This window comes from Pinus tabuliformis, chromosome 3_2 (assembly GCF_031772625.1).
Source record: "Pinus tabuliformis cultivar Carrire ecotype Pingquan chromosome 3_2, CPIR1, whole genome shotgun sequence".
In the NCBI taxonomy this organism is placed as follows: Eukaryota; Viridiplantae; Streptophyta; class Pinopsida; order Pinales; family Pinaceae; genus Pinus; species Pinus tabuliformis.
Window position 1 is genome coordinate 437,303,641 of NC_142302.1, and position 144,179 is coordinate 437,447,819.

The window sequence follows — 144,179 nt, forward strand, 5'->3', positions numbered from 1 at the left end:
CAGTTCGCTCTCCACGGACTGTTGCTGAAAGGGCGGTAGTTTCGGGATTTGTTTTTCTAAACATTTCTGAACCTGGGTTAGGCCCCAATAAGCCAACAGGGGGTAGTGGCCCCCCCTGTACGTTGTCACGGGGTATGTAGGGGAGTGATAGCCTCTCTGCGCAAGGTCTAGGGTAGCGGCCCAAGAATTTTTTTTTGGACCTTATATTAGGTGGGTGAACCTACCAATGGACTTTGTGCATAGATTTTGTGCATTGTTTTAGGCATGATGGTTTTCAGTCCATGGTATTTTGTAGATCCAGTCAAGGGAACTACGGTTATGTTCTAATCCAGGGTTAATGGATTGGGGATTATGGATGCTTCGACATGTATATATATGTATTGTAACATTGAAAGGAATATAATGAAAAATCAATCTGGTAGTCCCAGTTTTGGGATCTAGGGGAAATTCTTTGTGTATATCTATTTTATGTTTTATGCTCTCGCCATTATTTATTTTCTATTTTTAGAATTTGTATGCAGGTAATTTATGTGTGGGGTTAAAACCTACATTTGGTATCGGAGTTGTTTTAGCTTTAAGGGGACACCTTTACTGTTGAGGGGTTTTTGTTCGGGCCTATGGTTGCCCTGTTCAGTGGGAGATCTGCAGGATCTATTCTTGTAGTGAAAGAAGATGGAGAGTAGTGGAAAGATAGAGATCGAGAAATTTAATGGTCATAGTTTTGAGTTGTGGAAACTCAGGATGGAGGATCTGTTGGTGGATAAAGATCAGTGGATCATGGTAGATCCAGGTACTACAACAACATCAAGGTCAGCTGAACACTGGGTAAAGTTGGATCGGAAGGAAAAGAGCACAATACGATTGTGTGTATCAGATTCAGTATTGTTAAATTTATCAGGGGAAGCTTCAATGAAGGCTTTGTGGGACAAGTTAGGGACTTTGTACCAATCTAAGTCTCTGGTTAATCATTTTTTCATACGGAAAAGTTGTATAACTTGAGGATTAAAGATGGAGACTCAATGAGAGAGCATCTAAATGCATTTAATATTGTGGTAAGTGAGTTATTATCTGTTGATATTACAATTTCAGATGAAGATAAGTGCATCAGTTTTAAGTGTTCTCTACCAGATTCGTGGGATAGTCTAGTTGTTGCAATAGGTAGCAATGCAATTGCCTTGCAGTTTGATGAAATAGTCTCATCCTTTTTGTCAGGGGAGATGAGACGGAAAAATATGGAGGGCCAGAATGGTGATGCCTTGTCTATACGAGGATGGTCCTAGAACAAAAACAAAAATAAGTCCTTGAGTGGGAGATATAAATCTAGAGGAGATATAATCCCCAAGAAACCCTGTAAAGGTGTGTTGGAAATGAAAAAAGGAAGGGCACTACAAAAGGGACTATAAATCTAAATATCCTGAGAAAGGAAAGGGATATGATGATGCTCCTTATGCAGAGGCAAAAACCACCTTAGATAAAGGTGGGGATGTGTACTTGGCTTCTTCTTCAAGTACACATGTAGATCATGAGGCATGGTTGATTGACTTAGGTGCATCCTTTCACTTCACTCCCCATAGAGAGTGGTTTTGCAAGTATTTGAAATATCATGGTGGTGATGTCTTCTTAGGGGATGATAGGAAGGTTATAATCGTTGGTCGCAGAAAATTCAAGTTGAAATTTCAAGGTGGAAGGATTAGAACACTTCAGGGTGTTCTGCATATTCCTGCATTGACCAAAAATCTGATTTCTGTTAGCAAACCGGATGATGCAGGTGTAAAAATAGTGTTCGAGAAAGATACTTGCAAGATGGTTCATGGAGCACTGGTATTGATGCGGCGATTTCAGACTGGAAATCTGTACAAGCTTCAAGGTAGCACTATTATTGATGGGTGCAACAGTTTTGTGGTTCCTGAAAGTTGAGCAGAAAATCTAGCGGTCTTTGGAGAAAAGGCCATGCTATGGCATCAAAGGCTTGGACATATTAGAGAGAAGGGCCTTCAAATAATTCATCGTAATGGTATGGTAGAAGATATGTCTAATAGCTCTCTGGATTTTGATTTTTATGAAAATTGTGCATATGGGAAGCAAAATTGGGTGAGTTTCCCCTCTGGTGGTAAGAGGGCAAAACAAATGTTAGAAATTGTGCATAGTGATGTCTTTGGACTTGTATTGGTTCCATCACTAGTAAAGTTTGTGTCCTATGTATCATATATAGATGACTTGTCAAGGAATACATGGATATATTTTCTCTTGAAGAAATATGATGTCTTTGATAGGTTTAAAGAATTTAAGGCTCTGGTGGAAAACTAGATGAGAAGAAGATAAAGGTGCTGAGGATAGATAACAGTGGAGAATTTTGCAAGAAGGAATATGAAGAGTTCTGTAAGAAGTGTGGTATAGCACGGCATAAGACTACTCCATACACACTTGAACAAAATGGAGTTGCAGACAGAATGAACAAGATGTTGATGGAAAGGGAAAGAAGCATGCCCAGTGGTGTTGGGTTAGGACAAGAATTCTAGGTAGAGGCGATGGAGACTACATGTTACCTGGTCAACAGATGACCTTCATCAGTGTTGCAGGATAAGACTCCACAAGAGATATGGACTGGTAAGAAACCTTCTCTTTCACATCTAATGGTATTTGGATGTGATGCATATGTACATGTTCTAAAGGAGAAAAGAACAAAGTTGGATAGTAAATTTGAAAAGTTCATCTTTATTGGGTATAAGGATGGTTTAAAAGGTTATAAGCTTTGGAAACTAGAAATAAGGAAGGCTTTGTACAACCAAGATGTGGTGTTTAGAGAGGTTAAAGATGTCATTAAACATAAAGTCCTACCAAAGGAACCTGAGAAGATAGAGTTTTAGCTAAAGGAGGAAGAATCAAACTCTACAGCAGAAGAGGAATTAGAAGATGAAGAGCCACAAACTCCAGTTGTGAGAAGATCAGTTTGAGAAAGAAGGCAGCTAGAAAGGTATAGTTCACCTTCTTTCTGCTCAAACTTTTCTTTATCTATTACTAATGATGATCCCAGAAATTTGACGGAAGCAGTAGATTCAGAGGATGACAAATTCTGGAAAGATGTCATGGTTGATGAAATGACAAATTTGCACAAAAATGAGGCTTGGGATATAGTGGAGTTGTTGGCTAGAAGGAAACCCATTGAAAACAAATGGGTGTTCAAGAAGAAGATGAATGCAAAAGGAAAGGTGGAGAAATACAAAGCTTGGTTGGTAGAAAAATGTTATTCCCAGGTGTCGGGAATTGATTTTGGTGATATTTTTTCTCCTCTTGCCCAGGTAGCTTCTATTAGATTACTTTTATCTGTTGCTACTACTTTTGATTTTGAGGTAGAGCATATGGATGTGAAGACAACATTTCTTCATGAGGATCTGGAAGAAGAGATCTACATGAAGCAATGTAAAGGATTTGTGGTGAAGGGTAAGAAAGAATTGGCATGCAAGTTGAAAAAGTCTCTGTATGGGTTAAAACAGTCACCAAGGATGTGGTATCAGAAATTTGATAAATTTATACAGGGGTTTGGCTTCACTAGAAGAAAATAAAATCACTATGTATATTTTAAATTAATTGGTGACCATGTTATTTATCTAGTCTTGTATGTGGATGATATGTTGTTGGTTGGAAATGACAAGGAAATTATCCAGGATTTGAAGACCCAATTGTCCTCCAAATTCGACATGAAATATCTTGGTGCTGAAAACTATATTTTGGGCATGGAAATTAAACAAGATCAGGCAAAGAGCAAGCTCTGGTTAAACCAGAGGGTATGTCAAGACAATACTGCAAAGGTTTAATATGCAAGATAGTAAACCGGTGAAGGTTCCTATTCCTATAGGTGTAAAGTTATCTGCTGAATAGTGTCCTAAGACATAAGAAGAGGAAGAGGACACGTCCTGTGTTCCATATGCAAGTGTAGTCAATAGTTTGATGTATGAAATTGTCTATACTAGACTAGACATTTCACATGCAGTGGGAGTATTGAGTAGGTTTATGTCAAAACTAGGGAAGGATCATTGGACAACAGTGAAGCAGGTTTCAGGTATTTGTGTGGCACTAGTGATTATGGTTTGTGCTACAAGGGAAGACCAAGATTGGATAGATTTTTGGAGATATGTGGCTTTGTTGATGCAAACTGGGTTAGAGACATGGATCAGAGAAGACCTATAAGTGGGTATGTGTTTAACCTATTTGGAGGTGCAATCAGTTGGATGAGCAAGAGACAGTTTGTAGTGGCACTTTCAACTACAGAGGTAGAATACATGGCAACCACTCATGCAAGAAAAGAAGCAGTTTGGTTGCAGAGATTGTGTTGAAGTATGGGGTTAGTACAACAAGCTATAAGGATAAAATGTGACAACCAAAGTGCAATTTTCTTGGCAAATAACCCCACTTATCATTCAAAGACAAAGCACATTGATGTTCAATATCACTTTGTGTTAGGTCCCTATAATACTAATGATGCCCCCATTACTATTGTAGTTGTATCCTTTATTAATATTGTTGTGCCCCTATTGTCCCTATATTGTTATTACTGTGCCCCATAGAATCCCTCTATTGTTATTTTTGTGCCTTTATATTATTATTGTTAGGTCGGCTTGGTTATATTGTGACTTCTTAGTCTCCTATATATAGAAAGGAGGTTTTGTCATTTGAATCATCCAAGAATTGTTCATTTATGTAATGTAGAGGGGGTTGCCCCCTCGAAGAGGCTGAATTCTAAGGCGTTGATCTATCTTTTCTATCTTTTTGTGAGCTAGCTTCATAACATTTGGTATCAGAGGTTTGGATTCTAGGGTTTCGCTGCTCCAAATAGGTCGTCGTGGAATTTTTTCTATAACCCTTTTTTCTGCGATGTTTCAGATGTGAACAAAAAACCCCATTTGAGATGAAATTGCGTTTAACCTCGAGTCCGAATTTCAAATCTTTTTGCGCTATATTTGCAGAGATATGATCTGAGGAAGTTGGTCTTTTTACAGACTCCTGAATTACATTCCAAATAGGTGACCTTGGAAAAATCGTCGTAACTTTTGTTTTGAGCATCAGATTGCAATTTCGTAAGAAGTTATAGAAAGAGGACGGACTGTAGTTTCCTGTGTATAGTTTTTAGACTCGAAGGTCAAAATAGTGATACATGGCACCTCATGCAAGTTCACTCTTCTAAAAAGGTATATAATCAGGTCATCTTGGGAGATTGTGCATTACTCTTTCTTGGAGAATCTAAATTCGATCAGTCTAGTGGCATTGGAAAGAGGACATAGAGGGCTACTGTAGGTCGCAATTTCAAAACTAAAAGATCTGAAATTACAGAGATACATCATATTCAATATCGAGTGCCTACAAAGTGAAAAAATGTGTGTATTTTTTTAATATTTGCATAAGCTTGGTTTGAAAAACTAGTTTGAAGGAATTAAAAGGGAATAGTGAAGAATTATTATCGGTAATTGATGCCCCGAAGAAAGAAAATGGAAACACCTAGTAAACGACCTGAAATATCTAGCATGACTCATGAAGAAGAGGAAGAAATGCTACATGATATATCAAAATTACAAGACCAAGTGCAACAAATGTCACTCTCACAAAAGCTAATAGAAGCTAAGATAAATGGCGTGGAATCTAAGATAAAGGGCATGGAAGCTAAGATGAATGGCATGGAAGCTAAGATGAATGGTGTGGAAACTAAGATCAATGGCATGGAAGCTAAGATGAATGGCATGGACGTTAAGATGGATGGCATGGATGATAAGATGGAAGAATTGAAGATAAATTTGAATAAGTTGCTACAAGAAATGGTCACTAATGGTGAAAGGGTAGTAAAGGAAACTCATGATGAGAACAAAATAAATGTTAATAATGATTTCACAGACTCTAATGTTGGATCGAAGACCCACCATATTCCAAAAATCGATATGAGGAAGTTTGATGGCAAGGATCCCGCAACATGGATACTACAAATGGAGCAATTTTTCTATCTCAATAATGGGAAAAACAAACAAAAGGTACATATTGAAACTTTATATTTGGAACCAAATCAATTTGTATGGTATCAATGGCTTTGCTCTTGTAAACAAATTATCACTTGGGCAATTTTTACGGAAGAAATGACAGCACATTATGAGGATACAAAAAGCAACACCTTTTTTAGCCAATTGATAAGTCTCAAACAAAAGGGTTCAATGATGGAGCACATTGAGGAGTTCCAAAAATTGAACATAAGCGTAAAAATCATTTCAGAGGAGAACATGATTGATGTGTTCATAGGAACTTTAAAGGAGAATATCCAACATGATGTTCGCCTTTGGGAACCTAATTCATTGGAGAAGGCATTCAGGTTAGCAAGAAAAATGGAAATAAAAATTATGGCAACCAGGAAGCCTACCACTCACAACTATAAAGATGGAAGTGTTGTTGCCCCTAGCCTTCCATAACCTATAAGGTTGACTCCACAACAATTGGAAGAAAAAAGAGCAAAAGGGCTTTGTTACAGTTGTGAAAGCAAATACACTAAAGGTCATAAGTTTGCTGAGAATAAATTATTCTACATAGATTGTGAAGAGGAAGAAGAAAAGGAACAAGAAAGGTCAAAAGAAGAGGATATACTCCAAGAACAAAGCCTAGATAAAGAAGAAATGAATCCGACCATATCTTGTAATGCATTGGCTGGAATTACCACTCCTCAAACCATTAAGATAGAAGGACATAGCAAGAAGAAAAAGGTAATAGTGTTGATTGATTCAGGAAGTACCCACAATTTTATTCATTGTAAGATAACAAAAGAATTGAATTGATTCCTATATCTAGCACCAGAGTGTCAAGTGATGGTTTCACGTGAAGGAATGATAAATTTCTCTGGAAAGTGCCATAATATCAAGCTATCCATGGGAGAATATGTATTGAATAGCCCAATGCTTTCCATTCCAATGGGAGGTGCTGATGTTGTACTAGGAGTTCAATGGCTACAATCCTTGGGTACAATAGCTTTTAACTTTCAAGAACTTTTCATGAAATTTTATGTGGAAGGAAAGGAAATTAAATTAAAGGGCATTGCAGGGAAACCGGGAAAGATAATTAGCTCTAACGGTATGACAAAGCTTCTAAAAAAGGAACAATGAGGTGTAATTGCACAATTATGTTTGCTAGATGTTTCCACATCGAAATCATCTATTTCTCTAGATCTCCAAAAAGTCTTGGACAATCATTCCAAGGTATTTGAGACTCCCAAAGGTGTCCCTCCTATTCGTGATCACGATCATGCTATTCATTTGATTCCAGGAAGTGTTCCTCCAAACATCATGCCGTACAGATATCCCTATTCCCAAAAGAGTGAAATTGAACGTATGGTTGCAGAAATGCTAGAGGCTGGTATAATTCAACCTAGCCAAAGTTCTTTCTCTCCTCCAGTAGTATTGGTGCACAAGAAGGATGGATCATAGCGCATGTGTCTAGGATATAGGGACCTCAACAAAATCACTATTAAAGATAAGTTTCCCATTCCTGTCATTGATGAATTATTTGATGAATTGCATGGATCAATTTACTTCACCAAGTTGGATCTTCATTTAGGATATAATCAAATCAGAATGAATACTGAAGACATTCCAAAAACAACATTTAGAACTCATGAGGGTCACTATGAATTTTTGGTCATGCCTTTTGGCCTTACCAATGCACCTTCTACATTTCAAGGTTTGATGAATTCCATTTTCAAACCCTTCCTTAGAAAATTTGTGTTAGTATTTTTTGATGATATACTAATCTACAAGAAGTCTTGGAAGGATCATGCTGAACATGTGGACATGGTGCTACAACTATTGGAGGAGAAACAATTATATGAAAAATGATCCAAATGTTTCTTTGGAGTACAAGAGGTGGAATATCTGGGTCATATTGTATCTCATGAAGGAGTTAAGGTAGACCCTAGCAAAATTAAAGCCATTAAGGAGTGGAAAATCCCCACATCCATAAAGCATTTGCGAGGGTTTCTCGGGTTGACAAGGTATTATCGCAAGTTCATTAAGAATTATGGGAAAATAGCAGCACCTCTAACAACATTATTGAAGAAAGATGCATTTTCATGGACTCCAGAAGCAACAAAGGCCTTCGAACATCTTAAAGAGGCAATGTGACAAGCACCGGTCTTAGCTACACCAGACTTCACAAAAACATTTATTGTGGAATGTGATGCTTCAGGAAATGGAATTGGTCTTGTTTTAATGCAAGATGAAAGACCCATTGCTTTCGAAAGTCATCCAATCAAGGGAAAGTATTTACACAATGCTATTTATGAGAAGTAAATGTTGGCAATACTACATGCACCTAAGAAATGGTGACCCTACCTAATGGGAAGACACTTCAAGGTAAAAACGGATCATGATAGCCTTAAATACTTTTTGGAACAAAGATTATCCTCTGAAGAAAAACAAAATTGGGTCACAAAGATGTTGGGTTATGACTTTGAAATCATCTACAAAAAAGGGAAGAAAAATGTTGTGGTAGATGCACTCTCAAGAAAGGATGAGGATGTGGAAGCATTGTTGTGTTCCATTTCTATTATCCAACTAGATTGGGTAAACTAAGCAAGTGGGGAATGGAAGAATGATGAAGAAGTGTGGGCACTTATTCGAAAGTTACAACAAGATTCTAGTACATATGGTTCATTTAGCTAGAAAAATGATTCGTTATGGTACAAAGATCGCTTATACCTCTGTAAGAATTCCCAACTCAAACAAAAGATTCTTCTGGAATTGCATGCTTCTCCCTTAGGAGGGCACTCAGGATTTTTAAAAACTTACCACAGGGTTAAGAAGGGATTTTTTTGGGATGGCCTTAAATCAGATATTCAAAAGTTTGTGACGGAATGTTTGGTTCGCCAACAAAATAAAGATGAAACAATTAAGACACCATGTCTATTACAACTTTTATCCATTCCAAGCCAACGTTGGGAGGAGGTTTCAATGGATTTTATCACAGGTTTACCCAAGTTTGAGGGAAAGAGTGTCATCATGGTGGTATTTGACAGACTTACCAAGTATGCACACTTTTGTGCATTATCACATCCATTTAAAGCTAGTACAGTTTCTACTGCATTTATGGAAACAATTCAAAAGCTACATGGAAACCCAAATATTATTGTAAGTGACAGAGATCCCATTTTTACTGGAAATTTTTGGACAAAATTATTTTCTTGTCTTGATAATCAGCTAGCTCATAGCTCATCTTATCATCCTCAATTTGACAGGAAAACTAAGATAGTAAACAAATGTTTGGAAGGATATCTTCGTTGCTTCGTATCTGATAAACAGACACAATGGGTCAAATGGTTGCCTCTGGCTGAATGGTGGTATAACACTTCCTTCCATACTGCAACAAAAATGATCCCATTTATGGCACTTTATGGATATCGGCCACCATCCATCACATCATATTTAAGAGAAAATTCTAAGGTTCAAGCAGTGGAACATCACATCAAGCATCAACAACAAGTTCTCCAACTCTTAAAGGATAACCTTGTGTTGGCATAGAATAGAATGAAATAACAAGCAGATCAACATCGTAGCGAAAGAAGTTTTGTTGTAGGTGACTGGGTATTCCTACGGCTACAACCATATAAACAAATGTCCCTCAAGAAAGCTAAGAAGGATAATAAATTATCACCAAAGTATTATGGTCCGTACAAGGTGTTGCAAAATATTGGTACTATGGCATACAAATTGGAGCTTCCTACAGCTTCTCGAGTGCACCCAATTTTCCATGTTTCATGTTTAAACAAGGTTATAGGCGACAAACTCCCAGTTTAAACAATATTGCCAGAACTTGACGAGGAAGGAAAAATCATATTGGAACCGGAAGCAATCATAGAAACAAGATTCACTCGACAGCTACGAAATCAATCCATTTCGGAGTATCTCATCAAGTGGAAGATCTTATCCACTGAAGATTCCACATGGGAGGATGAGAATTTTAAACAAAAGCATCTAGAACTACTCAAGCGTTGAGGACAACACTTTTTTGAAGGACAGGGGCATGTTAGGTCCCTATAATAGTAATGATGCCCCCATTACTAGTGTAGTTGTATCCCTTATTAATACTGTTGTGCCTGTATTATCCCCATATTGTTATTACTGTGCCCCATAGAATCCCTCTATTGTTATTTTTGTGCCTTTATATTATTATTGTTAGGTCAGCTTGGTTATATTGTGACTCCTTAGACTCCTATATATAGAAAGGAGGTTTTGTCATTTGAATCATCGAAGAATTGTTCATTTATTTAATGTAAAGGAGGTTGCCCCCTCAAAGAGGCTGAATTCTAAGGCGTTAATCTATCTTTTCTATCTTTTTGTGAGATGGTTTCATAACACTTTATGAGGGATATGGTTGAGGAAAAAAAGGTGTTGCTAGTAAAGGTGGACACTTTGAAGAATAATGCAAATAACAATGTAAACTTTGAAACAGGAACTATAAACTCAAAACGGGAACTCTGGCCAAAAATCCCTGAAAAAACATGAAAAACAATGCTAAAAACGAAAAGTGCGTATATTGGAACGATGATTTTATTTTTTAGGGGTCAATTTTGAACATGTTTTAAAAATGACAGTGACTACGAAATTTGCTACGAAATTTTCGTGCAAAATATAGCTTCAAAACAAAAAAGTGATGACACTGGAATGATGATTTTTTTTTTAGGGTCAATTTTCAAACTTTTAAAAAAAATGCTAGTAAAACCAAATTTTTATGTGCCAAACAAAGTTGTTTATGAGGAAAAAAACACATTAATGTTTTTGGTAGAATATCATTTTTGTTTCCTAAGTATAAATTCAACATATTTTCAACCATAACATGCTAGATACAAAAGAAATTGAAAATTTTTCAACTATAAAATTAAAAAACCATGACATTATAAACAAATTACATCACTAAATGAATTCAAAAGTCATTATTTGTATATTGAATAAAACATACATTATATCTCTAATTTAATATTTCATTGTAGATATTTTAAACAATAAAAATTATCATAATTAAGACATATAATCCAACAACATAAGAATGCCTCATAACTTCTCATTTAACACCATATGGAAATCATTAATTTTATTTCAAGATACGATGCATACATCAGTGATATAAACTTTCTTAAACAATTATTCAAAATCACTCATATTTTCTTGCGCACCATCAGAATTCACATCTTCAGATGAGTGACTAGATGCTAACGAAGATGTTCCATATTCTTCTCTTTCATCAACTAGTGCCCCATCTGAGTCCACATGCATGTCCAACATTTCAGGTTTCAAAATTCTTCTAGATCTATGACTGGTTTCAGCAGACTCCCATCTCAACATTGTTCCTTCTAGTAACAACCTTTTCAGAATCTCTATCATCTTGAAGCGAAGAGTTCCTCTCTTCAACATCCTCCAATTTTAATATGTCTGTGTGGCAGCGATTTATATTTGTACCCTTTCTTTTTCTCTTCCCGCCATTTTTTTTGTCAACTACCATCTTTGGCTTATACACACCATTGAATGGGTGTGTATTTGTGGCATACCAATGTACTTCAACACTTGTAACTTCCTCATTTTCTGTAAAGTCCTTTATAACTTTAGCAACCCAGAATGGATAGCCATTGGGATCTCCATCTGCTAGCACTGCAATCATGCAACCCTCCTTAATATCCTATACTGAACCCCTGTAAAGGTCTTCCATGGCTTCACGTTGTGCACAAGATCTTCTGGAACCAATATACATCTCTCTTTCCTCTGCCTCTGAAGAATTAATAATACCTTGAGATTGTCGCTATTCAACAATGTTTATTTCCTCATGTTCATTTGACACATTTTGTGGCCAAATAAATGGATTTTTTAAAGGTATATCTTCATTTGTTGTTGTTGAAATGCTATCACTTTGATTATTGAAAAATGACTCCCACCAAACTGAATCAGCAATGTCAAAGTACTCATATGTATATCTAATACATTTTTAAATTTCTTCCAGGCAATCAAAATAATTTATATCTCTATTTTGTTTGTGTGCATTTTGAAATTCACCAACTGATTGTAATAACAATATTTTTGATGCAAATATTGGATGATCTGGAATGAACTTCAAAAAGTGCAAACCTGATGATAGTGCCCATGCTGAATACTTCTTGCCCCATATTAGTGTTTTCCCATCAATTTTTTTGATACGAAATTGATGTTGGAAGCTAATGTCATTAAGTTTTTCAATGTATTTCCCCTCACCATATGATCCCAGAATAAACCTTCACATGTCAACAGTTTCTTCCAACACATCAAAAGTAGGCTCTGGCATGTATGATTTCTTAATACATTCAATGAGTGATGGCAAGCTCCCAACTTCCTTCATCCTCAATGTGATTGAAAAAAGATTGAACATCTGATCAATATGGTCATGAGTGAGCCCAACAAGAAGGAAACCAACCTTTACCTTTTGAATAATTATCAATTCAACAAGCATGTTTAGATATCCAAAAACAACCTAATTTTTGTTTTCATGGCAAGTGTTGTCCAATTGTAGATACAAAACTTCAAGAAGATTACCAGAACAATGAGAAATAACATCATGAATTATGGTTATGGTCAAATTTTCATCATTATGAATATTTGAAGCTGTGAAGTACACCCTTGGCAACATTTTCCCATTGAAGACCATACAACTGACCAAGTGAAACTGAATAAAATTTTCCTCCTATAAATTTTTGGGTGTGCAAACAAAATGTGGTAAAAGTGTTTTCCTCTGGTCGATAACATCAATTATCAAACCCAAATATTTATTCAGATTATCATAACACTTCCTTCGATGCTTGTACAACTTCTTCCTTTCATTTGTTTGTTGTTCGCAATGCTCCTAAAGTTCTTTGACAATTAAATCTACACAACATAAAAGAAATTCATTAAGAAATATGTTTTCATAGTTGATGACTATACAATTTTAAAAGTTAAAGTTGTGAATGCTTACCTCTTTCTAACCCTTCACATTTGTCCATTTTTTATTTAAGAGAAGCACATGTACTGCAAATCCCCATCCTTGTCTTCTTAGGAATACAGACATTGTTGAATTCTTTATTCCATACCTTCAAAAAATATTGATATGTAATAAACAGCCATGTCCCTCAGCACCTTTTGCATATTCTTTGTATAAGTTGTAGATTTCTCATCTTGAAAAATTATCTGGAATATGTATTGTCTCTCTATTTGGCATACACTCTCCATGCTTTGAAAAGAAATCTTTCATCCATGATATTGCAGTATTTGATAACGGCCCAAACTGTCTTTTATGACGTACTTCTGAATAAAATGTGGGATCCTTTTCAAAATTTTCTTGAATTCTCGAGAGACGAAAACTCCCAATCGAATGAAACATTTTGAAAGCTTTTCTACAGATAAATAAAGTCCTAATATGATAGTCATAACCTGACAATGTAGATTGCATGCACCCAACTAAATAGAATTTTGCATCCTTTTATTCATTGACAAATATCTCTTCCTGCTTTCTAATGAAAATTTGAAATCCATATGTTTCAAGCAATCTTTTTGGCAACATTCACTTGAAATGAGAGCACTGATAGAACTTCTTCTCGTCAGGTATTCTACTCTACCCCTTGTATAACTAGAACAACTTGCATTGATATGAAAAGGTCTGCTCCTACTCCTCGATACAATATTTCTTGGCAACATCTCCATCATTGGATCATCATTTGTATAAGTATTTACATCATCATTAAGAGGAATGTTATCCACACTATGATCAGCTTTGCTTTTCAAATATTCACTTGGAGGATATTCTTCATCCTCCCCTTCTTCAGTGCTACTATCATAGTCCTTAGAGTTCAGACTTAATGGAAAATTTGACTTGATGTTTAAGGGATATTCTTCCTCATGTGCATTGTCAGTGCTACTCTCATAGTCCATAGAATTACGACTACGTTGAAAATGTGACCGTTTACTTATTGAAGATGCTACATCCTGTCCTTTGTCACTACTACCTTTATACTCATTAGAAGTAGGACTAAGTGCATTATCCTATCCTTCATCACTGCTGCTCTCATAGTCCTTAGAATTAGGACTAAGAGGACACTATGACACTCCATTCTTTTGACATTCATCATCACGCTCTTCATGACTGTTGCTCTAATAGTCCTTAGAATTAGGACTAAGTGGACACCGTGACACTCCAATCTTTTGAAATTCATCATCCCGCTTTTCATCACTGCTACTCTCATAGTCCTTAGAATTAGGACTAACTGGACACTGTGACGCTCCATACTTTTGAAATTCATCATCATGCTCTTCATCACTACTGCTTCCACAGTCCTTAGAATTAGGACTAAGTGGACACTTTGACACTCCATTCTTTTGAAATTCGTTATCATGCTCCTCATCGCTGCTGCTTTCATAGTCCTTAGAATTAGGACTAAGTGGACACCGTGACACTCCACTCTTTTGAAATTTGCCATCATGATCTTCAAAACTGCTGCTCTCATAGTCCTCAGAATTAGGACTAAGTGGACACCGTGACACTCCATTCTTTTGAACTTCACCATCATGCTCTTCATCATTGTTTCTCTCATAGTCCTTAGAATTAGGACTAAGTGGACACCGTGACAATCCATTATTTTGAAATTTGTCATCACGCTCATCATCACTGCTGCTTTCATAGTCCTTAGAATTAGGACTAAGTGGAATCTGTGACTCTTTATTTATTTGAAATTATCCATCCCCTCTTTCATCAGTGCTGCTCTCATAGTCCTTAGAATCAGGACTAAGTGGAAGAATTGACTTTCTATTCATAATGGAATAATTCTCGCTATATTCATCAATATGAATAGAGTTGTTACGCGATGAAGATGTTGATGGTGTATAAATCGAAACTTCACTATCAGAACAATTCATCCATTTCAAATAGAAAACGTTGAATGATACAAATGGAGAGTCTCCTAAAGATATTATATAGCTTAGAGAATGAAATTTTCCCTCCAAAAATTTTCCCTCCAAAAAGTTTGTTTGATTTATTTATGATCTGGATTTAAACAAGAACGCAACAAATTACAGAGATAACCATATACACAAAGATGCAGCGGAAATAATACTTCATTTCATTAATGGAAAATACTGAAATATGCTTACAAACAGAAATGGCAATAAACTAGCTAGGGCGATGGTAGCTTATCTCTGAGAAGAGATGTGATGGCTACATGCCTCTGAACTGTGTTACAATGAGGCTCGAAGGCCTATTTATTGTTGACAAACAATGGAAAAACCCTTAACATTCCAAAACCTAACCCTAGGAGATGAAACGCCAAACTGTGGGCCTCGTTTGGGGGTAAGTTGGTACATCAACTTCCCGGGGTCGTAACTTTGGCATATGATCTCCGTTTGACGCGTACAATAGCTGATTAGAAAGATCTATCCGAGCACTATCATTGTTGGAACGGGCAACACCAATCCATTCAATGGACTCGTGTTGCCCCCGGATTCCCCAAAAAACATCGTTTAGGGCCTCAAAACGGCTCCGGAAGTTCAGGACCCGAAAAACTGCTAAAAATAGTAAGTTGTGCTACAATTAAGGAAACTGAAAATGCTGAGAAAGACAATGGTGGGGGTCCAGGTGGACTTGGCAGGTGGCCACCAATATCCACCTGGATCATTCCTCCCCCCTTAGGAAGCAATGGTCCCCATTGCGTTGAGCTCCTCCATGAGATGAGGAAACTTCTGCTGAACTTGTTCCCTGGTGAGCCACTTGCCCTGCTAAAGGAGTTGGCCCGCTTTGACAACTCGATACAGTTGGATATTCTGTTGGCGAGTGTTCTTGATCTGTGTGTCCATGATCCGATCAGTTGCAGCTTGTTCCATGCAATCTGGATTTAATTCTGTGGGTTTGAGCTGTTCTGCAATGTCGGATGTGTCTAGCAATGGTGGAAAGTATGGCCGAAGGCGGTCCACATTAAATACTGGGTGCAGGCCAAGGAATGGGGGAATGCTGAGCTCAAATGCATTGTCTCCCATAGCCTTAGTAATGGTGTAAGGACCATATCGGAGTGGTCTCAATTTCCGATAGGCTCCAGTAAGGCGTTCCTTTTGCAAATGCAACCAGACTTTGTCGCCCACCTGAAACTTGTGTGGCACCCGATGTTGATCATGTCGCTGCTTGTACTTGGCATTTGATTTCTCAAGAATGTCATGGACCTGCTGGCAAATATGTTGGATGCGCTCAATGAAGCTGGTGGCCTTATCTGTTTCGGACTGGACATGAGCTGAATTCATGTGAGTAGCTGCAAGTGGCATGGCCACATCAATGGGGCATAGTGGCTGGAATCCCAAACCCACCTGAAAAGGGCTATGGCCAGTGGAGCTGTGAAGAGCTCGGTTGTAGCTGTGCTGAACGTAGGGGAGGCTCTCGTCCCATGTGCGTGGATGCTTTGAGTTATACATGCGCAGAATGTGCACAATCATCCTATTGACAACCTCTGTCTGGCCATCAGTTTGAGGATGGAAGGCTGTGGACTTCGTGAGTTTGGTGTCCAGCATTGACCAGAGACTGGACCAAAAGGTGCTGAGAAACCGACTGTCCCGATCTGAGATGATAGACTGTGGGATCCCAAAGTGCACCCACACTCGTTCAAAGAAGAGTTTAGCAGTGGCTTCTGCTGTGATATTCTTCTTGCAGGCCATCATAATGGCCATCTTTGAGAACCTGTCGACGACCACAAAAACACAGTCATTTCCATGCTTAGTGGAAGGAAGGCCTGACATGTAATCCATGGAGATGGATTCCCAAGGTCGACTAGGGGTAGGCAACGGGGTATAGAGGCCTTGCTTCTTAATGGTCGGTTTGGCAATGGCACAGGCAGTACATGATCGGATGTACTTCCCAACATCCTGTCGAAGATTCGGCCAATAGAAATAGTTTTGCAGTACTGCCACTGTTTTCTCGACCCCGAAATGCCCAGCAGCCCGACTGTAGTGTGCTTCCCAAATCATCTTGGCACGCTCGCTTGAAGGAACACAAAGGTGACCGAGGTGGCATAATAGGGCATCCTGGAGGTGAAAATCTGCAACCTGCCGACCCTCCAAGAGTGTCTGGTATGTGTGGCCGAATTCTGGGTCGCTTTTGTAGAGAAGTGGCCAATCAGAAGTCTCGTGCCCGCAAGAGTTGAGCACGGTGGTTAGCGCCATGATCGGTGGTCGACTGAGGCAATCTGCAACATTATTGGTGCTGCCCTTTTTATACTTGATATTCAAGTGAAACTGTTGCAGGTATGTAGACCACTTCTGATGGCGATCATTCTGCAATTTCCCTTGGGTCTGTATGAACTGCAGAGGTCGGTGGTCTGTGTGGATGACCGTTTCCTTCCCCAAAATGTAATGCTTCCATTGTCGGCAGGCCTGTACAATGGAATACATCTCTTTATCATAAGTGGGGTACTTTCGGACTGTGTCTGAAAGTGTTTCACTGTGATATGCCACTGGATGTCCATGTTGAGTAAGGACTGCCCCAATAGCATAGTCAGAGGCATCTGTCTCGACCTCAAATGGTTGTTGTAAATCTGGTAACGCGAGCACTGGTGCCGTGCAGAGGCGATCCTTCAACTCCCTGAATGCCTTCTGTTGAGATTCAGACCAAAAGAATTTTGCTTTCGCCCCGCCCTTGGTGACTTGACTCAAGGGCCAAGAAATATGAGAAAATCCCAACACAAACCTGCGGTAGAAGTTGGCAAGACCTAGAAAGCTGCGGAGCTCTGTTAGAGTGGTTGGAGAGGGCCAATCCCGAATGACTTGGACCTTGGCTGGATCGACATGCACCCCCTGTTCATCAATGATGTATCCCAGATACTGAACCTCGGTCATGCCAAAAGTGCATTTCTCCAAATTGGCACATAGCTTGTGTTGCCGCAGTGTTTGGAGAACCTGTCGGATGTGGTGGAGGTGCTCTTCCCAACTCTGGCTGAAGATCAGAATGTCATCCAAGTATACTACTACAAAGGAGTTGGTGAATGGCCGCAAGATGTCATCCATTAGCCTCATAAAGGTTGCAGGAGCATTCGTCAATCCGAAAGGCATGACCAACCATTCGAAGAGGCCCTCCTTGGATTTGAAGGCAGTCTTCCACACATCTGAGGGTTCAATTGGTACCTGGTGATATCCTGACTTCAGATCGATCTTGCTGAAATATTTCGCCCCCTTTAGTTGGTCTAGGAGGTCATCAATCCGCGGGATCGGGTACCTATTACGGACAGTGATCTTGTTCAGCGCCCGATAGTCAATACAGAGTCTCCACGTCCCATCCTTCTTCTGTACCAACACTATCGGGCTCCCACAGGGCGAAGAACTCGGACGGATGTGACCTTTCTGCAGGAGCTCCTGAATCTGCCTCTTGATTTCATTGTTCTCCAGAACGGAGCGCCGATAAATTGGTCCATTGGGTAGCGGCGCACCTGGGGTCAGATCGATGGAGTGCTTGACTTGACAGTGCAGAGGAACCCCTGCCGGGGAGGTGAAGATGTCTTCGTACTCCTCCACAATCTTGTCCATCTGTAGCTGCCGTGCAGAGGGACCCCGTTTGGAGGCCGCGGCCACTGTCTTCTTCTTCCCTTGAGGGCGTATCATCAGGAAAACAAATTTCCTGGTTTTGGAAATGATCTTACTGCATTGTTTTGCAGTAATCAAAGAGATGGCGGCAGGTGGTGCTACCTCTGGTATCCTGAACAACTTATTTCCCAATGTAATAATAACAGCACGGGGCCTTGATTCATACACAGCATGTCGCTTCCACAAGTATGGTTGTCCTAGTAATACATCACAAACTTCAAGGGGAGCAATGTCACACAATACCTCATCCGTGAAGGGCTTGATGTTGTATGGAAGGCGACACTGCTGGCTCACGCGAAGATCTCGCCCTTGGTGAAGCCACCCAATGGTGTATGGTTGTGGATGTGCTGTGGTCGGTAAGCCCAACCGCTTCACGACCTCTGCCGAAATGAGGTTCTTTTGACTCCCGCTATCAACAATGAACTGTATCGGGGAGCCCTTTACCCACATCTGGGAGTGGAAGAGACGCTCCTCCTCCTCTGGATCTTCGGGTTCATTTTTCTGGATCTTTGCGGTAGCAACAGTGGCGCTGGGATCCGCATCAATGATCTGCTTCCCTTTTTCATACCCCTTATCGGGTTTTGACTCAGAGTCGGAACATGCATCTGATTCTGAAACCTTTAGCTCAGCCACCAGTGACTGCTTGGCCCGACACTCACTTGTGTTGTGAGTGGAGCTCTTATGGAACTCGCACCATTTTGCAGTGTCCTTTCTCGGCTTCGCGGCGTTGCTCTTTGCTTGCAGCTTCGGCTGGTTGTCTTGGGCTGTCCCGCCTTGGCTTTGTCCTTTGTTCTGTGGTTTAGGGGCACCTTTCCCCTGCTTTGGATTCGCAGATCCAAAGTCTCGCTTCTTTTGTTTAAACTTCTGCTCGACCTTGACGGCATACCGGTATGCTGCGCCGAGCGAGGGGATGTTTAGGAACTGTATTTCTTCCTGGATGTACTTGTGCAGGCAGCCACGGTATTTGAGTATCAAATGTTGCTCCAAATCCTTGATACCCAACTTTGTGCGAAGGGTATGGAAAAGATTGGTGAACTCCAGCACGTCTTGGTCCCTTCCCTGCCGCAGCGTGGTCCACTTTATGTATTCATCCTCATAGCTTCCGACAGGGTAGTACTGCTCCTTGATGGCATCCCGGAACGAATCCCAGGTGGGTGCGGCTGAAAATAGTGAGCCAGTACTTTCATCCTTCTGCTCGCAGTAGGTTTCCCACCAGTCCTTGACGTGGGGGGCTGCTTTGAGAAGAGCAAAAACAATCTTTTCCCGACTCGAAAATTCATGAACAGAAAAATAACCCTCTAGCAGATTTAACCATTTATCTACGGCATCGGCGTCTATTTGACCCTCGAATATGGGGATTTCAAAATTAACTTGTACCTTAAAGGGTGTGGCGTTTCCAGAGGAGCTGCTGGAAGCCGATGCACCGCTTCTGGGTAGCCGCTGAAGGATCTGCGCAAAGCTGTCCATCATCGCGTTCCGTTGTCGCTCGAGCGCTTCTTCGAGCAAGATTTTGATGGGATCTCCTGCCCCCTCGTCTTTCTTCTCGTCCGCCATGGGAGGTCGTCGGGATTTGCGAGGCTGGTCTTGCAAAGGTTCAACCAGTTCAAGCCATAACTCCTTATATCCCGACCTTGTTGGGGACATGCAAAGAAAAACAGAGAAAAAGCAGACCGCTCTGATACCACTGATCTGGATTTAAACAGGAACGCAACAAATTACAGAGATAACCATATACACAAAGATGCAGCGGAAATAATACTTCATTTCATTAATGGAAAATACTGAAATATGCTTACAAACAGAAATGGCAATAAACTAGCTAGGGCGATGGTAGCTTATCTCTGAGAAGAGATGTGATGGCTACATGCCTCTGAACTGTGTTACAATGAGGCTCGAAGGCCTATTTATTGTTGACAAACAATGGAAAAACCCTTAACATTCCAAAACCTAACCCTAGGAGATGAAATGCCAAACTGTGGGCCCCGTTTGGGGGTAAGTTGGTACATCAACTTCCCGGGGTCGTAACTTTGGCATATGATCTCCGTTTGACGCGTACAATAGCTCATTAGAAAGATCTATCCGAGCACTATCATTGTTGGAATGGACTCGTGTTGCCCCCGGATTCCCCAAAAAACATCGTTTAGGGCCTCAAAACGGCTCCGGAAGTTCAGGACCCGAAAAACTGCTAAAAATAGTAAGTTGTGCTACAATTAAGGAAACTGAAAATGCTGAGAAAGACAATGGTGGGGGTCCAGGTGGACTTGGCAGGTGGCCACCAATATCCACCTGGATCAATTTACCTTCATTATTTTATTCTACAATTTATTGAAAAACGTAAACTAAATTTTTTTATGAAATAAATCCTTAAAATTAAAATTGTAAGCTACAACTTCTACATTAATTATTTTAACACTTAAAGTATATAATATTTACTAAACAATTGAATATTTTTTTTAATTTTTATAATATATTCTAAAACAAATTAATCTCACATTCACCCCATTGTAAAACAATTCTACAATATTCGCTTTATAATATTTTAAAACAAATTATCCCACATTAACCGTATGGTAAAATATCTCTGTAATTTCACTTATATACTAAATTCCATTATCACTATTACTCACATCACATCGAGGTTTTCTAAAGTTCGTTGAAAGACTTGTGAATTTGTGGAGAAGCTACATTGCTATCAACAACATATTCAACGAAGAATTCTCGCAATTGAAAGGTAAGTTAAATTTTTTTCCTTGAAAATTTTCATATTAAATTAGTTTAATGAAGAAGATTTTTTTTTTTTTAAATTAATAATTTTTCTAAGCGAAAATAACAATTACGTCTGTTGTGAGCATGGTGGGCTCGAGCAAACTCAAACGCCCAACAGCCGTGGGCGGGCCGCCATGGTGTCGTGGGGTAGGTGGGGAGGGCGAGCGGGCGGGCGAAGTGTGAGGGTGCGGGTGGGGCGGTAGGGGGTGTGGGGGCGGGTGGGGCAACGACACCCACCCCGATGGCCTGCCCGCCTGCCGTAGGGGTTAGGAATCGCCTAATCCCCGTGACGAGTGGGCGGGCCACCGGGGTGGGCGTCGTAGCCCCACCCGCCCCCACACCCTCTAACCCCCCCCCCCCCCCCCCCCCCCCCCCCCCCCCCCCCCCCCACCCCACCCCTCCACCCACACCCCACCACGCTACCCCATCCCACCCCCTAAATGCCACCATCACCCCCTACCACCACCCCCCCACAACCCCTCACCCCCACATCCCCACACAACCCCACAACCCCCCCATCCCCACACGAACCCACCCCCTTTCCACCCCCACGCACCCACGCCACCCCTCCCCCCTCACACCCACCCCCCCCTCCCACCCTCACACCCACCTGATCCCCCCGCCTCCCTCACCCGTCCTGCCCCTTCACACACACCCACCTCTCCGGCCCCCTCACACATGCCCTCACATTGTCGCCCACACCCAGCCACCCTACCCCCCGCCCTCCCCCACCCTATCCCCGCCCACCCTTCCAACCGCCCTCCACACTCCCCCCGCCTATGTCCCCCCCCCCACTTGCCCTCCCCACCCATGCCCTCCACCTCCCTGCCCACCCTTCCACCCGCCCTCTCCTGCCCACGCCCCAGCCCATGCCCGCACCCTCACTCGCCCACGCCCGCCCCCTCACCCGCCCTCCCCCTCCCTCCCCGCCCACGCCTGGCCTCCCCTACCCTCCCTGCCCATGCCCGCCCCCTCACCTACATGCCCTCTCCAGCCCCTCCCCACCCCCTCACCCACCCTCCCCCCCCATGCCTGCCCCCTCACCAGCACGCCCTCCCCACCCCCTCACCTGCCCTCTCCACCCACGCCTGCCCCCTCACCCACCCTCCCCACCCACACCCGCCTCCTCACCCGCCCACCCTCATACCCGGCACACCCCACCCGCCCTCAACCACCCCACCCCATGCCTCGCACGCCCCGCCCTCCCCACCCGCCCTCGCCCATGACCACCCCACCCCCTCACCCACACTCCTTGCCCTCCCTGTCCATGCCCACGCTTGGGCCGCGCCACCCTGGCAGCCCACCCGCTCACCCATGCGGTGGCTGGACGATTCCCGGAATTGCCCAGCCACTGCGCATGTTGGCGCAAGCCTGGGCTACGCCACCTCGGTAGCCCGCCCGCCCGCCTACACGGTGGCTAAGTGATTCTCGAAATCGCCCAAACCTTGTGGGTGGGCGGGTGGCTGTCGGGTGGGCGCCGACCTGGGCCACGCCACCCTAGCGGCCTACCCGCCCGCCCGTGGGGGTTGGGCGATTCCCACTCTCCTGCCCGGCCCCCCCTCCCCACATGCCCACCCACCCAACCCCCCCCTGACCTCCCCAACCTCGCCCTGCCTCCCCCTCCCCGCCTGCCCACCCACCCACTCTGCCCTCCCCACCCGCCCAGCCTCCCCCACTGTGCCCACCAACCCCGCCATCCCTGCCTCGCCTCCCCCTCCCCGCCATCCCTGCTCGCTGACCCACCTCACCCGCCTGTCCATCCCCAGCCCCCCTACCTAGGCCCGCCTGCCCTCGCTCGTCCTCACCTGCCCGCCCACGCGCACTTTCCCGCCCACGCGCACTTGCCCGCCCGCCCGCGCCCGCCTACCCACCTGCCCTCCCTCGCCCGCCTGCCCACCCACCCTCGCCTGCCTGACCCACCATGCACCCGCCCGCCCACCCACCCTCGCCTGCCTGACCCACAATGCACCCGCCCGCCCACCCACCCTCGCCTGCCTGACCCACCCTGCACCCGCCCGCCCTCACCCAGCACACCCCGCCCACCCACCCACCCTAGCTTGCCTGACCCACCCTAGCCTTCCTGACCCACCCCACCCTTTCCCACCCACCGACACCCGGTCACCTGGCCCGCCCATCCTCACCCTGCCTGCCCCGCCCACACCCGCTCTTGCCTACCCACCCACGCCCGCCTGCCCACACCCGCCCCCCGAGCCCACGCGGCCCGCTTCACCCATCCACCCACCCAACCGCCCTATCCTGCCCACTCACCCGCCTGCCCTCACCCTCGCTCGCTCGCCCACTCGCCCACCTACCCTCGCCCGCCCGCCCCGCCCTGCCCTCGCCCACCTGCCCACGCCCGCTCGCCCTCACCCACCCCCCCCCCCACCCACCCGCCCTCGCCCACCCGCTCATGGCCGCCCGCTCGCCCTCGCCTGTCCGACCCGCCCTACCCTTGGCCACCCGCCCATGCCCGCCCCACTCTGCTCGCCCACCCACCCGCACCCACCCGACCCACCCCGCCCGCCTATCCTCACCCGACTCGCCCTCGCCCGCCCCATCGACCCCACCCTTGCCTGTCCCACCCACCCTGCCCTCGCCCACCCTCACCTAGTCTGCCCCGCCCGCCACCCTCGCCTATCCCACCCGCCCCGCCCTTGCCCACCCTCACCTGGTCTGCCCCACCCACCACCCTCGCCTGGCTCGCCACACCTGCCCTCACTTGGCCCGCCCCACCTGCCCTCACTCGTCCACCCCGCCCGTACCCGCTTGCCCACCCGCGCCCTCGCCTGCCCTTTGACGCCCGCCCTCGCCCGCCCATGCCTGCCCTTGCCTGCCCGCTAGCCCACCCTCGCCCGCCCTCGCCCGCCTGCCCAACCACCTGCCTGAGCCGCCCTGCCCTCGCCCACTCGCCCACCCTCACTCAGCCCACCCGCCCACCCACCCACCCTTGCCCGCCTAACCTGCCACACCCTCTCCCACCCGCCCACGCCTGCCCTCCCACCCGCACCTGCCTTGCCCGCCCATCCTCACCCGACCTGCCCTCGCCCTCGGCCCCACTCACCCAGCCTGCCCTACCCGCCGTCACCCGGCCACCCCGCCCACCCACCTGCACCACCACAACCCCCTCGGATGCTTGCTCCCACCTGCCCCCACCCACCGCTCGCCCACACCCGCGCACCCCGACTGCCCACACCCTCCCTCTCGCCCTCACCCACCCTCACCCACCTAGCCCGCCCACCCACGCCCGCCAACCCCACCTGCCCTCACCCGCCCGACTGCCCACCCTGCCCCGCCGTTCCTCACCCGACCTCTCGCCCGCCCAACCACCTGCTCGTCATGGGTGGCTGGGCGATTCTGATTATACAAATAAAAAATTTATGATATATTTTCGTTGTTAATTTATGTTAATATGTTTTTGTTATTTACTGATTTATATGTTTCTATTTTTCAGGAAAATGGCATCAAAGAAGCTTTCTGTGAATCTTTCTGGACCAAAGACTCTTAAATGTGCATCTTCAAAAACCTTGGTGAACGAACCGCACCTGAGCTCATGGCTACAAATCTTTCAAGTGCCTCAAGTGATAAGAAGATGATTTCAGACTGGAAGAATTCAAAAGAGGTGAAATTTCCATCAAGAATCTGGTATGTGAAAGAAAGAGAAAGCAAAAATGTGAATATATATCTATATATTGATATACCGAATGATAATGGAATTTTTGAGGTGATGGGAAGAGTCATAGATATGTGTTCGGTACCAGACACTGAAGTTGTTTACATACTTACAAAAGCTCCCAAGTCACATGAAAGGATTAAATACCGACTATCATATTCATTGTATGACACGAGAGAGGTATCTACAAAGTTGTGTAAACAAATCGTAAATGAGATGACACAAAACATCGTAAGTATTGTTATTTACATTTGTGTTTTGCATTCTTGAAAGTGTCTTGCTATATTTTTTTAACTTTGTTTTTATTGACATATGTTATTTTGTTTGGTAGAATTTTGTTGAAAGTTGTTTAATTAGGTTGGGAGGCATTCATTTCATAGAGCATGATATCATGAAAGTTGTCAGTAGTTTTTACTCAGTGTCAGAAGAAGATATGGAAAACAAGCAAAATGTAGTAATTGATGATGCTACAAAACTACATACAAAGAATCAGAAAAAAGGCCTCTGGTGGATAAATCTAGCAAGGGTAAACAAGTTACTTTTGAGGACGATGAAGTTGAAACTGACAGTGAAGAATATGTTGCCATTACTAAAGATGACATTGGAACTAAGAAGAGTCGCAAAAGACCAAAAGTAAAAATGCCCAAGAATAAATCTGTTGAGAATGTTATGACGAAGAAAAGTAAAGTTGAAGATTTTGTAGTCATTACCAGCAGTCAAGAACCTAGTGAAACTTCAAAAGAAACCAGAGAAATCATTACACCAGGAGCTGATTTAGAGGATGGAATTATCAAAACAAAACAAAATACCATTCGACAGAATTTGACAAAGAGAAACTTAATTGATGGTGATCGTACATTTCAGCTTAATGTCAGACAAACCTATAAGGCAAGTGAAGGACAATGTCAATATCAAGTCAGAAAGCCACATCATCTGCATGTTCACAACTTGAAGACATTGATGAGGTACAATCCATATTCTCATGTGGTTAGTTATGTGCTTCTTGTTGATCCACTTCAAGTTCCCAACAAAGAAGCATTTGATAAGTCAAAATGTTTTGAATACAATTATTATGTGCTTGGGGGAAACCATTTTATAGAAGCTCAAAGACAATTGATGGAGGAATATCCTAATAACCTACATTTTGAAACAATGAAATGTATCATTTATGTTGGTTTATCAGATACAAAAGCAAAGTTAGTGGCATGGGATCATAATTTAGATAATGAATATAAGATGTCTATGACTTTCATCCAAAGGGTTAGATTTATTCATAGTGAATTTCAAGAAAAATGTGGTGGGGATAGGATAAATGTTACTATAGATTTCTGAAAGGAATGTTGTATGGAAATAGGCTATCAAATTGAATAGAAAACCAATTCAAAAGGTGGAAAAGGCAACAAAAATAGTGATTTATTCAGAGGTGTTGATAACATTTTCCAATTGGAATTTAGAATTGGAGATGTTTGGAAGTTGATTGATAAGATTTTTAGCATGTGGGAAGACATTGGCATTAAAAACCAGAGGGTCAAAAAGTCTAAGCCATTAATATGTAGCAACAGTAAATCAGCACCTGAAATGAAGCATCTTCTAGACGATATTACTATCACACCTTAGAGGGTGATGCAAGGAGTGAAAGATGAAAAAATTGTCAAAACAATATTATCTCGTGTGAGGTCAAGGGAATTATCATTGGAGGAAATGTCTGAAGAATTTCAAAAGTAAGTTTGTTGAATTATTTTATTTATTTCTAGATTATAATTATCTTTTAAATAAAACATGTTGTTCTTGGTAGTATTTGTTATACATATCATTATATTAACTTTTTGTTACTTTATCTATGCAGTGACAAAGTTTACATGAAAATTCAAGAACAAATGGTTAGATTGTTGAATGAAGATAGTTGGGTTTATGTTGTACACAACTATCCAAATTCAAGTTCTACATCGACATTAAAAGCTTTTTATCTTGCATTTAAAAAGGTATCTTGATTTATACATTCATTTTTATTCATATGTGTACTATTTTTAATTTATTACTTACACATATATTTGTTTATTTTATAAAAGATGAGGAAGGATCATAATGGAGCACCAGATAGTTTTAAAACCTTTATTGAAAAAATAAAGATCGAAAGACTGAGGAAGCAATGTATTAAGAATGTTGAACTTGATTCAACTCTTAATCATTTCATTTAGAATGGGCTAGACACTATTCAATATCAAGTAATACAAGGCAACTATGAAGACATTGCTAAACTCATACCTAAAAGGGATTATGCCCTAGTTATTGCAGATATTCCCCATGGTTTCAATATTCCAAACATTGACTATGATAGTGACCCTTAAACTTATCAAGCTCTTACTAAAGTGGTTGCGGGATTTGTAGAAGTCACGTCATCACCATTATGGAGATTTGTGACATTTCATTCAGACACACAATTGGATATGATATTGTCAAGCTTCAAGGGGAAAATAAATTTAAGGGTGCAGATTACATGGTAAGACGTTTAAAATTTATATTTGATTAATGCTGAAAAATTAATTTATGTATAAGTTAATTGAACTTTTACTATTTCATGTTACAGGAAAAAGTCAAATCTTCTTAATCATGAAGATCAACAATTTATAAATGATTGTGAGTTCATTCATATTGATAGTTGGGCAAAAGATGATAGCCATATGTCTATGATTTTTAATTGGGTAGACAGAAAGATTCATAGCCAAATACTGACTTATGATGCTATTGTGAGAAAACTAACATATGAAGACAAAGAATCAAAAGGAGAGATAGTTAACATTTATCAAAAACCACACTTATTGATTAACTATCTTATATACATATGCTCAAATGAAGGAGATTGGGTTCTGGATTTATTTTCTAGCTCAGGTAAGTTTTATTTATGGAATTGAATTTCAATATGTTATTTTTTAATTAATATGTCATTGTACTAATTTAGTTCATTATTTCTTTTGTGCTTGATAATTAGGTACAACACTAGCATGTTGCTTTCAAAAAGGAAGAAATTTCACTTCAATTGAAAAAGATCCAATACAGTGCAATTTCATTCAGCAAAGAATTAATGCTCTTCAATTTCTTCCAGATGCAATGCAAGAAATTGGGTTGAAGAAAGGGGACTTTAGTGAATCACGTGTGGCAAAAAAGGCAAAGGAACCCCAACCACCATTACATGGAATGTTTGGAAAGACATACATTGGGAGATTCGCAGACATCAAAGATCTATTAGAAGAGGAAAATGAGCAAAAGGAAGCAGAAAATATTGTGGAAAAAGACAATGATGAAACTCTAGAGGACGAAGAGTTTGGATTATGCGACATTGTTGATTAAATTTAAGTTATGCTTGGAAATCAAGCTTTGCAATGTTTTGACTTTGAAATTTTATGAGAAGAATAAACACTCAATTAAGGTTGTTATGCGTTCAATATTTGTAATATGTGATTTTTGCATTAATTTTTAAGTTAATCATTATTTTTTGAAAAAAGAAAAAAGTGATTATTATTATTTTTTTGACATGAAATTCATAAAAAAACTATTATTTAACCATTTTTAGTTAGAATTTTCGTATAAAAATTGTGATTTTGACATGTCAATTCTAGCAAAAAAATTATTAAAACGTGTAGTTTTCTAGTTATATTTATGTTAAAAATGGTTATTTTTATGTCCATTGATAAAAAATATTGTTTTTTAGAAACGATTATTTCATGTGGATTGGAAAATTAATTAAGGATGTATAAGTATGTAGAATATCGAAAATTCAAAATATCAACCTTCTAATTTAAAAATGCAAAAAAATAAAAACCTCACTGCAAAAAAATTAAAAATTAAAATAAAAAACAAGAAAATATGAAGAAAATGACCACTTCAAAATTATCAAATTTACAAAATAATTATTTACATTTCATACATTAGAAAATTTAAAGTCAAAAAATAGGTCTTTTAAAAAAAGGGTCTAATGCAGAATACCCACTTTTTTAAATCAACGTGAAAATCACTACCATTCTAAAACGTAATGTACATAAAAAAATTAAAGTGCCAAAAACTATGCTCTAAAAAAAACATGTGTGTTCTACATCACCCCTTTTCAAAATCAGGTCACTTTTTTGCTATCTCTACGAAACGGATAACAATATCAATTCCCATTTCAAAGTTTACATTGTTAAATGCATTGAGAAATTCTGTGAGCACTGAGAAGATCTCTTGGTGTAGAGAAACAATGGGAATTGGATCAATGGCTAAGCTCTCCTGTGGAAAGAAAACAACAAGTGGGAGAATGTTGGGTTGTTTTATATTCTTTCCAAGACTACCCCAAATGCCAGGTGTTGCCCAGTAATTTTTTTGGACCCTATATTAGGTGAGAAGACCTACCTATGGTTTTGTGCATGGATTTCACACATGGTTTTGGGAATGATGGTTTTCAGTCCATGGTATTTTGTAGATCTGGTCAAGGGAAATACGATTATGTTCTAGTCCAAGGTTAATGGATTGGGGATTATGGATTCTTCGGCATGTATATATATGTATTGTAACATTGAAAGGAACATCATGAAAAATCAATCTGGTAGTCCTGGTTTTGGGATCTAGGGGAAATCTCTGTGTATATTTGTTTTATGTTTTATGCTCTCGTCATTATTTATTTTTTGTTTTTATAATTTGTATGCAGTTAATTTCTGTATGAGATTAAAACCTACACATTTGAGGTGTAGGTATGCTAATGTAGTTGTATTCTTTCAATATGATAGCATGTCGATATGGAAATATCCTTCAATATGTTGATATGAAATACCATGCTATCGATGTATTTCTTATAACTAAGAACCTTTACAAATTCCTGATAGGTCGATAAGTTGGTGGCCAGCTCAACATGCCACCTCATATCTCCGATTCCCAATCATCATCCAACACGTGGCATATGTTGATGTATCCCATGCCACGTGGCACTACTAAATTGTTTTTCATGTCGCTCATTTTCCTAGTTGGCAAGCCAAAGATGACAAATATGGGTGACATGTGTCCTCTACCTCACTCTATGACATCAAAATTTTTTATATCATCACAATGTCTTTCTTAAGAAGTCTTCATGAATTAATACTTAAATGCCATCTATGTAAATAAATATTTTTTCATCAAGTTGAGGTTGTTGACTAGAACAGAAAGTGTCTAAAAGGCATCTCCTTTGATTTCTCCTATGGTTCTAGTATTTTTGTAATCCCCCTTTTGACTAGCTCTAGATCATGGACCTTATGTTATCCATGTGACAAAGGCTAAGGTTGAGACATAAAAACACTAAATTCGCATAGAAATCCATTGAGGGACTCCATCCCCATAATTTTTTTCACCCAAAATAAAGGTGAAACCCCAAATTCCATCCTATGAAATGCTTGACCACATAGAGAATCCTTACCTTTTCCCGAAAGTTGAGGAAATATTCTCAATAGGACCTTGATTTATGAAGAAGAAACTTGATGGCACAAAGGTCTCCATCGAGATATGATGTCAACAAAATTCCTCCATTTTAATGCCAATTACTAGGTCTTCCTTCCAATAAGTCAAAGAGGCCTTTGTGCCCAGTTTGCTCCATTTGAAGTCTACAAGCCTCTCATTCCCTCTAAGGAAAACCTTCCCATTATTAAATGGTTTACCAGTATGAATGAAAATATTTAAAAATTCCCTCATAAACCATCTATTACATTTTTACAAGTCTTCAATTTTCTTATTTTGATCACACATGCATTTTTTGTTTTTATCGATTTTTTCTGAGAAATATTTCTAATCCTTTAAGTCTACATACTAATTTTACAAGTCTTCAATGATCATGTGCAAAGTGCAAAGAATATCTATATTCCTTTAAGTCTACATATTACTTTTACAAGTCTTCAATAATCACGTTCAAGGAATATCTATATACCTTTCATGAGTGTTTAGTTTACTTTATTTTACTCAATGAGTGTAATGAACATCTATACCACTTTGAAAAGTTTATATAGGGACACTCAAATTATTTACTAAACATAGAGTCTCCATCCCACTCTTGCAAGATTTCAATTTATTTATCATATGCATATAATTTCCACTTTGTGTGGGGATACTATGTGAGAAGTTAAATAAAAAACTTCAATAATAAATTAATTAAAACTAACCAAAAAAATATATAACTAATTATTAAATCACAAGTTCAATTTCTTAGTATAATTATGCAAAAAAACTCTTCCAATAGTCTTTTTAATAATCAAATGTGGTGCATTTTAATGGCCCTTCATTGAGCATTGGTGGGGATTACCTTGTAACACTTATTCAAATTGGATCTTTATGTTATATTTCATCCATCTTGATTATTTCAGAGTGGAAAAATGGGAGAAATAAGCTAATAGGACCATTTTTACTGATGGGTCCCAATTTGGCAAAATTTGGTTTTAAACCTTCTAAATGCAGTTTGAGGTATTTCTTAAAGTTTTTTGGGGTCTGGAAACTCTGAATTGTTCTAGTTCCATAGGGTTATTCTACACTTAGATACCTTTTCAATGACACAATAAACACCTCAAATGGAGTCCACATGTAAAATTTATTCCACTAAAATGTTGACCTTCATGTTTTTCCCACATGATTTGTGAGGATTCCATTTCACCCTTATTACTCATGGAAAAGGTGCTAGCCACATGACTATGATTAAGGAGACTCTAGAAGAGTTAAGTTGTAACACATATTGAGGATAGAGTGGGTCAAATTTAACACTTAGTATGCTATTGGGATGTCTTATAGCGCGGGCATTAAGACAAAAAGGGGTTCCATTCTATTCAAGTGCATTTTGTTCAATAGTAGAGTAGAGTAGCTTAGAGTGGATAGATAGACAGAAAAATAGATATGGTTTGTGTTCTATAGAAACCCACATACCACAATACTCAAATTTTTTATTTGCAACATTTCCATTCAAAGAAAGAGAGAGCAAAGGAGCCTCCCCTTCCTATAGGGTTTTCCCACAAAAAAGTTTCCCAGATCATATGTTGGTGTTATTTTGGTTTTTTGAGTGATTTCTTTTAAATGTTCTCTATTTTTTGCATTTATATATTTTGAATGAATAAGTAGAAAATAATAACGTAGTAAATACAAATATCTAAGGAACAAGTAACCCTTATAGTACATATTTCGATAAATTATTATCAAATATGTTGTGATCAATTATCTAACGGAGTATCCAAAAAAAATTATGGATCATATTGGTATAAAAGTAAGTTTCTTTGGGTATATTATGGGGAGATGCAGGTGATCTAGATTAGTTAACCTGAAAGTCATAAAACCCTATCCATGTTCCAATAATCTATTAATGATCCTTGAGATCAAGCAGAGGAAAGGTTCTTAAGACTAGACGAGCAAGTTGTAGAAGTAACCCATAATATGAACCTCCTTATTGTGGCTTTGGTGAAAAAGATTGGAATTAGTGGAGACAGAGGTTACAAATCAAAGATCAGATCATAAGGAAAATTGGGGGATCATGAAGAACTATAGAAGGAGTTTAGGAAAGAAATCATAAGAGAACAAGCCAATTCAAGTGTTGTGAACCATTAATAGTCCTTGTGTTAACATGGAAGTGAAGGTTGACATCAAGCCATATCAACATGAGATTAACACTTTGAAACTAAATAATTCATTGTAGTACTTAGAGGTTTGTTTTAGCATTCATCACATATAGGAAGATACAAATTTTTTTCACTCGTTTAAAACTAGAGGGCCATGCCTTCAATTAGTGGGAAATCTAGATGAAAACCTTGACATTAGAGGGGGATTCCCCAGTGACTAATTGGGAAGATTTCAAAACTCTCGTAAATTCCAAGTTCTACCCTATCGGGTATGTAGAGGACCAATGGATCTAGTGGTAACGCTTTAGCCAAAGACATGCATAGAGTGTACAAGAGTACATTGAAGAATTTAGGAAGATGGTAATAATAATGTGTATCTTTCCCATGGCCCCATACAAGCTCTTAAGTATTTGGGGGTCTACATAGCCATATGGGGAAGCAAGTGATGTTACTAAAACCCATAATGATGGATGAGGATTGTTTATAGGAAGAATACATGAAAAACATAGGCAAGAAGAAAGTGAAATTGAGTGGGTCAAAGAAAAAGGAACTCTTGTAAGCTTCTAAAGAAGTGAGTAAATGGAATGGGGGGGGTGGGGGGAATAAAAAGACAAATAGACAAGTGCAAAGATCCCAAAAACACTACTGCCATTGTAAAATTGATGGTCATACAAAAGAGGATTGTTGGAAACTACATATAGAACTCAATTTGAAAAACAAGAAGAAGGATTTGAAGAAGAAAAATCTCATGGCCACAAATTCGAGTAATCAAATGGAAAACAACTTGGATATGGGTGAGAATAACCTCATTTTTAGTAGTAGTAGAATCACTTCATGCCATAATAATGAGTAGCAAGAGTTTCCAATGGGGAAAGGGTTAGTAGAAGACCTTTAAGGAGTTAAAGAGGAAAATTATTCAAGCATTAGTTCTTGAATTACTAAAATTGCAATAGATATTTGAAATGGAGATAAATGTGAGTGGGTATGCTATGGTGTAACACACCCAAATCCTTAATATTATGTTAGGGATATGGGGCATAATTAGACCCAAACTTCAAGGTTTATTATGAATATGGCTTTTTCAATTTTTCTTGTTCTTCCATCAACTCAAATCAAAATTTTGATACCATCACCACCTTCTGATTGTTGATATATTTTCAACAATATAATTTTTATCTCATTTTGAGCTCCAAGTAACAAGTTACACCCATTGGAAGATTTACCCCCTTAAAGGACACATTAGCATCCATACAATCCATGTTGCTGACACATAGCGATCCTTGTCCATACATCACACCCACACTGGTTCACATCCTCAACTTTCATGTCTTATCAGAGCCTTTCCATATCAAGATTTCCATAACAAGTGCACTTTCCCTAGTTCAGGTGCTTTAGTATGCCAATATACCGGTGGCCCATAATGTCAATATGGTGATATGTTGATACATTGATACAATAATGTGTCGATATATTGATATGTAATGTTATACCCCTTTGAGGTGCCAATATGCTAATGTGGTTGTATTATTTCAATACACTACAATGTCGATATGGAAATATCCTTCAATATGTTGATATGAAATACCATGGTATCGATGTATTTCTTATAACTAAAAACCTCAAATTCCTGATAGGCCGATAATTTGGTGGCCAACTCAGCATGCCACCTCATATCTTTGATGCCCATTCATCATCCAACACGTGGCATCTGTTGATGTGTCCCATAACATGTGGCACTACTAAATTGTTCTACGTGTCATTCATTTTCCTAGTTGGCAAGCCAAAAACACCAAATATGGGTGACATGTGACCTCCACCTCGCAATATGACATCAACAATTTTTACGTCTTCATGACGTTATTCTTAAAAAGCCTTCATGAATTAATACTTAAAATAAATCTATGTAAATACATATTTTGTCATCAAGTAGATCTTGTTGACTAGAACATACCATACCAAAGTGTCCGAAAGGAATTTCTTTTGACTTCTCCTAAGGTTCTAGTCTTTTTGTAATCCCCTTTTTGACTAGCTCTGGATCATAGCCCTTATGTTAGCTTGTGACAAAGGCTAAGATTGAGGCATCAAAACAATAAATTATCGTATAAATCCATTGAGGGACTCCATCCCCATAATTTATTTCTACCCAAAATATAGGTAAAACCCAAAATTCCCTCCTAAGAAATGCTTGACCACATAGATAATCCTTACCTTTTCCTAAAAGTTGAGGAAAGATTCTCGATAGGGCCTTGATTTGTGAAGAAGAATCTTGATGGAACAAATGTCTCCATTGGGATACAACGTCAACAAAAATCCTCCATTTTAGTGCCAATTACTAGGTCTTCTTTCCAATTTTTCAAAGACACCTCTGTGCCTAGTTTGCTCCATTTGAAATATCCAAGCCTCTCATTCCCTCCAAGTAAAACCTTCCCATTAGTCAATGGTTTACACTAGTGTACATTATGGCCAATTTAAACCTTTAGTTAGCCTTCAACAACTCTAGAGTTATTTATTGAACTCTTTCATGTTTCATTATATGCTTTGAGAAGAATACTTCCCTTAAGTCTGCCCTTTTTTAAATCAACGATTTTTTTCATTACTTTGGCATCCACATCATTCACAAGAACCTCTTATCACCTCAACTTGCTTGGACCTTCTCTAGTCTCTCTAAGAACAAACCATGGACATTATTCATGCTTAATGAGCCTGTTACATCTTGTCCATAACATGAAAGACATGATACATAAGTATATTACAGATTTAATATGGGGCATATAAGTATTATATGACCATTTCATCTAGATATTTAATTCACACCTTAAATAGGGAATATATAGACCACATTTTCCATTAAGCAGACAAACGCTTAAACACAATACATTCCAATGATGATCATTTCTTTCTCATTATTATAGTTTTTCGTACAAAGATGAAGTCCATGAGGGTACCTATCTTATCAAGATCATACGCTATCTATAGCTAATGAGGGTGAGCCATGTTCCATCCCACCACATGCTCAACCACACTATAATATTTCTTGCAGTTACCCAATCCTAAGCATGACCAAGAAGCCATGAGGGAATTTCTACTCAGAAATATAGGGTGGATTCATGAAGGCCATCCTCCTTCATCAATTTAAGACATTGATTTCCCTTTTATCACTCCAAGCCTAAGGTCCTATCAAACTCTTATGGGTGGTTTCTCATCTACTCTACACATTAAGAACCTTAAGAGAAACATCTCTTAGGCTTTTGGTGGTATGAAGGCCACTCTCCTTCATCACATACATGAAATATGAGTAATACCTATGAAGAACTAATTTTGGGCTCATCACACAACCAATTATGGCTATTGAAGTCCTACATAGGTTAAGAGGGAACCCCTTCACCACTTCTTATAGTCCCTCACCAATTCACCTTCTCTTTAGTGTTTCTCATGCATAATCCTCTTAGTCTACCTGACTCTGTTTGAGGGCTACCTCACTAGTTTCCATAGCTAATCCTTGAATCGCTCAAGGGCTTTCCAAGACTCAAGGAATTCCTTTGTCTCCCTCTATCCAAGTCCCTCTTCCACAACCTCTATGATTCAATATACAAACTATGAATTACCCGTCATGGGTTTATAAGTTGATACCACTCTATAGCATGTAGTGGGTTGAGGTTCTCACATAGTCTCTACAAATGGCTCTCCTCTGTCCTCATGCATGAGTATATTTTTCTTTCTCCCCCTTAGTATTTTTCATTTCCCTTCATGGGTTTTTTTCTTTGTGTTTCTCTCTTGAATGTTTTTCTACCAAGCTTCATGGGTATGTTTCTTTGTGTTTCTTCGAATGGTTTTCTATTTGGTTTTCCCATGTTGGTTAGTAGTAAACTTCCCATACCCTTGATTGATCTTGGTACTACTACCCACTCCTCTAATAACTACTCATAGTTATTGTTGCACCTTCACCTTAGATATTCTCTTAGGGAAAGGTTGAAAATATTGATTCTTATGTACATTTAGCTCAACCAATAATCCATTGGAAAACATTAATGCTCCTATTCCCCTTTGTTTTCTCCACTGCTCCTCATTACTTCTCATGGTTCATATCGTATCAATGATTCACCTCTTCATTAGATGATATTTAAATTGTAATTACAATTATTTTGGGTCTTTTGTCCATTTACATTTACATTCCCATACAAAGATCAATAACATAATTAATTACAATTACATTGTCAACAGGGTTAAGTTTTGGGGATGTTACAATCCCCTCCCCTTCAAAGGAACTACGTCCTTAGTGTTCACACCATTTTAGGTGTCATCTTTAGGAGAATTACACTATTTCAAGTGCCTTTTGTTCATTGCAACAACCTACAGACTAGTGTTTTTAGTAGTCTACATATAACTTTTATAAGTCTGTAATTTATTCAATGTTCAAGTGCAAGGAACATTCATATCATTTTCATAAGTTTTTTAATTTACTTTATTTTCTTAGTGAACATGTGCAAAGAACACCCATACCATTTTTACAAGTCTTTAATTTACTTAATGATCATGTGCATATAATTTCCACTTTGTGTGGAAACACTCTATGAGAAATAAAATAAGAAAATTCAATAATAAATTAAATAAAATTAACCTAAAAACATGTAATCAGATATTAAATTAAATGTTAATTTTTTTGGGTTCATTATACTAGAGATCGATGTTAGCTACATCAACCAAAAAACCACTTGTGTCTAGGTGAGTTGATTATCTTTCATGTAGAAATGGCTCCCTAGAAGCAAGCATGTCAATATTAGTGGGATTGGAACCTAGTTGGGGAGGATAATAGCGACTCCTCCCTACCATCCAAGCTACACCTACTTGACAAATCAAAGGTTAAATTCATTAATATAATTATGAAAAAAATTTCTCCTAATAATCTTTTTAATAACAAAATGTGGTGTATTTTATAGATTTAGTGGATCATTAAAACTTCTAGTAGGTTTGATATGTAAATAAAAATCATATTTTATAATTGAAATCATGTTAAATTGATGTGATAATGTGGTCTCCATTCCCAATATATAAATTAAATTGTTCCTCATTGGGTATTAGTTGGGGTTCCCTTGTGACAATATGTAATGGAAAATTGTTACTACCTATCAACATAATGATAACCATAATTTTGTTTAGTGAACAATTAAAATTCTTAATCTCGACCAAACATTATATTTGTCACTAAGTACTCTTGAATAAATTTCACTTGGATGCTACATAATGCATTCAAGATAATCATTCAGAAGTTTGACCCATCTGCCAATACCATCTATTTGGCATATCATGTTGAGATTGGTTGAACAAGCCTAGGTTGCCAAATATAGCAAGACTAGATTGCATTTATTTGAGATGGTGTTCATTGTCCACTTTTATTCCTTTCAATATGCATATATTATTGTATGGACTGAAGTTAATTATTGAGTAGTGCTAATTAGGATGACGAGATTTCCTAGCGGCTTAGGATTGCTTATATCAATGCCCAACAACAAATTTGTTTGTTCATATAATGTTTTTGAGTTAATTTAATAAGGAATTAATTAAATATTTCCATGAAGTTGGAGATTTATCCCATATTGTTTAATGTTGCTAATAAAGAGCTCCATAATAACATATTTTTCTATTATAGTGTCCCTACTCAAGGCTATTTTTAGAATTAAGTTGTTAGTCACTGTGATTGAAGATTAAGAGTTATTATGTTTGTATTGTTCATTATCACCCTCTCCTTCTAATGTAGGAGCATTGGATCCATGATCACCATCCCTTTCCCCATTTTCAAAATTTTCTTGTACTATGGATTAATCATCTAATTTGTAACTAATTATTAAATGGTGCATGTTATTTTGTAAGGGTCTGTATGTGTGGAAACCATCGACAAGGTTTTGGGCATCCATCACTCTATCATGAATTGCGAGGATTTAATTTTGATGAGGTTTTTCTAGATAGAACGACTTCTCTAGATATTTGTCACTAGATCAACCCACATCTATGAATCCAAAACATTCCAAGGATCACATAAAATTCATCCTCCCAACAAGATATCCACCATTTGATCCTTCCTCATGTGATTCTCTAGTTAAATAATATTGAATCAATCACATATTACAAATATTGACGCACTACAACTTCTAATCATAGATATACCAATAATGAACCATTGAATACTCAATTATTGATAAATATACTAGGCCATAGCCAAATCAATCCAATCAACAAACCATCCTGATCAAGACATCATTGATAGATAACAACAAATAATATAGACTTCATTAACTATCATCACCAACCAACAATTACAAACCCTAGAACATATATGTGACATCCATTAAACAAATCTACATATATACACATTTCCCATGTATAAAGCCCATGTATATATTTCAAAATATTGAGTACCAACACATCTTAGCAGGTCATTCTATTTGTTCAAGGAAAACTTAAACACATGCATCAATTGACAACAAAACTATTGTGAAATAACCCAGATCAAGCAACAATCTAAATCATTTTATATCAGTATGTATAAGTGACTATACTAAAGAAAATCCACGTATATACAAGATCTAGAGGAATATCTGTGTACATATCTTAAGTTACTAAATCAAATTATCTCTGCAAACAAACTTTCCATATACTTCACTATCAAAATTACAAATATTTGCAGACACATTCAAATCATAGCCCCACTATAACCACAAATATTGCATTTTTAGCAATTTAAACATTCTAAAACAAGAAAATCAATCAAGCATATATTCAATATATCTTCAGATGTTTTAGATCTGAGCCTTCTCCTTGCTCCCTAGTGCATACCTGTTTCAAATCAGATCACACATGAATAATCCATTACATTGCACACTTAGCTCCTCAATCTCCATCTCCTTATGTAGCCTTTTCCTTTGCCAATACCACATGAAAATCCCTTAGTAATGTTGTTGATATTCATTTGATGGGATCAAATAGATGTTGTCAACACAATACTATGGGAAATTACCTTGGTAATAGCTCTTAGTTTCCTGTTTTCCATGGTTCATATTATGCACGTGACTTTTGTTCACATAAACTACATATGTACATGGCTATTCTTTACAGGGGTCATGTATACTTTTCAAACTTCACAATATCCATGAATTTTGTGACTGAGTTGTCATTTCTCTTCCATATCCTTTGTAATTCTGTTGGGAATGGGATCCCCCAAGGATAGTTTTGGGGCTAAAAGCCCATGTTGGGGTCAAATTTTGTAAGAAACTTGTAAAGACTCCGCATTTTGTGGTCAAAAAGCATGAAGGTGTCATGAGTCATAAAGGGTTGTCCACCCTTAGTTTTGTAAAGTAAAGTTGGTTGTAAGAGATCTACCCATGGTCTGTGGACCATTGGATTGTATAAAAAGAGCTAAGCTCTAAGTAGTTAGGAGTCAGTTGATGATGAAGAAGTATAAAAGAGTCATAGTTTTGAAGTAAGAAGTCTAAGTTTCGAGTCGTAGCGTAGGTAGAAGCTCTATAGTTGAGTGTGCAGAGGCCTAGGGTGGAAGTCTGCAGATGAGTGCACAGACCCCTGCAGCTATGTGCACGGGGTGGATAGAGTCTGTAATCACTTGGAAGATATCAATAAAGAGAAGTATTCTACAATTTCTATGTCTTTGTTCTGATTGATGCATCTTTTCATTTTATGTATGAATTTCCTTTATAATGCTTATGTGATGTGAGAATGTGTATAATTATGTTAGATAACTTAATGCCAATAAGAATATCTGTTTATGCAGTGTTAACTATGAGTATCTAATAAGATAAATAAGATTCTTAAGATAACTAGACAATCTGTGCAATATGATGCCTTAACAGTGTGAAAGTATCTAAACTGAAGGATAGGGCTGCGCGAAGGTCAGCCATACCCTTTTGCGGAGGTACCAAAGGAAGGGCTAAGGGGTTAGGTAGACAGAGCCTTAGAAATAAGAGACCTATGGGAATATAAGGAATAAAAAAACATCACGACCATCTCAGGGTGCGAAAACGTGGTTCCAGCATCCCCCCATACTACTTCGGGTGAGACTTCAGTCTGTGCTCCGTGGGATGATGCCGAAAGGGCTAGTAGTGAAGGGATTTGTTTGGCTAATTAACGCTGAACTTGGGTCAGGCCCTCTCAAGCCAAAAAATGGTTCCATTATCAGGACTAGAATATGCATAAGAGATGTGTGATGTCATATCACTGGAATCCAACTAAGAAAGAGATCGGAGACTGGTTGGATAGGAAGATCCATGAATTCGCGGCGCAGGAGAACAAGAACCCATGACTGACAAAGGAATAATGGTTGGAAAAATACCTATATACAGAGATCCACGAAATATTTTTCTTCTCCTTTGCGGTTGAGCTATATGAGTGGATTGCGAAGCTAGCAAACAACCAAGGAAGGTGGAAACTTGATGGTCCTATTATGTGGACCCCAGAGCTAGTACAAAAATTGGAAGCATCTGAGGACAAGATCACCTGTGCTATCGATCATTGGCTCGATTGTGTCATAGGAGCATTTTTGATTGAATTCACGGTTGACGCCTCAGTCAGCTACAACAAGGAGGAGCGATGCTTTTACAAAGGACCACGAGGTAAGTATGTGAAATCTTTGAATACTTGGATTAAAATGCTATTGTGCAAAAGATGGGTTATGTAGCTACCTTGATGTTCGGAGCTACACGAAGCGAAAAAACTTACAGGAATGAAGTAAAAAAGGGTCCTAAATATATTCCATTTGTTTCACCTCTGTGAGGTGACGAAGAAGGGATAGTGCAGGTTTCTCCACGAAGTGCTATTCAGTTAATAAGACAAGGATTCCTGCGAATACCACCTCCACCCACATCACCTCCAACTTCGCCACCATCACATGTGACTTCACCCGTACCACCTCCACCTCCACCATAGTTTAGTATGCCAAATTTAGTGAAGCTTCCTTTGTTCAAGGGCTTGGGGAATGAGGAGCCAGACTAACTCTGGTTCGTCATGAAAGTCATATGGGAAGCTCAGGGCATTACAGATGATCACATAAAGAAGGCGACATTGGTTAGTGCTTTGCAGGATTACGCGCTAACTTGGTATATCAAGTACTCTAATGATAACCTGAATGCTGGAGTGGCAGACATTTAGACAGCACTAAATAGGGAATTCAGTAGGCCTAAATCTGAGGCATAGTCGATCGTGGGGTTCGAGGAAATCGCGATGCAACTAGGCAAGACACCTTGGGAATTAGATTAGAGGTTGAAATATAAAATCTGCGAAGCTAACATGAACTTAACAGGCGGACAGAATCGTGAGTGGTTTGTGGCCTCACTATTTCCACACTTAAGGGCTGCACTATCACAACAGAAGATAACAACTCAGGCGGAAGCCTTGGAGATTGCAATGAGACTGCATGAAACACCGATGCAAGATCCAAATTTTGGGGTTTAGTAGATCCATGCGCAGTTGAAGAATCTATGCCTTGAGATGCAAAGTCTGAAGCAGGACATAATGGTTTGACTCAAGGTGCGCGAAGAGTTATGGTGCCTGAAATGCAAGAGTTTGGAACACGACAAGGACCACTGCTCGATCTTTGTGAATGACATTGCATGAGGAGGATCGATTCCTTTAGGGCCAGAAGCTCAAGAAGGACTCAGCGTGGGGCCAGCATTATGGTGCGTTATATGTCAGGTAGTAGGAAAACATGCCACAGATAACTATGATTTGCTGCAGAAGTTTGTACAGACACTACAACAACTTTTTTGAAACTTTTGTAGGTTGGTAGGGCATGATGAGCGCAATTGTCGAAGTTATGAATTGATGATGGATAGAATTCCTGCCTATAGGGTTCAGGTAGAAATGCGGCCTCCTGACTAGAGCACAAGGATGGCACAGACAAGATTTTAGGGGCACAGATGAGGCTGAGGCAAAGGAGGACCTAGCAGAGGTTGGGGATAGTTGATCTGCTACAATTATGGAGGACCAGGACACTATGCCCGCGATTGCAGTAACCCAACCCGTTCGTCATGCAAGTATTGCACGTTGTTTGATCATGAAATGGAAGACTGCCCTACGCTGATAGCAAGGATATGTGACAAAGGGGCACTACCACCTCCACTGACTCAGAACCTACAGATGGTGAAGTCTTTTCTGCATGAAGAGGATCCAAATGTGAATACAGTGCTCTAGAGTGGAATCACAATAGGAGATGACAAAGGGAAACAACCTAAAGACAGTACATGGGTTCACAATGCTCTGGGGAAGGAGGTTGAGTTTGATTTAGAGCGTGCACGTGAAACAATCATGGAAGCCAAGAAGAGCTTCACTGAGGCCTCCCTCTCGGGAAGCAGGGATAAGCCTGATCATGAGATGGACCCTTCTATGCTCACAACCTTCCTGGAGACTTGCATGAAGTTATTGCGCGATAGTAAGGTTGTGAAGGGGTTACAAGGTCTCATAAATAGATGTAGTGGAAACACTCAGAGTGAGTCGCGCATAGTATGAAATAATGGAAAGCATAAAACAAGAACGGGATGGGAGATGAGACCGACTGCACAGATAGGAGAATATGAAATGGATCAGGTTATTTTGGAGTTGGGGTTGGATGCGAATGTCCTACTGAAGCAGACTTGGGAACAAATGGGGAGACCCACGTTGCAACGGTCTCCAATTTAGCTAAGGACGATGAATCAATAGAAGATCATCCCCATGAGGCAGCTGCAGGGGGTGACTATGGATATTGAAGGTGCGAGCGCGCTGGTTGACTTTGAAGTAATAGAAATTGTGGATGACAACAACCCCTATCTTGTGCTCCTGGGAATTAACTATGCTATTGATATGAACGGGGTAATCAACCTAAAGAAGCGAAAGATGATATTTGAGAAGAAATCACTACGTATAATAGTACCCCTAGATCCTATTGAAGGATCGTGCTATAATGAACCAGTCTGCGATTATGAGAGTGATGACAATCTGGATTATATTTATAAGATAACAACATGAGACAAAGATTGGGTGAATCCCACTGTGGATGGACAAATTACATGGGATTGTGAGAGTTACTGCACCTTGGACTTCGATGAAGAGTTAGAACACCGAAAGAATCGATTACATGAAGTGACTACGCTAAACCACAACATGATGACCTGGTCACTGCAATGTGTGTCCTCAGAGGTAAGAAATATTCCTACTTATGATGACCTGAATGATGTAGATATCTTTTTGGATGCATTTGAAAGGGAGGTACCAGAAAAGCAGTGCTTCCAGACATTGGATTGGGCACTGTGCGCTACGCCCACAAGATGGTGGGTACACATAAATGAAGCTTTGATGATTGGCGCGAATGTAGGAGGATGATGAGAACCCAATTTGGGAAGCCGAAGATGCGAATGACAGATAAGTATGATGGGTAGGATGATCTACGTGCGCATCTAGCCAAATGGGCCCAGGCTTATGGAGAGAAGCCCCAACCTGAATGGGTGCACTTGTTATGTCACACCCTTGATGTTGTCCCGATGAATTGGTAGGTAGAAACAGAGCATCACTCTGGTACAGGTGAATGGGATATTCTACATGAAGGATTCATAATGAAATTTCATTTTGAATATGGGTTTGACTATATTGATGAGGCACTATAAGAAGTGAAGTAGCAATCTTTAGGATATCACAGGATCCTTTGGACCTGGTTCAGCCTGCATGGGCTACTCAGCTGAATCACGCATTTGAATACTATAATGTAACCGCTGAAGAAGAGGATGAGGATCCGTGAAAGATTATATTCCTGAAACAGAAGGTCATCGCGAGGTTGAAGGACCACAGATTGAGAACCCTTATATAACTGTGCCGTTGAAAATGAAACAAGTAAACATTGGTACTAAGGCAGAACCTGAATTCGTGAATATTGGAGACTACTGGGACGACATGACGGTGGATAAGGTCATTGAATTTTTCTGCAAGTACCAGGATTTATTCCCTACCAAGTTTACAGACTTAAAAGAGATAATTGGAGACCTAGGTGTTATGAAGATCAGGCTGAAACCTGACGCAAAGCTGGTTAAGCAAATACCTTACCATCTCAATCTGAAGTATAAGGAGAAGGTCCGCTTAGAGCTAGACAAGATTCTTGCAGCAGACATCATTGAGCTTGTGGAAGAATCTGACTGGGTAAGCCCAATGGTGGTACAGGAGAAGAAGCAGAAGGATGAAATAAGGATATGCGTGGATCTCAAAAAGTTGAATGATGCTTGTGTACATGATCCTTTCCTGACTCCGTTCACTTATGAAGTGTTGGACAATGTAAGTGGCCAGTAAGCAAATTCCTTCACTAATTGGTTCTTTGGGTACCACCAGATCAAAATCGCGCTGAAGGATAGGAGCAAGACAAACTTCGCAAGTGAGTGGGGTTGTTTTCAATACACTGTAATGTCTTTTGGATTGAAAAATGCACTTGCCATCTTCTCACGCATAGTCGTTGTTGCATTCAATGAATTTATTCATAAGTTCATGGAGGTATACTTTAATGACTGGACTGTGTTTGGGCTGGTAAAATGCCATGTATAAAGCTTGCACCTGATGCTGGATACCTGTCGAAGATACCAAATTGTGCTCAATCTAAAGAAGTGTCTGTTTTGTGTTCCTTTTGGGACCCTGTTGGGTCACATGGTTTGTAGACAAGGATTGACGGTAGATCCTTTGAAGATCGCAGTGATACTGAACTTGGAAGAACCAAGGAGTGTGAAGCAGTTGTGCGCTACCTTAGGACAGACGAGATATTACAGAAAGTTTATCAAAGGCTATGCCTAGATCACCGTGCTTATGGAGAAATTGTTGAAGAAGGATATTACATTCTACTGGAATGAGGATTGTAAGTAGATCTTGGATGTATTGAAAGAAAAGATGGTCACCGCACCGATTCTAGTCTTCCCAAATTGGAAGAAGTTTCATGTACATGTCAATGTGTCATGTATAGAGTTGGGAGTAGTCTTGACACAGGCTGGCAGAGGAGACTTGGACCATCCTATCACGTTCGCAAGCAAAAGGTTATCCAATGCAGAGAAGAACTATTCCACCACCAAACACGAAGGGTTAACCATGGTGTAGGTGCTCTAGAAGTTTAGGCACTACTTGTTGGATGGCCATTTTAAAATGTATATAGATCACTCCGCACTAAAATACTTGGTCAATAAGCCTGCGTTGGGGGGGAGAATCTGCAAGTGGCTCTTATTGTTCCAGGAGTATGATTTTGAAGTTATTATGAAGCCTAGACTACTGAACCCGGGACTAGACCATCTGTCGCACATTAAAACAGGGGAAGAGCCCACTAATTTGGAGGAAGGATTGCATGACGTGTAGCTATTTGTAGTGCGTATCGTGGATGGTCATTTTGAAGATATATTACACTTCCTAATGAAAGTGATCCGAATTGGATCCATGAAGAATTTCACAGTGCCATGACTGTATCAAGATAGGACAGTCTTTGAATTTATGAGAATAGAGCAATCAGGAAGACCTATGGACAGTGGCACATTATAGATAGCAAGGAGAAATGAGGACCTCAGTGAAAGCGCACTGACTGAGGCCCAAGGAGTCCGCGCAGAAGGTAAAACTAGCCATTGGGAATCCCGGATCGGGAAACAAAGGGCATTTCTGATGCGCGATTAGAGCTAATCGCACATCGCTGGGCAAAACCCCTCGAGAAGGAAACAACCCCAAAGTGCTCGTTGCATGGAAGCCATGAAACAGTGGGGAAAGCGCTAAGGCAAAAGGCAAGTCCTGCACTCTGAAACCGGCGGTATATCGGGGGCACCCTTGGGCGATAAGTGGATTTCGAGAAAAATGAGCGATTCCATTCAGCACATGACGCGTGGTAGGTGGATGAGAGAGAAAACCACCACTCATCACACACTAATGATTGAGCGAGTCAACCGCGCAAAATGAGTGAATGTTGTAGGATTTGGGAGCTCCAAATTTGATGGCAGAGATCGCGCCCGATGGAGGAACCGGATTTGACAGAGGATTAAGCCGCGGCATAAAGAAGTTTGAAGTCTAATTTGACGTTGAGATGGCAGATGAGTCATTCCACAGTGTAACTGAAAAAACGAACTGGCGAGGAAGAGTTGGCGTAGTTCGCGAGAGGAAAAGTGGCCAATCCTTGTGAGACATTGGCGATGACGCAGAGGCAGGGAACTCCAAGCGAATAGCAACAGGCGATCCAATGGGGGCATAAGAGGAATCAAACAGTTAGGGACAAATTAGCTTTAAGCCATGAACAGACGAAGAACAGGGACATCGAGAGGAGAAGAGAATGAAGACAGAGAAAATAAAAGACAATGAAGCAATAAGTAGAAAGATAGAGAGTCGAGCTGACATAAGGCAGCATCGAGCAGACAGAAGCTTGAGAGGTTCAAGCAAATCCTAGTGAGGATTTGTCGGGAATTGAACACCACATTGGGCTCCTTCCATTAAGGACCAGAGAGGTCAAGTTCTGGTAAGGAAAAGAGTCTGTGTACTCTGGTGGCTTGGGGGATCCAAGAACCACCCTACCAGGCATTGTTCTATTTCAGGAGACTCAAATTGAGCTCGTCATTATAAAACTATGCTTTAAAGACACAATAAAATAAGGCCACCACTGAAAGCTGGACCGGAGATGTAGCCCTGGAGGATAGGGTGAACTCCTTATTAATTGTTGTGTTCTTTCATTTGCTTACTGTGTTTCTCTCACTGTTTTCCATTTTCCAGTGTTTGTGTATTTTGCAATCTGATCGATCCATTGCCTAAAATAACATAAACACACAGTAGCACGAGTCTGTAATACCTTCATTCAATAATTCTTTAACTGAGATCACTTAAGAGTGAATTTCAGATCAAGTGGTATCAGAGCTCTAGGTTGTAAGGTTAGACAAGCTTGTATTGGTTTAGCTGTTGAATGCTAACTAGATCAAAGCTCAAATTAGGAGAAGGAGAGTTGGTCGAAACTAATCCTGAAATTGGGAGAGTCTATCCTCGAAAGACAATGTTAGAGGAAGGTTCTATGGGGCCACACCCTTAATTCATAGATAGTTTCCTAGCCATAAAGTCCATGGTAGAGGAAATGTATAAAGACTTTAGAAAACATAAGGATGAAGATTCATCAAGCTATAAACAAGACAAAGGAGAAGATGAGTCACATTTCCATGACCACTCAAAAGGAAAAGGGAAAGAAGAAAGTTTTCTCACACCTCCTAATAGCCTTGTACATAACAAGAAAGCATATTTGATTAAACTAGATGTAAAATTTGATTTACCTATATATGATGGAGAGTTGAATGCAGAAAAGCTGGACAATTGGATTAGACAAATTGATGTTTATTGCAGAGTGCATATTATCGACTCAGACAAGAGCAAGATTCAACTGGCAAGCCTACACCTTGGAGGCACTGCCTTGGTTTGGTGGGAAGGAAAAACCCAAGCTAACATGAAAAGACATGGTAAGACTATCTCTGTCTGGAGGGAATTTGTTTCTGCAATAAAAAAACAGTTCTATCCATTGGCCTATATGTAGCAAGCCATGATGAGTTGGTAAACTCTTTGACAGTTGAAAGGGAAAAGTGTGCAAGGGTACACTCAAGAATTTAGAAAGAGAGCATTGATTGTAGGAATCTCATTAGACTCACTTGAGACTCTGTTGAAGTACACTGGTGGTCTACATAGCTACATGAGGCACACCATCCTCATGTTTAATCCCACTAGCATAGATAAGGTATCTGTACAAGCTACTCATCTAGAAGCTAGAGGAAAGAATCGAAATCTAGAAGTTGGGGGATCATCCCAACCCACTGTAAGCAAGAATAAGGAGAAAAGAAAGTAGAAATGGAAAGAAAGGAAGGCTAAAACTACACAGAAAAGCAAGGCTTCATGCACTCATTGTAAAAAGGATGGGCATGATGATGAGCATAGTTGGATTCTGCATCCAGAGCTGAGACCTAAGAAGTTTGAGGGCAAGAAGAAGAAGATTGCTGCAACTATTCAGAAAGACTTGGGGTCAGACTTGGGAGATGAAACAACCATTGCAGCCACAGGTATAAGAGGTAAGAATTCTGAAGCATCTACAAGTAATTCTACACAATCTACTATTGATGAAGAAAATGAGAGAAAAAGACATGAGCTTTTCCATATTCGAGTTATTTCCAAACATCAAAAGATTGATACTTTGTTTGATAGCAGCTCACAAGTAAATTTAATTTCTGAAGAAATTGTAAAGAATTTGGGATTAGCAACTACACCTCACAAGAAACCATACCCATTAGGATGGTTGAATGATAAAGCACAACTACAAGTGACTAGACAGTGCAAACTCAAGTTTTCTTTTGGGTCAGCATTTGTAGATGAGGTTGAGTTAGACATAATTCCTTTGGATATATGTGGAATTGTTTTAGGAAGTCCTTACTTGTATGATAGGAAAGTTATTTTCTATAGAGTTGAGAACAAGTATCTACTTGTTAAAGATGGAATCGAATACTTTGTAAGAGCTCATAAGCTCAAGAATAATTATACTCTCATAAACTCAAGGCAGATGAAAAGAATGATAAATTCATGCAAACAATTCTTACTGATGGTTGCAAAGGAAAAGAAACCTGATAAAACCAATTTATTTGAGGGATGTAATGCTAAAAAGCAAGCTGATTTAGAAAAGGTTGTTTCAGAGTATGATATCTTGTTTCAAGAGCCTAAAGTTCTACCACCCAAAAAGGAAATAGTACATGATATTATTTTGCAGCAAGATGCTCCATTTCCTAACATTGGAATGTACAGGTTGTCCGCTTTAGAGAATGCTGAAATCAAGAAGTAGGTGCAGGAGTTGCTCGAGAAAGGGTTCATCAGATCTAGCACATCACCATGTCGGTCACCAATCGTTTTGGTGAGGAAGAAAGATGGCTCATGGAGAATTTGCATTGATTACCGAGCACTGAATAAGATAACAATAAAAAATCGTTATCCCCTTACTGACATAGATGATCTTTTAGATCAATTGAAGGAAGCTGTTTATTTCTCCAAGCTAGACTTGCACAGTGGATACCGTTTGGTCAAAGTTGTAGAACAAGATGCATGGAAGACTACTTTCAAAACAAAGCAGGGATTGTATGAGTGGTTGGTTATGCCTTTTGGCTTGACTAATGCTCCTGCTACTTTCATGAGATTAATGAATGATGTACTCAAACTTTTTCTTGATGATTTTGTTATTGTGTATCTGGATGACACTCTGATTTTTAGAAAAATGTGGGAAGAACACTTAAAGCATGTTAAGCAGACACTAGATGTTTTGAAAAGAGAAAATCTTCATGTTAAACTCTCAAAATGTGAATTTGGAAAAACATCTCTGAATTATTTGGGTCATATAGTAGGGGGTGGTGAATTGAAGATAGATCCCTTTAAGGTGGCAGTCATTGTAAACTGGCCTAAACCCAAATTTGCTACAAAAGTTAGAAGCTTCTAAGGAGCAGCACAATATTGGAGGAAGTTCATTTCTAACTTTTCCTTAATTGTAGCTCCCTTACATGCTTTAACAGGATTGAACAAGGTGTTTCAGTGGGGAGGCAAACAACAGAAAGCCTTCGACACCTTGAAGGAAAAGATAAGTACAACACCTGTACTAGCACTGCCTGATCTTCAAAGACCATTTGAGATACAAATGGATGCCAGTGACTATGCCATGGGAGCAGTGTTGACACAACAAAATAAACCCATATGTTATCATTCTGAGACTTTTAATCATGTAGTAGTTAACTATCCTACATATGATAAAGAATTGTATGCATTAGTTCAAAGTGTGAAAAAGTGGAAACATTACTTAATGGGCAAAGAGATAGTAATACATACTGATCATCAACCACTTCAATATCTACACTCCCAAACTAAGTTTCAGCAATCAAGACACTATAGATGGATGGGTTTTCTACAACAGTTTCATTTAGTCATTAGATATAAAAAGGGCATACATAATAAATTTGTAGACATGTTATCTAGACCCATTATAAATGCATCTACTATACTTAAGCATAATTCTGTACTACATGAAAGCTGCATTGAACAATATGCTCAAGATATAGACTTTAAAGATGTATATGCAACTTTAAGTCAAGGCATACGAGTAGAAGAAATGTATTATCATGTAAATGACCGACTCTTATACCGTTGTGGGAAGTTATGCATTCCACAAACTGAGAGAGTAAAGATAATTAGAGAAGCACACACTTCTCTAATATCAGGTCACTTTGGGGTAAGTAAAACAGTTGCACAACTGCAAAGATTTTGTTATTGGCCAAAAATGAATGAGACAATTTCCAGATATGTAAGAGGGTGCACTATGTGTGTTAAAAGCAAGCCTAGCAACAACACTAGGCTTGTACACTCCATTACCAGTTCCTTCTCACCCTTGGGAAAGTGTTTCCATGGATTTTGTTGGAGGACTGCCTAAATCTTGGAAAGGTCATGATTATCTATATGTTGTTGTGGATAGGTTCAGCAAAATGTGTATTTTGATACCTTGCAATAAATAGATTATAGCTGAACAAACTGCAAAACTATTTTTTGAAAATGTATGGGTTCATTTTGGATTACCCACTTCCATTGTATCTAATTGAGACACCTGATTTGTGGGGAAGTTTTGGTCAAGTTTATGGGAACTGATGGACACCAAACTGAAGAAAAGCATAGCTTTTCATCCACAAACTGATGGCTAGACAGAAGTAGTTAATAGGGCAGTGATCCAGTTACTCAGAGGATATTGCAGCAAACATCCTAAGCTTTGGGATGAACATTTGTGTTATGTGCAACATGCTTACAACAGAGCAAAACATTCTTCTACACAGAGATCTCCTTTTGAGACCTATTTTGGTTTCACACCAAGGTCTCCTTTGGATTTTGTCTTTGGTAAAGATACCATAGTTTAGGGACACAGTGATGTGGACAAGGCAACTAGGTTCATTGAACAAATCCAAGACTTCCACCAGGCAGTATAGGAACAACTAGAAAAGAGCCAAGCCAAATACAAGGCAAGGCACGACAAGCATCGGATGGAGCATAGTTTCCAAGTTGGTGAGCAAGTCTGGCTATATATCAGCAAGGACAGGATGCAAGGTGAAGGTAAGAACCTAAAGACTATCAGGTATGGACCCTTCAAGATACTTGAGAAGATTGGTGAGAATGCTTTTCACCTTGATCTACCAGCTTACCTGCACATCTACTCGGTCGTGAATGCAGGTTGCTTGAGATTATTTGAACCCTCACACATTGAGGATCTCAAAGAGCAAAGTCAATTGCCTTCTATTGATGACCTGCGACCTAAATATCTTAATGAATTGCAGGAAGACACAATTCAGGATAGGAAGGTGAGGGCGATGCGTAGAGGAGATGTTGAGTACCTAAGGATTGGGCTCAAGGGTTCAAAGACGAGCAGTGCAAAGTGGATAGAGATTGGACAAGTGAGACAATTGTACCCTCACTTAGTCAATACTTGAAAAACCAACTTTTGGTGGTCCAAAAGCTTTTTCAGTGGGGAGGCCGTGATTCGAATTTGATCCATGAAGAATTTCACAGTGCCATGACTGTATCAAGACAGGACAGACTTCAAATTTATGAGCACAGAGCGATCAGGGAGACCTCTGGACAGTGGCATATTATAGACAACAAGGAGCAATGAGGGCCTCGATCAAAGCACGCTGACCGAGGCCCATGGAGTCTGTACAGGAGGCAAAACTAGCCATTGGGAAGCCCGGATCGGGAAACAGAGGGCATTTTTGATGTGCAATTAATCACGCATCGCTGGGCAAAACCCCTAGAGAAGGAAAAAGCCCCAAAGCACTCGGTTGAATGGAAGCTGAGAAACCGTGGGGAAAGCGCTAAGGCGAAAGGTGGGTCCCACGCTCCAAAATTGACGATATATTGGGGGTACCCTTGGGCAGTAAGCGGATTTGGAGAAAAAAGAGTGATTCCATTCAGCGCACGATGCGTGGTAGGCAGATGAGAGAGAAAACCACCCCTCATCATGCGCTAATGGTTGAGCGATTCAACTGCGCGAAATGAGCGAATGTCGTAGGATCTGAGGGCTCAAGATCTGATGGCGGAGATCGCGCTCGATGGAGGAACCAGATTTGATAGAGGATTAAGCTGCAGCATAAAGGAGTTTGAAGTTTGATTTGATGCTGAGATGGCAGATGAGTCATTCCACAGTGTAATTGAAAAGATGAATCGACGAGGAAGAGTTGGAGCATTTCGTGAGAGGACAAGTGGCCACTCCCTTGAGACATTGGCAATGACGCAGAGGCAGGGAACTTTAAGCAAATAGTAGCGGGCGATCCGACGGGGGCGGAAAAGGAATCAAATAGTTAGGGATAAATTGGCTTTAAGCCATGAATAGACAGAGAATAGGGACACCAAGAGGAGAAGAGAATGAAGATAGAGAAAAGAAAATACAGTGAAGCAAGAAGCAGAAAGACAGAGAGCCGAGCTGACATAAGGCAGCGTCGAGCAGACAGAAGCTTGAGAGGTTCAAGAAAATCCCAATGAGGATCTATCGGGAATTGAGCACCACATTGGGCTCCTTCCATTAAGGACCAGAGAGGTCAAGATCTGGTAAGGAAAAGGGTCTGTGTACTCTAGTGGCTTGGGGGATCCAAGAACCACCCTACTAGGCATTGTTCTGTTTCAGGAGACTCAAATTGAGCTCCTCATTGTAAATCTTTGCTTTAAAGACATAATAAAAGAATGCTGCCACTAAAAGTTGGACCGGAGATGTAGCCCTGGAGGATAGGGTGAACTCCTTATTAATTGTTGTGTTCTTTCATTTTCTTACTGTGTTTCTCTTACTGTTTTCCATTTTCCAATGTCTGTGTATTTTGCAATCTGATCGATCCATTGCCTAAAATAACATAGACACACACCAACACATGAGTCTGTAATACCTTCATTCAATAATTCTTTAACTGAGATCACTCAAGAGTGAATTTCAGATCAGAAAGAAACTACCCCGGAAGGATACATTGTCCAACAGAAGAAGGAATTAGTGGTGCGTGCGGCAATTTTCTCTGTCATTGCCAAGAATCTATACAAAATGGGGTTTGATGAGATATTGCGATGATATGTACCTGAGTTTGAAAGAATAGCATCTTTGTGGATTCTCATGGGAGCACCATGGGAGGACATAATGCAGGGAGAGCGACTACATAGAAGATTCTACGTGCAGGGCTGTGGTGGCCAACCCTCCATCAGGACTCAAAAGCGTATTGCAAGGCATGTGATGTGTGTCAAAGGACTGGCAGGCCTTTGTGGAGGGGATGAGATGCTTTTGAATCCATAGATGACATTGCAACCCTTTGAGAAATGGGTGATAGATTTTGTGGGAACCATTAAGCCCTAAGGAAAGACGAGAGCAAGGTACATTATCACTGTGATAGAGTATTTGACTCATTGGGCGGAGGCACAACCTGTGAAGGATTGCATAGGCGTGGCAGCTGTAAAGTTCCTATTTGAGCATGTACTAACATGATTTGGCTGTCCAAAGGGCTTGATGATTGATCATGATACGCACTTTCTGAATGAGACGATCAGCATGCTAATGGAGGAATATTAGGTATATCACCAAAAGAGCACAACTTATCACCCGCAAGATAACGGGTTAATGGAAGCATTCAATAAAGTGCTCGAAAATATGTTGACCAAGGTTTGAAATGCTCAGCAAAGTGATTGGGAACTACGCATACCTACAGTACTATGGGTTTATCGAACGACATGCAAGAAGTTGACTAGACAAAGCCCCTTTAGGCTTGTCTATGGTGTTGAAGCGGTAATGCCTATGGAATATATTGTGCCTAGTCTACACATAACGACGCTCACAGGTATGATGGATCATGGAGCCCTAGATGAAAGGCTCCCATAGCTAGATGAACTTGAGGAAGAGAGATTTCTAGCTGGATTTCACCAACAGGTCCAAAAGTAGCACGAAAAATCCTGGCATGATTGACACGTTAAGTTGCACACCTTTAAGGCAAATGACCTGGTTTTTTTATATGATAGTAAGTTTGATAAATTTCCAAGGAAGTTCAAGATGCACTGTTTAGGGTCCTATGTCATTAAGGAGATTACTGACAGAGGAGCAGTACAGCTGGTCAAATTGAATGGAGATCCCTTCCCAGGAAAGGTGAATGGTAGTCGGTTGAAGCCATACACCGATGGTCTGACCATGTGACTAGATGAAGATAGCATAGTCTTTGCGCTCTAGGTAGCTGAAAGGAGGCGCAGGACTATAAAATACATTGCCCGGGTTGGGGAGCTACGCGATTGGAGGATGGTGCAAAGCAAGGAAGTGTCATAGGGTCCGCGGTAGCATGGAGGGAGTTGTGCTACCCAGGGAAAAATCGCGCAGGTTGGCCGGAGAGTGACTGTTAAAGTCACTGTTCATTATTTCAAGGTTGAAATGTTGCCAAATGGAGTGGGCATCTGACATTTAAGACAAAATTTATGGCTCAGATCCTTGAAAATATGCTGCCAATCCAGCATTAATGAACTAAATTTGGGGGGAACAGTCGGATTTGAATTCAAAATGCCCTATAAATTACAATTGGATGTCCACCGAAAAACACTTGGCATTTTGAGAATTGAGTTGTTGAGCTCTTAGGCAGCAATGAACTGAGAGTTCTTCTAGGCTTTCAAAGAGACTCTCACATTTGCAAACTTGCCAGAGACATTTTGAGCACTGTTAGAAAGCATTATGTCGGCACTCGCAGAAATTATAAATACCGAAGAAGTAGTAGAGGATTCGGCATAGAAATGGAAATAGAGGTAGAAGTAGTTGCTCCAGAGGTTGCTGAGCTGCTCGTTGAAGACCCTAAATCACTAAGGACACCGATACCAAAACCAACCCCCACCAAGGAGACCGCAAAGGATAAAAAGGGCAAGCAGCCTGCTATACTGGTGCATGCATCACCAAGGAGAAACCCATCAAAGCCCACCGTACAGGAGAAGGGAAAAGCTATAAATTTGGAGCCGGAGGATGAATACATTGAAGACATCCTGATGGACGATGAGGATGTGGGAGCTGAAGTGGAGGAGGTTGAAGCCCAGAGTGCGAACCCTATTACTCAGTTGCCAGAGTATGTCTCGCCGTGCAAGCCTAAGACCAAGTTACCAAAGGACATTGATGAGAGCAAGACTCCCCTGCAAACCCCTTTACTGCCGAACGAAATTGTTTTCGACGGTATGTGCTTGGCATGAGTGTCGCTGCTGAAACTTGAAGACTGGGACTTGGTGGACCACGAGAAGTTCCCACACCTGGCGACCGAGTAGCTGATGCACCGCATCATTGATACAAATACGGGAATGACCACATTGGAGTTATGGAGGTGGCTCAAGGGAGTAGAAAAGGCAGGGTTGCTCAACCTTCTCTGGGTGTTGCACTACAACCACACCCCAGTAACAGTTTTTGTCATCAAGTAGTTGTGCTTGGTGCATGATGGGTGTCTGTGGCTAGAGGAGATGATACCCATCACGAATAGGTTGATTCACCAGAAAACATGACTTCTATATACAGGAGAGAATTTGGCCATGATCTTTGGCGAAAAGGTTTTGAGAAGGCTCTCACAGAATCAATGAAAGAAAAATTTAAACTGGTGAAGAAGCCATGCAGATACGCTATATCCAGCATCTGTGACCTCGCTGTGAAGGTAGCCACATAGATCTTAGTGGGGAAGGTGATGAGGAAGTGTCGTGCCAATGAGGTGTCGACACCTGTCATCACGCTAGCAACACAGTGCGCTGAAGGAGTCCATTTCAACTAGTCAGACTACCTTTGCGGAGAGTTCCTGGTGAACTGCTGCGAAGCGTAAGAGCTCAGCAAGACGTTCCACTATGCATGGCTCTCGCTGTTGATTGTGTTGGTAGCATGGGAGCTGCTAGAGGACAGCCAGTTCCCTTTGGTCACTCCAGACCTCCTAAAAGAAGCGAAGTACACTTCGCTGTGGGCAACCAAGGACACACAATGAGTCAGGGACAACAAGATATTTTGGATCTTGATGGAGATGAACATCCGGATGGCCATCAATTGCAAACCACGATTTTCACCTACGGTGTACGCAAACCTACAGGGCTATGACAAATTTAAAGTAGAGTTCCATTGAGTATCCATGAGGGCGTGGAAGGACCCTACGCAGAAATGGTACGACTTTCCGTATCTGGCAACGGATGATGCCATTGATGCAGTGCTTGATCAATGGTCAGTAGAGTGGCACACTACCATAAACTTGGCGATGGGTGGGAGCAAGTCGACCGCGCAGAGGAAGAAGGAGGATGCCAAGCTTAAGATGGCACAGCTGGCTGAAAAGAGGAAAAAGGAGGCTACTGATAAGGCCTAGGCGGAGAGCGAGGCTATGGAGCAGACAGGGAAGTAGACAGGTGGGACCGAGTGAGGCTCTGATAAAGGCGTGAGTTCACCTTCACCTGAGATAGAAGAGGAAACAAAACGGCATGGCACAGACCCTCAGGAGACCTCCACCCGAATCAATCGCCCAAGGGAGCTAGAGAAAGGAGGGCCTAGGAAGAAATCAAAGGCAACCAAGACCTCACTAGACCCCACCACATTAACAGAGGGAGACTTGCATGATATCAGTGACATAGTGAGGGATGTCACTATAGAGGCCCTGCAACAATTTGAGTAGCAGCAGATCATCCTAGTGGCTATCTAGACAGGGTTGCAAGAGCTGCAGACCCGCGCGTTGCAAGTTGGCACGGTGTCTACCAGCCTAGCTATCAGCACTTTAGGGGCTGCCAATATGTTGCGCACAAAGGCCTCCACTGCAATATAGCTACCTGATGGAGCACTGACCATAGAGAATGAGGCTGATAGGCCCAGTGTCAGTGCCCTAAAAGGAGTAGGGTTGAACCTGGCAGCGCTTTGGCGAGAAGCGCTCCACCTCTTGTAGGATGGAGTGAATGCAAAATTGAGGGCCTGTGAGCACTGCACCCTCCAGGTGATTAGTGAACAATGGATCAACAACAAGAAGATGGATCTATAGAGAAATGCTACCATCACCGCCGAGACCGAGGTGACCAATCAGAGAAAGAACATTATGTAGGTCATTGAGGAGGCATGCCGAATGGTCCAAAAGTTCGCCATTCCAGAGGAGGAACCAATCGAGGTACACATCCGCAAGCTATCCATAGGGGTGCATGACACTCGTACTGAGATGGAGTGGGTTCAGTTGGAGTTGAACCTACAAATTACAGAGTTACAGTTGAGGGTCAAACCTTCAACTCCACTAGAAGTGAAGGAACAACGGGTGACTACTATCACAGAAGTAGTAGCAGCGGTGGATAGTGTAGTAGCAAACTGTACACAATTATTTGAACAGTCATTTGAGGTCCTGACCATCTTGCAGGAGGACCACAATGTACAACATCCAGAGACGGAAGCGTACGAGCTACAATAGCACTACAATGAGGTTAAGGGCACAATCTGAACTGTCATGCTGACACAAAGGCTAGCCAAGTTGTAGGAGGCCAAGAAACTGAAGGAACAGGTGGATGCGGCACTTCATAAGGAAGCAATGCTGAAGGAAAGACTAAAGCCCTAGCTAGATGAGGCTTACGCAATGACAGGATCTATCGAAGGTAAGCTTGCGACTCTATAAGTGACGTAGCAAAAGCTTCAGGCCGACAGCGCAGGAGCATTGACCAAGCAAACAGTGGATGACGCAAAGCAGGCGGCCGCATAGTGCACGACTAAGGTTGCAGTCATACGAGTTGAGCTGGAAGGGCTTTGCTCAAAGATCTCTGCGCCTACCAGGTTACTCGAGGGTGAGTCACAATGTTTGTGTTAGGGGCCTGTTATGAAACCAACTCAAGAAAAGATAGAAAAGATAGATCAACGCCTTAGAATTCAGCCCCTTCGAGGGGGAAACCTCCTTTACATTACATAAATGAAAAATTCTTCGATGATACAAATGAAAAGACCTCCTTTCTATATATAGGAGTCTAAGGGGTTATAACATAATCAGAGCTGACATAACAATAATAATGTAAGGGCACAATAATAACAATAGTGGGCTTCTATGGGGCACAATAGTAACAATATGGGCACTACATGGGTACATCAATATAATAAGTGGGTTATACTAATAACAATAAGGGGTTACACTAGTAGTATAGGAGCCTAACATGCCCCTCTCCTTCAAAAAGCGTTGTCCTCAACGCTTGAGTAGTTCTTGATGCTTCTGTATAAAATTCTTGTCCTCCCATGTGGAATATTCAGCGGGTAAGTTCTTCCATTTGATGAGATACTCTGAAATTGATCGATTTTGTAGCTGTCGGGTTCTTGTTTCTATGACTGCTCCAGGTTCCAATATGATTTTTCCTTCCTCTTCAATTTCTGGAAATACTGCTTGAATTGGGATCTTTTGCAACTTTTGAATAAGTGACCATACTTCTTCGTCCTTCTTCCATTCATCCCTTGCTTCGTTTATCCAATCTGGTTGGATAATATAAATAGCACAAAACAATGCTTCCACATCCTCATCCTTGAAGAGTCTTCCCATTCGGTAAGGTCGCCATTTTTTAAGTGCATGTAGTATTGCCAACATTTCCTTCTCATAAATATCTTGCTTGAGATGTAGCAGTAAAAATACCCAATCACCTACATCAAAACATTTTTCACTACGATGTTGATCTACCTGTTGTTTCATTTGATTTTGCACCGAGGTGGCGTTATCCTTTAAAAGTTGGAGAACTTGCTGTTGATGCTCGACGTGATCTTTCTCTACTTGAACCTTTTTCTTCTTGATATGTCCTTCTATCTTTTGAGGAGTGGTAATTTCTTCCAGTCCTTTACAAGATATGGTCGGATTCATTTCTTGATGCTCGATGTGATCTTTCACTTCTTGAACATTTTTCTTCTTGATGTGTCCTTCTATCTTGATAATTTGAGGAGTGGTAATTTCGTCCATTGAATTACAAGATATGGTTGGATTCATTTCTTCTTTCTCGATGTGATCTTTCACTTCTTGCACCTTTTTCTTCTTGATATGTCCTTCTATCTTGAGAGTTTGAGGAGTGGTAATTCTTGCCAATGCTTTACAAGATATGGTCTGATTCATTTCTTCTTTCTCTAGGGTGGTGTCCTGGCGTATATCCTCTTCTTTTGATGTTTCTTGATCCTTTTCTTCCTCCTCTTCATATTCTATGTAAAATAATTTCTTCTTAGCACACCTATGACCTTTAGTGCATTTGCTATCACAATTGTAACAAAGCCCTTTTGCTCTTTTTTCTTCCAATTGTTGTGGTGTAACCCTTGTAGGTTGTGGAAGGCTAGGAGAAACAACACTTCCATATTTATAGTTGTGAGGGGTATGCTTCCTGGTTTCCATAATTTTGCTTTCCATTATGTCACAAAGCCCTTTTACTCTTTCCAATTGTTTTGGTGTTGCTCTAAAGAAGGTGTTGCTCTTTGTATCCTCATAATGTGCTATCATTTCCTCCGTGAAAATTGACCACGTAACAAGTTTTTTACGAGAAAAAAGCCCTTCATACCATAAAAATTGATCTGGTTCTAAATATGAAGATGCAATACATACCTTTTGTAACAATTGTACACCATGTAGTTCAAAATATTGCTCCATCTGAAGTATCCAATTTACCGGATCCTTGCCATCAAACTTCCTCATCTTGCTTTTTCTTGATTTTATGAGCTTGACCTTGAAACGATTGTAACTCTGTACTTTCAGATCTTTAAGTTCTGAAATTGTGAACTATAGTAGCCCTCTGTATCCTCTTTCCAATGCCACCAGTCTGATCCAAATTGGATGCTCTAAGAAAGAGTTATGCACAATCTCCCAAGATGACCTAATTATAGACCTTTCAGAAGAGCGAAATTGTATGAAGTGCCACGTGTCACTGTTTCAACCTTTGGATCTGAAAAATGCATACAAAAAACTACAGTCCATCCTCTTTCTGTACCTTCTTACGAAATTTCAATCCAATCCCAGAGAGAAAGTTATGACGATTTTCCCCAGGTCACCTGTTTTGAATGTAATTCAGGTGTCTGCAAAAAGACCAACTTCCTCAGATCATATCTCCACAAATATCGCACGAAAAGCTCTGAAATTTGGAACCAAGGTTCAGTGCGATTTCTTCTCAAATGGGTTTTTTTGCGACTTCTGAAACGTCGCAGAAAAAAAGTTATAGCGAAAATGCCACGATGACCTATTTGGAGTAGCGAAACCCTAGAATCCAAAGCTCTGATACCAAATGTTATGAAACCAGCTCAAGAAAAGATAGAAAAGATAGATCAACGCCTTAGAATTCAGCCTCTTCGAGGGGGCAACCTCCTTTACATTACATAAATGAACAATTCTTCGATGATACAAATGAAAAGACCTCCTTTCTATATATAGGAGTCTAAGGGGTTATAACATAATCAGAGCCGACATAACAATAATAATGTAAGGGCACAATAATAACAATAGTGGGCTTCTATGGGGCACAATAGTAACAATATGGACACTACATGGGTACATCAATATAATAAGTGGGTTATACTAATAACAATAAGAGGTTACACTATTAGTATAGGGGCCTAACAGGGCCTGTTAGGAACGAGATCCCCCAAGGACAGTTTTGGGGCTAAAAGCCCATGTTTTGGTCAAATTTTGTAAGAAACTTGTAAAGACTCTGCATTTTGTGGTCGCGGAGCGCGAAGGTGTCATGAGTCATAAAGGGTTGTCCACCCTTAGTTTTGTAAAGTAAATTTGGCTGTAAGAGATCTACACATGGTCCGCGGACCATGGGTTTGTATAAAAAGAGCTAAGCTCTAAGTAGTTACGAGTCAGTTGATGATGAAGAAGTCTAAAAGAGTCACAACTCTGAAGTAAAAAGTCTAAGTTTCAGGTCGTAGCATAGGTAGAGGCTTTGTAGCTGAGTGCGCAGAGGCCTAGGGTGGAAGTCCGTAGATGAGTGCGCAGACCACTGTAGCTATGTGCGCGGGGTGGATAGAGTCTGTAATCACTTGGAAGATATAAATAAAGAGAAGTATTCTACAATTTCTGTGTCTTTTTCTTATTGATGCATCTTGTCATTTTATGTATGAATTTCCTTTATAATTCTTATGTGATGCTTGAATGTGTATAATTATGTTGGATAACTGAATGCCAATAAGAATATCTGTTTACGCGGTATTAACTATGAGTATCTAATAAGATAAGTAAGATTCTTAAGATAACTAGACAATCTGTGCAATACGCTGCCTTAGCAGCGTGAAAGTATCTAAACTGAACGATAGGGATGCATGAAGGTCATCTGTATCCTTTCGCAGAGGTATTGAAGGAAGTACTTAGGGGTTAGGTAGACAGAGCCCTAGAACTAAGTGACCTGCATGAAGGAAGGAATAGAAGGAACAAAACGACATCACAACCATCTCAGGGTGCAGAAATGTGGTTCCAACATCCTCCCATACTACTTCAGGTGAGACTTCGGTCCGCAGTCTGCGGGCTGATGCTGAAAGGGCCAGTAGTGTATGGATTTGTTTGGCTAATTAACGTTGCACCTGGGTCAGGCCCCCCCAAGCCAACAAATTCCTATACCATCAATCATGTCATCTGTAGCAGTTCTATAATCACCATGTTATAACCAAGTTGACATCAAGGACATGTTTTTCAAGCAGGTTTCCTTCTAGGACAACACATTAGCCATAATTCCAACAATCTCCCCCTTTGGACTTGATGGAAACCACTTTGGTGTCTGGAAACCTCCTATAGACACCAAGTATTCTCTCCCCCTTTGAAATCAAAGGAAAAGGGTTAAACCACGTTGAATGAAGTATTTCCATTTGTAGAGCTCAACATTGTAGTTTTGATTTTCTCATATGAATCATGAAAACTACATATTGACCATGCTCCCCCTGAGCATATGTTGGACCTTCTAGAGATATAAAATATAAGTACAAGACTTTATGACTCAAATACATGGATATTCATGACTTCTCCTATTGCCAATGACTCTATGATCAATCATCAACATAATGGTATTACAGATTGGACCCAAATTTTACATCAGTCACCCAAAATAATTGGATTACATACATGGCATGACTTGATCCCAATAGCCTGTACATTACCAAATTTTACAATGATTAAAACATGGCCTTTTCATTACCTTTTCATCAACATACATACATGTGATAAATGCATGGCATCCATGAGCAATAACATATGCTCTGTGCAACATCTCAACTAGGATCTCAACAAAGAAGTCATTGTATCAAAACCATGATAATCATAATAAACCACCATGCTATACATAGGCATTTGCAACGTAATCATCCGATAGTAGAAATATATAATGAAAATAACATGAACATACTCATCATCAAGAAGCAATTAGGTAGATAAGATAATATAGCATCAGTCTCTTCAATATCATCAACACGTGGCCAAATATAATGTATCCAAGTAACACTAAGTATTTGTAGTAGCATCATAATATTCTTACATAAAATGAACTCCTTGACCTCAAACAACAGAATCATATCATATCTTGGATCACAACAACATAGGAAACATATTTTTTCCATGTACCAACAACATATGTGAAAATTAAGAGTACCTTCAATATCACAAGCCATTAAGTATAATAGAAGTGATCAAAAACATATTGATTATCAACCAACATCAACAATAAGAATGACATTAATATCTTCCTCATCAAGTGTATCAATATTTATAGAACAACAACAATAACAAGAATAAGGAACCATGCATATCTTCATCACATGCAATCTAAGCAACATACATATATTCCAATAGTAAGCAATGAAACAGGAATGAACAACATCATGCAATAGGCCATAATGCCAACAATGAACCATTACAAGCATAAAATATGATCCCCTTGAACCTATGTAAAATTTTCATCGTCAAATCGGATCACATTATATCCTTCTCACCAACTAGAAAAGAGACAAATCAATAGGTATTAATACCTTGCAACAAACCAACATTCGTTATGATACAATAATCTTTCACACATCATCAACAAACTACATCAAACCAATGTTAGACCAAAAGTGCCAATAATGCACTGATGGAAGTATATGAGAAACTTCCCCTGAATTTATGTCACTTCTTTATCATCATAGAAAACATACACTATTGTCTATGTCAATAACCACGTGCATATGCTATTGTCCTTCATGAATGTGAATTGTTGATTTTTCTTGGCAAAATCTCCCCCTAAACATGTCATTTTTATACCTAACCATGGCCACTTCATCATATGAAACATTAGTAATATAACCAACAACAAAATAATAACATAACAACATATGGAATCACCATCAAGGTACACATGCATAGCTCCCCCTAAGATCATACCTCGCTAATCTTGTGGACCTGATAGTCATCATTTATTTTCCACAAGGCTATGTACCTCACATTTACTTCTGCATTCTTTGTTAGAAGTATGCATTAAGTACAATAGACTCCACTAGGGGCTATCATCCCTATGTCTTTGACTATTTCACCTTCTTCCTCCAAATATGCTTGAAATTTCTAATCATGTGTTCAAATTTTTGAAACTTATCCCATCTCGTGGAACTAGGAGGTTGTTTTCTTCCATTCCAAGTGATTGACCTACAATCAGTGGCCTTATTCCCAAATGAGTTAAAAGAAAAATAATATCCATAAAACCATCCTTTATACCCAGGGAATGATCTTGAATTTGATCTGGGTGATTTTCTTTCAGATGAGTGACTTGATTCAGTTTTCTTTTGAAAAACCTTATGCTAGTCCTTGTCATTATATTGTGAACCTAAAACCATATGGTTGTATCCAATACCTTTCTTGATTAAAGGAGAGAGTTTCACATCAATTATATTATCTAATGATTCATACGCCTTTATGCATTTGTTTTTTTTCTCATAATCTTCTCTCAGAGTCATAGTTTCTGATCGTAATTTTTCACAATGTCTTTCCATTTCTTGAAGTTGTTTTGATAATTTATTGGCTACTTCTAATTTAATATTTAAAATGTTTATTTCCTTGAACATATTTATTTCTTTAATTTCCAATTCTTTGTTTGCATTCTTGAGTCAATCAACTTATTTCAATGCTTTCATTAAATCATCTTCTTTACAACAATCTGATTCACTAGTTGATTGATCTTAAAGAGCCATAATAATTTTTTAACTAGTGTTGGAATATGAATCAATATCTTCTTGATAATCAGATGTGCTTTGAATTTCTTCATTAGAATATAAAATTTTGTCGGTAGAGAAATTTTTTTCCCATTTTTCTTGTATGCATCCTTTCCTTTTTCTTTCTTATCATGATTTTCTTTATATGGAAATTTGGATTCATAATGACCTACTCTTCGACAACAAAAACATTTAAAGGGAAGCGTACCTTTGAATTTACCAGTTCCCACTTGCAAATTTCTCATGAAATTTTGTTCTTCCTCATATGAAGTGTAGCTTATATCTTTAGGCTTTTCTTTCTCTATCCCTTTTTATGTGGCTTTGAAAGTTTCTTCTCTAACACTTGATGTATCTCGTTTTCTCATCTCATAAGCTGTTAACATCCCACAGAGTTGTTCAAGGGTAAGACTCTTCAAATCATGCATTTCTTCAATGGTAGATACTTTGCCATCAAAATTTGGGGTTAGTGATCTCAAAATATTTTCAATAACAATAGAATCATCAATCTTGTCACCAAGGCACCTCATTGTGTCAACAATTTCATCTATTCTAAGGAAAAAGTTTGCAATGCTTTCATCATCATGCATTCTAAGAGATTCATATTGTATTTTATATGACTAAAGTTTGGCACTTTTTACCTTATTGTCACCCTGATAGTTTTGGAAAATATTGTCCCATATTTCTTTTGTAGTGTTTAGTTGCATGAATTTCACGAAGTCAAATTCAACTAATCCTCCCAAGATAGCATTTAATGCCTTTTCATTACTCTCATATTACTTATTTTCTACATTATCCATGGGAATGGAGTTTGAATATTGATATCCATCTTCAAAAACTCCCCATACATCAAATCCTAGTGAATGCAAGTATGATCTCATCCTGGCCTTCCAAAACATAATGTTAGTTCCATTAAACAAAGGTGGCTTCGCAGAAAATACTCCTTCCATCTTGCTTCTCCTTTTAGATCTCCCTTTAAACGAACAATCTTCTTTTGAGGGACCTTATCTAATACCAATTTTTAGGAAGAATACTGAGAGGAGGGGGTTGAATCAATATCTTTGTTTCACTTTAACCTTCAATTTCAAATGTAGAATTAGGTATGCTAATTTTATTTAGACAACCCACGTGTGTATGCATCTTTAGTGAAATAAAAACACGTATATCTAGATTACCAACTTTTCATAATTTCCATCAAGATGTTTAACTTAGCCATTTCATAAATAATTTATTAACCATTCAGTATGCAATGAAAAGCAGATAAATCATTACACATAAGCAACACATCAACACATAACAACACGAAGATTTTAGTTGGAAACCCAATGTGGGAGAAAACCACCATTGTTGTCAACTTTGTCTTCTTCTCTTATTATAATGAAAAATCATTCATTACATCATGGTCTTGTACTAGAAAAAACTCTTTCCATCTTGCAGTCATCCACCTGCAGGAGGCTAGAACCTTTATTCATTCTATAGAAATAACTAGAAGGGAGCTACAACCACCTAATCTCGTTTACTGTCTCCTACTGAAAGGTAGAAACTACCCCTCACTAAAGGATCCAACCCTCAGCTCCTCATGGACCTCATTTCAAAATGTTTCATAATGGATCCACCTATCTCAAATACACATCAAAACATGCAGACCATCTTTCATCTATTTTTAAATTGGACCCACACCCAAAAATATGCTCAATTCCAAGATACCATTCTAGCAATCACTGATACTAATCAACCTATAACACTGTCATCAATACAAAAATAATTTGTCTTCATTACAAACCCTAATAAAATTTACCTCAAAATATATATGCGACTGTTATGAAGCATATCCATATATATACATATATATATACATATATATATATATATATATATATATATATATATATATATATATATATATATATATATATATATATATATATATATATATCTGTGCGTGTGTGTGTGTGTGTGTGTGTTTCTTGTGCATCAAACATGCGTACATGTCTCAAATCACTGAATGTTGGATTGAATCACTGTATCATTGAATCATTGATTATAGGTACTAAACCAATAAAAAATCACTAAATAAATCACAAATGACAAATATCGAAGCACTGCAACATATAATCACATATATACCAATACTGAATCACTAAATACTCAATTATTGATCAATATACCAAGCCATAGTCAAATTAATCCAATCAACAAACTATCATTATCAAGACATCATTGATAGAGAGAAAAAAATAATACATACTTAATAAACTGTCATCAGCAACTAGCAATTACAAACCCTAGAACATATATGTGACATCCATTAAAAAAATATGTGTATATGCACATTTCCCAAGTGTAAAACTTGTGTACATATTTCAAAATACTGAGTAGCAACACATATTTTCAATTTATTATGTATGTTCAAGGAAAACTTCAACACATGCATCAATCGACAACAAAACTACTAATAAACAACCCATATCAAGAAACTATCTAAATGATATTATCATAGTATGTATACGCAACTATGCTAAAGTAGATTTGCATATATACGTGACATTCTAGAGGAAAAGTTGCATACACATATTAAAGTACTGAATTAAATTTTCTCTGCAAACACAACACACATTCCACATACTTCATTGTGAAAATTAGAGATATATACAAACACATTCAGATCATAGCCCCACTATAACCACAGATCTTGCATTGTTAGTAATTCAAACATTCTGAAACAAGCAAATCAATCAAGAATATGTTCAATATATCTTTATATCTTTCATATATGAGCCTTCTCTCTGCTCCCTAGTGCATACTTGTTTCAAATCAAATCACACATGAATAATCCATTACATTGCACAATTAGCTCCTTAATCTCCACCTCCTTATATATATTTTTCCTTTGCCAATAATATAGGCAAATCCCTTTGTAATGTTGTTGGTATTCATTTGACGGGATCAAATAGATGTTTTTGACACAATAATATGGGAAATTATCATGGTAATAGCTCCTGGTTTCCTGTTTTCCATGGATTAGATTATGTACGTGACTTTTTTTCACATAACCTGTGCATGTACGTGACTATTATTTACAAGGGTCGCATATAATTTTGAAACTTCACAATTTCCATGCCTTTTGTGCTTGAGCTGTCAATTCTCTTCCATATCCTCTGTAATACATATACCATCAATCATGTCATCTATAATAGTTCTATAATCATCATGTTACAACCAAGTTGACATGAAGGACATATTCGTCAAGTAGGTTGCCATCAAGGACAACACATTAGCCATAATTCCAACAAACCCTTTGTGGTAGTGACTGCACGTCTCATAAAGATAGTCGTTGTGTAGCCTTTGCTGATAGTCACTATACAATTCTAGTTGACAGTGAGAATGGAATTCTCCAAGTCAATTTGTTCTTCCAAGCTTTGTGCACTCTAAAGCATAACGAGCATTCTATGACTCTTAGTTGCATCTATACTATCATTCGGGTGAGTTTTCTCAACTCATGTTTTTGTGTGCTTTTGCTTTCGTTAGTGTCGCTTTCACTTTCGCCACTGTCATTTTTTCTTGCTTTCACTTTCACAAGTGTCACTTTTTCTTTCTTTCACTTTTACATGTGTCTCTTTTAGTTTCCTTGCTTTTACAAGTGTCATTTTCACTTATTCCTATTGTTACGAGTGTCGCTTTTCATTGCTTTCACTCTTTCATGTGTTTCTTTCCCTTATCTTCACTTATGTTGTTAAAGAACTTTCATGTACCACTAGAGGAAATTATATTACACTATTCTATTTTATCTAATCCTACCAATTGTATGAATATGCATTAGACACATCCCCATAGATTGGCACACTTTCTGGTTGTAGTCGACACTTGTGTCGTAACTTGTATTCTAAGTGTCACAAAGCTACATTCCAAATGCAACGCTTAGAAATAAGTCTTGCTTTGCTGTCTTTTCAAGATATGCATGTGAATCTTGAGTATTGTGCATTCTCTTAGATTTTTTTTGATGGTATACATGTGTGTGTGAAAATTTGTTTTGGAACTTGTTTATATCATGTGTTCTCTCTTGTTTTAGTGATCCAACACTTAGCCATTTTTGGGATTTCCCTTGTCTTCACACTTTTCATACCTAAAATCCCAGCTATTGTATGAGTACATTACGCATTCTTAGGCTGCAAGGATGCATCCCTCACCTCTTATAAATGTTCACTATTCCATCCTAAGGGTAGCCTCTTCCACAAACACATTGTGCAATCCTGGAGCACATTGTCTCAAGTCTCTATAGATTACCCTTTCTTACTATGCACAAGACTAACTTGTTATTGCCTCCATTTTATATGGTGTAGTTCTAGTGGGTAGTGGAGGCTCATCCTAATCACCACTAAAGAGAGCTGTGCAATACAAATGCTCTCTCCATTTCATGGTGAAGTGAGCATCCTCAAGGTACAATGACCTACCCTTCTACTGCTTTCACTAGTTAACTACACAATCCCTTCACCAAGTGAGCCTATTACTATGAATTTAGCAGTTATGATTAGAAAATAGGTCCATATCTAGGCCACTGCATTCATCAACTGTGAAATATTAGAGTATTCTCCTCTATCACTATGCATTTCACAGTGGCAGTGGCTAGTCATGTCTCTCCCTTTGATTGAAATCCTTACTACACAATACCTTGTCGTTTCTTTCCTCAACTACACATTTTGTAGTTCCATTCAATAGCTAGGCCATCTCCCATTCCATGTGAATCTCAACTTCACAATCCATTCCTCCTCTTCCCAAAGCACTGTGCATCCTCAGTTAATAAGATCATCACCCTTGTCTCCTAGACTTTCCCATTACGCAGAACCTTGAATATCCTCTCCTTATTGCATATTTCATATTTCCAGTGGAAAAAATGGTCCTCTATTAGTCATTGCTGAGCTTAACTATGCAATTTCTAGTCTCTCTCTCTGAAAACCCTTTCCCACTGTCCCATCACAATCAGTATATTGTATGATAAAGCATAGGTAGAATAGGTGATTATGGGATTAATGTTGTCTTGTCATGAGTGAATTAATTTGCAGGTGATATCATTGTATCATGACAATATGATGTCAAAGGGTTAGCAAGGAGAGGTCATAAGGAGGACACCTATCAATAGGAGACACGAAGATGCTATCATGCAAGAGTAAAGGAATCTTGGACCATGATGAAGAGATGGAAACTCATGTTGACTTGGAAGGTTCAAACACTAATTCATACCCTTTGGATGGTGAAGATGAAGTACAACCATGAGTTTGAAGACATAAAAACAAATAGAAGATCTTAGATTTTATGCACTATGAGGTCTTATGTCACCGTCACCAAGTCATGGCTTCTCAAATTGTCACCACAAAAGTCATATGTGTTAATGTATTTTTCAACATCACATGTGGAAAGTAACTATGTAATTTACAAAAAAAGAGAAAATGTAGAATGTGTGGAAGCCCAAGGGTCCCACATGGAATTTTAAAAGTCACTAGAAAGTTCTAAAGTCATGTATAAGCTTAAAGGTCACATAGGAATTTGAAAAGTCATAGTAGGAGCTCAAGAATCATGAGGGAGGTCAAGAGTCACATGGGGGGTGGAGAGCCACCTCATTTGTTATAAATAAACCCTTATAGCTCAAGAGAGGGGTCTTTTGGAACTTTTTCACCTTGGCTTCTCTAGCTTAGCATAGGAGAGAAGATCTTTCTTTGGAGGAGAAAGTAGTGACTTAATGTTCCACTATTGGGACTAGTGTGACAACATTGTAATTGTGTACCTTGGGACTTTCACTTAATATATGAAGCATTTGGAGCCAACACACTTTCATGTATATGTTGTGGATGATTGTTATACTATTTTTTCACTTTTTGTGGTGTAGGTTTATGCTAACACATACTAATGAAAATGAATTATTCCATTGGCTTTATTATATATCTTGTTGAATGTGCATTCTTAATTTCTTTTATGATCATTGTTATCTTGTGAACTACTTTGCAGGCTAACTAAATATCCTCTCATGCTCTTGAGTGTCTCTTTTAGGATAGTAGTATTACTTTTCTTCTAGAGGCTCACTATCTATGTTCCCTTTCATGATAGTTTGTATAACCTCTTATGTTGATAATTGTATCCAAGGAAAATTCCTAGAAATAATGGTGATTGGACCTATTATCCATATGGGGCTCCTACTCCAAACAATGTGATGTCTAGTTAGGAATTCATACTTGGAGACCCCTTTTCTTGTAGGACTTCAACCAACACAGTCAATAATTGGAACTAGAAGGAGGGCTAGATGAAAATATGAGCTCGTTGAGTCTGTTTTGAATCTTCCATCAAGTTGAATGGATCATTCCAAAATCATAATCCTAGGATGATTTTATAATATATCTAATCTCTCATTCCCTGTGGAAATTATTTAAAACTTGTCTCAATTAAAGTTTGATGGTGAGGGTGGAACATCCATAGCCGAGAATACATCTCTATTCCATAAGTTTTGTGATTTTTATGAAGTGGATTGTGAAGATGTTTCCTGTAAATTATTCACCCTCACACTCAAAGGTCGAGTTAAGTTATAGTGTCATACTGTACCAGTTGCTTCCATTCATTCATTTTAACAACTTTTCAACGAGCTTCATCAAGCCTCTAATATGTATGATTGCCAAAATGTTTATAAAAGGATTAATCAACTTAGAATTAAGCCTAATGAAGCAATAGAAGGTTTTTCCAATATATTTATTCACCTAGATATGAGTTTCCTAAAGAAGATGTGGATTTGGATTTCTTCAAGGAAAAGTTTCAATGTTTGGCTCAAATTTCTTTGAAACATTGTGAATCTAAATCCCTGGTTGATTGTGCTATCCCAACTTTTATTAATCATAAGACACCTCTAATATCAAAGGAGGAACCTAGTTTCCCTTTTGTCCCTTGTCCTAGTCCCCTTTCATTGCCTAATAAGGTAGTCTCTGGTGCTATTGTCGGAATTGGGAAATCTAAAAATCAAATTTTTGATATGCCTCTTCCACCTAATTTTGCTTTTAATGGTCAATACTTCATCTGGGAAAGCTTTGAATGTTCTAATAAAAACATAAAGCATAAGGTGGAGGTTGATACCTTTATTTTCCAAGATCACATAAATGCACATAATCTTAATATTGAATTCATTTCAATTGAAAATATGTTTCTTAAAGGGGTACTTGTCATCCTTTGTCATCTACACCTCATGGATTTTTGTACCTTGATTCACTTGATCAATATACTCCACCAACAAGTTCTTCAAATACTCTTTATTCTTAGTTTTTTGGTCCAAATTGTGATCAAGTACAAGGTGATCACATTCCATAGGTAGAGGAGAAGAAGGGTGAAGATTATTTTAATCTCTCTTTCCTCATTCAAGATGTTGTTCCTCCATTCTCAAGTGATTCAAAATCTTGCAATCTCGGTAATCAGTAAAGAAAAAAAAGAAAATTGGTTAATTGAACTAAAGCCTTGGACAACCATCATTCTGATTATAATGACTCCATTGCTATATATGATGATGAAGGCCTAGGTACATTGACTAATTACTTGATTTCTCAAGGGAGCTTCAATTTTAAAGGTTCTAATCTAGAATATGATCTGGTCAAAGAAGAATCTGTTATGGGAACTTCTTCTTCAATCCATTGTCCCTTGTGTCCTCTTGCTCATAATGAATTTACTTGCGGTGAAAATATGTGATGATTTTTGAATTCAAATCCTGATGAGTATAATTTTGAATTGACACAAGGTGGTAGGATGCACATAAAAAGGAAGAAAACAATGAAATTATTAAGAATCCATCCCATGCCTCGTAGTTTCTAGTTTTGCATGAGGATAATTCTTTAGTTCAGGTTTCTCATGAAATTTCTCTGACCTATACACCCTTAGATAAACAATTAGAAGAACCTTATAACATGAGTAATTTTCTTCTTGATGTAGAAACTCTGATCAATCCAGTGATTTAGATGGCTTCCATATGGATAACAATGATCTTGTTGAATTCAATGATAGTAATTGTTTACGTGAAATTCACAATTTGACTTAACTCTCAAAATGTAATTATTCAACATTTGAAAGTTAAGGGACTTGTCAAGGAGTTGAGGCACCTCAAATCTCGTTGATGGTTATGTTAGGTTCTTGCGATCTTGATAAGATCCCTTATATTAGAGGAAATTTTAGCCTAAAAGTTCCCATGAAATTTCCACGTACATAATTTGTAAACCAATAAAAATCCTTTAAATTTAAAAACAGGTACTTGTCAACATTTTGGAGGGAAAATATAAAACTACTTTTTTAAATTGTATTTTGGATTATCTCTCAATAGGTTACACCACACTTTTTAAATGTATCTTCAATTTTTATCAATGTGGGTCTTATCTAAAGTATGCATTAATGGATACTCATTGGATGCGGAATTTAATTTTGCATACAATGAGTATCTACACATGAAATTTGAGTAAACTTATAAGGAGAGAAGCCAATAATACAATTAAAAAAATAGTTTTCTTCTTTTCCCTCCAAAATTCATAACTCTTATTTTAATATTTTCTTATTATTTTCATATTTTTCCTTAGGAAGCCACTTTTAGGCTGAAACTTCCTGTAATGACTAGGTCAAATCTAGATTTTCTTGCATAATTCTTTTCTTTGTATTGTTTCACTAGATGCAAACTTGCTCTTGAAAGATTTTCAACATTTTCAAGTTAGCTTTCCTAATTTTCAAGGTTGAGATTTTGATCAAATATAAAATTCTATTTTAATTAACTCATCTTCATGTATACCCCTTATATCGAACCTAATATTGGAATGGTTATCTGTCATGGATGCCCAGAGCTATAAAGCCTACCATTCTGACCATTAAGGGATTTGTATTTGTTAAGTGTTTCTATGAATTATCAACTCTTAATCTTTGTTCTGAATGTTATGAAGCTAATCATTTTTTTTTCTCCATGATCTATGCTCTTGGGTGTTTTTCAAATTCTTGAATCATTCAACGAATCAAAACCCTCATGCAAATATGGATATTGGATTTGATTTGACATATCCTTCTAACCTTTTGTTAGCATGTTATTATAATTAGTTTCCCAAATTTACAAGGCCAAAAATCGTTATTAATTCCCAAATCTTTCATATTACTAATCTGGTATGGAATTAGACACAAAGGGAAATGACCAAGAATCAAGAATCCTATATGTCAAACCACCAATATGATCATAACATTGGGTGTAACATTTTTATTCAAATAATCATTTTCGCACTAGTATATATGATGATAGTTATTTTACATCGATTGATCTTGTTGAACCCATTGATATTTATGATTTATTAGTTCACTATCTGGATACTTTTCATGCAGTTGAGGCACTTTAGCCTTTGTTGATGTTTATGTCGGGTCCTCACTATATTGAGAAGGTTTCTAAACGAGATCAGGTTATCTTTTCTTTGCAAGGTTCTCCCCATGATTCGAATGAACTAATTGAAATTTTATTCTCTCAATAGTTTTAGGGTTTTCAAAAGGATTGTTTCGAATTCCATGATCAAATCTATGATTGGTGAGAAACGTCTTACTTAGTAATCTCTTTCATAAATAATAAGTTTCGATATTTCCTAATATTTTCTAATAATGGAAACACGGATGAAAGCACATTCACAAGAAGCTTTAAAGGTTTGTATGATTGTTATTCTAATCGAAAAGGTAAGGTCATAGACTAGTTAAAGTTAGTTGTTATGGAACATCTTTCTGCCAATAGGAAAGACCTTTTATTTCTTGCATAAGTTATTTATGATCATATCTTTATTTCTGCACAATGTTTTATATTGTTCCTAATTGCTCATATCCTTCTTCTTGTAGGTCAGGGATAATTTGATGGTTTCATTGGAAATTTGATTTCACATAGCCCTAACTTTCTAGCGGATTATATTAAGAGTAGGTATAGTTACATTGCATGACCCTACATTTTTCTTTTCATATATTCTTTGCATTAGATTTGTTTCATGATTTTTTCTTGAATGTTGTTCTTACATTCGCTCTATTCTTTTGATTTTTTCTTTCTTGTTTTGTCATTTCTTTTCGTTTTTGTTTTTTTAAATAAGACCATGCATGTAAATTGCTCTTGTTTGGCTCAAAAAGACAATGTGGAAAAGTTTTGAAAGGGATTTGTGACACACATCAACACTTGGATAACTTTTGGTCCATCCTCTGTTCTTGGGTTTTATATATTTAATTTCAATGATGTCTGAATGGTAAATATGATTCATTCAAATGGAAAGCTATAAGGAGAAAAATGGTGCCCATATTTATTTTAGATCTCCATTCCTTAAATCAGTATTACAATTGAATGTTGTTTTTCTTGCTAATCCAATCGAGTAGAGAAGGGAAAGGAGAAAAATAAGAGTGAGCACATTAATTTCAGAGGAATATAACAGTCTTTGAAGAAATAATGTCCTCGCTTTCTCTCAATAAGTTGGGACCCCTCTTCCACCATAGAAATATAAATGTCGATAAACTTCCAATGAGCATATCGCAAAAAAAACAAAGAGTGAAAGAAGAGAGAGGCTTCCTACGTAGAGAGGTGAAGCAAGCAAGTTCACTAGTGTACTGAACAGGCTCATTGGCAGTGAAGCAATCCCTGTGTTCTTGTAGTGAATGTCCCATGGTACTGAACAAACCTGTTGGTAACAAAGCAATACCGAAGATAGAACTAAAAGTATAATCATGTTAAACTCATGAATATATACTATCCTCCTCTTGGATTAAAAAAATTGAGATATGGTAGGCCTTGTACATGTGTTTAGCCAAGATAGGGGATAGGAGAGACTATATTTATAATTGGGATAAGTTGGGAAGTTAAGGCAGTCCACATGGTGAATCAATACTTGCTTAAAGACTATACTCTATGCATAAATCTAGACCTAAACAAAGAAGTCAGAGTTCTTCCAATGTGTCACCAAGTATTGCTGTTGTGACAAACACCCTCCAAAATTTTTCCTACACTTGAATTTTGGAGCCTCCTTGTGATCTTACGATCTTTCATTCCAAGTTTATCATAGTCACTTCATCGTTGGTTGATGTTTTTTTAAGTTTTCAAGTCTTCTTCTAAGGTTCTAACGATCGAAGTCACTTTCTTGCACATGCTTATCTTTTGATGGATTCACAAGCACACCTCTTTCTAGAAAGCCTAGTAGTCAATGTCTACCTCTAGAAGACATGCATTGCAAAACCTTTGGATATGGTGCCTGCGCAGTCCCTAGAATAGTGATTGCACAGTGTTTGGTGGTAGTGACTGGACAACTCCTTATGCTAGTGACTGTGCAAGACTTGGTGATAGTGACTGCATAGTTCATAAAGACAGTGCCTCCACAACCTTTACTGATAGTTAGTGCACAATTCCAGTTCAGAATGAGAATGTGATTCTCCAATTCAGTTTTTTATTCCAAGATATGTTCACTTTGAAGCATAAGGAGCATTATCTCACTCTCAGATTCATCTATATTATCATTTGGGACAACTTTCTCAACTATCGCTTTTGCATGCTTCTGTTTTTGTAAGTGTCACTTTCACTTTTTACACTGTCGTTTTTGCTCGCTTTCACTTTCAAAAGTGTCTCTTTTTCTTTCTTTTGTTTTTTCATATGTCTCTTTCACTTTCTTTAGCCTTTTCAAGTGTCATTTTTTCTTATTCTTACTATCGCAAGTTTCACTTTTGATTTCTTCCACTCTTGTATGTGTCACTTTTGATTATCTTCACTTATCTTGTTAAAGAAATTTCACGTACCATTAGAGGAATTTATAGTGCAGTCTTATGCATTAGAAAATCCTATCAATTGTAGGAATGTGCACTAGACACTTCCTCGCATCTTAGCGCAATTTCTAGTTGCAGTCGACATTTGTGTTGTAACTTGAATTCTAAGTGTCGTAAAGCTACATTTCAACTGTCGTACTTAGAAATAAATGTCGCTTTGTTGTCATTCCAAGGTATGCATGTGGATTTAAAGTGTTGTGAATTTTATTGGCTTGTCTTTAATGGTATAAATGTGTGCAAATATGTTTTGGAACTTTTTTATATCATATGTTCTCTCTTGTTCCATTGATCCAACACTTAGTCATTTTTCGGCTTTCCCTTTTCTGCATTCTTTTCATACCTAAACTCCCATATTTTCTCTCTTGCTCCATTGGTCCAACACTTAGTCATTTTTGGGCTTTCCCTTGTCTTCACACTTTGCATACCTAAACTCCCATCTACTAGATGAGCGCATTTCACATTCTAGGCTAGAAAGGATGCATCCCTTACCTCTTACAACTGTGCATTATGCCATCCTAGGGGCATCATCTTCCACAAACTCATTATGTAAACCTGAAGCACAGTCTCTCAAGTCTCTATTGCTTACCCTTCCTCACTACACCCAATACTAAATCCTGCTTGCCTCTATTTTTCATTGTGTAGTTTTAGTGCGTAGTGGAGCCTCATCTTGATCACTGATGAAGAGAATTATGCAATACAAAGGATATCTCCCTTTCATAGTGAAGTGAGCATACTAAAGGTATAATGGCATACCCTTTTGCTACTTACACTAGTTAATTATGCAATCCCTTCACCAAGTGAGCCTCTTACTACACATTTCACAATTCTAGTGGATAGTAGGTCCATCTCTATGCCACTATAGCCCTCAACTGTGCAATCTTGGAGTCTTCACCTCAAACACTAAGCATTGTGCAGTTATAGTGGCTAGTCCAGTCACTCCTACTGACTGAAACCCCTCACTGCGCAGTCCCTTGTCTTGTCTTGCCTCAACTACAGATTGCATAGTTCCAGTGGAGAGTGAGGCCATCCCTTTGTCTCTGTGGAGATTAATTGCAATCCATACCTACTCTTCCAAAAATAATGTGCACTACACATCCTCTGTCAGCAAGCTCATCACCCTTGTCTCCTAGACATTCCCACAACGCAAAACCTCAAAAAGCCTCTCCTTATTATGCATTGCATAGTTAAACTGGACAATATGTTCATCCATTGGTCGCTGTTGAGCTCAACAATTCAATTCCTAGTCTCTCTCTCTCCCTCAAAACCTTTGCCCAATGTCCCATCATAATCAATATATTATATGAGCAAGCATATGTAGAATAATTTATTATAGGACTAACATTGTCTTGTCATGAGTGAATTCATTTGTAGGTGATATCATTGTACCATGACAATATGATGTCAAATGGTTAGAAAGGAGAGGTCATAAGGAGGACACCTATCAGAAAAGACAATATATGTTATCATGCAAGTGTAAAGGAATCTTGGACCATGATGAAGAGATGGAAACTCATGTTGAATTAGAAGGCTCCAACACTGAGTCAGGCCCTTTGGAGGGTGAAGATGAAGTACAAATTGGATATATCATGAATAATTGAATACAAAACAAGAAAAAGAATGGATTTACCTTTATGCACTATGAGGTCTTATGTCATCATCACCAAGTCATGGCTTCTCAAAATGTCACCAAAAAATTCATATATGTCAATATATATTTTTCCACATCACTTGTGGATTGTAATCATGTAATTTCCAAAAAATGAGAAAATTTAAAATGTGTGGATGCCCAAGGGTCCCACATGGAATGTGAAAAGTCACTAGAAAGTTCTAAAGTCATGTAAAAGCTCAATGTTCACATAGGAATTAGAGAATTCATAGTAGGAGCTCAAGAGTCACAAGGAAGGTCAAGAGTCGCATGAGAGGTGGAGAGTCACCTTTTGTTATAAATACACCCTCATATCTCAAGAGAGGGGAATTTTGGGAACTTTTTCACCTTGGATTCTATAGATTGGTGTAGAAGAGAAGATATTTCTTTGGAGAAGCATGTAATGACTTAATGTTCCATTATCGGGATTACTATGACATCATTGTAATTGTGTATCTTGGGACCTTCACTTCTAGCACACTTTCATGCATATGTCATCAATTATTGTGAGGATATTCTTTCATTATTTGTGGCGTATGTTTATGTTAACACATACTAATGAAAATGAACTATTTTGTTGGATTTAGTATATGTCTTGTTGAATGTGCATTGTTACTTGCTTTTATGATCATTTTTATCTCGTGAACTACTTTGTGGATTAACTAATGATCCTCTCATGCTCTTGTGTATCTCTTTTAGGATAGTACTATTACTTTTCTTCTAGAGGCTCACTCTCTCTTTTCCCTTCAATGAAAGCACCTTATATACATTGCAATTGTATGCGACACAGTGTAAAATTACTTTCTTGTTTCAATGATTGTTTGTATAATATCTTATGTTGATAATTGCAGTCAAGGAAAATTCCTAATAATAATGGTGACCAAACCTATTATCTAGATGGGGCTCCTACTCCAAACAGTGTGAGGTCTAGTTGAGACTTCATACAAGTGAGACCCCCTTTGTTGGCAGACTTCCAACAATGTCAATAACCCATTATAAATTACCCCATGATATAGGAAAATGATTGAATGCCAATGGTTTCTAATCAAGGAGAGGGAATGATCTAGGTTTACATACAAGATCACCTAAAAAATGGTATCAACTCTAGTAGTTTTTGGGTCATGATTTTGTAGTGTATTTTTCTAAGCCTTCATATGCATTTTTTAAGGAAGTTACACATAACAACTAGGGAAGTGACCTAGTCAATTTATTTTCTTTCTAAATAGATAAATAAGACCAATAATTGAGCACCAAGTGAAACTTTACGATCCCAAGAAGCCCCCTCTTTCTAGACAAGTCATATTCATCTAGTTTAGCTTTCTTTCTTAATTCTAATCAAGCTACATTAGGGTACTTGCATTTTAGGTTTTTCCGTATTAACTATTTTTTTCATTGTTATAGATTGCAATTTCAATATCTAGTTATATGGTTTCTGTAGGACATAATTGCCACATCTCTTCTTCAAGATAAGCTACCACCACTCTAGCCATTTTGTATTTCTGGTAGATTGCAATGATTTTCACTTTAATACTTTCTTTGATTTTGTATCTTCTATCATATTTACAATATTTTGTTCTTTCATTGTGTTCTCAATCCAATTTCGATAATAATGTGGAGAACTTGTGCTTTTACGAGCTATAATTAATGAATTGGGAAGAAGAATGACAAGTACTATCTTTAGTTGAAGATTTGAGTGCTCTTGGAAAATCAAGGGATGATACAATTTTGTAGAAGAAAGTTTGGACCACTTAGAGATGTTAGAAATAATTATGAAAAATTGGACTCAAGGGACAATTACCAAGGAATGAAAATTGGTATGAGAGCCATAAAATTTGCAAAATGGTTGTTTGTCTCTTTCCAATAGCTTTTGGGGACAAACAAAATCTCTTTAGGGAGATGTGATTTGAATGAATTAGTGAACTATGGAGTGTCCAACCTTATGCGTTATCTTTCATACATGCATGGCTTGTAGTTTGACATGTGTCACCTAGTGTTAGGTTGCTTGTAGTGAAAAACGGCCACTTTGTATTGTTCGCCTCCCTCACCTCTCATATGAGCAAAGGGAGGAAAGAGGCTTCCATTTATTTCATTCATATGGCATACTTGTATTATATATGTGAGGAGTGGAGAGCACTGGTCTATTTCATAGTACTCTTCTTCTTTTAAATTTCTCTCTTTTGAGGCATTTGGAGAAATCGATGCTACTTCTTATGCTTACTATGGTGGAGAAGGGAGGGATAAATATTGTACAGTAATAAGATGCATGTATAGGTGCCAAGGAGGAATTGTTGATGATGGTGTTGGCTTGTTGAGGATATTTAGGCAGTGGAAAGCTTTGGTTAAGGGTGATTTCTAGATAGGAGGAGTTGTTGGTTAAGGTTTCCATGGTCCCCCTATCTAGGTTTTTGAGCACTTGACTTGTATCAACTTTGTGATAAAAACAATGTAAACTTTGTAACGAGAACTGTTACTGTTACCCATTTCGTAGAGATAGCAAAAAAGTGACCCGATTTTGAAAGGGGTGATGCAGAGCACACATGTTTTTTTTAAAGCATAGTTTTTGGCACTTTTAATTTTTTTTTATGTACATTGCATTTTAGAATGATAGTGATTTTCATGCTGATTTTAAAAAGTGGTAATTCTGCATTAGGTCTTTTTTTTAAAAGACCTATTTTTTGACTTTAAATTTTCTAATGCATGAAATGTAAATAATTATTTTCTAAATTTAATAATTTTTGAAGTGGTCTTCTTCATATTTCTTGTTTTTATTTTTTTTTTTAATTTTTTTTTTACAGTGAGGTTTTTATTGTTTTGCATATTTAAAGAAGAGGGTCGATATTTTGAATTTTTGATATTCTACATATTTATACATCGTTAATTAATTTTTCAATCCACATGAAATATTTGTCTCTAAAAACAACAATTTTTAACAATTGACATAAAAATAACCATTTTTAACATAAATATAACTAAAAAACTACACGTTTTGATAATTTTTTTGAAATTTTTTGCTAGAAATGACATGTCAAAATCACAATTTTTATAGGAAAATTTTAACTAAAAATGGTTAAATAATAGTTTTTTTTTTTTTTTTTTTTTTTATTTTTTTTAATTTTTTTTATGAATTTCATGTAAAAAAAATAATAATAGTCACTGTTTTTTTCAAAAAATATTGATTAACATAAAAATTAATGCGAAAATCACATAATACAAATATTGAACACATAACAACCTTAATTGAGTGCTTATTCTTCTCATAAAATGTCAAAAGTCAAAACATTACAAGTTAACTAGTTAATAGTTACAAAAAATGATCTTGATTTCCAAGCATAACTTAAATTTAATCAACAATGTCACGTAATCCAAACCCTTCGCCCTCTAGAGCTTCATCATTGTCTTCTTCCACAATATTTTCTGCTTCATTTTGCTGATTTTCCTCTTCTAATGGATCTTTGATGTCTGTGAATCTCCCTATGTATGCCTTTCCAATCATTCCGTGTAATGGTGGTTGGGGTTCCTTTGCCTTTTTTGCCACATGTGATTCACTAAAGTCCCCTTTCTTCAAGCCAATTTCTTGCATTGCATCTGGAAGAAATTGAAGAGCATTAATTCTTTGCTGAATAAAATTGCACTGTATTGGATCTTTTTTCAATGGCAATGAATTTCTTCAAGAAGCACCCCGCACCCCCGTAGGCAGTTGGACTGCCGGGGTGGGGCGGAGGGCGGGGTGATTCCCAGATTCACCCCGCCACCCACGCGAACCGCTGGGCCACCGGGGTGGGGTAGAGGGCAGGGTGTTTCCCGGAATCACCCCACCACCCCCGCAGGCCGTTGGGCAGCACGGGTGGGGCAGAGGGTGGGGTAATTCCCAGAATCACCCCGCCACCCACGCGAGCCATTGGGTCGTCGGGGTGGGGCGAAGGGTGGGGTGATTCCCAGAATCACCCTGCCACCCCTGCAGGCCATTAGGCCGCCGGGGTGGGGTGGAGGGCGGTGTGATTCCCATAATCACCCTGCCACCCCCGCGGACCGTTGGGTCGTCGGGGTGGGGCGGAGGGCGGGGTGATTCCCAGAATCACCTCACCACCCTCGCGAGCTGTTGGGCCACCGAGGTGTGGCGAGGTGATTCGTGAAATAACCTAGCCACCCCTGTGGTCCGTTGGGCCACCGGGGTGGGGCAGAGGCTATCCACACCCCTCCACCCCACCTCGGCAGCCCAACGACCCGTAGGGGTGGTGGGTGATTCCCGAAAGCACCCCACCACCCCCACGGGCCGTTGGGCCGCTGCGGTGGGGCGGAGGGCGAGGTGATTCCCAAAATCACCTAGCCACCCCTATGGGCCATTGGGCCGCCGGGGTGGGGCAGAGGCTATCCGTAACCCTATAAACCACCCGAGCGGCCCAGTGGCTTGCAAGGATGGTGGGGTGATTCCCAGAATGAACCCGCCACCCCCACGAGCCGTTGGGCCACCGGGGTGGGGTGAAGGTTGTTCACAACCCTCCGTCCCACCCCAGTGGCACAACAACTCGTGCAGGTGGTGGGGTGATTCCTAGAATCATCGTGCCACCTCCGCGGGGCATTGGGTCACTAGGGTGAGGTGGAGTGCAGGGTGATTCTCGGAATCACCCTACCACCCCCACAGGCCATTGGGCTATTGGGGTGGGGCGGAGGCTGTCCGCAGCCCTCGACACCCACACCGGCGGCCCAACGGCGCACCCAGGTGGCAGGGTGATTCCCGGAATCACCCCACCATCCCCGCAGGCCATTGGACCACTGGGGTGGGTCGGAGGCTGACCATAGCCCTTCGTCCCACCCCAACGGCCCAACAGCCAGCGAGGGTGGTAGGGTTATTGTGGGAATCACCGTGCCACTCCCATGGGGCATTGGGCTACCGGGGTGGGGCGGAGGGTTGTCCGTAGCCCTCCGCTCCACCCCTACTGCCCAACAGCCCAAGGGGGTGGCAAGGTGATTCCCGGAATTACCTTGCCACCCTTGCGGATTGTTGGGCAACTCGGGTGGGGCGAAGGCTGTCCGAAGCCCTCTACCCCACCATGGTAGCCCAACGGCTCGTAGGGGTGGCGGGGTGATTCCCGAAATCACCTCGCCACCCCCGTGGGCTGTTGGGCTCTGGTTGGGGTGTAGGGCGGGGTGATTCCCAGAAATACCCAGCCACCCCATGGGCTGTTGGGCCGCCGAGGTGGGGTAGAGGGCAAGGTGATTCGCGAAATCACCCCGCGACCCCTGCAGGCCATTGGGATGCTGGGGTGGGTTGAAGGGCGGTCACCCTGCCACACTCCCGGGGCGTTGGGCCACCAGGGTGGGTTGGAGGGCAGGGTGATTCATGGAATCACCCCGTCACCCCAGTGAGCTGTTGGGCCACCGGGGTGGGGCGGAGGGCGGGATGATTCTCGGAATCACCCCACCACCCTTGCAGGCCGTTGGGTTGCCGGGGTGGGGTGGAGGGCGGGGTGATCCACAGAATAAGCCTGCCACCCTCGTAGGCCATAAGGCTGCCAGGGTGGGGCGAAGGGCGAGGTGATTCCCGGAATCAGCCCACCACCAACGCCCCATGTGGGTGGGGCAGAGAGCAGGGTGATTGCCAGAATCACCTTGCTAGCCCCGTGGGCCCTTTGGTTATCGGGTTTGGGCGAAGGATGGGGTGATTCCCGGAATCACACCACAACCCCCGCAGGCCGTTGGGTCGCCGGGGTGGGGTGGAAGGCGGGGTGATTCCTGAAATCACCCTGCCATCCCCACTGGCCGTTGGGCCGCCGGGGTGGGGCAGAGGGCAAGGTGATTCCAGGAATCACCCTGCCACCCCCGTGAGTCATTGGCCTGCAAGGGAGGGGCAGAGAGCGAAGTGATTCCCGGAATCACCCTGCCGCCCCCGTGGACCATTGGGCCGTCGAGGTGTGGAGAAGGGCGGGGTGATTCCTGGAATCACCCCGCCATCCCTGCGGGTTGTTGGGCCACCAGGGTGCACTGCCTCTACCCCTCCCCGGCGGCCCAATGGCCCGCGGGGGTGGCAGGGTGATTCCAGGAATCACCCTGCCACCCTAAGCCTCCATCCCACCCTGGCTGCCCAACGGCTCACGGGGGTGTTTGGGAGATTCCTGAAATCACCCCGGCAGGCCGTTGGCTCGCTGTGGTGGGTAGCCTTGAAATAGCCCCACCACCTGCGCGAGTCGTTGGGTAGTCGGGGTGGGGAGGAGATAGCCAACCCCAGTGGCCCAACGGCCCATGGGGGTGGCGGGGTGATTCTGGGAATATTCTTGCCCTCTGCGCCACCCTAGTGGCCCAACAGCCTGTGGGGGTGGTGAGGTGCTTCTGGGAACCATTCTGCCCTCCGCTGCACCTCGGTGGCCCAATGGCCCGTGGGGGTGGTGGGGTGATTCCAAGAAACACCCACCACCCCCACGGGCCGTTGGGCCACTGGGTTGGGGTAGAGGTTGTCTGCAGCCCTCCACCCCACCCTAGCAGCCCAACAGCCTGCGATGGTGGCGGGGTGGTTCCTAGAATCGCCCCGCCACCCTCGCAGGCTGTTGGGCTACCAAGGTGCGGTGGAGGCTGTTCGCAGCCTTCCGCCCCACTCCAGCAGCCCAACAGCTCATGAGGGTGAATCACCCCGCCATCCTCATGAGCCATTGGGCCACTGTGGTGGTGCGTAGAATCACCCCACCACCCCCGCGAACTGTTGGGTAACCATGGTGGTGCGTAGGCTTGGGGTGGCAAGTTGATTTCCTGGAATCACCCCACCACCCCCACGGGCCATTGGGTTGTTAGGGTGGGGCAGAGGCTGCCCACCCTGGTGGCCCAATGGCCCACGTGGGTGGCAGGGTGATTCTGCGAATCACCTTGCCCTCCGCCCCACCCCGGTTGCCCAACGACCCGTGGGGGTGGCGGGGTAATTCTGGGAATCACCCCACCTTACGCCCCACCCTGGCAGCCCAACAGCTTACGGGGTGATTCCCCAAATCACACAGTGCTCCACCCCACCCCAATGACCCAACGACCTGTGAGAGTGGTGGGTTGATTTCAGGAATCACCCTGCCGTCCACCCCACCCCATCGGCACAAAGATGTGCGGGGCTGGCGGGGTGATTTTAGGAATCATCTTACCCTCCGACCCACCTTAGCAGCCCAATGGCCTGCAGGGGTGGTAATGTGATCCTGCTAATCACCCCACCCTTCGTCCGACCCCGATGACCCAATGCCCATGGGGGTGGTGGGGTGATTCCGGGAATCACGCCACCCTCCACCCCACCCCAGTGGCATAACAGGCCACAGGGGTGGCGGGGTGATTCTGGGAATCATCCTATCCTCTGCACCACCCCGGTGGCCCGATGGCCTACGAAGGTGGAGGGGTGATTCCGGGAATCACCCCACCCCAGTGGCCCAACGGCTCACCGTGGTGGCGAGGTGATTCCGAGAATCACCATGCCCTCTGCCTCACACCGGATGCCCAACGGCCCTCGGGGTGGTGAGGTGATTCCATGAATCACCCTGCCCTACACCCTACCCCGGCGGCCCAATGGCTCAGGGCGGTGGCAGGGTGATTCCAGGAATTACCCCACACTTTGCCCCACCCTAGCAGCACAACTACTTACGGGGGTGGCAGGGTGATTCCAGGGATCACCCCACCCCAGCAGCCCAATGGCCTGCGGGGGTGGTGGGGTGATTTTGGGAATCAACCGGCCCTCAGCCCCATCCTGACGGCCAAATGGCTCGTGGCAGTGGCGGGGTGATCGGCGGCCCAATGGTTAGCAGGGGTGGCGGGGTGATTCCAGTTATCACCCTGCCCTCTGGCCCACCCTAGCAGTCCAATGGCCCGCGAGGGAGGTGGGGTGATTCTGGGAATCACCCTGCCCTCTGCTACACCCCAGTAACCCAACGGCTCACGGGGGTAGCCGGGTGATTCTTAGAATCACCCCGCCCTCCACCCCACCCGGGCAGCCCAACGGCCCATGAGGGTGGCAGGCTAATTCTGGGAATCACCCTGCCCTCCGCCCCATGCCTGTGGCCCAACGATCTGTGGGGGTGGCAGGGTGATTTTGGGAATCATCCCACACTCTACCCCACCCTATCGAACCAATGACTTGCGAGGGTGGTGGGGCGATTTCGGGAATCACCCCGCAGGCCATTGGGCCGATGGGGTGGGGCAGAGGGTGGGGTGATTCTGGGAATCACCCCACCACCCCCACGAGCCGTTGGGCTACCGAGGTTGGGCGGAGGTTGTCCGCAGCCCTGACCCCCACCGCGACAGCCCAAGGGCCCGCGGGGCTTGCGGGGTGATTCCGTTGGGGGGTGGAGGGCGGGGTGATTTCCAAAATCATCCCACCATCCCTGCAGGCTGATGTGTCGCTAGGGTGGGGCAGAGGGCGAGGTGATTCCCGGAATCACCCCGCCACTCTCGCAGTCCGTTGGGCCGTCGGGGTGGGGCGGAGGCTGTCTGTAGTCCTCCACCCCACCCCGACAACCTAAAGGCCCGCGGGGGTGGCATGGTGATTCCTAGAATCACCCTACCACCCCCGTGGTCCGTTTGGTCGCCAGGGTGGCGGGGTGGTTCCTGGAATTGCCCCGCCAACCCCTCGGGTCGTTGGACCGCCAGAGTGAGGTGTAGGGCGGGTTGATTTCGGGAATCACCTTGCCACCAACGTGAGCCGTTGTGTGGCTCACGGTGTTGGTGGGGTGATTCTCGGAATCTCCCCGCCACCCTCGCTGGCCGTTGGGCCACTAGGCTATGGCGAAGCATGGTTTGATTCCCGGAATCACCCTGCCACCCCTACGAGTCATTGGGCCATTAGGGTGGAGCAGAGGCTAGAGGTGGCAGGGTGATCCTTGGAATCACTTTGCGACCCCCGGGGGCCGTTGAGCCGCCGAGGTGGCGCGAAAGCTGTCTACAGCCCTCCGTCCCACACGTGCAGGCCATTGGGCTGCTAGGCTGGCGCGGAGGCTGTCTGCAGCCCTCTGCCCCACCCCTACATGCCGTTGGGCTGTCGAGGTGTGGCAGAGGTGGCGGGATGATTCCGGACAGCCCTCCACCCCATCCCGGTGGCCCAACGGCCCACGGGGGTGGTAGGGTGATTCGGGGGTAATAGAATTTTAATGTATTTCAGATCCCATTATTTTATCATTATGGTCATTACTAAAACATGTTGAATTCATACTTAGGAAAGAGAAATGTTATTCTACCAAAAACATTAGTGTTTTTTTTCCTCATATACAACTATTTTTTTGCACATAAAAATTTGGTTTTACTGACATTTTTTAAAAATGTTGAAAATTGACCCTAAAAAAAAATCATCATTCCAGTATCAACACTTTTCGTTTTCAGGGTGTTTTTTGCACGAAAATTTCATTTTCATTGCCATTTTTTAAACATGTTCAAAATTGACCCTAAAAAAAACCATCATTGCAATATACACACTTTTTGTTTTTAGCACTGTTTTTGATGTTTTTTCGGGGTTTTTTGGCCAGAGTTCCTGTTTTGAGTTTATAGTTCCCGTTTAAGTTTACATTGTTTAAAGTTGTGGTATGTATTTTCACCTCATCTTTTAGAAAGAAGATTCTTGAATGATAATTTGACTAATCATTTGAAAGTGCTTAGTGGAATATTTTGAAAGGGCTTGATGGGTTAGCCCTTCTTGCTAGTATTCAAAGTGTTTCCTTTGAATGGGGACTTTGGCCCTTATCTTCTTTGTTTCAAAGTTGGGAAAATTTTTGAAAAAGGGCAGAAAACATCTTTTGTTTACATTGTCTACATCTTTGAAAGAAGGTGATGGGATTTGTTTTGAATTTAAAAGTATCATATTTGAAAGAGGCCCAATGCTTTATTGGTTAGATTCAAAAGAATAGATTTAGAAAACGCCCAAGAACCTATTGGGTAGATATTTTGAAAGGGATTAATGGCCATATTTCAAAGAGGGCCCATGGTTTATTGGGAAGATCTTTCAAAATTGGTCAATAGATATGTTTTAAAAGAGATTGATGAATTTTCGATCTATTGATACCATTTAAAAAAGGGAGATATTTTGAAGAGTTCAAGTGGGATATGTTCTATGAGTATGGTTGAATGTTTGAAAGGTGTCTATTGGCAATATTTCAACAAGGCCTAATGGCCTTTCCTTTGATTTGGGTGGAAAACTTGATTAAGGTATATGTGATTTTCTTATGCATTGGGAACATATTTAGGAAGGGATCAATGTGCTATTTCCAATAGGGTTAATGGGCTATTTGAAGGGCCTTGGAATTTGTGAGTATTATGATCATTTTTGAATCAATCCCAATAGGTTCATTAAAATAGTTTGGATGGATTAAAGGTAGAGTAAGAGGAAATGGTTTGATGGGTTTGAATGTATATTTCAAATAAGCCAAAGTAAGGGCCTTTAAATAGGTCCAGTGAAACTTTTAAGGACCATGCCTTAGTAATATGAGTTTTTTTATGGTTGCTTAGTAGAGAAGGGGATTGTTTAGTCTTCAAGGGTTAAGTTGAGAGAAACATATAGAAAATATGTAAATTTGGAGATATAAGGATATGGGTACATTACAAACAACAACACTAGTTAAAATTTCTATAATGAGTTAATGCTAGTAGAAGAAAACTTAACATAGTAGAGTGAATAACCATTTTGATGCACTTGAGTGAGTTTTCCCATTGATTTTTCTAGGATAAATTTATATGTCATATTATATGTAATTTTTCTTGGGTTGATCTCTTTTATTTTGAATATATAGTTTCTTAGATAAATATTTGTGTCGTATTGCATATGGATGTTATTTCCTTGCATTAAGTTCTTTTCATTTGAATACATGGTCACTCATAAAAACTGAAGTGACATGAAATATAGATAGGAAAATTAATTATTCAAGTATCTATTTTGGTGAATCATGTTAGCCATAGGCTAAACGATCATAGCCCATCTTTGGTATTTATATCAATAAATTTGAGAAAAGTTCGAAATAGAAGTGGTGCACCCATATGAACATCGTTTGGCTCAATATTATACTTTTCTTATATGTTAATGATATTGTTTTTCTTCAAATATATATATATATATATATATATATATATATATATATATATATATATATTATATTTATTTATGATCTTCACTAACAACTCAAGGTCTAATATATATGTAAAAGTGAAGAACCTTCCATTAATATTGATAACATGGAACTTATGATCAATAAAATTAAGAAAAAAAATGCCATTTAATTGTAACTACATTGTTGATAAGAGAATCATTGATAGTGGGACAACTCATTATGGTCCATAAGAAAATTTTCATTCTCAACACTTTAGTTATTTAAATTCTTCCAAGAATTTGCAAAATTTGAGTTTTGGAATAAGATTGAGAAAATCCAAAAAGATTTTATAGACTATTTTGAAAATAAATATTATACTTCTGGCTATTTGTTGATTTTTTTAAAATAGTAAATTAGAGGTTACTTGATTTTTTGGGTTTTTAAGCACAATTTTTTTAAACTAAACTTTTTTGAGTAAAATTTTCAATTGAAATTCAATTATGAGAAATTAATTGAATTATAAGAAAAAAAATAAATCTATAACACTACATAATTCAAATACTTTAGAGATTTTATAAAACATTAATCACATTTCTATTTCTATCTTAAAAGAGATATGATTGAAACACAAAAAAAAAAATTATATGACCAAAAATATATAAAAATAAAAATAAAAACCATAAAAAACTACAAACAACAATATATTTCACAATTCTCTTTAGAAAATCGGTTATACTACATTGACCAAGAGACACACTCTAATAACTAAAGCACGGTCCTCGTGCCATTGACTAGTATTCTCACAATATCATAACAAATTGATAGGACCCACATGGACTATGAATGCAATTTCATGACATAACAAATTGATAGGACCCACGTGGACTACGACTACAATTCCATGACATAAATGAGAGAGCTTAGTTTTTTTTTTTTTTTTATATATAGCTTTTGCTTCCTCCCAAGTTAAACACATTTTGTTCCTTCCCAATCCAAATAAATTTACGTAAGAGAGCAATTATACACCAGACAAATTTTAAAAAGAGTAAGAGAGCAATTATACATAAGACAAATTAGACACTGTGTATTATTGAGCACATAGCAAATTATATATACAGTTGTAGATCACTAACTTCTAGATGATAAGATCGGAAGAAGGTAGATCTATGACTCATAGACCATAACTCACACACATAGAGAAATAACTACTTCTAGAATCACACCTAGAAACTCACAATGACACCTAAAAGGTCTCAATAGTTCTAGCCCCCCAATGTTATTTTACACTTAGATACCCTTCTAGTGGCACAAGAAATACCTTGAATGGAGTCCGCATTCAAAAGTTATGCCACTTAAATGTTGAACTTCATGTTTTCCCCACATGGTTTGAGATGATGCCATGTCAACCCTAGAATGGATCAATTTTAACCCTTGGTAGGATGTTGGGCTATCTTATAACTAGGCCATTAAGGTGGAAGGGGGTCCCATTGTATTCAAGTGAATTCCATTCAATAGCAGAGTAGAGTAGTTGAGAATGGATAGAGAGGGTTTTTTTTTCTATAGCAACCCACAAATCACAAGAGTCGCGTTTTGCATTTTCACTATTTCCATTTAGAGAAAGAAAAAAAGATTACCCATACCTTCCTATTTGGTTTTCCCATAGAAAAGTTTCCCAAATCATATGTTGGTGTTATTTTTGTTTTGTGAGTGATTTTTTAAATGTTCTCTATTTTCTACATTTTTATATTTTGAATGCATAAGTAGTAAATAATAACTTAATAAATATATAAATCTAAGGAACATGTAACCTTTTTAGTATGATTTTTGATAAATTGTTATGAGATATGTTGCAATAAATTGTCTAATGGAGTATCCAAAATAGTTTATGGATCATATTGGTATAAGAGAAAATTTCATTAGGTATGTTTTGCAGAGTTGAAAGGAACTGAAGGTTTGTACAATATTATTTGGCTTAATTAGGCTATGTTATCAGTTGAAGAGAGTTAACTATATATCACTCTAATATGGAGGCAATCATGAAGTAGTTGTTGCTTACCAACGTTTCTAAAGTTAGGAGTTTTGTTGGGGTAACTTTGTACCTGAGGAAATTCATAGCATTATTTTCAGCAGTAGCAACACCACTTCATGCCATAATAATGAGTAGTAAGATTTTCCAATGTGGAAAGGTTTAGTAGAAGACCTTTGAGGAGTTCAAGAGGAAAATCAATCAAGCATTAGCTCTTGCATTACTAAACTAGCAATAACCCTTCGAAGTGGAGATACATATGAGTGGGTATGCTATGGTGTAGCACACCTAAATCCCTAAAATTATATTAGGGATATGGGGCTTAGTTAGACCCAACCTTCAAGGCTTATTATGAACATGGGTTTATAAAACCTTATGTTTCTTCCATCATCTCAAATCACAATTTTGTTACCATCATTGCCTTCTTCTAGTTGTTATATTTCCAAAATATAAATTGCATCCAATTTTGAGCTCCAAGCACAAAGTTACACCCATATTAAGATTTACCTCCTCAAATACCGCAACAACATCCATACAATCCATGTTTCTAACACATGGTAATCCTTGGCCAAACATCACACCCACACTGGTTCGCATCCTCAACCCACCTGGCATATCAGAACCTTTCCATATCATTATTTCCATAAAATCTTCACTTTCCCTAGTTTCGACGATTTGTTATGCCAATATATTTGTAGCCCATACTGTCAATATAGAGATATGTTGATATGTAGATACAACAATGTGTCGATATGTTGATATCTATTGTTATACACATATGAGGTGCCAATATGCCAATCTAGTTATATTATTTCAATATGCTACCATGTTGATATATAAATCTCCTTCTATATGTCGATATGAAATACCGAGGTATCAATGAATTTATTATAACTGCAAACCTTTGTGATTTCCTTATAGTCTGATAGGTCAATGGACAACTCAGCATGCCACTTGGTATCTCTGATGCCCAATCGTCATCCAACAATAGGTAGATGTTGACATGTCCCATGCCATGTGGCACTACTAAAATGTGCTTGTGTCATTCATTTTCCTAGTTGGCAAGCCAAAAATCCCAAATATGGGTGACATGTGTTTGTCATCTCGCACTACAACATCATCAGTTTTTACGTCATCATGATGTCATTCTTCATAAGTCTCCATGCTTCAATACTTCAATGCCATCTATTCTAATAGATATTTCATCATCAACTAGAGCTTGTTCACTAGAACACACCATGCCAAAGTGTCCCAAAGGAATTTCCTTTGATTTCTCTTGGTAATAACCCTTTTCACTGGCTTTGGTCTTAGCTCTTACACAAGAAATGTGACCAGAGGATAAGGTCAAGGCATCGAAACCTTAAATTCTCATTGAAAGCCACTGAGGGGCTCCATCTCCATAATTCCTTTTCACCCAAAATAAAGGGTCAAGCCCCAAATTCTCTCCTAAGCAACACTTGACCATAGAGAGAATCCTTAACTTACCTTTAAAGTTGATGAGAGATTCTCATTAGGGCCTTGATTTGCAGAGAACGCCCTTGATGGTACAAAGGTCTCAATCGAGATACACCATAAAAAAGAATCCTCCATTTCAGTGCTAATTACTAGGTCTTCCTTCCGAGAAGTCAAAGAGACCTCTATGCCTATTTTTCTCCATCTGAGGTCTCCACACCTCTCATTCCCTCCACATAAAACCTTCCCATTGGTTAGTGTTTTTCATTAGTCTAAATTATGGCCAATTTAAACTTTTAGTTAGCCTTCAATAACTCCATATTTCTTTAGTGAACTCTTTCATATTTCATTAGATGTTTTGAGAAGAACACTTCCCTTAAGTCTCCCTTTTCTTTAAATCAAGGATTTTATTCATTCCTCTAACATCTACATGATTCATAAGAACTCGCTCAAAGGATTTTCATACCACATTTTAATCCTTAACTCACTTAAAGGATTGTTATGACCCAAGGGATTCTTGTGTCTCCCTCTATCCAAGTCAATCTTCCACAACCCCTCCAATTCAATATCCAAACATCGAATTACCAGTCATGGGTTCCCAAGATACTACCAATCTAGAGCACGGGATGAGTTTGGATTCACATAGTCCCTACAAATGGCTTTCCTTTGTCCTCACATGTGAGTATCTTTTTATTTTTCTCCCTTCTATGTTTTTTATGTCCTTCACGGGCTAGTTTCCTTGCGTTTTTTCCTTGATTAGTTTTCTATCACATTTCCCCATGTTGGTTAGTGGTTAAGTTCCCATAACCTTGGATAGTCTTGGTACTACTTCCCACTCCTCTCATAACTACTAGTAGTTATCATTGCACCTTCACATTAGATATTTTTTTGGGGAAAGGTTGAAAATATTGATGCTTATGGGCATTTAACTCAGCCAATAACCCATTAGAAAACATTAATCCTACTATTCCCATTTGTTGGATATCCTACTCCCCATTACTTCTCATGGTCCATATCATATCAAGGCTACACTATTTCATTATATGGTATTTAAATTGTAATTGCAATTATTCTGGGTCTTTTGGCCATTTACATTTACATTCCCATACAAGGATCAATAACATAATTAATTACAATTAAAATGTCAATAGAGTGAAGTGTTGGGGATGTTACAATACCCTCCCCCTTAAAGGAGCAATTCCCTCAGCATTTACACCAATCAAGTGTCATATTTAATAACATTGCACTATTTCAAGTGTCGTTTATTCATTACAACAATCTATGGACTATTACCTTTTAACTACACCAACATCCTTTCTCCTTTGTATCATCATCATTATTCATGATCTTTTCCCTTTCCACTACTTTATCAATGGAAATTTATTCATGGGCTAGTCACTTTCATACTTATGGCATTCCTACAATAATTATTAGAATAAAGGCGTATTAAAATATTTTTCTAAGCATAAGAAATTTCTTGAATCACAAATCTGAATAAACTATTTATTTGACCATAATAATTATCTATATTGTTATCCTTTTTTCATCATGCTTCCATAGGTAACAAGTTTAGCTCACTACTTGTAATCAAATTTACCCATTCACTCTCTCAATCTAGGAGTGTGTGACAAGTCTCCCCTTCCTAAGAGTTACTCATGATTTCAATGTCTAGGTAATCCCCTTCCTTGGGCGATGTACTTGACCGAGATCCTCTTTCCCTAGGGTCCAATATCATTTTAGTGGGATTGCTCCCTAGTTCTCTGCTTCTCAACCTTTATTTATTCCAATTAGGGAATTTACCAAATCCCTCCAAGGAGGCATCACATGGAATACTTTCAAGAATTTCACTACACCAATTTGACTTAGTCACTTTATATTATCCCTATATAGATAAATGAATTCACCTATATCACATTCATATATATTCCCATGAGATTTATCAGAAAATTTTCAATCATAAATTTTATTTTCCAGGCTTTCTTCATATAGAATCCATGTCTCACAAGTAGGATACTCCTACCCTAATTTTTGGCATTTTTCTGTTTATAGGTGATAAGATTCCCATCCTTCATCAAGGTCATACATTCCATGTCACACCCAAGACATTCTACCTTCAATCTATATTTTACACTCAATCGTAATGTGCTAGTTTCTCTGGAATAAATCCTTTCAATATATCATTTATGAAAATTACTAATTTTGTTTCAAAACCATCACATATTCAATCCTTGCATCCTATTCAACTGTGTGCCAAGAAAATAAAGGGAAAATAATTGCACTACAAAACACATTCAAAATTATCCCAACCTTTTCAAAACATGATATGGAAATTAAAACCTTATCATGCTAATAAATAAAAATGTCAAGGTTAAGTGTTTCATTTTCATTTTATCTTTTACATACAAGATTCAATACTCCACACTTCAAGCACTGAGCCCATGCCTATTACACATAAAAAACATGGTCGATTGGGCTAACACAAATAAAAAGTAGCCCTTCACTACTCTCATAGTCCCTTAATGCATATCTATCTTCTAGTGCTTTTTGTGACTTAATCACAACAATATTTCAAAATTTCCTTTAGGCCCCTAACCTGGTTGAAGCTTTCTTTACTTCCTTCCTCAGTTAAACAAGGTTCAATCACAATCTCACCCAAATTGTTGTGACTTAAAGGGTTTTCAACCATCCCCTTTTTGGAGTCACACACACAACCTCTTGGGTGGATCAAGTTGCATTCTCATGGGCTTCACAATTTCAAAAGCCCATATTTCCTCCATATTATCCACCATTATCATCTTTAACTTGTGAGCATGCTACTCACCTATCTGACAACTATCCATCGGAGAGATTCATACATATTTATATTATCTTTCCAAATCATATGTGTATTGGTATCTTTCTACCTTAATGATGTCATTTTTGGGGATTCATGCAATACATGAATTCCATTGAAATTAGTTTAACAACAATATAAACAAAACATCAAGGAATTCTTAACCAATTCCTTCAACTTACTCATCGTTATAGTATGCCTAATTTCCATTTTTTCATGGATTTCATTACTATGTGTGTTTATTTAATGGTTTTCTTTAAGAATATTTTGATGGTTGGAGGCACTCACTTGCCCCAAATCCCATTTCCATTAAGGGTTATTTTAATATCAAATTCCTAGAATAGCCTGCATCCTTTCCTAATGCACGATTTCATCCAAACATCAACTATTAGTCAAATTAATCCACACATTGCTATAGTTATTCTATTCAGCAACCATTTCAATTTCTTTGAATATATAGTCGTTCAACAAAAAAATAAGATATATCAACAATATCTCAACATGCTCCACTTGAAGGCACTTTACCATTTCATGTCTTTTAAAAAAATGACATAACAACCAAACTAGTACTTATAGCAACCCAGGGGTCACTCCCCCTTGCACTCTTATGTACACAAGTTGTTTCAATATTGGGTATACCAAGATCATTTTCCTTTTTTATATCACTTATGTAAGCATTCTTATAGGTATATAACTTTCTACATTTCAACACATTTTATTCATAATAAAATATTAATAGAGAGAAGGTAAAGGGTTCTCCCTTTTGAATTTTCTTTGCATTATTAGAATTTCATAGCACTCTTATCTATTTCCTGCATAGTCATTGGAAATCAAGATGGTTATTTCTTCCTGGATTCCGCACATCATTTTACATAATATATCTACTTAACAAGGCCACATTAATATCTTAGCATGTCAATCTTGCACAATTAAATTTATAGAAAAAAAATCAAATTTGTTTTATCCATGTTAGAGTAATTATCATTTTTTTTTTTTTTTTATCTTTTGTATCTTTCTACCTCAACCAAATATTTATGGTAATCCATTCACATATTATAACATCATATTTCAACTTTTCTTGGTTGCAACATCTAACAACCTTTGAGATGATCTTAGTTTCACGAGTTAGTACCAATTCTAATAATTTCATCCTTTAATAAACCATTTTCAAATGTAAAATTCATAAGCATGCATTTACATTGTTCATTTCGCCATTCATTCGAACAATTCCTCAAACATGCACATCAAATCATGCACATTATCATGCTCATGCGCTACCTACATCCATTTTATTATTCTTATACATTCTTGAAATATGAAAATAAACTAATTTATGAGAAATTCCATCCATTCAATGACATGTTTTGTAGATACAACATGATTTCCCCTTCAATATGCCATCAATCAACAAATAACCATTTATTCCAAGCACTTTGGAATGATTAGGTGACCATTAATGTCGCCTAGAACCTAATCGATTCCATCTCTTCATTTACTATCCATTTATGCATTCATACCATTACAAATTTTATATTTTCAAGAGGGGCATTCTTGTGTAATTCAAATTCAATGTTTTAAACATACCACAACATACATGCTTAGATCTTATTATTTATTGGATACTACCTAATCAACTGGTATTTTAGGGAGGTTTCTCACACTCTTCTTCACCAACCTCTTGATCAATACTTTATCATCCCTCTCCTTTCCCCACAAGACCCTTTGTAGAAACCTCATCAACCTTTCTAATAATATAATCAACCTTTTCCTAGTTATATATTTATCAATCTATGGTTAGTCACCATAACTTTCTAATTAAATCCTAATACTCTAAGCATTTTCTCATACCATATGCATGATCAATCATTATTTTTGTGCACCATGGAATATCTATGTGCATTTAACATTTCACTATCCTCATTCCTATCAGTGCATAGGCATTTTATCTATTACATTACTTAGAATCTCATCATTCCTATGCTCATATTTATCAACATATTACAAAGTTTTCAAAACTTTGAAGAAAATGCATTCAATCAGCAAGAGATAATTTGAGATATTTCCCCTCTTAATTATGGTCATTTAATATTTTTAGCTATGGATTTCCCCAGGAAATCATCATGTAATGTGTTGATTGAATTTTTCTCTTGTATGATTCACAATTTCACGGTCTTTTAATTGTTTCCATTGATGAGTAGAGTAGATTCAAGTCTTTTGTTTTAGAAAACTACATAAGAAATTTGAATCTACAAGGAATTTCTACAAGGTATCAAAGCATAAATTACTCTAGAAGAGGAGAATATGAGTTTGTGTTTTGTAGGTGAAATTGAATTTGCAGTATCATTCTTTAGAGCCAGCAGGATGTCGTTCTACAGATTGAGACTCAAATATGCCCTTGAGGGTAGTACAAACTATATTTCTTGGAAGGACAGGATGGATGCAATGTTGGAAGACAACGAGCTTAAGGAATTTATATAAAAATATATTCCTAAGCCTCTCGTAACTGATGCTCAAGATCTAGCAGAGTGGAAAAAATGTATTGCGAAGGCAAGAAGGATTATCCTAGAAAGAGTTCGTGATCATATTGTCTTGAAATTCCATGGTAAGGAGACTCCATATGCAATATGGAAGGCCTTGATAGACTTGTTTCAGAATAACAATGACCACATGAAGTTGGAATTGAAGGAAAAGCTCAGGAAAATCAAGATGGAGAAGGGTGACACAATACCAAAGTACTTGACCAAGTTCACCTAATGTCAGGGTGAGCTTAGAAGTTTTGGTGTTACATTTGGTGAAGATGATCTTATCAGCCTAGCACTTTTAGGCATTCCCAATAGCTAGAACAACTACTAGGATTCAGTAAATGGGAGGGAGAAGTTACTAGAGTGGGATCATTTGTGGTCTGACTTGGTGCAAGAAGAGATTTGGTGTAACACCAGAGATGGATTCTCATCCAAGCATGATGATGAGGAGAATTATGCCTTTCCTAGAAAGGAATAGAAAGGGAAATGGAAGAAATCTCAATACAAAGGGTATCCCAGTCAGGATGGAAAGAAGGGCTTGTCAAAGATTAAAAGTTTTCACTGTCACGAGTAGGGACACTATGCCACGAAGTGTCCCACCTAGGAAGGCCAAGAAGAAGCCCTCAAGAGGAGCAACAGGTGAATCTCTAACTTCAAAATTAAACTTGGATTTCACCATCATTGTATGCATGGTGACATCAGTGATGGGTATTGTGTGTTATCTAGATAGTGGAGCCTCATTCCATATGACGAACAACAAAGAATTTTTTAGTGACTTGGAGGAGAAGGACCTCCAAATGGACATCAAGATGGGAGATGATGGAAGGTATAGCACGATCGACATAGGTACTGTTACTTTTCAGAGGGAGTTTGGTTCTCCTCTCACAATAAAATATGTCATGTATGTTTCGGGTTTGAAGAAGAATTTGGTTTCAGTTGCTGTGTTGGACAACCATGGCTATGATGTGATATTTAACAAAGGAAAGGTTTTTCTTCTTCACATAGCCTCAGGACAAGTGATGAGAATAAGGGTTTGGGTGAAGAACCTCTACAAATTGGATGTAGAATATTTTGGAGCATTGAGCACAAAAGAAAAGAAGGTCTAGAGCTGAGACATCAGTGAGTTGTGGCATAGAATATTGGGTCACTTACACCAGAAATATTTTAAGATCATGCAACATATTTCTACAAGAATTCCCAAGGGTGCACTAGAGTAGAGAGATACATGCAAAAGGGTGCACATTGGGGAAGTATACGAACTCCACCTTTCATGATAAGGACATTCAACGCAAGTGATCCTTGAAAGAGTTCACTCAGATGTGTGTGGACCATTATCAATAGCCTCCATATCCAAGCATAGGTATTATGTAATATTTGTAGATGATTTCTCATGTAATTGTTGGATTTTCTTCATGTAGAAGAAAGATCATATGTTCTCTAATTTTTTTAATTTAAAGCACTTGTTGCGAAAGGCACTGGAAGGAAAGTGAAGGCTCCTAGGAGAAATAATGGTGGGGAATGTGTCGAATGAATTCAAGAAATTTTGTGCATCAAAATTCATTCGATGAGAGTTAATAGCACCCCATAACCCACAACAAAATGGGGTGGCTTAAAGGAAGAACATAAGTATTGTGTGAGATGCATGGGAAATGTTACATGATTAGGGCCTACCATTGTACTCGTGGGGTGAAGCATGCAACACAACTGTATATGTACAGAAAAAAGAGTCCTCATCAGATTCTAGAAAGAGTACATCAGAAGAAGCTTTTTTAGGTAAGAAACAGAATTTGGCACATTTTAAGATCTTTGATTCATCAGTTTACTGTCATGTTACCAAGGGTGCAAGAAAAAATCTAGAGTTGACAATGGAGTTGGGAATATTTGTGGGGTACACTGAGACACCTCACAACTATCGATTGTACCTGCCCTCTCACAGGATGACAATTGTTCGTAGAGAAGTGAATTTCAGTGAAGAAATTGCCATGAAATGTTCCCTTGAGAGGGAGATTTAGTTTCATGGAGATGAGGAGATTTTAGCTCCAAAGGAAGAACCTTAGGATGATGTGGAGAATCCACATGCAGAGGAGCAGATAATGGAAGCACCCGCACATGAAGAGACTTCCAGAGATGGAAGGAAGTTCACTAGAGAGGCCAACAGATTGATGCATGATTCTAGAGAGAATGTGGGAGCACCTACATGACAGCGTAGACAAAGGAGGTCACAGATTGGAACACTGGTTGCATGGCTCTGATGAGTGAGAGTGTAGAGATTGAGCCATACTCATTCGAGGAACGCATGCAACAAGAAAAATGGAGTGATGCCATGGTAGAGGAGTATGACTCCAATATTTGAAACATTGTTTGGGAAGTGGTCCCAAGACTAGTAGACAAGTCAGTGGCAAGTTTCATATGACTTTCTAAGGTAAAGCAAGCAACAAATGGGAGTGTGGAGAAACATAAGGCCATATTTGTGTCCAAAGGGTTCTCTTAGGTGGAGGGAATTGGTTATGAGGAGACCTTTTCTCCAGTAGCAAGGTACTTTTCAATCAAATCTATTATATCACTTTCAGCACAGATGGGATTGAAGATACATTAGATGGATGTGAAGACATCATTCCTTAATGGAGTGATTGAGGAAGAGGTGTACATTGAGAATCCAGAAGGATTTGATACCTTCAAAAAATAGTCACATGTTTGTAGACTCAAGCAATCATTGAGTGGATTGAAACAAGCACCCTATGCTTGGTACAACAGGATTGAAAATTATTTCACTTGGTTGGGCTTCACCAAAAGTGAAGAAGATGCGAACCTTTACCATTGTGGTTGAAGGTAAATTGTTGATTATAGTATTATATTTCAATGATTTAATTCTAACAGGTGATGAGTAGTTGGTCAAATATTGTAAACAGGATATTGCAAGAGAATTTGAGATGAAGGACCTGGGGCTCATGCATTATTTCCTTGGTATGGAAGTATGGAAAGGAGATGACGAACTGTTTGTCTTTCAGGGCAAGTATCTCAATGAAATACTGAAGTAGTTCCACATGGAGATCAACAAACTAATGGAGACTCCTCTAGAAGGGAATTGGAGGAAGGAAGATGTTACTTCAGGTGAAGTAGTAGAGTCTACTATTTACAGGCAGCTTGTGGTTTCACTGATGTATTTGGTGAACACACGACTAGACATATGTTTTGCAGTAAACCAACTTGGTCAAGAAATGGTTCAGCCAACCAAACTCTATTTGAAGGCAACTAAACATGTGTTGAGATACCTCAAAGGCACCACTCAGTTTTGTCTTTGGTACAGATAGACAGAGGGAGTGAAGGTTCAAGGCTTCACAGATGTAGATTGGGCAGGGAGTCCATCCGACAGGAAGAGCACATCAAGAGGAATCTTCAGTATTGGTTCAACAATATTTTCTTGGTATAACATGAGATAGAGATCATTTGCACTCAGTTCAATAGAAGCAAAGTACATGTCTACTAGTCAAGAACCTTGTGAATCTATCTGGATGAGGAAGATCCTTGTTGGGTTATTTGGTCAGTAGATGGATCTTACAGTGATTTACCATGAAAATCAGATTTGTATCAAACTCTCCAGGAATCTAGTTTTTCATGATCGGTCCAAGCATATTGGCATCTGGTATCACCATCTACGAGATTGTGTGCAAAGGAGAATCATGTTGTTGGAGTACATTCCTACATAGAAACAAGATGAAAACATATTTATTAAGGCACTTTCAAGAGGAAAGTTTGAGTTCCATAGAGGCAGGATTGGGGTATCTGATAATCCCTTTCTTGTTGAGAGGGAGTGTTGAAAATGCACCAAGAAAATCTTGATTTAATTTTTTCCTTGAATTAAATTAGGAATAAAATTGTAATTCCACATCACAAGATAACATGTACAAATTAACTAAGTTAAATTGACTTAGTTGGCTACCTTATTAGAGTTGACGGTCTAACTTGAGTCACGTAGAGGGTCTCCTACATTATAGGAGCCCTCGTTGAGTTTATTTTGAGTTTTAATTAATTAATTCAGTTTAACTAAGTTAAAATCAGTTAAACTAGTTCCAACTTATGGAGGAACTAGTAGGAGGTTAGACAGTGGAGTGTTGCTTCATGTGTTCAACCAGTTAACTGATGATTCACTCATAAATCACTGATGCATGTCATATCCGAGAGTTACCCAGTTGATATTGTAGTTCAAGGACAATGTACTATCAGTTGTATAATCATCCGAATTGTACAGGTGGTGCATGAAGTCAGAGGAAGGACTATAAGGATTGCACAATTCCAATTGGGGAATTTCCCTAATTAATAGGGGCTAATTCCCAAGGAAACAATGCAAGGAAATAGGGGCTTGGGAAAGAATAAAATTGGTCAAGTATTGGTCTGGGCTTGTCTGGGAAGCTGTGAGACAGAAAGAGATAATGCAGAGGTTTCTTGGGCTTGAGAAAAGTGTTGTAATCTTCTCATATTTTCTGACTAATGTAATATACAGATAGTAGGGGTTTTTAGCTATGGATTTCCCTTGGTTATCACTGTGTAATGTGTTCATTGAATTATTTCTCTGGTATGATTCGTGATTTTGTGATCGTTTAGTTATTTTTGTTGATGAGTAGAGTAGATTCGAGTCTTATGTTTTAGAAAATTACATAAGCAATTTGAATCTACAAGGAATTTCTACAGTGGACATATATTTTATATTATATCCCAAAGAGGTGAATAACCATGTTTCACTAGGGTTGTAACCTTTCAAAAAGAAAAAAAATATGTACTCTAATTACTTAGAGATAAGATTATTTGAAAAAGGTCAAAATATATCTTCATCTCAAAGGTATTAAGGCTTATGATAGAAGGTAAAATAAGTGGTCTCAAGAATTATAAGATGAGTAATTTACCTCAAATAATCATTTAGTCAATTGAAAGGTTAAGACGTTGGTTCATTTTTCAATGTGTGCCTCTTTTGTAATTTGATAAAAGTGTCATAACGAGAATGGTTCATTGGATCATACCTTGTCTATAGGAAATGTTCTTAGCATAATCTTGTGATCATATTTCAATCATTCCACTATAAAAATCCATCTACAAAAATTATCCTTGAAGGTATGTAATCAAGTCCCTTAATCTAATAAGGATCTTAAATATGTCACTATGAAAATGCTAGCAAAGTCATCCTTTTTTAAGTTCTGGAAAGCATTGAGAAAATGTCTTAGTTTGGAATGATATATCAGCCTGAAGTATCCTTGTGAACCTCATGACTAGTACATGTCTAAAGGAAGAAATGATGCTACATAGCGTTGAATTAGTCATGGAAATTCAGATTGACTAGAAGAACCGTAAAGCTAATACTTTAGAATAATGTCACCTCTACTATGCAAGCTATGGATCAAATCACAACCACATAAGGAAAGTTTGTGACCTTTGCACAGATTGAAGTATTGAACATATGCTTTCTGTGAAAAATATTATTGTCATAAACCCTACATTGTAAATGATTGCTGCAAACATACTTGAAATATACCTTTGAAGAAAGTTTTCTTACAATGAAAAATTTGTTGAACTGTCTCTTAAGAATCATGATAATATATTTGGAAACAAAGGAAGAAGTTATTATAAGATTATCTAAGCCCAAAATATCAAATTGTCGAATTGAAGAAGCCTGGAAATTAGCCCTGTAAAATCAAAAGATGATCCTTTAAGGTCACTTAGTTGGCTCAAATATCTTGAGTTCGGAAGGAAAGGTTGGGCCCCTCTTCAAGCTTAGAAGTTCTAAGGTTTTCTTGATAAATTTATTTGCAAACCCTACACTATGATAGGTCAAGGACATGCATGACTAAAGATATTGAAGGTTTTATTGCAAATAAAGTGTTGATGCCATGAAAGATATCTTCCATCTAATATTTAAGAATGAAAAAATTATTCTTTGTACATTGAAATCAAGATCAAGCTCTTATGAACAAAATGATACTACTATAGTGATTTAGAGAAATCAAATCACCATTACACTCTCTTGATTGATTAAGTTTAGTAATGACATTGAATGGAGTATTACAAGATACTCCATTCCAACCACATAGATTTTGATCAAAGGAATTCCAGTTGCTCAAAACATGATGCTTGTCAATCCAATCCACCTCTTTTATTTGCAACAGGATTTTCCCTTTGTCAGAGATTGCATTGCATGAATGAAGAAGTAGCAAGAGACTGAGGATAAAGAAGAGGAGCGTTCTGAGAAATGTGGATTCGAAAGAGAGGCACACCATGGTTGTTTGTTGTTTTAATTTGGCTGGCCTTCCCTTTATATATGCATACGACCATGGTTGCTTGGTGTTTAATATAAGTCTTCCTAATCCTTTAAATATACGCACCATGGGAAAGGAATATCCATATCTCTTTCATAAGCCTTTAGTTTAATTTATTTTACCTAGTGAGTGTAATGAATATCCATATCACTTTGACAAGGGTTTAGTTACTTTATATGAAGTTATTTTTTAAATCTACTTACTACTTTTACAAGTCTTTAATTTATTCCATGATCATGTTCAAGGAATATCTATCTCTTTTATAATTTTTTAGTTTACTTTATCTTAGTCAGAGTGTGTAATAAACATCCATATTATTTTGACAAGTTTTTTGTTACTTTATATGATGCAACTTCATATAGAGACTCTCAAATTATCTCCATCCCACTCTTGAAAATCTTCAATTTACTTAATAATCATTTTCATAGAATATTTTGTATGGGACACTTTAGGTGAGAAAGGAAATAATAAAATTAAAAATTAATTAATTAAAACTAAAAAAAAAACATATAACCAAGTATTTACTCAAAGGTTACATGCCTTAGTATTAATATGCAGAAATAACTCTTCAACTAATCTTTTTAATAATCAAATGTGGTGCATTTTATAGATTAAAATTGTCATTGAACTTCTTATAGGGTTGATATGTAGATAAAAAAGTTTATTTTAAAGCCAATATCATGTTACATTGATGTGCTAATGTGGTCTCTGTTCCTAGTATGTAAGTTTAATTTTCCTTCAATGTGTATTGTGGGGGATTTCCTTGAGACATTGATTCAAATTATATCATTATGTTATGTTTCATCCATATTTATGTTTCATCCAATGACCCATTTTACCAGTGGGTCCCAATTTGGTGAATTTGGATTTTAAACTTTCTAAATGTAGTATGAGGCATTTCCTAAAATTTTTGGGGGTCCAAAAAGTCTCACTAGTTCTAGCCCCACAATGTTATTTTACACTTAGATACCTTTCTAGTGGCACAAGAAATACCTTGAATGGAGTCCACATTCAAAAGTTATGCCACTTAAATGTTGAGCTTCATGTTTTCCCCACATGGTTTGAGAGGATGCCATATCAGCCCTAGAATGGATCAATTTTAACCCTTGGTAGGATATTGGGTTATCTTATAACTAGGCCATTAAGATGAAAGGGGGTCCCATTGTTAGGAAACCAGCTCACAAAAAGATAAAAAGATAGATCAACGCCTTAGAATTCATCCTCTTCAAGGGGGCAACCACCTTTACATTACACAAATGAACAATTCTTGGATGATACAAATGACAATACCTCCTTTCTATATATAGGAGTCTAAGGGGTCATAATATAATCAGAACGACATAACAATAATAATGTAAGGGCACAATAATAACAATAGTGGGCTTCTTTGGGGCACAATAATAACAATATGGGGACTACATGGGTACAACAATATAATAAGGGGGTTGTACTAATAATAATAAGGGGTTACACTAGTAGTATAGGGGCCTAAAATGCCCCTCTCCTTCAAAAAGTGTTGTCCTCAACGCTTGAGTAGTTCTTGATGCTTCTGTATAAAATTCTTGTCCTCCCATGTGGAATCTTCAGCAGGTAAGTTCTTGCACTTGATGAGATACTCTGAAATTGATCCATTTCATAGTTGTCGATTTCTTGTTTCCGTGACTGCTCCAGGTTCCAATATGATTTTTCCTTCCTTTTGAAGTTTTGGCAATATTGATTGAATTGGGATCTTCTGCAACTTTTGGATGAGTGGCCACACTTCTTCGTCCTTCTTCCATTCATCCCTTGCTTCGTTTATACAATCTAATTGGACAATAGAAATAGCACAAAACAATGCTTCCACATCCTCATCCTTTCTTGGGAGTGCATCTACAACAAAATTTTTCTTCCCTTTGTTGTAGATGATGTCAAAGTCATAACCGAACATATTTGTGACCCGTTTTTTCTGTTCTTATAAAGAGAATATTTGTTCTAAAAAGTATTTAAGACTATCATGATCCATTTTTACCTTGAAGTGTCTTCCCATTGGGTAAGGTCGTTGTTTCTTAAGTGCATGTAGTATTGCCAACATTTCCTTCTCGTAAATAGCTTGCTTGAGATGTAGTCGTAAAAATACCCAATCACCTATATCAAAACTTTTTTCACTGCGATGTTGATCTACCTGTTGTTTCATTCGATTCTACACCAAAGTGGCGTTATCGTTTAAAGGTGGAGAACTTGTTGTTGATTCTCAATGTGATATTTCACTGCTTCAACCTTTTTCTTCTTGATATGTCCTTCTATCTTGAGAGTTTGAGGAGTGGTAATTTCTTCCAATGCTTTACAATATATGGTCGAATTCATTTCTTGATGCTCGATGTGATCTTTCACTTCTTGAACATTTTTCTTCTTGATATGTCCTTCTACCACGATAGTTTGAGGAGTGGTAATTTTGACCAATGCATTACAAGATATGGTTGGATTCATTTCTTCTTTCTCGATGTGATATTTCACTTCTTGAACCTTTTTCTTCTTGATATGTCCTTCTATCTTGAGAGTTTGAGGAGTGATAATACTTGCCAATGCTTTACAAGATATGGTCGGATTCAGTTCTTCTTTCTCTATGGTTGGTTCATGGTGTATATCCTCTTCTTTTGATGTTTCTTGGTCCTTTTCTTCCTCCTCTTCATACTCTATGTAAAATAATTTCTTCTCAACACACTTATGACCTTTAGTGCATTTGCTATCACAATTATAACAAAACCCTTTTTCTCTTTTTCCTTCCAATTGTTATGGTGTCACCCTTGTAGGCTGTGGAAGGCTAGGAGAAACAACACTTCCATGTTTATAGTTGTGAGGGGTAGAATTCATTGTTTCCATAATTTTTCTTTCCACTTTTCTTGCCAACCTAAATGCCTTCTCCAATGAATCAGGTTCCCAAAGACGAACCTCATGTTGAATGTTCTCCTTTAAAGTCCCTATGGAGACATCAATCCTCTGCTTCCCTAAAATATCATTTTCCCTTATATTCAATTTTTGAAAGTCCTCAATGTGCTCTTCCATTGAACACTTTTGTTTGAGATTTATCAATTGGCCAAAGAAGGTGTTTCTCTTTGTATCCTCATAATGTGTTATCATTTCCTCTGTGAAAATTGACCATGTGACAAGTGGTTTACGAGAACAAAGCCCTTTATACCATAAAAATTGATTCGGTTCTAAATAATTAGGTGCAATACATACCTTTTGTAACAATGGTACACCATGTAGATCAAAATATTTCTCCATCTGTAGTATCCAATCTACTGAATCCTTTCCATCAAACTTCCTCATATCGCCTTTTCTATTCAAGTGCATCCCATTCAATAGTAGAGTAGAGTAGCTGACAGTGGATAGAGAGGGTTTGGTTTATATAGAAACCCACAGATCACAGGAGTCACATTTTTCATTTGCACCATTTCCATTTAGAGAAATAAAAATAAGAGTAGCCATACTTTCCTATTGGGTTTTCCCACAGAAAATTTTCCCAAATCATATGTTGGTGTTATTTTTTTTTGTGAGTGATTTTTTTAAATGTTCTCTATTTTCTACATTTTTATATTTTGAATTTATAAGTAGTAAACAATAACTTAATAAATATATAAATCTAAGGAGCACGTAACCTTTTTAGTACAATTTTTAATAAATTGTTATCATATATGTTGTTATACACTGTCTAATGGAGTATCCAAAATAGTTTATGGATCATATTGGTATAAGAACAAGTTTCTTTGGGTATCTTTTGTGGAGTTGCAGGTGATCTAGATTAGTTAACCTGAAAGTCATAAAAACCTATCCATGTTCGACTAATTTATTAATGACCCTTGAGATCAAGTAAAGGAGAGGTTCTTGAGCCTATATGAGCAGGTTACATAAGTAAGCCACAATATGAACCTCCTTATGGTCGCTCTGGTAAAAAAGATTGGAATTAGAGAAGACATGGGTTCCAACTTAAAGGTTAGATCATAAGGAGAATTGGTGGGTCGTGCCTTGAAATAGTGGGGAATATTAGTGAAAAACTTGAGGTTGGAGGGGGATTCTACAGTGATTTAGTGGGAGGATTTCAACACTCTCATAAATTCCAAGTTCTACCCTACCAAATATGTAGAGGACCAATGTATCTAGTGGCATCACTTAAAGGGTGTACAATAATAAACCAAATAATTTAGGAAGATGGTTATAATATTGGGTATCTCTCCCAATACCCCATACACATCAATCTAGGGAAGAAAGTGATGATACTTAAATCCATAATGATGGACGAAGATTGTGTATAAGAAAAATACCTCAAAAAAATAGGTAGTAATAAAGGGAAATCAAGTGGGTCAAAGTAGATGGAACACCTTTAAGCTTCCAAATACGGAAATAAATGGAAGAGGGGGAAGATAAAAAGAAAATATCCATGACACACTAATGAAAAGATACCAACAAACACTGTAACATTAATGGTCATATAGAGGCAAAATGATGGAAACTACATCTAGAACTCAACTTGAAGAACTAAAAGAAGGATGCGGAAAAGAAAAATCTCATGGCCACTGATTCGAGTAATCAAATGGAAATTAGCTTGGATGTGGATGATAATATTTCGTGCACATCAATGTCGAAGGAGGTGAATCTGGGTATCCTTCACCAACAGGAATAGAAGAAGATGAACAAACTCTTCCATATAAAGATACAAGTCAAGAAGACAAAATTTGATGCTTTGTTTGACTTGAGATCATAAGCGAATCTCACTGCAACAAAGTTGGTCAACAAATTGGGGTTGGAGGTGTGAGATAATCCCATCCCATATCCATCGGGATGTGTAACTAAGGATGCAAAATTTAAGGTAACAAAATAGTACAAAATTGGATTTGTTATTAATGTAGATTTTTATTGATGAAGTATAGTTGGATGTGGTTCCATTTGATGCATGTGGAGTGGTGTTTATAAGTCCCTATATGTACATGGAGGATGCAATATTTATGTATAAACCCAACTAGTACCACCTCACCAAGGATGGAAAATTATTCACCATTAATGAACACAAGGGAAAGTCCAATTTTTTGTTGGTAAGTGTTATCTAAACTAAGAAACAATATGATTTTGCACAACAATGTTGTTTTTAAAATGCAAAGAGGTAAAGGTTTGTACAATATTATTTGTCTTAATTAGGCTATGTGATTGGTTGATGAGAGTTAACAATATATCCTTCCAAGATGGAGGCATTCATGAAGTAGTTGGTGCTTACCAATGTTTTTGAGGTTAGGAGTTTTGTTGGGGTAACTTCGTACCTGAGGAAATTCATAGCATTATTTTCAGCAGTAGCAACACAACCTCATGCCATAATAATGAGTAGTAAGAGTTTCCAATGTGGAAAGGGTTAGTAGAAGACCTTTGAGGATTTCAAGAGGAAAATCAATCAAGCATTAGCTCTTGCATTACTACACTAGTAATAACCCTTCGAAGTGGAGATACATATGAGTGGGTATGCTATGGTGTAGCACACCTAACTCCCTAATATTACATTAGGGATATGGGGTGTAGTTAGACCCAACCTTCAAGGCTTATTATGAATACAGGTGTATAAAATCTTATGGTTCTTCCATCATCTCAAATCACAATTTTGATACCATCACTGCCTTCAACTAATTGATATATTTCCAAAAATATAAATTGCATCCAAGTTTCAGCTCCAAGCACAAAGTTACACCCATTTTAATATTTACATCCTTAAATACCACAACAACATCCATACAATATGTGTTGCTAACACGTGGCAATCCTTGGCCAAACATCACACCCACACTGGTTCGCATCCTCATCCCACCTGGAATATCAAAGCCTTTCCATATCATTATTTCGATAAAACGTTCACTTTCCCTAGTTCTGATGATTTGATATGCCAATATACTTGTGGCCCATACTATCAATATAGGGATATGTTGATATTTTGATACAACAATGTGTCGATATGTTGATATCTAATTTTATACACCTATGGGGTGCCAATATGCCAACCTAGTTGTATTATTTAAATATTCTACCATGTTGATATGGAAATATCCTTCTATATGTCGATATGACATACCAAGGCATCAATGAATTTATTATAACTGCAAACCTTTGCAATTTCCTTATGGGTTGATAGTGGCCAACTCAGCATGCTAGTTGGTATCTTTGATGCCCAATCATCGTCCAACAATAGGCACATGTTGACATGTCCCATGCCATGTGGCACTACTAAAATGTGCTATGTGTCATTCATTTTCCTATTTGGCAAGCCAAAAATGCCAAATATGGGTGACATGTGTCTATCATCTGACACTACAACATCATCAGTTTTTACGTCATCCTGATGTCATTCTTCATAAGTCTTCATGCTTCAATACTTCAATGCCATATATGCTAATAGATATTTCATCACCAACTAGAGCTTGTTCACCAGAACAGACCATACCAAAGTGTCCCAAAGGAATTTCCTTTGATTTCTCTTGGGATTCTAGTATTTTGGTAATCCCCATTTTGATTGGCTCTAGATATTATCTCTTACATAATAAATGTGACCAGAGGATAAGGTCGAGGCATTGAAACCTTAAATTCTCATAGAAATCCACTGAGGGGCTCCATCTCCATAATTCATTTTCACCCAAAATAAAGGGCCAGCACATAGTAAATCCTTGCATCATATTCAACTGTGTGCCAAGAAAATAAAAGGAAAATAATTGCACTGCAAAACACATTCAAAATTATCCTAAAATTTTCAGAACATGATATGGAAATTAAAACCTTATCATGCTAATAAATAAAAATGTCAACGTTGAGTGTTTCATTTTCATTCTCTCTTTTACATACAAGATTCAAGTTTCCACACTTTAAGCAATGATCCCATGCCTATTAACACATAAAAAAATGGCTGATTGGGCTAACACAAATAAAAAGTATCCCTTCACTACTCTCATAGTCCCTCAATGCATATCTATCTTCTAGTGCTTTGTGTGACTTAATAACAACAATATTTCAAAATTTCCTTCAGGCCCCTAACCAGGTTGAAGCTTTCTTCACTGACCTCCTCAGTGAAACAAGGTTCAATCACAATTTCACCCAAGTTGTTGTGACTCAAGGGTTTTTCAACCATCCCCTTTTTGGAGTCTCACACACAACCTCTTGGGTGGATCAAGTTTCATTCTCATGGGCTTCACAGTTTCAAAAGCCCATATTTCCTCCATATTATCCACCATTATCATCTTTAACTTGTGAGCATGCTACTCACCTATCTGACAACTGTCCATCGGGGAAATTCATACATATTTATATTATATTACAAAACCATATGTGTATTGGTATCTTTCTACTTAATGATTCCCTTCTTGGGGATTCATGCAATACATGAATTCCATTGAAATTATTTTAACAACAATATAAACGAAACCTCAAGGAATTCTTAAACAATTCCTTCAACTTACCCATCGTTATAGTATGGCTAATTTCCATTTTTTCATGGGTTCCATTACTATGCATGTTTAGTTAATGGTTTTATTTAAGGATATTTTGATGGTTGGAGGCACTCACTTGCCTCAAATCCCATTTACATTAAGGGTCATTTTAATATCAAATTCCTAGAATAGCCTGCACCCTTTCCTAATTCACAATGTCATCCAAACATCAACTATTAGTTGAATTAATCCATGCATTGCTATAGTTATTATGTTCAAAAACCATTTCAATTTCTTTGCATATATAGTCGTTCAACAAAAAAATAATATATATCAACAATATCTCAACATGCTCAAGTTGAAGGAACTTCACCATTTGAAGTCTTTTAAAAAATGACATAACAAACAAACTAGTACTTATAGAAACCCAAGGTTCACTCTTATGCACATAGTTGTTTCAATATTGGGTATACCAAGATAATTTTCCTTTTTTATATCACTTATGTAAGCATTCTTATAGCTCTATAATTTTCTACATGTCAACATATGTTGTTCATAATAAAATATTAAAAGAGAGAAGGTAAAGGGTTCTCCCTTTTGAATTTTCTTTGCATTATTAGAATTTCATAGCACTCTTATATATTTCTTGAGTAGTCATTGGAAATCAGGATGGTTATTTCTTCCTAGATTCCGCACATCATTTTACATAAGATATCTACTTAACAAGGCCACATTATTATCTTAACATGTCAATCTTGTGTAATTAAATTTGTAGAAAAAAATAAAATTTGTTTTATGAATGTTAGAGTAATTATCATTTATTTTTATCTTTTGTATCTTTCCTCCTCAACTAAATATTTTTGGTAATCCATTCACATATGATAACATCATATTGCAACTTTTCCTGGTTGCAATGCCCAACCACCTCTGAGATGATCTTAGTTTCACGAGTTAATACCAATTCTAATAATTTCATCTCTTTAATAAACCATTTTCAAATGTAAAATTCATAAACATTCAATTACATTGTTCATTTAGCCACTCATTCGAACAATTCCTCAACAATGCACATCAAATCATGCACATTATCATGCTCACGCACTACCTACATCTGTTTTATTATTCTTATACGTTCTTGAAATATGAAAATAATCTAACTTATGAGAAATTCCATCCATTCAATTACATGTTTTGTAGATTCAACATGCTTTCCCTTTTCATATGACATCAATCAACAAAAAACCATTTATTCCAAGCACTTTGGAATGATTAGGTGACCATTAATGTCACCTAGAACCTAATCAATTCCAACTCTTGATTTACTATCCATTTATGCATTCATACCATTACAATTTTTATTTTTTCAAGGGGGGCATTCTTGTGTAATTCAAATTCAATGTTTTAAGCATACCACAACATAGATTCTTAGATCTTATTAGTTATTGGATGCTACCTGATCAACTAGTATTTTAGGGAGGTTTCTCACACTCTTCTTCACCAACCTCTTGATCAATACTCTATCATCCCTATCGTTTTCCCTACAAGACCCTTTGTACAAACCTCATCAACCTTTATAATAACATAATCAACCTTTTCCTAGTTATATATTTATCAATATATGGTTAGTCATCATAACTTTCTAATGAAATATTAATACTCTAAGAATTTTCTCATACCATATGCACAATCAATCATTATTTTTGTGTACCATGGAATATCTATGTGCATTTAACATTTCACTATCCTCATCACTATCAGTGCATAGGAATTTTAGCTATTACATTCCTTACAATATCATCATTCATATGCTCATATTTATCAACATATTATAATGTTTTCAAAACTTTGAAGAAAATACATTCAATCAGCGAGAGATAATTTGAGATTTCCCCTCATAATTATGGCCAGTTAATATTTTTAGCTATGGATTTCCCCAGGAAATCATCATGTAATGTGTTGATTGAATTATTTATCTTGTATGCTTTAGGATTTCACGATCATTTAATTGTTTCCACTGATGAGTAGAGTAGATTCAAGTATTTTGTTTTAGAAAACTACATAAGCAATTTTAATCTACAAGGAATTTCTACATGGTGTCGAAGCACAAATCACTCTAGAAGAGGAGAATATGAGTTTGTGTTTTGCAGGTGAAATCGTATTTGCAGTATCATTCTTCAGAGCCAGTAGGATGTCGTTCTACAGATTGAGACTCAAATATGCCCTTGAGGGTAGTTCTAACTATATTTCTTGGAAGGACAAGATGTATGCAGTGCTAGAAGACAACGAGCTTAAGGAATTCATTGAAAAGGACATTCCTAAGCCTCTAGCAACTGATGCTCATGATTTGACAAAGTGGAGAATATGTGTTGCAAAGGCAAGAAGGATTATCCTAGAAGGAGTTCGAGATCATATTTTCTTGAACCTCCACAGTAAGGAGACTCCATATGCAATTTCGAAGGCCTTGATAGATCTGTTTCAGAACAATAATTACCACATGAAGCTAGAACTGAAGGAAAAGCTCAGGAAAATCAAGATGGAGAAGGGAAACATAATACCAAAGTACTTGACCAAGTTCACCTAATGTCAAGATGAGCTTGGAAGTGTTAGTGTTACATTTGGTGAAGATGATCTGATCAACATAGCACTTTTAGGCATTCCCAACAGCTAACACAACTACTAGGAATTAGTAAATGGGAGGGAGAAGTTACTAGAGTGGGATTATTTGTGGTCTGACTTGGTGCAAGAAGAGATTCGGTGGAACACAAAAGATGGATCCTCATCCAAGCATGATGATGAGGAGAATTGTGCCTTGCCTAGAAAGGAATAGAAAGGGAAAGGGAAGAAATATTAATCCAAAGGGGATCCTAGTCAGGGTGGCAAGAAGAAGGGATTGTCGAAGATTAAATTTTTTCACTGTCATGAGCAGGGACACTATGCCACAAAGTTTCTACACAAGAAGGTTGACAAGAAGCCCTCAGGAGGAGTAGTAGGTGAAGCTCTAACTTCAAAATTCAAGTTCGATTTCACCCTCATTGCATGCATGGTGACATTAGTGATGGGTAGTGTGTGGTATTTGGATAGTGGAGCCTCATTCCATATGACGAGAAACAAATAATTTTTTAATGACTTGGAGGAGAAGGACCTCCAGATGGACATCGAGATGGGAGATGATGGAAGGTATAACGTGACTGACATAGGTATTGTTACGTTTCAGAGGTATTCTATTTCTCCTCTCACATTAAAATATGTCATATATGTTTCGGGTTTGAAGAAGAATTTGGTTTCAGTTGCTATGTTGGAGGACAATGGATATGATGTGATATTTAGCAAAGGAAAGGTTTTCCTTCTTCACATAGCCTCAGGACAAGTGATGCAGATCAGGGTTTGAATGAAGAACCTTTATAAATTGGATGTATAATATTGTGGAGCATTGAGAACAAAGGAAGAGAAGGTGCAAAGCTGAGACATCAGTGAGTTGTGGCATAGAAGATTGGGTCACTTACACCACGAAGATTTGAAGATCATGCAACATATTTCTACAAGACTTCCCAAGGCTGCACTAGAGTAGAGAGATACATGCAAAGGGTGTACATTGGGGAAGTGCACTAACTCCACCTTTCATGATAAGGAAAGTCAAGCACAAGCAATCCTTGAAAGAGTATTGTGGGAGATGCACGTGAAATGTTACATGAATAGGGCCTATCATTGCACTCATGGGATGAAGCATGCAACACAACTGTATATGTGCAGAATAAGAGTCCTCATCGGATTCTAGGATGAGTACACCAGAAGAAGCTTTTTTAGGTAAGAAATCAAATGTGGCACATTTTAGGATCTTTGATTCATCAGTTTACTGTCATGTTACCAAGGATGCAAGGAAAAAGCTACAGCCTACAGCTGAGTTCGAAATATCTGTGGGGTACACTGATACACCTCACAACTATCGGTTGTACTTTCCATCTCACGGGATGACAATGGTTCATAGAGATGTGAAGTTCGATGAAGAAAATGCCATGATGATCTGGATATAAACAGGAACACAACAAATTACAGATATAACCATAAATATAAAGATGTAGTAGAAACAACACTTCATTTAATTAATATCAAATATTGAAATATGCTTAAAAAAAAAATGGAAATACGAATAGCTCGGGCAATGGTATCTTATCTTTGAGAAGAGATGTGGCAGCTACATGCCTCTGAACTGTGTTACAATGAGGCTCAAATGCCTATTTATTATTGAGATACAATGGAAAACCCTAAACATCCAAAAACCTAACCCTAGGAGATGAAGCGGCAAACTATGGGCCCCGTTTAGGTAAATTAGTACATCAACTTCCCAGGGTCATAACTTTGGCATACAATCTTCATTTGATGCACACAATGCCTCTTTAGAAATATCTATCCAAGGACTATAACTTTTGAGTGACCAACATGGCCCATGTTGGTCCTAATTTTCCCAAAAAAATGTCGTTTAGGGCCTCAAAATGGCTTCGGAAGTTTAGGACCTGAAAAACCACCAAAAATAGTAAATTGTGCTACAAATAAGAAAATTGAAATACTGAAAGAAAAAATGGTAGGGGTCCAACTGGAATAAGCGGGTGGCCACCAATATCCACTTGGATCACATGAAATTTTCCCTTGAGAGGGAGCTTTAGTTGTATGGAGAGGAGGAGCTTTTAGCTCCAAAGGAAGAACCTAAGGATGATGTGGAGAAGCCACATGCAGAGGAGTAGATAATGGAAGCACCCACTCATGTAGAGACTTCCAGAGATGGAAGGAAGTTCACCAGAGAGGCTGACATATTGATGCATGATTCTAGAGAGAATGTGGGAGCACCTACATCACAGTGCAGGCAGAGGAGGTCACCAGATTGGTACACTGGCTACATGGCTCTTATGAGTGAGAGTGTAGAGATTGAGCCATCCTAATTCAAGGAAGCAGTGTAACAACCAATATGGGTTGATGCCATGGTAGAGGAGTATGACTCCAATATTAGAAACATTGTTTTGGAAGTGGTCCCAAGGCTAGCAGACAAGTTAGTGGTGAGTTCCAGATGAACTTACAAGGTAAAGCAAGCAATAAATGGGAGTGTGGAGAAACACAAAGCCATATTTGTGGCCAAAGGGTTCTATCACATGGAGGAAATTGATTATGATGAGACCTTTTCTCTAGTAGCAAGGTACTCTTCAATCAGATATGTTCTATCACTTTCAACGTAGATGGGATGGAAGATACATCAGATGGATGTGAAGACATCATTCTCCAATGGAGTGATTGAGGAAGAGGTGTACATTGAGAATCTGGAAGGATTTGAGACCTTCAACAAATAGTCACATGTGTGCAGACTCAAACAAGCATTGTATGGATTGAAACAAGCACCCTGTTCTTGGTACACCAAGTTTAAAAACTATTTCACTAGGTTGGGATTCACCAAAAATGAAGAAGATGTGAACCTTTACCATATTTTGGTTGAAGGTAAATTGTTGATTATAGTATTATATGTCAATGATTTAATTCTAATAGGTGATGAGAAGCTGGTCAAATCTTGTAAACAAGATATTGCAAGAGAATTCGAGATGAATGACCTGGGGCTCATGCATTATTTCCTTGGTATGGAAGTATGGCAAGGAGATGAGTAAATATTTGTCTCTCAGGGCAAGTATCCCAATGCAATACTGAAGTAGTTCCACATGGAGAGAAGCAAACCCATGGAGACTCCTCTAGAAGGAAACTAGAGGAAGGAAGATGTTACTTTAGGTGAAGTAGTAGAGTCTTCTATTTATAGGTAGCTTGTAGTTTCACTGATGTAGTTTGTGAACACACGACTGGACATATGTTTGCATTTAACCAGCTTAGTCAAGTAATGGTTAAGCAAACCAAACTCTATTGGAAGGAAACTAAACATGTGTTGAGATACCACGAAGGCACCACTCAGTTTGGTCTTTGGTACAGATAGACAAAGGGAGTGAAGGTTCAAGGCTTCACAAATGCAGATTTGGCAAGGAGTCCATACAACGGGAAGAGCACATCAAAGGGAATCTTGAGTATTGGTTCAACAATAGTTTATTGTTACAGCATGAGGCAGACATCAGTTGCACTCAGTTCAGTAGAATCAGAGTACATGTCTACTAGTCAAGAACCTTGTGAATCTATTTGGATGAGGAAGATCCTTGTTGGGTTATTTGGTCAGCAGATGGATCCTACAATGATTTACTGTGACAATTAGAGTTGTATCAAACTCTCCAAGAATCCAGTTTTTCATGATCAATCCAAGCATATCGACATCTGGTATCATTGTCTACTAGATTGTGTGCAGAGGAGAATCATGTTGTTCGAGTACATTCCTACATAGAAATAAGATGTAAACATATTGACTAATGCACTTTCAAGAGGAAAATTTGAGTTCCATAGAGGTAGGATTGGGGTATCTGATAATCCCTTTCTTGTTGAGATGGAGTGTTGAAAATGAAACAAGAAAATATTTATTTAATTTTTTCCTTGAATTAAATTAGGAGTAATATTGTAATTCCACATCACAAGACAACTTGTATGAGTTAACTAAGTTAAATTGACTTAGTTGGCTCACCTTATTAGATTTGAGGGTCTAACTTGAGTCACGTAGAGTGTCTCCTACATTATAGGAGCCATGGTTGAGTTTATTTTGAGTTGTAATTAATAAATTCAGTTTAACTGAGTTAAAGTCAGTTAAACTAGTTCCAACTAATGGAGGAACTAGTAGGAGGTCAGATAATGGGTTTTTGTTTCATGTGTTCAACGATTTAACTAATGATTCACTCATAAATAACTCATGCATGTCATATCTGAGAGTTACCCAGTTGAGATTGGAGTTCAGGGACAATGTACTGTCAATTGTATAATCATTCAAATTATACAGGTGGTGCATGCAGTCAGATGAAGGACTATGAGGATTGCACAATTCCAATTGAGGAATTTCCCTAATTCATAGGGGCTAATTCCCAAGGAAACAATGCAAGGAAATAGGGACTTGGGAAAGAATAAAATTGGTTAAGTATTGGCCTGGGCTTGTCAAGGAAGTTGTGAGACAGATAGAGATAGTGCAGAGGTTTCTTGGGCTTGAGCAAAGTGTTGTAATCTTCTCATATTTCTGACTAATGAAATATACAGATAGTAGAGGCTTTTAGCTGTGGTTCTCCCAGTTTATCACTATGTAATGTGTTGATTGAATTATTTCTCTTGTATGATTCATGATTTTGTGATCGTTTAGTTGTTTCTGCTGATGAGTAGAGTAGATTCGAGTCTTTTGTTTTAGAAAATACATAAGCAGCTTGAATCTACAAGGAATTTCAATAGTGGACATATATTTTATATTATATCCCAAAGAGATTAATAGCCATGTTTCACTAGGGTTGTAAGTTTCAAAAACAAAAAAGAATACATACACTAATTACTTAGAAATAAGATTATTTGAAAAAGGTAAAAATATATCTTCATCTCAAAGGTATTAGGGCTTATGATAGAAGGTAAAATAAGTGGTCTCAATAATTATATGATGAGTAATTTACCTCAAATAATCCTTTATTCATTTGAAAGGTTAAGACTTTGGTTCATTTTTCAATGTGTACCTCTTTTGGAATTTGATTAAAGTCTCATAAGGAGAATGGTTCATTGGAACATACCTTGTCTACAAGAAATGGTTCTAGCATAATCGTGTGATCATATTTCCATCATTCCACTATAAAAATCAATCTACAACAATGATCCTTGAAGGTCTAGAATCAATTCCCTTAATCTCATAAGGATCTTAAATATGTCACTATGAAAATGGTAGAAAATTCATCCTTTTTGAAGTTATGGAAGGAATTGAGAAAATGTATTAGTTTTGACTGATATATCAACCTATAGTATTCTTATGAACCTCATGACTAATACATGTCTAAAGGAAGAACTAATGCTACATAGTGTTCAATTAGTCATGGGAATTCAGACCGCTAAGAATAATTGTAAAGCTAATACTTTAGAATAATGACACCTCTACTATGTAAGCTATGAATCAAATCACAACCACATAAGGAATGTTTGTGACCTTTGCACAGATTGAGGTATTGAATAATTCTTTCATTGAAAAATATTGCTATGTCATAAACCCTACCTTGCAAATGATTGTTGCAAATCTACTTGAAATATACCTTTGAAGAAAGCTTTCTTACAATGAAAAAGATGTTGAAATGTCTCTTAAGAATCATGATGATATATTTGGAAACAAAGGAAGAATTTATTATAAGATTATCTACGCCCAAAATATCAAATTGTCGAATTGAAGAAGCCTGGAAATTAGCCCTGCAGAATCTAAAGATGATCCTTTAAGGTCACTTAGTTGGCTCAAATATCTTGAGTTCGGAAGGAAATGTTGGGCCCCTCTTCAAGCTTAGAAGTTCTAAGGTTTTCTTGATAAATTTATTTGCAAACCCTACACTATGATAGGTCAAGGACACACGTGACTCAATATATTGAAGGATTTATTGCAAATAAAGTGTTGATGCCATGAAAGATATCTTCCATCTACTATTTAAGAATGAAAAAATTATTCTTTGTACATTGAAATCAAGGCCAAGATCGTATGAAAAAAATGATACTGCTAGAGTGATTTAGAGAAATCAAATCACCATTACACTCTCTTGATTGATTGTTGACAACATTGGATATGTGAAGGGAACGCTAATTATATGATTTTTCCATTTGATTATGAAATTGAAAATCTAGGGCTTATAAATCCTAACAAGTAACAAAGTCTTGAATTCGTTGTTCCCGCTGAAGATAGAAATCTTAGTTCATGCAAGGAAGATGTGACATCATGATGACATTGTCAATGAAGTTGATGAAAAAAGGCCAAGATCAAGAGGGAGATAACATTATTCTAAAAAAAAAATCTTCCTTGGTTTCCTAGTGAGGATTGCAGGTACTTATTGAAGGTTTCCAATGGATCTGGAAAAAAAAGGAGAATAAGTGCATTAACTAAGAAAAGCTTGTGACAAAAGGATTTGTCCCAGAATCGAGATTTTAAGATATGAGCTTAAGATGAATTCGACAGATAAGAAAATTTGAAATATGTGTACCTATGAATAGAGATGAGAGAATAAAAGATTCTCTGAGTAAGAGGGAGATCACATTTTGATACAGTTTTGAAGAAGTATCATAATTTAAGAAGGCCCTTAAGGGCTCATGTGGAGAAACTATGATATGTTGTACCAAAGAATGGTTAGATAGAAAAAATTATGTTAGCTTTAGACGGAGCTCAAAATGATCATAGTAGAATATGTCTCATATTAAGAGGGAGTTGGCCACTGAATGTAATCTTGAATCGACAAAGCCTAATGAAATCTTATTTGCAAAAGTTTGATGATGATATGGTTTGATTGGTTCTTTAATGAACTTGGTTTGTATATCTTCTTTATAGTGAATACATTGAATCATATGAAGCCAAAGTATGATCATTGGATACTCTTATGGTACTGCTAATTATTGTTTGAAGTATGTGGCAGGAAATGAGCTTAGGCTATTGGGATACTCTGATTCTGATTGGGATGAAAGTGTTGTTGATGGAGAGAGTATATATGGAAAATGTTTTTCGGTCTCAACAATGGTGTCTTGGATGAGCAGGGAATAGTCTTCCATGGAACTTAGTGTTGCTGAAGCTAAATATATGGTAGTCTGTGTAGTTATTATGAAGCAGTTTGGGTTTAGAAATTGTTTTCTCGAATGTTTGAGCAAGAGTTGGAATCGACCATGATATTTTATGACAGTCAAAGTTGCATGGTATGTTGAATCACATTGGTATCAAGTACCACTACATTCATGACATGGTGTAGAAGGGAGAAAAAAATCTTTAGCGCATCTCCATTGATGACAAGAAAATTGATGTCCTGACTATGCCTCTTTCCAGAGAGAGATTTGTTTTTCTTAGAGATAAGATGTGACTTGTGGAGCATTCCTCTTTGGAAAAGATGGAGCAATGATTTTTCTGCATTATGATATTCTTCCTATGTCACTTGACTAGGATTATGGATATCATCCCTTTATCCAATTGACCAGAAATAAGAAGAATGGTTTGAGAGATGATGTTCTTCTTGTGTCACTTCACCAGAATTAGGAAGAACAATTTGACAAATTAGATAACATCTTTATTATTCCTATGTCACTTGACCTGAATTAGAGATATGATCCCTATGTCAATTGACCAGAATTAGGAAGAATGGTTTCATGAAAAAATATTATTCATGTCTTTTGTTGTGACTAGAATTAGGGATGTTATCCCTGTGTCAAGCACATTGAAAATAATTAGGAAGAATGGTCCAGTGAATATACATTTTTCTGTGTCATGTGATATGACCACAATTAGGGATTTTTTCATTGTGTCAAGTACATTGACCAGAATTAGAAATGTGATCCTATAGATTGAGTTGTAGCCTCTTAGCATCATGCTCAAATCTCTTTCTAGAGAGAGCTTGTTCGATTGATTTATTTTTGGTAGATTATGTATATGAGTACCATGATTGTGACATATTAGTTATTTGATGATGATGGTAATGATGATATTGATTTGATAATGATGTTAATCTAGTCTTCATATTTGCTTTGAAAATTTTTCAACTTGTTGACATCTTATTAGACATTACGAATACCTCCATAGCTAAGAGGGATTGTTGAATAATGTAGCTATGGTTGGTCTTCATAATCCTTGATGTATTTGTAATACTATGTAAAAAACAAAAGAAAATTATTGTTACTTGTTTAAGCATGTTCTTCATGTATGTATTTGTCAAAAGAAAAGTCTAGAAAGGATATGAAGAGACACCCACTTGAAAGGATATAAAGAGACACCCATTCAGAAAGGATACAAAGAGACACCCATTGAGAATAAAGAAAGGCTATATATATATAGGCAATTTGATCTTCTCCATAATGGAAAATGAATCAAATTTCATCTCTGTTCTATGAAAAAAATATAAAGTCAAGGAGAACAAAGACAAAGGCTTATAATTCATCTCTCATCTTTCTCAAATGTTCAAGGAAGGTTGACTTGAAGAAAAAATTTCTTTGATGCTAATATGACGTTCTGTGGCTAATACTTCTTTGAGACAATAAGAATTTATATGGCTAATATGTCTTTGAGACAATGAGAAGTTATGTGGCTAATACATCTCTAAGCTAATGCAAAGCTCTGTGGCTCATACAATGTGAATTTTTGTAGTGATAACATGGAGTTATATATTAACTTTGAGGCTAAGATAAAAGCATAACTTCAACTCTCTTAGAGACCTTAAGTGGACATCATTATAAACTTGTTTGTAAATAGAATTAAGACATCTTATCTTGACACATTGAAGGGTTGGCATGGCACTTGTGAATGGTCATCTTTCTGGTCAATTTTTCTATGAACTTGATGTCTTGTTGAAAGTTTATTGCAAGAAAATAATTTTTGGGTTTTTACCCGTAGTAAGTTTTCCCAATGTAAACTTTGTCTCTTTTTCTTGTTCATTGTGATTAATACTCTCCTTTCATGTTTATTGGTTGAATTTATGAAGTATAGTTGCTTAATGAATAAGATTGAATTCTAAAAGAGTACTAATATATTCACAAGTAACTATCAATTATTCATAAATAGTGCTCGTATATTTCACACTCTATTTTTCAAAAAAAATCAGCCAACCCCATAAAATATTTGACTTCGGTTACATTTCTAGGAGTGGGCCACTCCATGATGGCTTTGATCTTCTCGGGGTCCACAACCATGCCTTCTTTTGAGATCACACAGGTCAAATGATGAACTTGTGTTTTAAACAATTCACATTTTCTCAGTTTAGCATATAACTTGTGTTCCCTTGGTAAATGTAATAATTCCTTTAAGGGATCCTCATGCTCCTCTCAGGTTTTTTAGTAAACTAGAATATCATATACAAATACTAACACAAATTTGTCTAGGTATAGGCTAAGTACATTGTTCCTTAAGCACATAAATGTAGTTGGAGCGTTTGTAAGTTCAAATGGAATCACCATGAACTCGTAGTTCCTGTATATTTTTCTAAACATGTATTATGAATGTCTTCATCCTTAATCATGACTTGGTGATAGCCAAAAATTAAATCATTTCTTAAAAACGTAATAGCTCCTCTTAGTTGGTCAAACAAATCATTGATTCTTGGAAGTGGATATTTATTCTTTATTGTTTCTTTGTTCAACTACTGGTAATTGATGCATAGTTGTAATGTGCCATATTTCTAATAAAAATGGTGCCCCCCAAGGTGACACGCTGGGTCTGATATACCCCTTAAGCAACATCTCCTTTAGTTGTAGTTTTAATTCCACTAATTTAGGAGTACTCATGTGATATGGTGCCTTAGAGGCTGACACTGAACCGAGAATTATATCAATAGTGAAATTGATGTATCTCTTATGTGGTAACCCTGATATTTCACCTGGAAATACAACATTGTACTACAGTAAAATGGGGTGATCCTCTTGATCCAAGTGGCTCCACACACATGTAGAAGTCCAAGAGGACTCATAAAGGGTCAAAATTAAAAGTGGTCAAAACGCTCCCAAACTAGGACAAGAACGTAGTTCTCCTTGCCCTAATCCTAATGGTTCAAACGACACTCAAATCTGAGCTCGTATGGAGGAGATAGAGCCAGTCAAAGTTGCGGTCAAAGTTGGGCAGTGGGCCAGGTTTAAGTGTCCTACAATTTGACCAACACCGGGGCATGAAACCTAGCTCCCGAAAGCAGGCGAATTTGTTGGATGGTTAATTTTCCCAATGACCCTTATTTTCGTTAAAATTAAAAATAATCAACATTTTTTAATAAAACAAAAAATTAAAAAAATATATAATGAGGTGGCGGGCCATGACCCCCACCAACCTCCATTGGGCACATATGTATAAACTTTGTAACGAGGCAGGCACCACCGGCGGACCTGACCCCTCCCCTTGCCCCCTGCACGAAAATATGGAACCAATAGGGTTTGAAACCGCTTGGCCCGGTGGGGCTGACCCGCCTCTCTATCGGTTCCATAACACCGCAAACAATCAACACATAATACCGCACACCATTACACAGCCAACCCAAAACAACAGCCTCCACAACGGATCGCGCAAAAAATATGCGCCTAAATTTAATAACCACATGTATTTTTGGCAGGGATGGGATTTGATCCCCCGACCTCCCTGCCTCAAACCAAATGACTAAACCAACTGGCCAAACAGACCTTCTTGTTATCTTCACCCGAAAACACATAAATAAACCTTCAATTCATTTTCACAAGGAGGAGAACGGGGGACGGAACGAGAGGCCATGAACAAAATGGAACGAAGGTGCCCAAGAATGGAGTTTTGTGTAGCGGAACCACGCCCAGGGAGAACCATGATGTAGTTCCAGGGGGCGGAACCTTGACACACTTTTCAAGATGAGGAATATTCTTTTGATGCTAAAGATTCCTTGGGAGGTAGAATTTCATTTGATCACAATGTAATCAAGTTTACAGTCATTTTTCTCAAATTTTCGCAGGGAACACAATGGCGAGGTCAGATTCACCTTTTGAGAAATGGATTTGCAGATTCCTAGCATAGGAGAATCTTTGAGAATCTAGAGGCTGAAATTTCCCAGATCCAAAATGCAACCAACTTAATACTCATTCTTCTAAGAATTTCGCAAGGATCTCAATGGCAAGATCATTTTTCTTATTTGAGTTGTAGATCTCCAGTCAACCCAGAGGAGGGAATCTTTAGAGAATCATGGGGGGATCTAAAAGATTCCTACAGGCCCAGATTTTGTTGGCATTAGAATTCGACAAATGGATAGTCAATTTTACACCTCTTGATGGCACAAATTTAGTGGTGCAGTCAAATTTTTTAGCTGAGCCTGCTATTTTTCGCCCATTTTCCATATTGGAGTGATGAAGTCATATTTCAAGGTGTGGATAATCGATCTTATGCCATGCGACACCACGATTTCGATGGTGCATTCACATCCAGTAGTTGAGTATTCCATTCTTCAGTTAGCATCAGAGTTGAGGTATATGAAGTGTTTTTGTCATGTACTTCTTTGATCATTTTCTGTGAGATGTATTATGTTGTTTCGATTCCTACTTGATGTATGATGCAGAATCTTCTGTCTACTTCATGTAAAATGTATGTATTCATCATGGATTGTCATGTATGTTTTGAGATCCCTTTGTTTCCATTATGGAGGGATAATCATTGTCACCATGTGTGAGATTATGTCATGCTGATAGGAGGTCTGTTGTGAGTGGTAGTTCTTGTACCAAAACGTCTCGTGGAGAGAATTTTCCACTCATGTAGAGGGCACATATCCTTGTATGATAGAAAACATAGTCCATGTACATCTTCACCATTTCCAGCACTGAATGAAGCAGCCAACACCATCTTGACACTGGGCCTGGAGACGTAGTCCACACTGGACGAACTCTGTTATCAATGTCCCATGTCTATGATTTGTTGATTGTCATTATGTTTCCATTTTCTTAAGCATGCATATATGTTCATTTATGCTCTGTTAAAATGCAATTCTAACCACATCACGGGAGTAAAATATCTTGGTTAAATCTAGGAGTTGAGTCAACTCGGATCAAGTTTGGTATCGGAGTGGTCTTTTCATTGATGTAATTTGCGAGTGTGAACAATTGAATGTGTAGTGATGAAGGATGACAAAGAGATGTATGAGACCATGCTCAAAGTGTCTGAAAATATGGACATAATGTATGAGGCTCTACAAGAAGAGATAGAGGAAAAGTAGTGATTGCAACTTCAATTGTGAGCCACGGAAGAGGCCCTAGAAGAACTGAAGCACAATAACGAGAGTCTTCAAGCAGATAATGTTGAATTGAAGATGCTTCTACGAGAAGAGAAAGAGGAAAATAATTAGTTGCAGCTTCAACTACAAGCCATGATAGAGACCTTGGAGGAGTTGAAGCGAAACAAAGGCTTAGAGAAGCCCTCATCACATGTTTCCAAATCGACACTTGAGGTAAACAGTTGTGATTTTTCTTCAGTTACATCTTCAAATGCCACTATTTCTGTTGGAAATGTAGAGGTGTTGATTACAAGAACTTGAATGAGGCTCCTTACCAAGATGGGGTACAAAGAAGGAGGACTTGGCGTTAATGTCCAAGGCATGACTTAGCCATTGGAGGTTGTGCAGAGACCTCGATTCGCAGGACTATGATACACCTAAGGAGAGAGCTCAAAGGTGTCAAATTCTTCCATGATATTGTTGAAAGCACCAAGGAAAGTGAATGATGGGAACTCATCACCATCATCCCATGTCAGTGCACAGTGCAGAGAAAGAGCTAAGGCAAGCTCTCATTGCCATAATTGCACTAGAGACAACCAAGAAAGGTATAACAAGTCTCAGTATTCTAGAGTTCATTACGATTACAATCATGATGTTAATAATTAACGTAAAACATGGCATCGAAAAACATGTCATTTTTATGGTTTACATAACCATGTGTTTGCTAACTACTGGAAGAGAATGATAGCACGAAAGAGGATGAGGCGTGAAAGGTATCCACATCAGAGAAAGAAGCAGGTTTTGCAGACTTGGAGGAAGAAGATCTATTGCAGTCATTGCAACAAAGGTGGCCATCAAAGAGCCACATGTTGGAGGCTCTATCCAGAGCAACACCTGAAAGACAAAGCGTTGGTGCAGGAACCAGTTGAGAAAATTGATTGACAAATGAATCCACCACCTTCATGGTGGTCCACTTTATTAGGAAAAAGATGGTTTTCCTAGGTGTGGTAGTGTGTCATGGCCTTTTCTTTGTAAATCATGTGTTGCATTTTTAAAATGTAAAAGTGATGATATGTTTTCCATCACTTTTTTAGCAACAATGATGTTTTGGCCTTGTAGATGGGGTATTGTTTCCATTATGATGTAAGCTTGACCACCGAGTATGTGTTATAAACTCGTGGCAAGTATGGGATGCTTGGCTCATTAGTTAGTCTTGTAAATTAAGCATATAATTTGCAAAACAATGTACTACAGGTTTGCAGAGGTTGCAGGTGCCAGCTCACCACTTATGGCTCTGAAGGACAAAGGTGAAGGAGAAGGAAGGGTGACTTATCAGACACTTGTGGTGAAGACAATGTACAGAAAAGTTGTAGATTATTTTTTCCATGCTTTTGGAGGACCAAAAGCTCCTTAGTGGGGAGGATTGATCCAAGTGGCTCCAAACACATGCAGATGTCCAAGAGGACTCAGAAAGGGTCAAAATTCAAAGTGGTCAGAATGATCTTGAACCAGGACAAGAACGTAGTGCTCGCCACCTTGATTCCAATGGTGTGAATGAAACTCAAATCCAAGCTCGTATGGAGGAGATATAGCCAGTCAAAGTTGGGCGGTGGGCCAAGTTTAACTGTCCTACAATTTGACTGACCCGGGGCATGAAACCTAGCTCCCGAAAGTGGGTGAATTTTTTGGATGGTTAATTTCCCCAATGACCCTTATTTTTGTTAAAATTAAAAATAATCAATATTTTTTAATAAAACGAAAAATTAAAAAAAATATATAATGAGGTGGCGAGCCATGACCCCCACCACCCCGCCCCCCATTAGGTATATATATAAACTTTGTAATGGGGCAGGCTACCACTGGCGGACTCAACCCCTCCCCTTGCCAACTACACGACAAGTTGGAATTGGCGGGGTTTGAACCTGCCTGGCCCGATGGGGCCAACCCACCTCTCAGATCATTCCATAACACCACAAATAGTCAACACATAATACCACACACTGATACGTAGCCAACCCAAAACAACAACCTCCACAATGGACCGCGCAAAAAAAATGTGCCAAAAGTTAATAACCACATGTATTTTTTGTGGGGATGGGATTTGATCCCCTGACCTCCCTACCTTGAACCAAATGACCGAACCAATTGGCCAAATGGCCTTTCTTGTTATCTCCGCCAGAAAACACATAAATAAACCTTCAATTCATTTGCACGAGGAGAACAAGGGACAAAATGGGAGGTCATGTACAAAACGGAACGGAGGTGCCCAAGAATGAAGTTTCGTGCAATGAAACCACACCCAAGTGGAACCATGATGCAATTCTAGGAGGCGGAACCTTGACACACTTTTAGAGATGGGGAATATTCTTTTGATGTCGAAGATTCCTTGGGAGCTAAAATTTCATTTGATCACAATGTAATCAAGTTTATAGTCATTTTTCTCAAATTTTTGTAGGGAATGCAATGGCGAGGTCAGATTCTATTTTTGAGTAGCAGATTTGTAGATTCCCAACAGAGGAGAATCTTCAAGAATCTTGAGAGAATCTTCCAGATTCCTTGGAGGCTGAAATTTCCTAGATCCAGAATGCAACCAACTTTATACTCATTCTTCTTAGAATTTCACAAGGATCTCAATGGCGAGATCAGTTCTATGATTTGAGTTGCAGATCTCCAGTCAACCCAGAGGAGGGAATCTTTGGAGAATCACGGGAAGGATCTAAAAGATTCCTATAGGCCCAGATTTCACCGACGTCAAAATTCAACAAATGGATAGTCGATTTTACACCTCTCGATGACACAAATTCAGTGGTGCAGCAAAATTTTTCAGCTGAGCTTGCTATTTTTTAGCCATTTTCCAGATTGGAGTGACAATGTCAGATTTCAGAGTGCAGACAATCAATCTTATGCCATGCAACACCATGATTTTGATGTTTCATTCATATCCAACAGCTGAGTATTCCATTCTTCAATCAGCATCAGAGTTGAGGTATATGAAGTGTTGTTGTCATGTCCTTCTTTGATCATTTGTAGTGAGATGTATTATGTTGTTTCAATTCCTGCTTGATGTATGATGTAGAATATTGTGTCTACTTCATGTAATATGTATGTATTCATCATGGATTGTCATGTATGTTTTGAGCTCCCTTTGTTTCCATGATGGCGAGATACTCATTGTCACCATGTGCGAAATTATGTCATGATGATAAGATTTTTGTTGTGAGTGATAGTTCTTGTAGCGAAACATCTTGTGGAGAGACTTTGCTACTCATGTAGAGGGCACATATCCTTGTATGACAGAAAACATAGTCCATGTACATCTTCACCATTTCTAGCACTGACTGAAGCGACCAACACCATCTTGACACAGGGCTCGGAGGCGTAGTCCACACTAGACAAACTTCATTATCAACGTCTCATGTCTATGATTTGCTAATTTTCATTATGTTTCCATTTTCTTAAGAATGCATATATGTTCATTTATGCTCTATTAAAATGGAATTCTAACCACATCACGGGAGTAAAAGATCTTTGTTAAATCAGAGAGTTGAGTCAACTCGGATCACCTCTAGTTTAATTTTACTGCCCTCTATTACATTGTTTACCTAGATCATGAATAAAGTACACCCTTTCCAACTACATTTCTTTGTCTACAATACAAAAATCTGTTTGATGTAAATATGATTTTTCTTCCATTGTAGTGTATTCCCTTATCCTTCATCAGCAAGTCACTCTAATGATTTATTGTAACAAGCCACTTTGGTCCTGCAGGTTTCCAACCAATGCATTCCACTTAATACATCATATGAACCCAACAGAAGGATGTTGAGCTTTACTATTGTAGGCATGCCATCTACTTCTAGGTGGCATGATTCTCCTAAATTTGTTACTTTCTTATTAGATCCTATGGTCAATTGGACCAACCACAACTTGGTATGCTCTTTCTTTTGCATTATACAATCTTTTACAACTTTAGGGCTAATATAACTAAGGTTATATCTTGGATCAATTAAAATTGAAACTAATTGGTTAATGATCTTTCCTTCCATCTCGACGACTAAATCATGATGATAAAATTATTGGTTATCCAACACAGCATAAATTTTAGGCATACTCTAAGCCACATTATTCACTGTCCTTACCTCTTCTACATTATATAACCCTTTATAATTCTTCTTGTATGGTTAAGTATAATACCTTTTCATGTGGTTTCTTCCACGTATCCAACACTAAATTGGTGCTTTTTTATACCCCTCAACTTATTCTCTTATTGGTTTAGAGGATTTACCTCTGTTAGTAGGATATGTCCATTAGAATTCACCTTTTCTAGTAGTGGTGAATTTTCCACCTTTCCTCATCTATTTATGTGCATAGGTTTTAGTCCTTTCCATTTGATTTTTTTTTATCCTTCATCTTCCAATCAATCTAGTTCTTAGTCTTATGCTTGGATTTCTCATAAGAATAAATGGTTTTCTGGACAATATCCCTTATTTTTTTGGGTTCATCGAACTCGATCCTGTCTCTAAATGCTTGAGGTAACCCACTGAGGTACCTTTTAATCTTGATTTTTTGTCCTTGATGTAAGGTACATACCTTAGTATTTCTAAATTTATTTATTTTTGTACTCATCAACAATAAGTTTCCCTAACTTGAGCTCATTAAATTTCTTGATATTTCCATCAAAATAAATTTATGACATGTACTTCTCCCGTAAATACTTTTCAAACCCATTCCACGACGTCTCATTTTCTCTAATGTATTTAACATTACTTAAATCCTCCCACCATATATTAGTCTTACCTTTAATTTGAAAATTTCTACCCTGACTTTCATGTTTCATAGTAGTCATGTACTCTGAAGTATTTCTTCATCCCCAACAACCAAGCCTCCACCTCTTCAACTTTATTATCCTCTCTGTAAAAGGTGGGGTGTCTTGCTTTCTTAAACTCCTCCAATATGTGGTTTTTTTCACTCCTTCCTTGTTGATAATGTCTTTAGTTGCAGTCCTTGATGATTAGTGAGGGTTGTATGTTGTTCTCTTTGGAGTGCTTACTAGAGTCTCTCTTCTTACATTATCTTCACTAACTTCCCTGTGCCTTTTTATTTATTTAATACCTATGCTATATTAGCTTCAAATCCGTGCTTGTCTATCTCATTTGGGATTTTTCTAGGTTTTTGTTTGTTTAAAAAGTTGGCACCAAACTCATAATTTTTTTCCCTTGTAAGTCAGATAGACTGTACAAGATTATCTCATTCATTTTTTCTTGTTTCTCCCATGCTCTGAAAATTCTTTCATTGTTTTCTTTGCAACTTCTTGACTCACCCTTCAGACTTTTGAGAGTGTCCATATAGTCAGAGGAATTCTCCTCCACCCTCTTCCCAACAGATTCTTCCTCCTTATCATATTCGTATCTGTTAATGTTGTATTACACCATCTTGCCACTCATCCTTTATTTTATGGTTGCGACGTATGTTGCCTTATGTGTTTTTACACACATATAATCGTTAGTTAAATCTAACATAAATACATCAATTAATCAACTTAATATTGAAGCTTATTTAGATTTCATGTTAATCAGAATTTTACAAAACATGTCAACATGTTAGCAAGAGTAGTCATTCATATTAATTATATAAATGCAATTGCTAATATATTATTTAAATTCTATCTGTAAATGTGTCTAGGTCTCTAAATTTTATTTTCAAGGCTCATTTAATCCAAGTGTTGAACTTGGGTTCTAATAACACTTTGTAACACTCCCTACCAACCCCTTATACTAATGTGGGCAATGGAAGGTGAATTACTGATGCCTTAAATCTGATTTCCAGGTATGTTGTAACAATGAGGTCATAAATATTTTTCACTCTCTCAAATGTTTATGGACTTAGAAAATGAGATCAACATCACATCCAACTCAGTGAGATCTTTTCAAAGATATAAAATTTTCATCAATTCGAGTCTCGAATAACAAGTTGCATTCAAAAGAAACATTTTCCTATTAATGTTGGCCACATCAACATTAACATGCCACGCGACACCTATTTTGTTTTTGGAATTGGTCCACATGGTGATGCCAGGAGAACCAATGGGTCCACCACTAGCTTGAGGCACACTGATATATATATATATATATATCTATATCTATATATATATATATATATATATATATATATATATATATATATATATATATATATATATATATATATATATATATATATATATATATATATATATATATATAATTTAGGCATTGCCTGACTTAATAGCTCACATCACTAAGAGTTTGACACAATATAAAAATATACATTATTTGTGCATTTGCATAAGTTAATGGCTCATATGACTCTCACCTCACTAAAATCCCATGAAACCCACAAGTAGAGATTTTGGTGGGCCCTCCCTACACCTAACCACATCATTGGGTCTGTCAGTAGTGATGTTGTTTAACATGTGGGGTTAAGCCCCCGAGGCCCAAAAACTTGAAAACAAGGTAGGTCATACCCATGGATTTCTCCCCATTGGTTAATCTATAATGGTAACATGAAACTTGATATGTGGAGGGGCTTAAGCCCTGAGGTGTGAAGGGCCGATGCTATTAATCTAGAATATCTCCCTACAAAACCACAACATATTGTGTCGAGGGTATCTGGAGTGATGATCCACTAATTACTTATGTTTCCCTCACTCAATGCTCGATAACTAGCAAGACCTACTAGGCTTCAGTTGTGTACGTTGAGGGCGACCAAGTCAGTGTTATGAAAATTTTTAAATAGTCCAAGGGAACAACGTCTTTATAATTAGAGAAAAGGTTAATTGCCCTATGTTTGAGGTTGATATTTATGTTGTTAAAAGCCTTAAGGTAGATTTCACGATCTTTTTGTGGATTCTAAAATAAAATAATATGCATATGTATGTTTTATAAGTCATTAGAGCAAGAGTTATTTAGTGATAAGTTTAATAATGCCCCCATCATGTGTATTTTCCCTTAGTGCACACACACACACACACACACATATATCCCATCTTGACATAATGATTTGGTAAGCTCTAATTATAGAATTCAATGTATGTTTTATATTTAGCTAGGAATTGAAAAATGAACTATTATCACAAAGAAACACAACTACATATATGTATAATATCTTATTCATGGCCAAGGGTATTTGAAGGCTTCGATGCCCAACTAGGGATCAAACCAAAATTTGAAGCCATTAAATAACTTGTGCACATGAGGAACAATGATGTTGAATTCTGATATTCGCCAATTTTGATAATATAGTAGAGTGGGAGTATATGGTGATAGTTGTCTCTCAACCTATTGTGGCGAGGCTAGATGATGTGACATGGTTCTAACAATTCTTCAAAATATATATAGTTTTAACGATGGTTGTGAATGTGAAAATTGGTGTTGCATGATTTTATTTTGGGGTGAACGCATCCACTCAAATGGTAGTGTGAAGGCCAGAAAGGAGAGCGCGACCCAATTAATTTTCCAGGACACATATACGTTAGTTGTTTATGGACATTTATTTAGTGGTTATTTATTTAGTCCATAGAAGAGGCTAGGGTCATCACTAGATTTGACCATTTTCATCTTCGTAAATTTAGAGAGGCCTTAAAAATTGAAAAAAGGCATGTTATTCTGAAGAGAGACGATGGTTGGAGTATCAGAAGGTGTTGGATCCCTGCTCTTTCTTCCTAAAGTTTTTTCTTTTTATCTTCTTATTTATTTTCTTTATTATTTTTTTATTTGTATATATATTATTTTATTTTTTTAATAAAATTTATTAATTCTAATTTAACAATAATATTTATAATATTATTATTACTTTTATTACTATTTCTTAGTAACAGTGTTACTAATTATTTGGAAGAATAAAATTTGTTAATATCATCTTGACAATATTGTTTATAATATTATCATTTATTAGAATATTAATTCTTATTGCTAGTACTACATATAATAGTATATTTTTAGTTTAATAAACTTTATTATAAAATTGATTTTAATTTTAATATTAATAGAATTTAATTTAATAATATTAATTAATAATTAATAATTCATTTTGTTTGGATCCCTCCATATCTTTCCAAAGTTTTTTTTTTTTAACAATAATATTTATAATATTATTATTATTTTTATTACTATTTCTTAGTAATAGTATTACTAATTATTTGGAAGAATAAACTTTGTAAATACTGTCTTAATAATATTGTTTACAATATTATTATTTATTAGAATACTAATTCTTATTAATAGTATTACATATAATAGTATATTTTTAGTTTAATAAATTTTATTATAAAATTGATTTTAATTGTTATATTAATAGAATTTAATTTAATAATATTAATTAATAATTAAGATTCATTTAGTTTGTTTCCCTTTCCCTTTCTTGGTCAAATCTTAATATCAACTATTTAGTAAAACTAGCTGTTATTTTATAATGGCTAATTAGTTGCTCTCTTCATCTATTTATTTCATTGCCTACATCTGGTTCCTCATCTTGTCCTAAAGATGAACCACACTGGCTGGTTCGAAACGCATCGACGAGATTATCTGCTATGTGATTTTTACCAAAAGATGTTGTTATAATAATCATGATTTTGTACTCAAAAAACAATCACTTGTAGCACATGCAACACATAAATATTAACTCATAATTATCAATAAACATCATGCAAAGTTCATAAAATGAAGGCATATACCATTCTACTTTTTTAATTAAGTCAAATACCACAAGCAATTGGAGAAGGGCTTCACGCTATCCTCCCAACCATAGGCCAGTTACATTGTTCTTTCTTGTAACTCACCACCCCCGTGTTAGGTCCAAAGTCCGATGAATTAATTTCACAAGGGCAACACCTCTTGGACTAAGAGATGGATACCATTTACACGTGGTTTAATAGTGGTCTACCAAGCACTGGTGGTTTCACATCCACAACGAGCATTAGTTATTTCACAACCAACCACAAGCACCAGTGATTTGTTGTACGTGTGGATTCATGGTAGGAGACAAGCACTAGTGGTTTCACAGCTACAACAAGCACCTATGGTTTCACAGTCTCAACAAGAACCAAAAGTTTCCAATTTAATCTTTCTATGTCCAAACCAGTAATCCAAGATCAAAAACAAAGAGAGAGTAGCGGTCTAGCATAGGCTGAATGCTCTCCGTGAGTTTCACACTCATGTTGGCTCTCCATGAAAATCCTCTAGAATTCAGTCAAACCCCTTGTCTGAGTTGGCCAACATATTTATGGTTAACATGTTGCGTCTTGGGTATGGTTGAGAGTGCACCCCTTCCACCCCACCCCCCCCCCCCCCCCCCCCCCCCCCCCCTACCCCCACACTTCCTTCCTTAACACATTACCCTTTCAACTCACTCGAAAGGAAGGTTGTGACAACACCTCCCAGTTGCATTAATAACCAAATCAAAGCAAGGACGCTTTTGCTAGCCATAAGGGTTTGACATTAAATTTAGTGGTATATGGGTATGATGGTTCATGTCAAGTGAGTGAAACTGAAGGCCCCATCTCCCAAGACTCTAGACCATCATCTTTCCCTAACAGATTTAAATTTCAAAAATAAATTAAGTAAAAATTACAACTTTTGTCATTAAATAAAATACACACACACACACATAATCAAGCATAATGCATGATCACCCATTTTAATATTAATTAAAGCATCAATTACGTGATTAATAAATTTAAATATTGAGTAGACTTTAAGTATTGAGCACAATATAGCCCGCAAGGTTTTGGTCTCATGGCCAGTGGACGGTCTGCTAAGTCATTCGTGCCACTGTGCAGGTCACAAGTTCAAGTCTCGTCTTAACCTGAGGGCCATTCTTGCAGGCTAGGTGGTTCCTCCTAGTGGTTATAGTGGCAGCCGATGGGATTCAACCCCATGTAACGCGAGTACAATACCACTATCGTTGCCGATTCTGCTAGATATCAAAAAAAAGAAAAAGTATTGAGCACAATATTCATACACAATACTACAATGACATAATTGAACACTATATTGCACATTTACATAACATGTTTATAAGCATAACAATCTATGTAGTGGATGTTACATTATTGAACATAGAATTAATTACACATGATGTAGTATCAATACTATTATTTTTACATGGCATTTGCCAACATCATATTAAGTACTAACGGAATTAGATATCTCCCTCTTACTAAAAAGTATTTATTTTTTTGTTACTTTCAATTACTTTTTCTCTTTATATAAAGTTTCAAACCATGATAATCATCAAAACACTTACCCCATTATACATTTCACATTTCCTAAATTTAAAAAAATCATAAAAATTAACTAAATTATAACTTTATTCTAAATTATTATTATTATTTTATTAATTATACATTTTTTTTACACAATTGTCTTCCAAATCCATCACATAAACAAGTTGATTGTTGATGTGTTTCAAACCATCTAATATGGTTCATCATTAATACTTCTTCTTATGCATGATATACCTAATCATAACCATGTTTTCAATAGGGGAAAGGTTATATTCAATGAGGATAGGATAGGGAGTACATCCTTTAATATTAAGGTTGTAGGTTATAAAAATCTTTTGCATATGCTCAATCTTCTTCCATGATTCCCTGGCAACTCCAAACCCCACATCCATATAAAATAACAGGGGTGCCAAGAGTCTCAAAGTGGAACTTCTTTTAATCGCAAACGCAAAGATATGTTGACTTACAATTGTTTTTACGCCTCTAGTAAGCTTTCCACCCTCCACTTATCCTTTTCTCAATGCTATAATTCCAATTGAGTTGACGATCAATGTTGATTCCTAGATATGAAGGAACTTCCCCTGAGTAGCTATTATTGTAAATGAAACTATCGTAGGTAATATTTTTGGATTTTATTATCATGACTTTAGTCTTGTAAGTGTTAATCGTCATACCCATCTTGGAGAAAAAAATCTTGGAGGATTCCTAATTATTTGCTGAGATTGTCACAACTCTTTGCCAAAAGAACAATATTGACATCATAAAGGAGAAGATTTATGATGATACTAGTGAACGTGGGGCCAACACATCTTGCATTTTCTAAACACTCTTCAAGCTTATCAATATAAATGCCAAAACGGGTAGAGGATAAAAGACACCCTTCCTTGACTCCGATATTGCAATTATTTTCTTCTCCCCAACCCTTAGTGGTCTTAATCTTGAACCATACTTTATTCTCCATTTCAGTTTCACCCTATTCTATTATTATAAAAATGTCATTTTAAATAATATTGATTCAACTTTCATTTTCCATAAGAGATGCACGAGGAAGACACGTCAAGTCAAGTGAGGTCTCCACCATTTTAGAGCTTCACGTGAACGAATCTTATTTACCTCTGAATCAACGTAAAAGGTTTTTGCGAAAAAAAATTCCGCTTAACAAAGCATAGTTTTAGATAATCATAAATCATAAATCATATTAGTTAGTGTAAAATGTCAATCAAATTTTAATGATATAATAATTTGAAAAACATTATTGTTTATATTATTTATAATATATATCACAAAAATAAAAAATCTAACTTTTAGATAATTCACAATCAAAAAATTATTTGCTAAAAATTTTCCGTTCAACTATAATTCTCCACAAAATTTCTCCGTTCCACGAAAAAGAGCATCAGGTAATTCACATCTTATTTTAATGAGGCGATTTTCGGGTAGATTCTTTTTGAGGCAGATGTTTTTAGTTGGTTATTTCCGAAACCGGCTAAGTAATTGGGAATTTAAATTTTCAACCGGCTAAGTAATTGGGAATTTAAATTTTCAAATAGCTAATTTGGTATAATTATGTTGATGGGTGTTTTTATTGAATAATGAGAAATATTTTTTTAGTAGAAATCACATCAGGGATATTTGGTTTCAAATTATTTAGGGTGGTTCATCCTTCTTGCCATCAGATTAAATAAGGAGAGTGACATTAGATTAAATAAAGAGAGTGCAATGCAGAGACATATAGTTCTAATGATAAAATTTTCCAAATATATTTAATTTGAAATAAGATTTAAAAAAATTAATTTAATTATTAATAATTATTGATGGATGTTAAGAATTTAAATTCACTAATTATTTTTTAATAATAATTATTTATTTGAAAAAAATAATTATTTTAATTAAATTAGTTAATTAAAAAATGTAATAAGAATAAGTATTATATGAAATGAATTATGATTTTTTTGACATGTGTTATTTATAAATCATGATATTAGACTATGATACAGTAACAAAGTGTATTTACATGTTAGAAATTTCTATGATTATTTTTTTTTTTTTTTTAAATGTATATATATTTAAATAATATATTTATTTTTTTATAATTAATATAATAATAATAATAATAATAATAATAATAATTTAATTTATTATATATTAGGTTTACAGAATTTTTACTAAACCTCAATTTGCCGGAAACCCCGAAGGAAGAAAAAGATTATTTGATTCAAAACGACTAGGCTACTTAATGGTGGTGCAGGGAATTTCCTTTCATCCATAGATGGAGGGAACAATAGAGATGGTTTGTGTTCTATAGCAACCCACATACCACAATTCTCACATTTTGTATTTGCAACATTTCCATTCAAAGAAAGAGAGAGCAGAGGAGCCTCACTTCCTATAAGGTTTTCCCACAAAAATGTTCCCGAGATCATATGTTGTTATTTTGGTTTTGTGAGTGATTTATTTTAAATGTTCTCTATTCTTTGCATTTATATATTTTGAATGCATAAGTAGAAAATAATAACTTAGTAAATACAAAAATCTAAGGAACAAGTAACCCTTGTAGTACATGTTTCGATAAATTATTATCAAATATGTTGTGATCAATTGTCTAATGGAGTATTCAAAAACAATTATGGATCATATTGGTATAAGAGTAAGTTTCTTTGGGTATATTATGGGGAGTTGTAGGTGATCTATATTAGCAAACCTAAAAGTCATAAAACCTTAGCCATGTTCCACCAATCCATTAATGACCCTTGAGATCAAGCAGAGGAAAGGTTCTTAAGCCTAGACAAGCAGGTTGTCGAAGTAAGCCATAATATGAACCTCCTTATGGTGGTTCTGGTGAACAAGATTGGAATTAGGGAAGACAAAGGTTACAACTCAAAGGTTAGATCATAAGGAAAATTGGGGGATCATGAAGAACTAGAGAAGGATTTTAGGAAAGAAATCAAAAGAGAACAACCTAATTCAAGTGTTGTGAACCATTCATAGTCCTTGTTTAACATGGAGGTGAAGGTCGACATCAAGCCATATCAACGTGAGATTAACACTTTGAAACTAAATAATTCATTGAAGTACTTAGAGGTTTATTTTAGCATTCGTCACACATAGGAAGATACAATTTTCTTTTCACTCATTTAAAACCAGAGGTCCATGCCTTTAATTAGTGGGAAAGCTAGATGAAAACCCTGACATTGGAGAGGGGTTCTCCAGTGATTAAGTGGGAGGATTTAAAAACTCTCGTAAATTCCAAGTTCTACCCTATCAGGTATGTAGAGGACCAATGGATCTAGTGGTAGCACTTTAGCCAAAGACATGCGTAGAGTGTACAAGAGTACACCAAAGAATTTAGGAAGATGGTAATAATAATGTGTATCTTTCCCATGGCCCCATACAAGCTCCTAAGTATTTGGGGGTCTACACAGCCATATGGGGAAGCAAGTGATGTTACTCAAACCCATAATGATGGATGAGGATTGTTTATAGGAAGAATACATGAAAAACATAGGCAAGAAGAAAGTGAAATTGAGTGGGTCAAACAAAAAGGAACTCCTGTAAGCTTCTAAAGAAGTGAATAAAAGGAATAGGGGGGGGGGGGGGATAAAAAGACAATAGCCACAATAGACAAGTACAAACATCCCAAACACCACTACTGCCATTGTAAAATTGATGGTCATACAAAAGAGAATCTGGTGGTTTTCATCATGAAAATTGATGGCTTAGGATTGCTTATATCAATGCCCAACAACAATTTTTCTTTTCACTAGTTTAAAACTAGAGGTCCATGCCTTCAATTAGTGGGAAATCTAGATGAAAACCTTGACATTGGATGGGTATTCTCCAGTGACTAATTGGGAAGATTTCAAAACTCTCGTAAATTCCAAGTTCTACCCTATCGGGTATGTAGAGGACCAAAGGATCTAGTGGTAACACTTTAGCCAAAGACATGCGTACAGTGTACAAGAGTACACCAAAGAATTTAGGAAGATGGTAATAATAATGAGTATCTTTCCCATGGCCCCATACAAGCTCCTAAGTATCTGGGGGTCTACACAGCCATATGGGGAAGCAAAAGATGTTACTCAAACCCATAATGATGGATGAGGATCGTTTATAGGAAAAATAAATGAAAAACATAGGAAAGAAGAAAGTGAAATTGAGTGGGTCAAAGAAAGAGGAACACCTATAAGATTCTAAAGAAGTGAAGAAATGGAAGAGCAGGATGATAAAAAGACAATAGCCACAACAGACAAGCGCAAAGATCCCAAAAACCACTACCGCCATTGTAAAATTGATGGTCATACAAAAGAGGAATGCTGGAAACTATATATAAAACTCAATTTGCAGAACAAGAAGAAGGATTTGAAGAAGAAAAATCTCATGGCCACAGATTCAAGTAATCGAAGGGAAAAAAACTCGTATATGGGTGAGAATAACCTCATTTTTTGTAGCAATAACATCACTTCATGCCATAATAATGAGTAGCAAGAGTTTCTAATGGGGAAAGGGTTAGTAGAAGACCTTTAAGGACTTAAAGAGGAAAATTATTCAAGCATTAGCTCTTGAATTACTAAACTTGCAATAGCCCTTTGAAATGAAGATAAATGTGAGTGTGTATGTTATGGTGTAACAAACCCAACTCCTTAATATTACATTAGGGATGTTGTTATAGACATTTTTGGGCACTGCAACCCCAATCATAAATGTCCATAAACCAAGGGCTTCTAAGTCCCTAAAAGTGTTGCTTCACACCCTAAAGGAGCAAGGTCAGCTGATTACATCATCTCCCAGAAGTTCTCCACAGAAAACTGCTCAGAACTGGTCAAAACTTGACCATACAGGCTGCTCAATGCCAAGGGTGCGATACATCCCACCTGCCCAGTGTAAAAGGTGTGATGCATACTGAATAACCCTTCTGTAGGGTGCGATGAGTGAGAGTGGACAAATGGCAGAGACAGTTTGCAAGGTGGAGGATCATGGAATCTTCTAGAAACTTCTCCTATGACACTTGCCTCTCTAAATTCGCCCAGGGATGAGTAAGAGATCATGAATCTCCAAGTGGAACTAAGAACTATCTAAGAGAGGACACTAATCAAAAACCCAGTAGCTGACTCACCCCCCTGCAAATATCTATATATGGATCCCTCATCATAGAGATCCAAGGTTGGAATCTTGTATTTTGTAAGGAAGTGCTGTTGGTTTCTTGGTGAAACATCATAGTGTTGGGTGATCTAAACTTTTCATGAGGTGAAGAAGGGCTTTCATGCTGGGAGGATGACGCTAGGTCAGAACAATTGGTTGTAATCCTCTTTGCTATTCTTGATATTAATAAAGCTATTCGAGTTTTCCTCCACATTCTTGTATGTTTGATGATATATGCATTTGTGTGGTCAATATATATCTGGTCCTATATTGTTTATGATTGTAGATTTCTGTTCTTCGATAGTATTATGCTGCTTTGATTCCACAGGTGCTCTTTGAAGCTGGGTAGTCGAAGGAAAAGCGACAAGGATATGTCAGAAGGGAGAGGAACCAAGCAAGGAACCAAGCGCAAGACTGAGGTTGGTGTCCTTTGTTCCCCTCTTATCTACTTCTCATAAAGGAAAGCGAAAGTAGTTTTTGTTTGTTTGTTTCTAAGATAGCTACCAGCCTTAGTGGGACTAGCAGCTCCGAGTGGACACTAGATTTCCCTATAACAAAATGGCGACTCCACTGAGGAACAAATAGCTTGTTTGCTTGTCTATATTTGTTTGTTTTATAAACTTACAGACGGAGCCTGAAGTCAAGCTAGCTAGCCTTCGAACTGCATTTGCTATGCAAGTGCAAAGTAGATCAATGCTGCTTCAGTCTATCTCTGGGTTTTGTTTATAAACTAAACAATCGATTTGCAAACATCCTAATTATCCTAGTGGTGGCTCTAGTAACCTCATTAGATCAGCCCCTGTGATTTATATCTACTGAACATCACTTGGTCGGCCTAAATCCCTGAACTGAGCTACAAATTGTGATCAAGAACTAAGTTGAAGTCTTGTTCTGGTACCATCGCACCCTCTCTTCAAGGAAACCAGTATGCATCGCACCTCCCATGTGCAGTAGGTGGGATGCATCCCTGCTTCCCTGTGTAACAGGTGCGATGATCAGAGAAGGCTAATTTTTCCTTCAGACTTTGGTTTTTCTTCACTCTCTTTAGCTCTATTCAGGAGTTTTGCTGTCTGTGATCAGTATACCACTGTGGAAACTCCCTTCCTTTCCATCATTCTGCCTCCATTTTGCAAAGAACTGTGAATGTTTTTATGTATTATGTGCCATTTTTAGTTCTCTTTTACAAAGAAGTAGCGTATAATCGAACTGTCGTTTCTTGATTTGAAAGTGTCGCAAGTGTCGTTTTCAGTCCAAGAAGAGAATCCTATTGTTCTTGATAGTCGATTATACTGTTACTCTTGTATTTGATTTGGATTAGTAGTTTTTCAAGTGTCGAAAGCAATTTTCAATTCAAAATCGCAAAGTGTCATCATTATCTTCCTTTCATTTTTGAAAAGAAATTTGTTAGTACTGTCGCTTTGAAAAGATAATTCAGATTTGTACCCAACATTCTTTTTGTCATTCGCACAATAAGAAAGCGAAAAACAAGTACATGCATGTGCATTTGCATTTAGACTGCTTGTTGGTTTGATTTAGGACAGTGCATATAGTGTGTGCTCTCTGCTCTATGTTGAAAGAATCTCATTTCTCTTTCCTTAGTAGCTAGGATTTTCATTGCAAAAAGAAGATTAAACGATTGTTTATCATCTTAGATTGCATTTTAGGAATTATATATATACATCACGCAGTGAACCTGAAAGGCAAATTTATTAAGCAAGATCAACTGTAAAATAAATTCAATGAACAAAAAAACACTTTGGAACCTAACGCACAACATTTAGAAGTCTAGGCTAGAGACGTATTCCGATGTCGTAAAGCCTGGTAACTGTTGCTTTCATTGCTGGTTGGGTGATTCCTCCACTTTGAGACGACAAGTGCCAGTACGGAATTGTGCTCCCACGTACCGTCAAGTATATATTGGGAGACCACAATAGGCTATATCCATTATCCTTAGGAAGCCGTGTCTGCCGCCCTATCGATCGCAATGCTCTGAACACAACATTTGGGAAGATTGACTGCCGTTCCCGTAAAAAGTATTCTGCAGTTTTGTGATTGGTTTGGTAATCCCTC